Genomic DNA, 140,873 nt, shown 5'->3' with positions numbered 1-140,873 from the left:
ATGGCTGAAAGTATTCCATTGTATATATGTACCACATCTTCTTTATCCATTCGTCTGTCGATGGGCATTTAGACTGCTTCCATGACCTGGCTATTGTAAATAGTGTTGCAATGAACATTGGGGTACATGTGTCTTTTTGAATTATGGTTTTCTCTGAGTATACGCCCAGTAGTGGGATTGCTGGGTCTTACGGTAATTCTACTTTTAGTTTTTTAAGGAACCTCCATACTGTTCTCCATAGTGGCTGTATCAATTTACATTCCCACCAACAGTGCAAGAAGGTTCCCTTTTCTCCACACCCTCTCCAGCATTTATTATTTGTAGATTTTTTGATGATGGCCATTCTGACTGGTGTGAAGTGATACCTCATTGTGGTTTTGATTTGCATTTCTCTAATGATTAATGATGTTGAGCATCCTTGCATGGGTGGGAGGGAGACGCAAGAGGGAGGAGTTATGGGGATATATGTATATGTATAGCTGATTCATTTTGCTATAAAGCAGAAACTAACACACCATTGTAAAGCAATTATACTCCAATAAAGATGTTAAACATTTTTTTTAAAATTTAAACTTAAAAATTTAAACTTTCAATTGAATAGTCAAACCATATTTTAGGAGGCAATATTCACAAAATATATATTTGGCAACGAATTTATATTTAGAATATATAAAGAATGAACTTCTTCTACAACATAATAATATAAACAAAGACCACAATAAAAATAGGTAAACGGTTGTACATATATTTCACTGAAGAATATATGAAAGGATAACAAGCACATGAAATAATTCTCAACATCATTACTCATCAAGAATATGCAAATTCAAACCATAGCCAGTCACCCTTCAGAATGGCTGAAACTAAAATGACTGGCAATAATATCAAGTGTTCAAAGGAAACTGGCAGGAATGTAAAATGATACAACCATTTTGGAAAGATCAGACCATAGCTCATAGAAATAACCATACAATGACCCTGTGACCCAGGAGTCCACTCCTTTTTCACCAAAGAATAGTGACAGCACGTATTCACAAAAAGATGTGTTCAAGAATGTTCATAGTAGCTTCATTCATAATAGAAAGACATTGGAAACAGATTTGGTGTCCATCAACAGGAGAATGGGTAAACAAATTAATATATTCCACCAAGGAATACAACTCAGCAACAAATAAGAATTAATCACTAATAAACACAACTACAGGAATAAATCTCAAAAACATTATCTCAAATGAAAGCAGCCAAACACAAAGAGTACATGCTATATGATGCTACTTAAGTAAAGTCTTAAAACAATCTAAACTATTCTGTGGAGAAAATATATCTGAACATTGTTACCGGAGGAAGGTGGTGGGAAGGGGTGGATATTGACTGAATGGAAGGGTGAGAGAGTTTTCTGTGCTGGTGACAGTATTCTGTCTCTTGATAGAGGTTTGCATTACACAGGTACACACATTTGTCAAAACTTATCAAGTGTACACTCAAAATTTGTGCATTTAATACAAAATAAAACTAGATGTACATAAATATTCAGCTCTACTTAGTGATATACACGCTGAGATGTTTAAGAATCAAGTATACTGATGTCAACTTACTTTGAAATACATAAAAATTTACAATAAATAGGCTAGAGAGATGGATATACATGTGATAAACCAAATTTAGAAAAATAATCTAGTTCACTGCATAATTCTCTCCATTTTTTTAAGTTTGAAAATTTTATAATAAAACATTAGGAATATAAGCAAAAATTACATTAACAAAATTAAGGAAAAAATCATGTAATCATGTCAATAGGTGCATAAAGATAAAACTGAATACTAGTTCATGTTTCATACCCTTAGCACACTAGGAATAGAAGGCACTTTATTAATTAAAGAGTACCTTACACACACACACACACACACACACACACACACACACCACAGCAGCTAACATCAAACTTAATGGTGAAATATTGAACACTTTCTCCCTGAGGTCAGGAACAGACAAGAATGTCTGCTCTTACCACTTCCATTAAAAATTGTTCTATGAGTCCTCTCCAGAACAATAAGACCAAGTTCAAATTTAAATAAAGAAATACATACGTAAATGGAAAGTTGGAAAGTAGCAAAATTGTCATTGTTCACATATATGTTTATGTACATAAAAATCTAAAATAGTCTACAAAATATTAGGAGTAAATAAATTTGCAAAGCCACTTGATACAAGGCTAATATATAAAATCAATTAATAATATTTCTATATGCTACCAACAAAGCATTGATAATTGGAAAATAGAGTTTTTAAAATACCAATAAAATCAAAATATATGGTGTATATGCAAAACCTATACACTTAAAATAACAAAAAATGCTGAGACACATTAAAAAAGACCAAAATAAGTGGAACAATATAACAAGTTCAAGGATTGAAAAACTAAAAAAAAAAAAAAGTTAAGATGCTAATTTTCCCTAAGTTTCTCTGTAGACTTAATGGGATTTCAATCAAAATAACCCAACAAGTTTTTGTAGAAATTGACAAACTGATTTATTAATTTATGTGGAAATGCAAAGTGCCTAGAAAACCAAGACCATCTTAAAGCAGTGAACAGAGTTGGAGGTCTTAAACTACTTGATTTGGAGACTCACCATAAATCTACAATAGTTAACCGTGTCGTGTTGGCATAAAGATTGGAAAACAGTCCAACGGAACATTGGAGAGAGTGTAGAAACAGAGCTGTTCATGATATTCCCTTATTATCCCGTTAATCGTGTAGGCTCTGCAGTGATGTCACCCGTCTCCTCCCTGATCTTGGTAATCTGTGTCTGCTCCCTTTTTCTTCCAATCAGTCTTGGCCCTTGCTCTTTCCACCAGTGATTCCCATGGGCTGATGGTCAATGGACCTAGATATTGAACACTGAATTGATAAAAGTTAGCCGTCTCTTTTCTGGGCACCCAAAGATTCCAGAGAGAAACTGAGGGTCTGTCTCAACTGGTAAGCGCTTCTCAGTGGGCTAGGATGTGCTCATTTTCAGGTGTCTTTGAGGAGTTAAATAATCAGTTAGATACATGTCCAAGGACTCATTATAAAGATATGAGCTAGAGGTAGACACTTATGAGTTATCCATGAGGCTGGGGGCCAGGGGAGCGTAAAGGACAGAGGAGAAGACTGGGGCCACAGTGTACACCTACATCTTGTGGCCGAGCAGGCTGCCCAGCCCCACAGCAGGCAGGGGGAGCCGCGGTCTCCGGGGCAGTGGGAGGACCTGGTGAGCACCGCCTGCGCCTGTGAGGCACAGCTCTGAAAGCTGCAACAGGCCGCGGCTCACGGCGGCATGCCAGGACCAATGCCCACTTGCCAGTAGGAACTCTTGGCTTGGACCCAGGGAGGGCCCAATTTCCCCACGGCCTGGAGCTTATACATTTTGGGGCCCTTTTAAGAAAAAGCACTGGAAATTATGAATAGAATGTTAGGGACTGGCCTCAGCAGGGGCCGTGAAGGGGCCTGAGCAGGGGTCCTGGGCAGGGGTCCCAGAGCCTGCACCTGATGAGCTTCATGGTAGACCCACCTGCGGCCAGAGCAGGCGGCTCCCTGCCCCCTCGCACAGACACACCCATGCTCACAAACGCACTCAGGAACAGGAAGTCACACCCAGTCCCCGTCGGGGTCAGAGTGAGGGAGGGCTGAGAAGGGGGCTCTGCACCAGGATGAGAAGCGAAGTCACTCTCCAGCATTTGGGGCTGTTGGCGCCCTTTGTGGAGCCCTGAGGAAAACACAGGGGAGGCTCTAGCATCTTCAGGGGAATCTGACCCATTGAGACCAACATGTCCACTCGCCTTTGTTCTCCTGTCGGGGTCCAATGCACGTTGTGTAACTGCCCCTCTGTTTTGGTAAAACTCCAATAGGAAGAGGGAAACGTGACAGAAAGAAAGACACCCCCCTGGAGCTGTGGGAAGGGCCGACTTGTGCTCCTGAAGTTGGCAGCACTTCACCTGGGGAGGAAGGGAGGCCCCTGCAGTGCCCGGCTGGGCCCTAGTGGGTGTGCCTGAGGGCAGATGGGGAAGGGGCTTCAGCGGGCAGGAGGACGGGGGAGCAGATCCACACCCCAGTCTGGATGGGTCTCCAGGCTAGGATGCAGGTTTATCCCACAGAGCAAAACCGCCTGTCAGCTCTGTTCTGAGAGAAGCTTCCAGGGAGTCGAGGAGGGCAAGGACCCTGAGCCCACAGAAAAGCAGCCGAGGCGGTTCAGGACCCAGAGCCTCCTTCCAGAGCCAGGACGTGGTTCAGTCACAGCGGCTGCAAGGGCCGCGTGGACCCGGGTTCGCTGCCGCGGCCCCTGAGCAGTTACAGCAAGTGAGCGGCTGAGTTTCCAGCCAACGTTGCGGTTAAGACCCCAACCTTCCAGAGCCAGGCTTTGCTCCCTCTGGCTAGTGAATCTTCACGAAGTTCCAGACTTTCTAAGAGACAATCTCAAAGCAGTGGGCCTGTGACAATGGGGGCGAGGGGACACTGGGGATTTCAACCGCGTTTGAGGGCTGCCCTCGCCGCCCCAGGCCCCGAGTGTGACGACGAAGGTGCCACGAACCACACTGCAGGCCTGGGGCAGAAAACTCGCTACAACTCAACAAGGTGTTGTGATGGAGGGCCCGCGAACCACAGGCCCATGACCACCATCTGGAGAGCCCTGAAGCGATGCGGCCCCCGGGCGCCTCCAGCCCCAGAATCTGGACCGCTGAAAGCTTCCCGGGCGGGGCGCCTCGGGTTGTTTGCGTCTGATTAAACCCTGCTCCTACTGGACACTTCACCTCTCAGAGTGTGGCTGGAGGGATGGCGCAGCAGAGACGGCTGGTGGATTATTGATAAGACGCCGCTTCACCTCCAGACGGGGGAGGAGAACGTCATTGCCGCCGGCCCGGGAGAGCGGCTGCGAGCACATAGGCCTTACAGCAGGCGCTGCCCCCGCCCAGGGCGCCCGCCCACCGGGACGCACATACTGACTGACGGGTTAGAGTGCTTCGGGTCCAAGGGGGAAAGGAGGGCCAGCAGGGGATGCTTTCCACCCTGAATGCGGAGCGTGGGGTCAGGCAGAGACCTGGAAGTCAGGCCAGGGTGGGCCCGCCTGCCCGCCCCGGCGAGGGCAGCATGACCAGCAGGACCGCCGCCTGAGGACCCCCGTGGGGGCCCACACCCCGCCCAGCCCTCTGGGGTCCCCAAGACCCGCTCCCCGCAGACGCTCTCCAGGCAGAGCAGCTCCGAGCCCGCCGCCGGCAGCTTCACCTCCGACCTGGGGTCTCAGAGGCAGCGCCACCGTCCCGGGCAGCGCCTCCCCACCACGCTGAGTGCAGTGAAGGCGGCTCCCACGACCTCAGTGGTCTGCTTCCCGGGGGACACAGCCCACGGCCCTGCCGCAGCCTGGGGACGCCACACCGCTCTCTTCGTCCAGACCCCGCTCCCTCAAGGAGGCCAGGCCCCCTGTCCTCACCCCACACATCTCGCCGGCCCCTGGAGAGTAAGGAGCGGCTGCCCAAGGCCAGCCCATGCCCACCCCAGCCCCTGCTCAGGGGCCACTCCAGGCCTGACCGCTCGCCCCCTCCCGTGCCGCCCCAGCAAGCTTTCCTGGTCAGCGGGTGCCCCCGGCCCTCCGGTCCCTGCCCCCCCCTGCTCCTGCCTCAACTCGGAGACTCTGGACGTCAGGTGCGCTCAGGGGTGCACTGCAGGGGCACCACGGAGACTAAGTGTGCCTCCTCATCTGCAGCACGTGGGCAGCACGAACACGGGGTGACACGGCACGGGGCCACTTGTGTCTCAACAGCCACGACTTCTTCTGATACGGAAAACAATCTACCTAACTGAATGCTCACTCTAGTTATGCACTGGGACGTGCACATAACGTACACCACACGCACACACACACACGTGCACACGCACAGGCACGCAGAGGCTGGAAAGTCTGCCTATTTGCTACAGCTCCCTGTTTACTGCAGTTCACATCTCTTCCTATTTGACGTTTTCTTAGCCTCATTCATTTGTATGCAGTGCTTGAGGAAAACAGAACACTCAGGATGTGAAGTGTCATGGCCAAGAGCCTGCTTTGACAAAGCCTGTCATAGAGGCCCCGGAAGCATCCAGAGTTCAGAGGAGCCATTGCTAATTAAGTCTGACAGTTTCCCCTTCCTGGGGAACGCCCAGCGTGTCCCCGCAGAAACGCCGTGTGCAAAATCTCCATCCTCAGGGAGCTGCAGCGTACGGTTTCCTTCCGCTCTTCAGAGATTCATAAAATCAACTGAGAACACCTTTGCAAATGGTAAAGAAAAAAAGCAAACAGTGAAGCAAAACATCAGACAGAGTGGTTATGTCCCAAGGCACTTCCTTACAATTTTATGAGGCTCAGTGTGAAAGGAGTGTTGCCCAGTGCCCCGGGAAGCTTGCTCATTGCACTCACACCTGGATTTCAGCAGACCTGGTGGATTACCTGCAGAGGTGAGCTCTGACCTTTTACCTGCAGTTGTCAACAGGAGGATGTTCCTCTGATGTGTCCTGCTTTGCCCCTCAGTCTTTGTCAGATTTTAAGGGATTATGGTAAATAGATTAGAGGAGTCTTGGGTGCTACTGTGATTTTCCCCGGCTGTTCACACAGACCACGATGCCCTCAGGGCAAAAGTCAGACTGTTAGAGATGCCCAGTGGTTTTGTTTCGTTTTCCTGGACACCAGTGAAAGTTAATTTTTAATATCTCTGACATCTGATACCAGGAAGAGAGAACAACATTTTTGTTTAATCTGATACTGTGAGAAAGAGTAAATTTTCACAGGATATCACTAGAGACCTAATACACTGGGGCATAAGTATAAGTCAAGACTCAGACAAGTGCAAAAATCTGAAACAAATCTTAAAATCACATGCAGGAAAATCATGGCCAAGATTATTATTTTTACAGTAAGAAAGAGGAGAGGGCTAAAAATTATAGATAATAATAAAAACTCCTAGAAAATACATACATACCCATTTCTTTTCTTCTACATAGCTTCATGAGTATTTAGATTTTCTATTTCTCCTTGAGTCAGTTTTGGTAATTTGTGCCTTGCAATAAATTTGTCCATTTCATCTAAGTTGTTGAATTTATTGTCATAATTTTTCATAATGTTTCCTTATTATCAATTTAATCTATGTAAGATCTGTAGTGATGGCCCCTCTTTTGTTTCTGAAACTGGTAAATGTGTTTCCCATATTTTTTTTTCTTGATCAATTTATCTAGCGCTTTATCATTTTATTGACCTTTTCAAGGAACCAATTTTTATTTCCATCGACTTTCTCTGTTTTCTATATTATTATTTCCTCCCTTCTATGTAACGTATATTATTTTCCTCCCTCCTATGTAATGTATATTATTTCCTCCCTTCTATTTAATGTATTTAAGTACATACAAAGTATGTACTTTGAAGTATTTAATGTTAAAATTTCCCTCTAAGCACTGCTTTGCTGCAACCCATGAATTTTGATGTGTTGCCTTCTCATTATCACTCAATTCAAAATATTTTCTAATTTTCCTTGTGATTTTTTTCATTGAAACTATGGTTTAAAATATGTCATTTAACTTTTAAGCATTTGAGGATTTCCCAGTGTCTACTTGTTGATTTCTAATTTATTTTGTGGTCAGAGGATATATATTGTATAATTTCAATCCATTTAAATGTACCCAAACCTGTTTCATAGCCCAGGATATAATCTACTTTGGTGAATGTTCATGTGGATGTGGAAAGAATGGATTTTACTGTTACAAGGTGTCATGCTCTAAAGAGGTCAGTTAGACCTACTTCGTTGCTAATTTGTTCCAGTCTTCTATATGTTTACTGATTCTCAGCTTACTTGATCCGTCAGTTACTGAGAGAATAGTGCTGAATCTTCAACTAATTGTATATTTGTCTATTCTCCTCTTGTTTCTGTAAGTTCATGTTTTATGTATTTTGAGACTCACATGTTAGGTATATACATATTTATGATTGTCATGTCTTTTTACTGAAATGTCCCTTATTGTCCCAATATGGCTACTCCAGCTTGCTTATAAATGTATTTAAATAATATAATATTTTCTATCCTTTTAATTTTATGTTCAAAAATTGTTTCTTAAAGGCAGCATTATTTTATCCAGTCTGACAATACCTGCATTTTGTTTAGTTTGGTTAATTTATTAATTTAATTAGTTACTCATATAATTGGATGTAAGTCCAACTTCTTGATATGAGTTTTATATTTTTCCCATCTGTTGTTTGTTCTTTTTTCTGTGATCTTATGGATTTGGGATTTTTTAATGTTCCATTTCATGTCTTCTGTTGACTTAGTGGTTACTCTTTATTTTATTTGTATAGTGTTTGCTCTATAGTCCCAATATGCTTTTATCATGGTTTACCTTTATAAAACATTGTATCACTGTACATATAAAAGATTATAACAATATACTTTCATCTCTCCCTTTCTGCCTTTTATTTTAATATTGGTATACAGATTATTTCCACATATGCTACATATTACATGATGTATTTTTATTATTTTTGCTTTAAAGGGTCAATAATTGTTTTAATAAATTGAAAAATGAAAAAAAAATCATTACCCATATATTTACTATCCCTCAGTGGTCTTAATTCCTTCGGATGTGGGTTTCAATGTGTTATCATTTTTCTCTACCTTGAGGAAATAATATAATGATTTTTTTATTATCAATTCTGCTAGTAATAAAAGCTGGTCTCAGCTGTAATTGGCTTTATTTTGCCTCATTTCTATAAGGAGATTTTAACTAGATATAGAATTCTACAATGATTTTTTTTTTAATCAGCACTTCATAGTTGGTGTTCCATTGTCTCCTGTCCTGCAGTGTTTCCAATGAGAAGTTGGCCATCATTTCTGTCTTTGTCACTTTGCGTGTAATATGTCCCCCTCTCTTGGGCTACTTTTAAGAAGTTTTTCTTTTTATAATTCATTGTCAGTAATTTGATTAAAATGTGCCTTGGTATGATTTTCTTTTTTTCTCTGAGTTTCTTTGAGTGCTGTAGGTTTATATTTTCCACCAAGTTTGGAGAAGTTTCAATCATTTATTCAAATACTTTTCTGCCATTCCTCTTTTTCTTGTATTTCCATTACACTTATGTTAGGCCTCTTGATATTAAGCCAAAAGTCAATGAAGAGCTCCTCTTTTTTCCAGCCTTTTTTTTTTTCTTTTATTGATTCAGTTTGGACAATTTTTATAGGCCAGTCTTCAAGTTCACTTTTCATTTGAGTTTCTAGTCTACTAGAAATCACTACCATCCAGTGATTTTTTTCATTTAAGATATTGTGTTTTTCAGCTCCAGAATATTAATGTGGATCTTTTCTTATGGTTTCTATTTCCTTATTCATTATGTGCAGTTTTCTTTAACTATTTGGAAATGTTTTAAAGAGCTGTTTTAAAATTCCTTTTTGCTATTTTCATCTTCTCTGTCATTTCTGGGTTTTTTTTCTCCTAGGAATGAGTCAAATTACCCTGATTCTTTGCATGTCTAATCATTTTTATTGCATGCTGGGCATTATGATTACTATGTCTTTGAGTGGCTGGACCTGTTGTCTTCCTTTAGTGAGTGTTGAGGATTTTCCTCCCAAAAGGAAGTAAATTTTCCATGGATCAAGTTGGTCCTCTGAAGGCTGATTTCAGGCTAAGTTGGATACAGGTTAGCCTGTACCCTGAATCTAGTTTAGCCCTACTACTCAGGTGTGCCTTTTCTGGGATCTTTATGGAAAGTCCCAAGCATTCAACCAGGTCTTTCTACTCTGCCTGGTCAGACCTTGAATTTGTGCCAGCCCTGTGTTACCACTGACAGTTCTCAAAGTTGTCCATTGCCCAGAAAAATGCAAGAATGATGGAATTAGCAGACAAGCACTTTTAAAAAGTTCTTATGAATATGTCCAAGCACTCAAAGAAAATTGAACATAATGAGTCTGTTTCTTTTTGCTGTCTCTTTTTAAGATTTTCTCAGTCTTTGTTGTTTTGCAGTTTTATTAAGATGTATCTGAAAATGAATTCCCTCATGCTTGAATGTTGCTTGAGATTAACTGAGATTCTGAAATTTCTAGATCAGTGTTTCGAATCAATCCTGGGAAATCCCCACCCATTATCTCTCCACATGCTTTCTCTTAGCCCTTCTCGAGAAACTTTGATTAAACAAATCTGTTATTTCCTAAATCATCCTGTTAAACTAATCTATTCTTCTATAGTTTCCTTTTTTAATCTTTCTGGTTAGGGACTATTTTGGGCCTATTTTACAATTCACTAGTTCTCTTTTCAGCTTTATTAACTTTCTATTAAACTCATCTGTTGAGGTTTTTTCAGTTTCTTAACGTTTTGTTTCTGGAAGTTCTATTTAATTCTTTTACAAATTAGCTGTGTCATTTTTTTTAAATTTCCTGATCCCTGCAAATATTTCCAAGCTTGTTTTTAATTTGTTATTTTATAATCCATGTTCAATGTTTCCAATTTCTGAATTCTTTATGGGCATTTTCTATAAAGCTTTGCTGTACAGAGATGCGTGTTTCCAGATTAGTCAGAGTATAATGAGCGTGGGCTTGAGAAAGGACTTTTTTCTCTAGTTAGTTTGGAAGAATTTCAGGAAAAAGGGGAGATTCATGCCTCTATTTTTATGGTCTAAAATGACAGCATCAATAGTAATTAACATTTATACTGCACTTTTAAATGTATACTTTTATTTTAATTTCCGCAAAATCTTCCTGTTATTTACTTCACTGTCTCTTTCCTGGATAAAGAAACTGAGATTTGAATAAAATAACCTCTTGCTAGATTTCTACAATGGAAAGTGACCAAGCCAGAACTCATCCTGGCTATTCTGACCACAAGCACCATGTTGGATGCTGTTTAGAAGACTGGAATAAGAGATATGGGACAACTGTCTTACAGAAATAGAGGCAATGAGCAAGCCTGGGGAGGAGAAATGAAAATGAATTTGTGGGAAAACCTGAGCCTGAGAACAGTAACCTCAGACGTGAGTCCCGACAGCCAGAAGGGACACGGAAGAGCCAGGTGTCAGCAAAGGCAGAGAGAGAGTCAGTGGTGTCCCTGAGGACTGGTGTGACCAAATCTGGAACACAATGGGCTTCTGTTTCTTTACCTGCTTTGAGAGGTGGGCCTGAGATGCCACATACCCTTGACCTCACATTACAGTACGTTGCAGGGTCTGAAGCGATAATCTTAGAAAAGGGAAATACCATTTTCTTATCTCAGTATTTTTGAATGTTTGGAATTTGAGGCATTCCTATCTAAATGTTTTAGTGCCTACTTAAATGTTAAAGAAATGGAAACAGATTTTTTGGTGTGGTCATTTATAAGCTATATCCATTTGTAAGTTATATATACATATATACACATTTCTCTGAAAAACAACCCTCAAACTCTTTATCAAGACATGGTCCCCCCACCGCATGACAAATGTCACCCACTCTTCACGGTTCGTTGTACACATCACCTTCTCAGCGGATGTGACTCCTACTGCCCTGGATAGAGCAGAAGAGGGGGGCAGAGGGCAGGAGGGAGGGCTGCCCCCTCTAGCCCGCCTGATTGAGCCAACCCACCTGTCACCCAGTGGAGCTCTCTCTGGACACCCCAATGACCATCACTTCCCTGCTAGACTATTAGCAACTGGAGAGTGAGTTCACACTCCTTTGTAGATTCTCTGAGTGATTTCTACAGCCAGTTACCCAAATTCCTTGTGGAAAAGCAGACTATAGATGCAAACTAGCTCTTCCTGAGCGTGGAGTGTGCATCAGGCCCTGGGTTAGGAGCTATGCCTGTATTTCCTGTTTAATCTTCACGCCATCAGAGGAAAGCATTTTTAGGCTGGAAATTTCTTGTAATGTTCTCAAGGTCAAGGAGAGTTAGGATTTTAGTCCTGGGGAGCATGGCTCCTAACACCAGACTCCTTACAGTCTATCATGTTGTTTTTTAAAAAATGTGCTTCAGTGATGGTGGATGAGCCAAGAAAATGTATGCTATTTCATAGCACACGATAGTAATGATTCCTCGCGCCAACCCCAGGATGACGTTGACCTGTGCCGATCCAGCCACACCTTCTAGATCAGCCCTCTCTTGGGAGACAAAGCTGTATATGTAACCATAAAAAAGAGAAGGCAGTTTGCCCCTCAGGGGCGGCGCGTCCACCTGTCTCACAGCCCAAGCAGCTCCGGCGGCTTGTCCAGCTCCCGGGGGCGGGGGCGTTGTGTACATCTCTTCCCGGCTTCTCAGTGGCATCGTGTGGGCAGCTTGAAATCTGCTGGGTGGGAGTATTTACACCACAGCAATCAGCAAACCTTGCAAATCAGGGTTGTTCTCCCCAGAAACCCAGTCGCTGAATATTTATAAGCACACCATTGGAATAAACTAAGAAAAATGTGGTGGGCATTCAGGTGACCTTCTTCATGCATTGGACATCATAAAATAAAATAACCAGAGAGAAAATATTTAGCAACAGTTGATAAAGGAAAAAGGAAAATAATATAACCACTCGAAAGTAAAATTTAGCTCTAACTTTTTTAGCGGCCATAATATGCCCACTTTCCTAAAGCACTTTTGAATGCTTTAACGTGGGGGTTGATACTCCTGTCACAGGGCACCCAAACCACCAAGCTTGAACCCTTGGAACAGGGAGCACTGGGGCGCCCAACGTCAGCAAAACACCATGAGTGTTTCGAGCTACCACTTTAAGAGAAACTCAGTAAATGAAATTGCTTGGCCCCCTAAATTTCTCTGGCTTCCTGTTGGCCCCTGAAAGCAGAAGCATCCTCTAGGTTCAACCTCCGAGGCCCTGGAGACTACTTGGCAGGGGCTGGTGCTCTGGGGCTGGTGCCGAATGCTGTGCCTGGCACCTCAAGCATGAAATCAAGGAAATCTTTCAGCGCAGGTCCAGGACATTATTGGTCAACACTACAGAAGAATTCAAACCTTCTCCGTCTTTTCTGAGCATGCAGTCCATGCTTGGACGACCCACTGAATAACGCGGACGGGATGCTTCTGCCCCTATCTCTCCACGCCACACACAAGTCTCTTGGCCCCATTACAAGGCCGGTGTGGAGCCTAATCTTGCCCAAGGGGGAGCCCCAAATGTTGCAAGAGAGCTGATTACTCACGCCACGTGTGGCCACACGCTGGCCCCTTATTCCCAACTACTCACCTCCTCTCGGGACTCGGAGGTCTATTTGCCCCGAAGCCCGTTTTTTTTTTTTTACTGCCTGGGTCCCTGCACTAGTCCAGGGAGGGAGAACACATCCGGGTAGGATTAAGTCCTATTCTGTTTCCAAACTGGGAAAGAATGTGATTTGTCCTCCAATGTTTGGGAAACAGAGCACCTCAGCAGAGCACATCAGGGCTCTCCAAACAGAAGCCTTTTTTTTCCTCATAAACAAATTATGCAAACTCTCTCTTCTTCCAGAGTTAGCAATGTCACCATTAATCATGCAACTGACAACAATGGATTTGGAAATACGGGAAAGCATGTCATGAATGTTTCAACCACTGTGTCCTCAAGACTCCATCATCTCTAAGTACGTCAGCCGTCATCGCCAGGACCTCTTCCCCTCATGAAGAGGCCTCGGAGGTGGACTCAACCCACAGGACATCAGCTGGGGGTAGAGGGGTGACCGCCCGGGAGTGGGAGTCACACGCTTACGTGCCTGGCTGCATTTGGCATTATTTATTGTCTGCATTTCTTTTCTTTTAGTAAAGGGATTAAAAGTTGCTGGCAACGTGTCATCATTCCAACTCCTACTTTCTTTCACAAGCTTCACTTTCCTTTCTTGCTCTGACCTGCTCTCAGCATTCCTTCCTGCTGTTAGATATTCCTTGAGATAACAAGATGTCAGGGTAACATTCTTACCTTGTGAATTTCCCATGAGATCCTGTGTCCTGAGTCAAAGGCCATCTTTGCCTTGTGATCAGTAGAAACTGGCTGAAGACTTCTTCCCCGTTTCTACTCAGTGAGCCCAACGTGCCCTCCGCCCTCCGCCCTCCGCTCTGGTCACTCAGGTTGGAGGTGGACGCTTGGGGCCTGGGGCGCAGGGAGGGTGAGACCTGGCTCACCGCCCTTCTCAGATGAGAGTGGCTGACGCGCAAAGGACTCAGAGCTTAACAAAGGGGCCAGGCTTCCCCCGCATGGATTGCGGGGAGGCACACGTATACCTGTGAAGCACTGAGGTTACCGCAGACACCTCACAGGTGTGATGACCCACGGGATTCATGTGCCTCAGTGCAAACCTGGAAACAGCTTGGAAGAGGAGACATTCCCTCTGGCACGTCTGGTTTAGGATTAGTGTTTATGGGATGACTATCCACTCTCCTCCTAAGAAGGACAATCACAGTGATGCACCAGGAGCTCCAGGCCTCCAAAGGGGACCAGCAGGGTTGCCAATGTTCTCAACGAGTCACATCACAGGTGTGCAGCAAGCATCCCAGACAGGCTGGTTTCTCCTACAAAACCTTTCCTGACTGGTCGCCACTGCTTTCACAGAATACCATGAAAAATAACTAAAGTTCTAAACACAATATGGTATTCTGGATTAGATCTTGGAACCAAAGAAAAAGGACATTGTGGAAAAACTGGTGAAGCCAGAAGGAACTCTGGAGTTTTGCTAACAGTAATGTGCCGAGGTCGACCTCTTGTTGTGACGACGTGAAACAGTTGTGTGTACACTTGGGGAGGGGAACACGAGAATGCTGTGTACTCTCTTTGAAACTTCTCTGTACATCTAAAATTATTCCAAAACAAAAAGGTTACTTAAAAAAAAAAAAAAAAAAAAAACAAAAGGCAACCTGAAAAGCAAGTGAATGAGTTCATGGTTTATTTCAGTAAGTGATCACCAAGTCAAGTGGCATTTTCCCTAAAGATATGGCTGTATGACAGCTACCGGCTTTGCTAAGCTTTGTATGAATTTCCTTAATACTATTAATTATAATATAGAGCATCTTTCAAATGAATGAATACATAAAACCAACTACTTGGATAATTGCCTACTTGAACATAGGAACATAATCACCACCATATACTAATTGGAAAATGCAATATTAAAATGCACACACAAACAAGGGAAAATCCAACAAGTAAAATAACCAGGAAATGGTGCCCGGGAATTTGCTTAGTGTCTTGATCCAGATTCAAGGAAGTTACAGTGTCGAGGACATGTTCTTGTGAATTGTCGAGGACAATCCTTCTTAAAAACCCATTTGTAAGAATGACCCAAGGACAGGCAAGGGGTCTCAACGCTCCAGGTCAGCAGGTGGGAAGCAGCTGACCAGAGAGGGCCAGGTGTAAACAGGACGTAGCAGGCAAGAGGGGTCCTGATGCAGTGGGGGAGGGCAGCTCCAGAAAGGAAGCTGGAAACAGGTCCATTGCTCTCTCGAGCCAGCCAAAGAGAGCTGGCCTCTGCACGACGCAGAAGAGGACCCGGGGAGTTGGGGCTCACCTGCTGAGCCCCTGCCGACTCTCCCTGACCTGCTGGATGTACACAGACAACTGTGAGTGAAGATCCCCCAGCCTGAGTTCAGGTGGCAAAGGAGACTTCTGACCGTCCTTCTCAAGAGGGAAGGCATGGAAAGACACGCCGCCAGTACCGTCTCCCAAAGGCAGAGATGAGGAAATCAGTGAGTGTGCTGGGGGTTGGCTGGAGCCCCAACAGGGACAAAGTGCTGCAAGCCTAACACAGTGCTCAGGATGGAGAATCAAAACACGTTTCTGGAAAAGAACACTATAGGAATAAGAAGTAAATTTTAGACAGCATCTACTCTTGCTTACAAATTTTAAGAAAACAAAGTGGGAACCAGCCCCTCCAGAGCTCCCTTTCAGAGCAGGGCCACACTGAGGCCCCATGTTCAGGACAATAGAGACAGAGGAAGAATAAGGTCAGAGGAAAAGTTAAAGGGCCGGGGAACAGTCAGAAAATCTTAGGCCACCATGTGTTTGTTTGTTTGTTTGTTTGTTTTATCTATAAGAAAACAAGAGAAGGATCCCTGTGAAGCGAGAAACACTGTACTGAACAGGCCTCCTTCTAAAAGTTTACAAAAATCAGTTTTACGTAAGAAACGAGCAACAGAAGAGGATCAAAATCTAACCCTACGCCAAGTCATTAAATGAAGAAAAAAGAAAAAAGAGCAGAATAGTATCCCTGCAGGTAACGAAAGCACGCAGAAAGATGTGCACAGAAACAGGTCAAAATCATAGCCTGCTGACTTCAAAACAAGCTGATTGCAACAGGTAAACAATATAAAATTTGAGGGGGCTTCCCTGGTGGTGCAGTGGTTAAGAATCCGCCTGCCAATGCAGGAGATACGGGTTCAAGCCCTGGTCCAGGAAGATCCCACATGCCGCAGAGCTACTGAGCCCATGCACCACAACTACTGAGCCCGCGTTCCACAACTACTGAAGCCCGTGAGCCTAGAGCCCGTGCTCCGCAACAAGAGAAGCCACCACAATAAGCAAGCGCACCGCAACGAAGAGTAGCCCACATTCTCCACAACTAGATAAGGCCCACGCACACCAACAAAGACCCAATGCAGCCAAAAATAAATAAAGTAAATAAATTATTATTTTTTTAAATTAAAATTTGAGGACAAGATCATTCAAAATTAGAAAAACTCAGAAATGAGTACATAGTACCTAAGATATAATCAGAAATAAGAGGAAAACATCACTTCAGAAATGAGGAATAGGGTAGAACAAAATAATAAAGAAGAAACACAGGAATGAATAAGCAAAATAGTTAACAACTTAAGCAAATTAGAACATCTTAATAATAAAAATACATGAAGAAAGAGATCTAAAGAATTCACAAGAACATGACAAATATTGAAGATAGGCAAGCAAAACCCAACATGTGGATGGCAGGGGTGGAAAACCATGGGGGGCGGGGGGGGGGGTGTGGTCCAGTTATCAGATGAATGGGTCCAGGGAGAAAACTACAGCACAGTGGCCATAGTAACAACACCCTACCCTGCATTTGACAGTTACTAAGAGGGTAGATTTTAAAAGCTCTCCCCTCCACACAAACTGTGTGAGGTGGTGGGTGTGTTAGCTAACCTTACTGTGGTAATCATTACACAATACACACAAGCATCAAAGCATCACACTGTACACCTTAAACTTGCTTAATGTTGTATGTGACTTATATTTCAGTAAAGCTGGGGAGGGGGAACCAAATGGAAAGAGCAGAATAAATACTAACAGCTAACAAGAGCAGAAGAAAGACTTCCTAGGGAATTCCCTGGCCGTCTCGTCCAGTGGTTAAGACTGGCGCTTCCACTGCAGCGGACGCCGAGTTCCATCCCTACTCGGGGAACTAAGATCCCACGTGCTGGTGGAGCAGCCAAAAAAAAAAAACATTTCCTGAAATTACTTTTTAAAAGACTGGAGATATCACATCGAAAGCAGCCCGCTTTGCTGTTGGCTTCCGCAGACCCGGTGCTGAGGGCCGTGTGCTGCCCGGGGCTCCCCGCTCGTCCCCTTCCTTCCGGCTGGACCAGGACCGGTCCACCTGCCGTCCCTCCCTCCGCTACTGCGACCTCGCACGTGTCCGGCAGCGGGACAGTCCCCACGCCGCCCGCCGGGTCCACGAGGACAGCCTGCAGGGCCCCAGTTCAGGAGCGGGTCATAGACGCGGCCGTCACCCGAGGTCTGAGCGTCCTGAGGGGACAGAGCTGGGAAGGCCCTGCCAGCCTGCAAGCGCCGGGACCGAGGGACCGGGACCCGGAGCTGCCCCGATGGACCATCGGGACCACCGCACAGCGGAGGAGGGGAGGGGAGAGGAGGGGGAGGGAGCGAAAGGGAAGAGGGGGAGAGGAGGGCCCGGGGTGCCCCACCTTGCCCGCCCCCCGCCGCCCCCCCCCCCCTGAGGAGGGCCAGGACGCCTCTGCTCTGGGCGGCGGGCGGTGGGGAGGGGTCCGCAGGTCCGCGGGTCCCGCTCCTGCTCGGGCTGCACCGGCCCCCAAAGGCCCCTCCCCCTGCGAGGCCACCGTCGCCGGTCCCCACCCTCCCGTGCGCCCCGGGCTCCCGTCCCTGCTGGAACGGGACCCCCGAAGTCGGGAGGCAGGGGGTCCCCGGTTCCAAGGGCAACAGCGCCACCGCTGGGCGGGCGCAGAGAACGCACTGGGCGGGCTGGGGGGTGGGGTAGTCAGCCGAGGGGGAAGGGACGGGGCGGCCCGCTGAGCTGGGGCACATGGTCGCCTAACCCTAACATCTTAAAGGAAGTCACAGATGCGCGGAGAAGGGAAGGGTCCACAGCAGGCCTGGCTTTGGGCAGGGGGGGTCAGCCCGGCTGGGTGCAGCCCCTCTGCTCCCCGCCTCTTATAAACAGTTCCCTTAGAAGGAGACCTCAGGCTCTGGGCACAGCATGCTGGTCAGCCCCTGGCCCTGGGCACACCTCCCCGGGGGGCTTTCCCTCCTCAGCGGGGCTGAGAGGCGCCAATGCTGACGCCACACACGCTGCGCTCCGGGGCTGCCAGATCAAGAGCAGCCGGTGCCCCCTCCTTGGGGCATCCAAGGAGCCTGAGTCTCCCAGTCACCATGGCCCGTGGTGCTGATGAGATACCTCTCCCTCCACCTGAGCCCTGTCTGCCCAGGACTTTCCGAGTTTTAGGACTGAAGTCCCAGAATGCCCCTCACACAGGGACCACTGGGCACCCCTCCACGACCCTCCCTACACCCCGCACCACCAGCACGGTGTTTGGCAAGAACAGAGACCTCTTCTACCCAGAGAGGCTGTCCGCCTAAGGAGTGAGGACACGTGTGCGTCATGCCCCAGCAGGCCTGAAGCAGACACTCCAGTCCAGGGACCTCAGGACATGGCTGGGGCATCTTTCCTGGAAGAGGCCAGGGCGAGCGTCTCTTGCCAGTGCCCTGTCCTGGCATCCAGTACCCAAGTGCGCGGGCTGGACGGCTGGGCCTCATCCCTGGGGCCCTGGGTAAAGACAGAGGGGGCCCGTGGGACAGAGAGAGCGGACACGCAGGAAGGAGGGTTCTGTGGGAGTGCCGGTGCCGAGGGCTCCCCACGGGTCCTGCAACAGGGGGCTTCCCAAGTCTCCGTAGGTCTAGCTCCCCGTGCTTTCTGTTTTTCAAAGACTTTATCGTTCTTCCCTGATTCACGCAGCCCAGGTCTGCAGACCCTCACCTCCAAGGCCACCTGCACCCCGTGCGCAGCTCTCCGCTCCTGTCACACACACCCCACCCGCCCGGCAAGGTCATCTGTACCTCCGCCGCAGGTTCTAGAGGGCCCTCCCCTCCCGCTCTCCAGCTCCCCTGGACTCTGACATCACCCCTTCGCGTGCTGCTTCTCCCTCCGGGCCGCAGGTGAGGTGTCTCCCGTGGCCCCACCCCTGCAGCCCACCTGTCAATCTCCTTTCTGGACAAGGTCCGCTTTGCACTGAGCAGACTTGGCTCTGCCGTCTCCTCTGTCTTCCAGGATCTTGCTTATCCTGCCTCTCGCAATCCCTTCTCTCTGCTTCCTTCCCTCCCTCCCTCCCTCCCTTCCAAGCTGACACCTCCCTGGCCCCAGCCTCCCAGGCTCTGCTCTGGGGTGGGGGGGGGGGGTCCTTGGCCATCCAGCCCTTGGTCGGAGCTGGGGCTCCCTCCCTGAACACATCAGCCCGATCCCCTGGGGGCACTGCTCACCGGCGCTGTGTGGGTCGTGGACACGTCTTACCTTCTCCATCCGGCCAGCAGGACCCCCATCCTCACCCACTCGCTGGCTCCAGCACAGTGACCGACCACTGAGTGAATGAAGGGGTCTCTCCTCCCGGCTCTGGCCTTGAGCTCTCCGTCAGTCCTGGGAAGAAAGGGGGGGGCAGCCCCTGAACTCAGAGGCAGGACTGTATGTCCACCCTGGGCTTGGCCACAGCTGTCCCCTGAGACCCAGGTGACAGGAAGAAGCAGTCTGTGGCCTTGAGGCCCTTGTACTCCAGAAGGGGACATTTGGGGTAATCACCGCCGTGGAGTCATGGCAAGGCGGCAACAGGGAGAGATTTTAGGGCCACAGTCTGCAGTCACGTGGCCAAACTCAGGAATCCCTCTCTGCCACCACCCACGGCCGACTAGGCACCTTCTCAGCCTCTCCCCGCATGACTGGGACAACTGCTCCATCTGATTTGTGAGGCTGGGAGTAAACAAGCTGACACAGGAAGGGCTCAGTGAATATCCACCTTACTGTGGATTGAGAAAGTGTTAAAAATAACACCACAGCATAACATGACAATATTTTAGGGAATACGTATTATAACCTTCTAGGCTGGAGTCCTTCCCTCTGCTCTGTGATCAAGCAGCCGTGCAGAGGGAGGGTCACGAGCACCTTGATAACAATCGTGTCTGGTGCAGGTAGCGCCAGGGGAGCTCAGTGGCGACACGGCCATACTGCGTGTAGACAGATGTCTCCGCAGTGAGTACTTGTACATCTACTTTCCTCAGAGAAATAAAACACAGGTCCTGCAGTTCAGAATGAAGTGGAATTTCAAGATCTCAGTCATGAAAGCAGGAAACCCGTCAAACCTTGGGATCTTACTTTGAAGGGATTTTAGCCCTCATCTCAGTCTAATCCTGGATTCAATCCTATCAATAGAGCAAGATAGTGTAACACACGCAATAGAAATGTAACCATGTGGCACAACACGATGCAATGTGATACAATGTAATTATCTCAGCTCAAGGGCCACATTGTAACAAGATGCAGGGCTGTAACACAATGTACTAGATGAGAAGGTGGCTTTCCAAAGCCCCAGCCCAGGGTCCCCCTGCAGCCCCTCTGCTGACACCTGCTGCCCAGGATGCTGGCATCCCAAGTCTTCAATCTGGGAGCAGCCCCGGCCATCCACCTCTGTGCCCTTGGACATGGAGGACACCTGAGCCCCCACCGGCACCCTGGCCTCTGTAAAAACTGCTGTCTCATGGCCTTTGTTTGGCCTGGAAACCTGAGCGTTTCTACCTGCCAAGGTATGAGTCCAGGGACCTGGAGCAGTGTTCAGACGGCTGTTCCCGGTCACTGAAAGTGCGAGTCTTGGAGCAAAGCCGACCCACATCCACTCACCGGAGCCCTCCCAAAGGCCGTGAGTTCTTTGGAGAGGACTGGGGGGAATCAGCCGAAATTTCAGCACCAGCTGAACTGGGAAAGGCTGGCAAGTCTGAACTGGGGTGGGGGTCCCTCTCTCCCCCACCCGCCTCTTTTAGTCTCTCCACTTCCATTTACTCCCCGTGGCCCATCGGGCTCCTGGTCAGAGTTCTGGACCTGCTGGCACCTCGGGGCTGGAGCCCCCACTGTCTCCCCTGCTGTGGATGCCACTTCCCAGCAGGGGCCTGGGGCGTGCTCTGTACAACATCAGCATGGGGCAGCTAAAACTTGGGGTGTGCCGAGGGGAGACCCAAGACAACCTCAGAGAAGACACCCCTCCTGGGATAGCCCCACAATGGCAGAACGGGAAGGGGCAGGTTCTGGGGACCAGTGAGAAGCATGAATTCTCAGAGCCCCAGGGATGCAGTCACAGGGCGGCACAGGCAGGGGACCTGTCCCCTGGGCTTAGGGCAGGCCCTGCCCCTTACGGTGCCATGTTCTCATCCCTCAAAGTCTTGTGACAACAAAAGAGTTGCCCCCCTGCTGTCTGGGTTGTACTGCCAGACACACGGCAGAGCTAGAAAGCCAGATTCAGGAGATACACATGCCAAGGAGGGAGGGTAAAAACATCGCAGGGAGGATGGAAACAGCAGGCTGGAAGAGTTTGGCCCTCCTGCTCCCCAGGGTCCAGGAGCAAACAGAGCAGGACAGCCCCAAAGCCAGGTGTGGTGATCGTGTACCCCCAAGCCCCAGACACAGGTGAGAGCACGGAGGCCTCAGCAGCCCTGATCTGCCCTGTGTCTCCTCTCTGAGTTCTCTTCCCTGCCTTGTCTATGTACCTACCTTCCCAAAAACTTTTGAAAAAGTGCCTGTAAAAAGTGTAATGAGGGAAACTATTTTTCTTGAATATTACCAGCATCACAACTTCGGGGCACAGGGTAAGGAAGGCCCTAAGTTTTGAACATAAGCTGTGTTGGTTTTGTGTGTGTCAATCATATCTCACAGTGGTTCCATCAGTGTAGGTGTTTTTGTGAAAGTATTTTGTGGATGTGGTTATAGCTACAGTCGGTCATCTCTAAGTAAAGGAGATCGTCCACAGTGATGTGTCGAGTCCTCACAAGACACAGAGAAAACTCTGATCTCCTCCTCCTCTTAGAAGGGCACCAATCCCATCACAAGGCCCCACCCTCATGACCTCACTTCACCCTAATCACCTCCCAAAGACCCCACCCCCAGCACCATCCCATCAGGAGTTAGGGCTTCAACATGTGAATTGGGGAGGGACACACATTCAGTCCATACCAAGCACCTTGAAGGGATCCTCCTGGATTGTCTGGACGGGGCCTAAATGCCATCACAGGGGTCCTTAGAAGAGGGAGGCAGACACACAGAGAAGGTGACATGAACACAGGATGGATTGGGATTTGGAGGTGCTGGCCCTGAAGACTACAGTGGTGTGGCCATAAACCAAGGAGTGCCAGCCACTGCCGGAAGCTGGAAGAGGCAAGGAACAGGCTCTCTGTTAGAGACTCCAAAAGGGACATAGCCCAGCTGACACCTCTACAGGAGGCCTCTGCCCCCACCAGGGAAGAAGCTGAGACGGGGTGTGGAGGGGAGAAGCACCAGGACAGGGAAGGAGAAGAGAGTCCCCTGGAAACCAGAGCTCTCCACACCTCCACCGTGCAGTCCAGAAAAGTCCCCCGCAAGGCAAGGGAAACCACAACAGCTGGAGTGAGAGAGTGACCACAAGTGATGGGACTTCCTCAGCACCTGAGAGACACCTGCCAGGATCTCAGCAAATGCCAGGGTCCAGGGACTACCCCTTGGTGTGGACACGCTTTAGAAGCCCTGGCGACCACCGGTGCCTGGAGAGAGCTGTGGCTGGGCGGGAGGAGAGGGAGTCACCCGGGACAGCACCAGCTTCCAGTCTGGGAGCGAAGAGAGGTGGGGTGGCGTGGAGGAGGGGTCAGAAGGGAGAGGAGAGGACACAGGACAGACGGGGGAGGTCTGAGCTCTGTTCAGCACCTCTCAGGGGCCTGCCGAATGCCCAGGGGAAGAAATTGCATTCATGGGGTTTTCAGCGCAGAGATAAAATGAAGAGTTACGGGTGGGGGGTCAGCAAGGGTCTTAGTGAAACCTTGTGGCCCTGAGCCCGGTGGTCAGTCACCTTGAAGGGGAGCAGAAGACCAGCAACGTAAAGAAAGAGAGCTGGCAGGAGGGGAGGACTGCCAGCAGGGCGTGTGCGCCATCCCGAGGGCCAGGCACAGAAGCACCAGGGGGAGAACCCCGCCTAGCGAGGTCCCCATGCGCACCAGCTGCTACTCAATCCTCATCCTTTGACCCCGAGGGCAAACCCGCAGGCAGACGTCCCTGCCTTCATCCTGCCCCAGAGGAAGGAAGTTAGGCCATGAGAGCAGACTGGCCTCCTGGCCTTTCTGAGCCTGACCCTGTGCACGGATCCTTGGGCCCCGCTCTCCTCCCACCAACACAGCGTACAGGAGCCCTCGACCACAGCCCAGTAAGAAAATCAGGTCTCTGTACCCTCTGAGCTCACCCGCGACACTCACAGCTTATGGACACGTCCCTTCCCACGGGGCGTCCAGACCGCTCTGCTTCCCACACCGAGACCCCGCCGCTCAGTACAAGGTGCCCGTGGATGTGGCCCCCACGTTCTGCTGGGCCCAGTGCTTCCCTGTAAGAGTGACCCCACCCCCTCTTCTCTGGGAGAGGAGACAGGCGGCGTATTGAGTGACTGGAGCCATTCACACGGAGGTCAACGCCAGCGGGATCTCTACGCCTGCAGAGGAGGGCCCGGGAGGACCCCACTGGGGGGCCCCGCCTCTGCATTAGCCTCCCCCTCTTTGCTGGCTCCACTCACCCCTCCTCGGTGAGGCCCTCCCCAAGCTTCATGAGGAAGCCCCCGGATCAGAAGTGACCCCCTCCTCCCGCACCCTCACTACCCTCCCCCTGCTGAGCCCCCTCCCCTAATCCCGCTGCTTGAGCTAAGCTGCTAAGTACAGGATGATGGAGAGCTGGAGGGTGAGGGGTCGAGGGCTGCCCTCGGGCCCCAAGCATCCACGTCCTGCGTGTTCTTTAACCACCTTCCTGAGAGTGGAGAGCCTTCCTGACCACAGGCCACAGGAGGACCCACGTGCCGGGGTCCTACTTGCAACAAGATTTGTTTGGTTTAATTTCTGACTGCTTTTCACTATTCAATCTACATGAAGTTGGCTTTGTATGTCGACCTTGCATCCCATGGACTTGTTATGCTGACTGGTTAGTTCCGGCCCCTCTTTTTGTAGCTCCTCTGGGGTTTTCTGCGTAGACAATGATGTCATCTGGGAAGACAGACAGTTTCATTTCTTACTTTCTCATCCGCCTGCTGTTTTTCTCTCTCCCTATTGTTTGGGCTAGAGCCTTCAGTACAATGTTGAATAGCGGGGTGGAGGGGGCCGTTCATTCCTGCCTTCTTCCTGATCCTGTGGGACGCATTCAGTCTTTCACCGTTAAGTGTGATGTTACTTGTAGGCTTGTCACTGATGCTGTTTATAAGGCTGAAGACGATCCCTTCCTTTCCTAGTTCGCTGAAACCATTTACCAGGACCGTATACTGGACTTTTTTCAAGTGTTTTTAAAATTTTGCTTATTGTGATGTACTGTTCTTTTAAAATATTATTGGACTCAGATTTCTTAAATTTGTAAACAATTTTTTCACCTATGTTCGTGAGGAATATTGCAGTTGGTTTTTTACATATAATGTCTTTGGTTTGGGTATCAAGGTAATGCTGGCTTCATACACTGAGTTGGGAAGCATTCTTTCCTGTTCCATTTGTGAAAGAGTTTGTGTAGAAAGAATTGGTACTGATTCCTCCTTAAATGTTTGGCTGAATTCAGCAAGGAAGCCATCTGGGCCTGTGTGGAATTTTAATTTTGGGAAGATGTTTAATGGCAGATGCAATTATTTTTTATATGTAAGACTACCTGGGTTCTCTGTTTTCTTCCGAGTAAGCTTTAGTGGTTTGTGTCTTTCAGGGAATTTGTCTGTTTCGTCTCAGCTGTTGAACTTATTGTCATAAAGTTCAAATAGGCACGATCTGTTTTCAGTGTCTGCAGGGTCTGTAGTTCTGTGTGCATTTCTGCCCACTGGACATAGGCAACAAGGAACACCCCCATCAGCACCAGCCCCCCCCCCCCCCGCCCCAGAGCCAGCTCTTCCTTTAACAGAAGGAATAAAGCAGCAAGGTCTTCAGAGGACACAGGAGGTGCTGCCTTCTCCCGGCCAGCACCCCGCCGTCCCACCAGGGCCCATCCTAGCACACGTCCGGTCACCCTGGCCACATCACTGGGCTGCAGCGGGCAGCAGCCACCTCCATTCTCCTGTGTCCTTCTAACTTGTGTAGCAGGCCCTCCCTGAGGTGAGGAATGACTTTCCGTGCCGGGAGCCACAGCCCAGGACCAGGAAGGGTTGGCAGGACCCTCCCCAGCAGGAGGAAGATGTGCCCTTTAGAGAAGCACCCCCACCGCAAAAGTCCGGCCCCTCCGCCCCCGCCTCTCTGGCGCTGGGGATCAAGGGCACCGAAGACACCCTTGAGGCCACCCCTCAGAGGTGTGCCCTCGTTCTCCATCTCCCTGTTTATGGCTGCATCCCCCACTTCCCATCTTCCATAACCAAAGGCCCCTCAGTCTGCTTTCCAAACAGAAGCAGCACCGCCCGGGCCTCTCCCGCAGAAAGGCTGCCATGTCCACAGGCAGGCCTCCTGGACAGTTCCTAAAGTTCCAGACACTTCCTGCAGCAGTAACTGCCCTTGCCTTCCCTTCCAGAGCAACTGCCAGGATTGGAGATGAGTGGCTTGATTTACTGAATAATTCATGTGATGGGATCCCAACCTCCGAGGTTTTTACAACTATATTTAGTAAATGTTTAGAAGTTCCACATACCCTCCCAATAACCACTGCCGCTCTTTAACTTAGACACAGCTGTGTGCAGATATTTTACGTCTACCATTCCCAATCCTCACGGCAATCCTAAAAGCTATGTTCCTACTATTACAAGTGTGGAAACAGAATCTCATAGAAACTGTGGTCTCCTCAAAGGCATGCAATGGGTAAATCGAGGAATCAAGATTTGAGAACCCAGGCCTGTTGTGTTCAAAAGTTTGCTTTCAATACACTATACCCATCTGCCCATCTCCATACATCCTGAAGAATTCTAGAAATTCAAAGACAGACTTGCTGTCTCTGCAGTGTGAAATGTTGAAGATAACTCAAGCACTTAATCAGAGCAAAACTGATGCGGTGTGAGCAGGGCTTGGGTGTCAGCTGTCTCCCTGCGCTGAGAGTTGAAGGATCTACTTCAACTCTACTAAGCGTCTACTAAGTTGAAGGATCCTACTATGGGGAAAACACTGTCTTCGGCTGAGACGCCTAATTTCAAGTTTGCCATAGAAAACTCAATGGTGGGTGCCCAGGAAACCAAGAGAAATTCCAGCCGCTTGTGAAGTGGGGTAACCATGCTGAAATAAATCGCTGGCATCTTTAGGGTAGATTCCCAAGAACCCAGGACTGGAGATATATCTATTCAACCTCAATTTTTCTTTCTTACACATAAATAAATAAAATCAGACTTAACAATGAAAATAAAATCGCCAATAGAGAGGAGAGTCGAATGATCTATAAATTAGACTGTGATTTATGTTTCACCGACACAAACTCTCAATCAGCCGAATGGCTTTTAAATCAATGCTCTGACATCACAGTGGTCCGGCCTCGACGGCGATCTCTAACTTCATAAATCAAAGGAGTGAGAGAGGAATCAGATTGCGGCCACACCCGTCAACCGTTCAAGTCATGAATCACACACAGCTCCTGCTGCCAGATGGGTGCATCTTCCCAGCAGGGGGCCGCCACGGCCGCCATGCTCCTCCCAGGGCAGCGAGCGCCACTCACGTCCCTCGAGGGTCCCAACGCGCCCTCTGCCTGGCCCTGGCGTCACTGAGAGGATGCAGCAGGCGGTGGATGTCAGCTATTACATTAAAAAGGCAGAGGGGAAATGGGTTCCCTGTGTACGTGACCCTGAGTGGCAGATGCTGTCCAAGGCCCCCGCGTGTTTCGCCCAGTGAGACTGACAGGACCAACCCCGAAGGTGGTCGCTCCTCACTCAGCCCGTCAGCTGCGCTGAGCACAGGGTCTGCCCCAGCCCAGGAAGGGCTGAGCACCCAGAAGTGCCCGCCCTTCTCCTCCTTCAAAGGCATCCTGCTGGGGCAGAGGACGGGCAGCACAGGGCCGGGCACTGTGAACGCGTGGTAGACACGAGCTGTCACTGTCACGGCCAAGGAGAGGACACGGGCCCCGCTGGGGACGGTCAGCCACAGGTGAGCATGCAGCCAGGAAAGGGGCGGGGGCTGCTGAGGGCACGACAAGGCCTCCAAGCTCACCAGGGAGGGGCCAGCGGGGGATCCGTGGCAGCCAGTCGTGGCAGTCTTCGTGGCTGCAGTATCGCCACTGACCTCTGTGCTGTGGCGGCCGGTCGCTCAGATCAAAGGGGCACCAGGAGGGAGGCCAGGCCTGGGGTGCAGGTGGGGCAGCTCCATTCAGCAGAAGCAGCTTTGCTGGCCGGGACCCTCCCCTCAGGGAGGAGATGCAAGACCTGCTCCCCAGTTCAGCATTCGAGCCTCTGTTACTTACGTGGTGTTTCCACTTCTGTTGCTGATTAAAGAAACAGCATTAGGAGATCGGGATTAACATATACACAGTACTATATATACAACAGATAACCAACAAGGACCTACTCTGTAGCACAGGGAGCTCTACTCAGTATTTTGTAATAACCTATAAGGGAAAAGAATCTGAAAAAGAACAGATATACATGTATGGATAACTGAATCACTTTGCTGTACACCTGAAACATTGCAAATCAACTACACTTCAATAAAAAAGGAAAAAAAGCCAGTAGACATCAACATGAAATGGAGCCTGTAGTCGCAGAAAATAATGATAATACTAATAGCAGTGTTTCCACCCTATTCCGTGATACGTGTGATGGCACACATGAGCACACGCACACACATGTACACACACATGCATGCACACACACGCACAGGCATGCAGTCAACCAGGTCTCGACGCTGGTGCAGGAAGTAGCTCCGCATCTCCACCCCCCGAGTCCGAGGACAGTGTGGCCAAGACCCCAGGTGGGCACCTGCCCAACCCAGGCGTCCCAGGTAGGCTCCTCGGCTGCTGCTTCCCCAGCTGCGGAAGCGTCCACCCCTGTTCTGCTCGCATCCCCGCCACCAACGACCCTCAGATGTGGAGAGTCCGTGTGAGTGGGCGAGGGACGTGGTTGGCAGAGTGTCCCGAAAGCAGGACCAGCCTTGCTCATGATCTGCTAATTACCTTCCCTCACTGGAGGTGCTGGTCCAACATGGCCTTTCCCAGTGGCCTGGACGCGTGTTCTCATGGTGTCCGTGGGGTAGATGGCAGGACCCGTCTCCACGGGACACGTCGCCCTGTATTGCTGGGGCAAAAGCAGCCCGATAGCCCCTCTGGGACCCGCTTGCCAGGGGGAAGAAGGGAGCTCGACGGGGAAAACCCACCAGCCCCGGTGGGCGTGCGGACAACCAGGCACAATACTGAGGCCTCCCCGGCAGTAGGTGCTCCCGCTACATGCACATAGTTGTGCTAACTGGTTGCTATGAACTGAATTGCATGCCCCCAAATTCATGGCACAGCCCTAACCCCCAACGGGACTGTACTGGAGACAGGAGGCAGTTAAGGTTAAATGAGGACATAAGGGTGGACTCCGATCTGCTGGGATCGGTGCCCTTATAAGAAAAGACACCAGAACTCACTCTGCTGGGCACAGGTACGGCGAGATGGCAGCGGCTGAAGAGGCCTCACCAGGAACCAAGCACACCAGCACCCTGACCTCAGACGTCCAGCCTCCAGACTGTGGGACATAAACGTCTGTTGTTTCGGCCACCTCGCGTCCATGGTGTTTGCTCTGAGCTAAGACAGAGTGCAGCCCAAAGCCCTCCAAACCCTGTCCCACCCTCTGCCACCTTTGTCTAAACTGGAGGATTTCTTTAACGCTGGCCTTTTACTGGCCAAAAAGAGGCCAGCCAGAAAACCAAGACTGGGAGAGGCAGGGGGCAGGCTCAGCTCTGAGCCGTCCATGCGGGAGGGAGCCTGGATGGCGGGGTTCCCCTCTGCCCGAAGGCGGAAGGCACATCCAGAGCCCATGGGATGTAAGGGTGGCCACACCGGCCCTGCGCCTCCTCACCGTGGTGTCACCAAGTCTGCCACGGTGACAGCGGCGCCTTCGCTACGAATCCCTTGCAGAGAGAGTTTCTTGCTGGACTTTCCCTTGGATGACACACCAGCCTCTCCTGCTTGGAAGCCACAAGCCCTTCAGTAAAAAGACTTCAAAGGCACCAATCACTCAGGTGCCGGGAAAAACAAGAAAGCTGGGATTCCTGGAGGGGGAAAATGAGAGAGAGAAGTGGCCACTCCTCTGGCTTTGGGGAGCATTTTAAAAGTTAAAAACAGGATTCTGTTTTGTTGCTGAGATGCAAGTATGTCAAAATTTCTCATTTTCCTGCGTCCTGAGGATCAACAGTATCTGCTGTTGAAATTCACTGCCCCGGAGCAGGAAGAAAATGAGACGGGCTCCTTCACGCGCGGCATCGCGAGAGCAGGTGGCTGCTTGGCGCTGGTAAATTGCATTTCTCCTTTTCAGAAATTCCGCTGTTGCGACGTGGCCTGATGAGACCCCGGCACCATCCGTCACCCCGTCGCCCGGGGCCTTTGCCCCCTCGGCGGCCGCCCTGCTCCCCGCACCGCCCCAAGCCCAGGCAGCTATCTCTCTCTGAATTAAAATTGTAACGTGTTCGTCCCATTTACACAAAGCCTCAGCTTTGACACATGCAATTACTATGAACATAGAGGCAACATGATTGCTAAGGGCTCCAGAAAGAGAGTTTAATCAGAAGACGTGGGGTTCTCCCGGCTGATTTATAATTTCACTCCTTGCTATTCCTTTATGTTCTTATGTGTTCAGATAATTAGATACACTAGTTCTTGCTTCCCGAGAGGCCAGAAAGGGCAAAATTCCTATTCTTTTTACATTAAAAAGATTAAATTATAATATAGAAAATCTGTAACTTTGGGTAGAAATGACAAATTCACACTACATTAATATCAGTGCTTACAAAATGTTACAAATAATTTGTGCATTCTCCCCTCTCTTGTAGGTGCATGTGAATTAATTACCTATCCAATTTCAATGCCTTTCAAGTCAGCTTTCCACAGACAACTCTGAAATTAAAAGAAAATAAGGTTTGATTTCCATTTGCCAAGTATATTTGTTTGAGATGTTTAACCATTTAAGCCCATGTACACGTCCCTGAGAACATGGACGTGAACAGATGTGATGTGCCACTTACGCAGACACCGGGGGAAGCGGGAGTCCTTGGAACCGGCAATTAGTAAATGGAAGAACAAGCCTCCATCCCATACTTTGCAAACAGCAGCGGAAACACCACAGGAGAGGCAGTGAGCACCCCAGTCAGAGGCTCTGCAGGGAGGCATCTTCCCAGGGCTCAAGCCACGCATGGGGGGGTTGCCTGGGGGACAGTTTCCAGGTTCACTCATTTGTCCACACAAGACAGACTGAGGCCCAGCTGTGCCGGGCTCCAAGCTGAACGCAGGCAGGCAGCTCTCTCGGCACGCAGACGCGGTGGCGCCCAGTTCCCACGGGGCCCGAGGCCACTTAGGCACGTGACGCCCACCCCCAGCCCGCTAGAGCCCCCAGCTGCGCAGGTGCCGCGCAAAGAAGCACAGGCGGCCATGGCAGAGGGTGCAGGAAGCTGGACGGGGCTAGGAAGGGCCCCCGGGAACCTGAGCGTGAAACCGGCCGAGAGGAGGCCACAGCGGAGCGGGGTGGGCCCTCACCCACCAGGACTGGCCCCTTACGAGAAGGCCACGTGAAGACACCACGTGACGATGGAGGGCAGACGGATGGCGGCGGCTGCCGCCGCACAGCAGGACCGCCGGCCACCCCCGCAGGCGGAAGAGGCAGGACGACCCTCCCCTGGCGCCCGAGGATGCGCGGCCCCCGACACCTCCGCGCGGGACTTCTGGCGCCGGAGCCGCGGAGCACCAGCTCCTGGTTGTGGCCCCGGCCCACGGTCCCCCCGGGCCGCCCCAGCGAGGTGCAAAAAGGGTGTTTATTTGTAAAACAAGCCCCCAGTTGTCATCCTGTCCCATCGTGCTGAGGATGGTCCTGGCCCCCAGCTGTTGGTGCCAGGCTCGCCTCCTCCATCCCAGGGACCGCAGGGCTCCAGGCTGCCCTCACCTGGGTTTGTCTGGTCCAGAGTGGGAGCCATGGCCACATTATGCCCCTTTGGGTAGAGAGGGCCTTTCCCTGGTTCTGTATGTGGGGAGCACTGATGCTGCCAGCCACAGCCCCTGAACCCGCAGAATGTCATCTCCCGGGGCCACATGTCAAGAAAGTCACCCAGTACAGTGCTAGGGCAGCAGCCTGGGGCAGGGACCCCAGAGAGCGTGTGGGCAGTCTGGGGAGGGGGGCTGCGAGGCCCCGGGGGCAGGTGGGCGTGGGTGGTGGAGACGGACAGGCGGGTGGCCGGGGTGGGGCTGGAAGCCAGAGCACATGCCGGGCGGGCGCTGTCTGAGGCTGGGATAAAGGACGTGGTGGGCGCTGAGTCCTCTGCACCCCACCCTGACTCTCCCTCTCCGCCTTCCTCTCATCTCTCTGTCTCTCTGTCTCTCTGTCTGCCTCCTTGCATCCTTGTCTCTAACCCCATGTTTCTCTTTCTCTGTCCACCCCCTCCTCCTCCGACAGCTATGGGACCCTGGGTAAGGTACTCATACATGAGGTGGGCAGAGGGTCCAGCCCCGCCCAGGAAGAGTGTCCTGTGATCCCGGTGCTGTTCCTGGCGGGAAAGCCGCACCTCCACCCGCTCCCACCGAGCCAGAAGGGAAGTGGGCAGGGCGGCCAGGGGCTGCAGCAGGTGGAGTGGCCCTGAAGGGAGTGAGGGTGGCAGTGCCGCTGCGGGGGACACAAGCCCTTTCTGCAAGCCAGGCAGGGGCAGACAGGGACAGTGCCTGGCCAACCCAGGCGTCAGCCTTTCTCCGGTCGGTTTGGGAGGCGAGAGGGGACTCGAGTGACAGTGCGTGCGGCCCTTTGACATCCTGGCCCACACAGCAGGTCCCAGGCAGCCTCTGGCCAGTCCTCCCGGGTGGGCACTTGGCTGTCTCCAGGCCCTGGTGTCAGGGAGGCGAGAAAAACCCAGCAGAATTCTCTTAGGCCACAAAGGAACTCATTTGCTAAAAGATTCAGCTGCTGACTTGCCTATCGCTGTACCAGTGGGTCAATGTGTCCCTGTCTTCCTATGGACCTGTCTGGGCACCTGTGTGGGTCCAGCAGCACGACCCCCTCCCTGACCTCGGAGACACAAAGCAGCCGCTTTACCAGCTCCAGCTGCCCGCAGCCTCCGTGCACGGAGGTGGTAGGGCACCAGGGGGCACTGTGGGCTCGGTCACAGCCAGGCCTGCGGGAGCCTGGAGCCAGGGTCAGATTCCAGGACAGGCGCTGGTTCCGGGCTTAGGAGGCAGGCTGGGGAGAGCAGGGGGATGGCCGGCACCGATACTGCCCGCCCTCTCGAGGGACACCCCCGGGGGTTCGGCAAGAGCCTCAGAGGAACACAGAGCCCGCTCCCATCCCCTGCCCCACCCCTCCCCACCCCTCCCAGCTCAGAACCGGCCTCCCCGAGTCCAGTCCACGGAAGGGGGCACAGGAAAATCTCCTCACCCTCCTCTGTGCTCCTCCCCCCAAGAGAGATGCACACACCTGAACACGTGCACACAGACAGGCTGCCCAGGACTGAGATCACGCACGTGCTTGCACACGCGCACGCCAGGCTCGTGCACACTCCCCCACACCCTCGCCCACTCTCTCACACACACTCCAGGAGCAGACACCTCTGTCCTGGGGGACAGGACTCTAGCGGGGAACTCGGAGGCTGTCAGGCAAGCCCGTGTCCTGTCCCTGGTCCCCTTGGTGCTGGCACCGGGTTTGGGGCCGCCTTTCCCTGGAGCCAGAGGGAGGAGGACGGAAGTGACCTTTCCTCCCTCTGCAAGGACCAGTGCTTCACGGTGAGGCAGGCGGCAGCCTCGGTCCAGCCTCTGGGGATTCCGTGCTTGGGACTGGGGCGCCCCCATGCTCCCCGCCAAGGCAGAGACTGGATTCGGGCGCTGTCTCTAGATGGGCTGTGGGTGACACCTGCTCTGGGCAGGCACAGGGTCACATGCCAGCTCCGCCACTGTCCCAGCTGTGGAACTAGAACCTGCCTTTGCAGCAGGACGGCCACCACCGTGCTTGGAAGGTCTGGAAGCCCAGGCCATGCTTACCCTCCCGATGAACCGTATCCTGACTCCACAATCTTCCAACCACACGCATGGGAGCGTGGTCCCCGCACGCCTGGACACTCAGCTCCCCGGGGCCCTGCCCACTGGTGGGACTTTTAGGGATGCGCCTGGGAACCTGTGCTGACCATGGGCACTTGGGTGGGGGTCAGAGACTGGCCTAGTACAGGGACCCCCTCCCCCATTCTGGTGCCCACTCTCCTCTACATCCCACCAGCTGGGCTCCTCGTCCGGAGGATGGGGTCTGGCCTCTGACCCACGGTCCCCAGTTGTGGGGAGAGGCCCCAGGTCGGTGCCCCAGGCATGCCGTCCCCCTACTCCCGCCCTGGTCCGTTCTGGGCCTGCATCTGTCCTGGCCAGACCGCAGACTGGGGGGGGCTCTGGGGGGCTTCCCTCTCCCCTCGCGAAAAGCTGGGGCCTTGGCGTCCTCCCTCAAGGGTCTTACGAGCCTGTGTGAATGACAGGTGAAGCTGACCAGGCAGCAGCCGGCCTGCCCACAGGGTACAGACAGCGGCTCCCGCCAGCCACGGCCACCTCAGGGATGGGCTTAACGGGAGACCAGTGAGCCACCCAAACGTGCCACCCGGTGTAGGCATCATTCTGAGCTGAAGGCAATCGGGCAAAAGCAGACACGTGATCTCCCCGCCTGGAAGCGGCCCAGCTCCCTGCGAAGGGCCCCCGCTTCCGAAGCTTGCAAGGAGGCCTCCTCCCGAACGGAGGCGGACAGCTCGGAGACAGGCCGGCCCTTCCACAGCCTGCCCCCTTTCCTCGGTCTTGTCAGTGCTTGAAATTTATCTTCCTTTGTCAAATGGCATAAAATCCTCCAAGCCTAGCCATGACTTAGGGGTTTTATCTTCTTTCTACGAAGCCCCGCCCCCAGGCTCGAAAAACCAACATCAAATACGTGTGTATTCTCTCCTCCTAAGAAGCTGTCTGTGGTCAGATTATTCCACAGACCCGGCAGAGGCCCCAAGACTGCAGAGGAAAACCTCGCCCACCTACAGCTTCGAGAAGGGGTCTCCCAGCAGGACCTTGAGCAGAAGACCACGGGTGAAGGGCCGGGCCATCCCCTGTGGCACTGGAGGCCACCGGTGACAAGCAGACCCCGGGACAGAGAACAGGGGCATCCTGGAGCGGGCTGACCCCAAGGGCACAGCCCACAGGACACCAGGGCAGCCAAGACAGACACCCCCCCCACACCCTCCCCCCAGTCCCAGGACCCATCTGTCCCAGCCCATGCACACCCCACTATTCGGCTTGGCCTGGGTCTGAGGCTTAAGTCCTTGCAATCCATCTGTGGGGGAAAAGCATTAATATCGGGTACAGGCGGGTCACCAGGAGGGAGGAGGGAGAAGGAAAACTCCCTGAAATTAATGCCTATTAGAAGAAAATTATCGTATCTTTTAAAAGTTAAACAAGCACTGTAGACATACTGAAAGCAAGGGAATCGTTCAGAGCAGCGTTAAAGGGCGGTGCCAGGCTCAGGCTTCCATGTGAACGGATGCATCTGCCTCATCTTTCTCTGGATTTGTGCAGACATGCCTAACACGCGTCCGCACGGCCCCTCACACCCCAGTGCCACGCCTGCCCGCTCGCCCCAGCTCGTTCGCGCACAGATGTTGACGGGGTGTCACAGGGCATGTTCGGGGCGCCTGTTACGCGGGGGCATGAACCTGGTCCATCTGCAATGCAGTTAAATCATGACTAAGGACACTGGGAAATGAAGCAGAGGTCTTTCAAGGCGATGCCTGGTCTGATCTGCATAATTTTCTTCAGAGTCATTGCGGAGACATTCACACAAGAATTAGTTACAATGTCTGCATCTGTGTGTGGTCTCATCCCCGGGTTTTATTAAACGGCTTGGGTGTCTTCTGGGAACGGGGTCTCTGTGGGGAGTGGCTTCTCCTGGGACAAGGAAGGGGAGTGGGGACATGTGAATTTCAGTGTCAATTTAGGGGAAAAGTAGAAAGTTTTGAACACAGTTCCAAAAATCTGGTTGACATTATTATAAAAGGATCACTGTTGGTAATGGGGGTGACCCGGGGTAGTGTTAAATACATATTTCTCATTTGACTCCAGGCTTGATTTGCAAAATTACACCTGAACTTGAAGGAGAACAGGCAAAGAGAAATTGGGCCCATAGTGGATCCTCTTAAAAGATATCATGAAGCCCAAAAATGCTTGTTGTGTCAGGAGACTTTATAGAAGCAGGGCATCACCCTCGAAATCTGACCCTACCCCTGATTTCTGGGTGACAGCCTTGCTGGTCATTTTTATTTTTCTGTCCACTTTAAATATAGTCTAAATTCCCAAAGAGTGCATTTATTAATTTTATGATTAGGACAAGAGAAAAATGCAGCAGGACTCCCTTTTAAGGTCCTGGAAGAGAATCATTCCATTCCCAAGAAGCAGCCCTGGGCAGGGGAGGGTCTGGAGCACTGCGGGTGAGGAAGGGCCCCCAGGGCCACCAGGAGACCAGAGACCCTGAGCAGGACCGCAGCCCCAAGCCCTCCCTCTCCCCCATTCCTGTGTCTAAAGAACCCCACCACCTACGGGTTTCAAATCCTGGGTCTCCGGCAGCCCCTCCTCCCTGCTCCCCACTAAGGGGTCAGCTGCCCTCCCCCACCTGGCCAGGACCACGGGGTCCTCAGGCCTCGGTGAATCCCCCCAACCATCACCCACTGTCTGCCCAGGGCCCAGCTCCCCTCCTTTTGCGGCGGCCACCAGCCCCTCAGCCCACAGGGCTGGAGCCCCCTGCAGACACCGGCTCCCTCACCCAACGGGGCCTTCCCCGACTCTCCGCCCTCACCTCGATGGGCAGGGCACAGGTGTGGGAGCAGGTGATGGCACCTAGGCCCCTCCCTTGCCGGCTGAGCACCATTTCAGGATGCGTTCATCTCCTAATCTACACGCGCTCTGGCCCTCCCGGGAGCTCAAACTTTGAGGGTGTCTGCCACCTTTAGGTCATGCTTCCTCGTGCAGGAGGCTCGGCCAGGAGGGTCCGGGCACCCGGGATCCACCCAGAGGATCAGGCTTCGTGCAACCAGGATGTTGAAGGCCCAGCCCCCAGAGTACAGACGCGCTGGGACCCAGGGCGGGAGCAGCGACAGTTCTGGGTAAAGGCGGCCACCTCCCCCAACCCCTCCCCGCTTGCTCGCCAAGAACCCGGCGCGCCTCTCGTGCTGGGCTCCGCTCGCCACACGGTGGCGCAATGGGCTGGGTTTCCCGAGGTTTCAGGAAGAATGGGGGGTGGGTTTCTTCTTCAGAGATGATTTCAAGTTGAAGTCAGTTAGCAACCTTAAGCCCCGCAACAGAGGTAAAATTCAGTCGGAGAGTGAGAGCCAGTAATAACGGCTGAAGCTCTGCTTTAAACCTTACCCTTCACTTCCAGCACCTCACTGTAAAACTACCCATAATATCACGTGTGAGACATGCATCTAAGGGCCAAAAAGATGCTTTCACGCATCTTTCAGAGACAACTGCAAGTTACTATATAGAATGGATAGCATTATCCCTCGTAAAGATTTTATTTTAAAACATGTTTTTTAAATAATGAAATTGGTACCTGGTAGTGTTCTCTGGGTGAGGGAATGTGGAAGAGTTTATGTTCTTATTTTAGCATCTCTATGCCCCCCAGGGCTTTGTACAGGGAGTTGTTTTAACAAACCAGTATCCTCTGAGTCACGGGCTCCTGTGGGCCAGGCGGCATCCTCAGAGAAATATCCTGTCCTACCCTTGCCTGAGATGTCTCCCAAAGTGGGCCCCTTGGGAGACTGGGAGCCCCAGGGCTTCGTCCGGGGCTCTTACTGGAGACAATGTGTCTCTCTTCTGCTCTCGGATGCTTTGCCTGGGCTGCCCCAGGCCCCTGCAACCCCCGTGCCGCGTTCGGAGATTGACAAACCCCAGTTCCTGAACTAAGAGCAAGTCCGCTGTGCCCCCAGGAGCCAGGCCCACCCACAGGTGCTGAGTCCAAGCCCAGATTCCACCATGCCCCCCGCTGACTCCAGGCTCTGTGGGGCCTGGGAGGAGCCCAGGCTGGAGCGCTGGACGCAGGCCCATGCACACGTCCCCTCCCTGGGAGCTGGGAGCGGTGCCGTCTTGACGAGGGCATCCCGTGGACAGGGACCCGGGCCCACCTGGCCACCTGCTCCCCTGCAACATCTGAAAGAGGTTTGAGTTCATGGCTGTCACAGAGCAGAAAGTCTGGCACCCCCTTTCTTTTTTTTAAAATAAATTTATTTAGTTAGTTAGTTTTGGCTGTGTTGGGTCTTCGTTGCTACGTGCGGGCTTTCTCTAGTTGCGGCGAGCGGGGCTGCTCTTCTCTGTGGTGCACGGGACTTCTCATTGCGGTGGCTTCTCCTGTTGTGGAGCACGGGCTCTAGGCACACGGGCTTCAGTAGTTGTGGCACGTGGGCTTCAGTAGTTGTAGCTCGCGAGCTCTAGAGCGCAGGCTCAGTAGTTGTGGCGCACGGGCTTAGTTGCTCCGCGGCGTGTGGGATCTTCCCGGACCAGGGCTCAAACTTGTGTCCCCTGCATTGGCAGGCGGATTCTTAACCGCTGTGCCACCAGGGAAGCCCGTGACACCCCTTTTCTTGACCTTTCTACCTCGGGGGGCCTGCCCACATCCTCGGAGGGTCAGGTTCCGGGACTCAGGGGCTGTTGGCAGCTGTGCAGGGGCTTGGGGAACCCGTCCTATCTGGTCCTATTCTCTGGGGGCCGTTCATGCGTCCTGGGAGGGAACGACCCAGGCCTGCGGGAGGGGCTGGCGAGGAGTGCTGCCGGTGGGGCTTATGGAAAGTTACTACAGTGGGGGTGCTGGGGCGGAGGAGGGGAAGGGAGCAGCTGTCCTCGGCCACCAGCGCAGGGGCCTCAGTGCTGAGAACCAGTGCCAAGCTCAGTAACTCCCCTGCAGGGCACTGAGGCCATCTGGAAGCTTCCCCAAAGTCTGCAGCCACTGACCCTCCCCTCCACATACCTGCTCCCGTGGGCTCACCTGAAAGCCTCCTTCTCAGTTTTCCCATGGCCTGTGCTACAGGTTGAACTGTGTCGCCTCCAAATTCGGAGCCGCAGTTGTCAGTACCTATGAACACGACCGCTTTAGGGGGTGGGGTCTTCACAGAGGTAAGCAAGTTAAGATGGGTTGTTGGAGTGGACACTGGTGCAGCAGGACCTGTGTCCTTATAGGAAGAGTGACACGTGAACAGAAAGAGGCACATAAGTCACAGACGCTGTGAAGACGCAGGGAGAAGACGGCGTCTACACGCCAAGGAGAGAGGCCTGGAGCAGAGCCTCCCGCTGTCCTCAGAGGGGACCAACCCTCTGACCTTGACCTTGGACTTCCAGCCCCGAGAACTGGGAGTCAACGGTCTTCTGGGGTTTCAGGTGCCCGTGTGAGGCGCTTGGTTAGGGCCACACCGATAACCTCGGACAGGCACCCCCAGGCGAGAGGCTTGGGCAGAGCACGTTAGCACGGTGCTTCCGCTTCCGCTGCCCCGCTGGGCCCGACTCCCCAAGGCGGGGCCAGGCCTGCCCGTCCAAGGGCTTGTCCAGGTCTGTGTCTCGGGACTGAAGTTGCAGGCGGGGCTCAGATGCTGCCACTGGCCGCCTTGACCAGCCACCGATGTCACGTACCTGTGGCTGCAGCCCGACACCCCAAGCCTCGACCTCCCGGGTCTAACCACTGGCGAAACAGGGGGGCCGGGCAGACAGGGGAGCCCAGAGGAGGGGCAGCCCCCTAGTCACTGCTGGCCTGAGGCAGGCGCTCGCCCAGGCAGAACAGCTGGGCAGCCTGGAGGTGGCTCCGAGCAGCCGCCCCCCCACAGGCCTGGGGCCGGTCCCCAGCAGCCTGGCTCACCCAGGCCCGCTCTCATCAGCAGCTCAGAGCGGCTCTGGCCTCGACGCAAACTTCCTGGCTGGTGCCTTGTCGCTTCCTATCTGGTTTCAACAGATGGTTTCTCTAAGGTCAGGAATCTCCCCAAACAGAAAGCAGAACTGTTTTCTAACAGATTTAAGAACTATGAAAACATCCATAAAAGATGACTAAATTTAACTACATCTGAGTAATCAAAAACTTTTGGCAGGAAGAAAGGAATGCAAATCAAAATTAAAGGCCAGCAAGAGTAGGAACAACATTAGGAGCACATCGGGACGACTGATGTCAGTAGTGTCTATTTCTAAAACTCCTGCAAATCAATAGGAAAAAGGCAACAACTCAAGAGATGTGAATTCAAAGACAGGACGTGCAGGTGGCCAGAAGCGTGTGAAACACTCAGCGGCAACGAGGCTCATCGCAGTCGGTGGGCGCGCACGCGGGGCACCTCCAGGGACGGCGGGTCCCCGAGAGCCTGCGCGGCCGCTTGCCCGCGAAGCGAGGGGGGCGCCTCTGTCTTTGGGGCCCCGCCGCTCCGCGGAGAGCACTCCCACCCTGCGGCCAGCTCATCGCCTCTCGCAGCCTCTCCGAAACCCCCCGAAGCCCCGTGAGGCCCCCGAGGCTCCGGCAACCGTGGAGGAAACACACACCCCAGGGAGTGTACCTGAGGCGGGAAAGGCCCGGACCTTTCTCTAAAGAGGGAGCTGGGGGCGCCCTCGTCTGGGAGGGCATTGCTTGTATTCATGCATCTTGGGGAGTGCGGGAGGGACACACAAGGACAACCAGAAGCTGTCCAGGTACGAACACCTACCTACACGGGGGCAGGTTATTCTGCCTCCAAGAAGGTTCCGGCTGGCAGGGGGAGGTTTCACCTCGAGGGCAGCAGCCCAAGGTGGTGACGCCACCACCCCGGGCTCATGGGCTGCTGACAACACCCCGAGCCTGGGGCACAGGGTGTCCTTCCTCGGGGACCCCCTTACCCTTCCTCCTGCACAGCCTCCAGCTGCAATGATGGGCAGGTCACTGCTCTGGGGTGATGGGCCCACCTGCTGGCCACAAGGCAAAGGGAAAGGGGCCCCCAAAGGGCCACTGTCGGGCTCCAGAGAGAGAGCAAGACCCCCCATCCTCTTCACCCCAAGAGTCGGGGGGACCCCACCAGCCCTCAGGGCAGCACGGCCTGCACCCCGTATTCACTTACTGCCCCAGCAGCATCAGGTCCGGTGCCGGGCGGGGCACCAGGAGCTGGGGAACAGCCCCAGGGGCCAGGCGAGGAGGCAGGGGTTCTGTAGGAGGGGCGTGCACCGGGCCTCACCAGGACAGGCTGACCTGCTGCCCTGACAAGCAGCCAGGTCCGTGTGTCACCACGTCACTGCTGGACACGGGCCAGAGGCCTCCCCGCCTCCCCCAGAGCCCGTGGTCGCCAGGTCACCAGGGCAGCAGCGGGGGATGGAGGTGGCACTCCAGGGGCCACTTGGCCCATGTGTCACAGCTCACGCAGAGTGTCCCGATCCACAAAGTGTTTCCAGCTAGTTCGCCCCACCAGGTGGAGGGGGGCTGCCACCAGCTTCCAGCGTCTAGGGTTTGCCTGAGGAAAAGGGGGGGCTCATCTGCAAGGCTCCCTGGATTACGGGAGACAGCGGTCAGCCCAAGCCGCCCCTGACTCACACCCTGGGCCTCGTGCACTCTGCTCTGTCTGGACGGAGGAAAGGTGGGAACCCGAGAGCACAGCCGGTCGACGTGATCACAGCAGCAGCCAACGTGAAGGAGAAAAAGGCCAAAAGGAGAAAGTGAAAAGCAAAAGGAGAGAAAAGAGGATGATGGAGGCTTTGCCGGCCCCGGAACACGGCCTCGATAGCAAAGAACCCTAGTTACCCAGTAACTCTGGGAAACTGCTAACATGGGCCTCGCTCGCCGAAAAATTTGAACTGAAAATCAGTCCACGCGGGAGTGAGCAGAGGCTGGGTCGGGCCTCAGCCTCCCGGGGGCAGCACTGACCATTAACAGTCGAGCTTCCACAGCTTTCTCTCTGATTCCGTCAGCTCTCAGATGGTCACCGGCATGTCCGCCACGTCTGGAACACCACCTTTGGGGGTCCGCCTCCCACGCTAACTGTGGACCCGGGATGCAGGTGGTCCAGCTGCCGGGCTGAGACCCACATCCAGCAGAGACTCTGTCAAGACTGAGGATTGGCATCTTTTCATAAATTTCTATCACAGCCTCGGGGAGATTTGCATATTGAGGTTTGTCTAAAATGCTTGGAACCCTGTAAGGGATTCTCATGAAGTGAGAGATTCTGCTTCAACGCACACAGGGACCACCTCGGGTGAAGGTCTTGCGAGGAAGGTCTATCGAGGAAGCTGAAAGAGCAGGACGAAGAGCCCGGTGACCATCCGTCCAGGAGCGGAGGGCAAACGGCCCCTTAGGGTGGTGGGGGCTTTCGTAACTGTCGAACCGAGATTGGGGAGGCGCTGGTGTTTAGCAGGGGGGGCCGGACTCTGCTAGACGCACCCGAGATGTAGACTCGGTCCCTTGAAAATGGCTATGAGATGATCACACCCAGGGAGGCCCAGGCCTGAGTCTTCCCCCGTCGAATCCCCGTTGAACCCTCTCGCCCTGGGGCTGCCCGCTCGGGGAGGACGAGACTTAGACAGAAGACAGAAGGACAGTGGAATTCACGTGGATTTGGCTTCAGGAGACCTAAGTGTGTGCCTTGGACCCACCACCTACTGCAGGGCCGCTGCTCAGGTGACGGTGGGGACAGCACCCGACGTGGAGGACTCCCCACTACACGCACTTCACAAACAGATGCCATGCGGATGTGACTGCCGGTCTGTGTTACTGATTGAAGCATAAACCTGGACTTCCCTGGCGGTCCAGTGGTTAAGACTCCGTGCTTCCAATGCAGGGGGCGTGGGTTCAATCCCTGGTCGGGGAGCTAAGATCCTACATGCCACACAGCACAGCCAAAAAAAAAAAAAAAAAGCATAAATCTGCTTCCCTGACCACCAGAGGTGGTCCTGCTGAGCTGATTCCTCTTATCAGTTGTGCCTGAGGAGCCCCAGTTAGCCATTTATCACCAAGGAAAAATAACCTCTCTGGGCCGGCCTTTGACTCCCTGGACCCCTGCCAGATGGAAAGGACGTGGCCATGCTCCCCGGCCCCCTTAGCGCCTGGGAGAGGATGGTGCCCGCGCGAGGTGTGTGAGCCCACCCAGTACCCACCTCACGTTCTATCCCCCCTTCGCCAGGAGTCCCTTGAAACCTCCCGTCACGTGCAAGGGACCAGCTCCCTCTTGGAGGCAAACGTGGGCACCGTCCATCACCATAGTTACTCAGACACAACCTTGAGCAGCCCACCTGACACAGCGCAAACCCTGCAGGACTCAGGGCTCCAGGCTGGTTCCGTTAGCAGGAAAACCGCCCCAATCACATGTGCAGCTGACTATCCACGTGGGATGGGGCAGGATGCCGGCCGGCGCTCAGGCCCTGCAGTTTCTTGCTCGCAAAGAACTCGCAGTCCTCAGATTGGTGCCTTAGTGTGTTGGGGCTGCTACAGCAAAACACCACAGACGTTTATTTCTCACCATTCTGGGGGCGGGAAGTCCAAGGTCGGGGTGCAGCCTGTTGGCGTGAGGGCCCCCTTCAGGGTCGAGGACTTCTCTCTGTGTCCTCACAGGGCAGAAGGGTCATGGGAGCTCTGTGGTGCCTCTTTCATAAGGACACTAATGACTGATCCCATCATGAGGGCCCCACCCTCGTGACCTGGTCACCTCCCAAAGGCCCTGCCATCCCCATCACCCTGGGGGTCAGGTTTCAATCAAAATATGAGCTTTGAGGGGGACACATTCAGTCCATAGCAATTATTAGCCGTGACAATAAGGACAGATCCATGGAGGACCCAGGGCATCCCTGACCCTTCACTCTCCTACTGGAGAGCTGCGACTCTTGACCAGAGTGAGGACCACGACCTCGCAGAGGGTGGAGGGTGCGGGGGAAACAAGGAACCCTTCACTGACCGCATGAGGATCCAGGGTGTCTTTCATCAGGTCCAGAAATGTCCCGCCCTTCTCTCCTCACATACTGAGTTGACTGACCTCTCTCCCCATCTTTCCAGAACCCCAGTGGCTTCCCACACCCTCTGTGTCTCTTTTCCTCCTTATGTTTCTGTGGTTCACTTTGCATTTCTCCTTCTGGCCTGTTTTCCAGTTCACCCACTTTTTTTTTAGCTATGTCTAAACTATTGTTAAACCATTTGCTTAGTTTTCAAGTCTTGCTTATTGTAATCTTTTTATTTAGTTTTGAAATTTCCTTTTCTTATAATTTTTAATTCTCCACTGAAATTCTTAATCTAGTCTTTTGGACATTTTTATCCTTGAATGATGTCAACAACGCTGTTTTGAGATGTATTTCTGAGCAGCCCTGCATCTGCAACTCTGGTGTTGATGTTTTTATTACCTGTTGTTTCCCCCATTTACACCCTTGTTTGCCTGGTTACTTCTTTACTTTTCACCTGGCATTCTATTTGCAGTATTTTGGAAGGAAATCTTGAGGCCAGAATGATGTCATGCTCCTCCAGAGAAAATACAAACATGAGTGTCTGGCAGCCTTAAAAGACAGGGCAGCCAGCTAAGAATCAGATGTGATTTTTATTGACATTCTCCCCACTCATTATTGTCACCAAGAGACAGCATCGCAAGTATGAGTTCTCAGGGTCTTCATGTTTCTCCTTCGACAGTTTAATATAGCACTCTGTTTGCTCCGAGTCTGCAGACATCAAATCTTGAGCAATGTGTCCAGGATATAAGGTGCCCCTCACCCATGGAACGTTTAGACACATCTGATGTCTGATGTGCTGGGGTCACATGTCATTAGGTCACTTTCCATGGGTGGAGTAACTGGGAAAAGTGGGCGTCCACACACCAGTGCCCGGGGCAAAAACAAGGACAGCTCTGTTTCTCTTCTTCACGGCATCCTGGGGGAGAGCGGCTGCGGGGGTGAGGGGGTCCTCCCTTAAGAAGGGACTCACCTATGAGCCAACCTGCCCCTTCAGGACAGGAGAGAAATCTTCCCTGGAGGGAAGGGGGCCTCTCAGTTCTGGAGGGTTTGACGCAGCGCAGGATCCCCACATGCTTTCAGCCTAATTAAAGGCCGCTCAGCCCTCGCCTGGACGTTCTTCTCCCCGGGCTTCTTGGAGACTCTGAGAAGCCACATCTCACCCTCACCATCCTCGAGGCTGGTGAGCGTTAGGCGGAGGACCCACCAACAGAGGAAGCAAAGCTTTTCTCACCCCTGAAACCAGGGGCTGGCTCTGATCTAGTGGGACCCACCATCAGGGTACCAGGATGGGTCAGTGTCCCAGGATGCCAGACTTCCGTGCTGGACCCAAGACAGCCCTGGGCAGGAGGGGCCACCCCGTATCTCTGAGAACATCTGGGGCTCTGCGGGGTCATCATCTGGCTCCTGGCTGGGTTCTCGCCTTCCAGGGCTCCCGCATCCCTTCCAGTCTGCTCTTTTTCGTCATGACCACTGCGCTGTTGGCCCCAAGGATCCTCAGAATAGAATTCTCTCTGTGCCTCTCTCCTTCAGATAGTAATCTGTTCTGCAGGAAAACATCACACCACACTGGGTTAGGTCTGCTGACTAAATTCTCAAAAAGCCACTATGTGGCTCCAAATTTCTCTAAACACTTAAGTTACTTAGAAAAAATCAGAAATACATGAAGAGTGAGCTGGTGGCCGGGTTGGAGCACCAGGGGACAGAGGGCATCCCTTGTCTTGCACAGAGAATGCTCGCAATTTTTAGAGTAACATGAAAAACCTTATACTTTTCTGATGACCTAAATAATTCTAGCCAAAAATGCATGCTTGGTCTCAGACGAGCCACTTGGTACCGTTGTATCTCTGTATTAAGTTGACCGTTCTCGGCGCTTTGGGTGGGAGTGGGAGGAAAGGTCAGGATTCCAAGGGGCGGAGGCCCACGCCCTCCTGCCACAGACACATCTGTCTTCTGGACGCTCCTGAAGGCACCCCGGGCCGAATCCACATGGCACACCCGGCAAAGATGAGGCTTCAGAACCGTCCAGCCTCCGTCCACTCATGCTGTTAAATTGTCCGTGAGTCAGGACCTCTGGGACCCCACCCAGGGCTCGGCTGAGGGCCACTGACGTGCTCTCAGCTGGGACGTCCCTGTAAAGATCTTCTGAGACACAATAATCTCCCTTTATTAAAAATAGGCGGTCCAGTGGTTAAGACTCACACTTCCATCGCAGGAGGCGCGGGTTCAATCCCTGGTCGGGGAATTAAGATCCCAAATGCCGCGTGGTGCAGAAAAAAAAAAAAATACAGACTGTAATTTATTTTAAAACTTCCTCTGTTTCAAAGGCCCCAGATGTTTATACACTCTAATTCATTATTCTTTCTTCTGATTTATTTTAGAGATAATCAGAAGTGCCCACTAGGTTTATATAGAAAGGTGTTCAATGCAGAATTCATTCTAATAAGAAAACTTGTCAATACTCTCCCTACCCAGCTGCAACATTGTAATACAACACATACACTGAAGTATCACGCAACTGTATTTAGCACTTGCTAAACTTCATAGACCTCTTAAAAGCTTCATAAACAATTTATGTAGACCTTTTCTGTTGGTTTTGTATATATGGTAATGATTAATGAGTGCAAGAAAATGGCCAGATGATTTAGAAAAGGATTTCTTTGCTATTATATCAATTCTCACTAAAAGGCAATGTTTCTCCGGCTCCCTTCTTTTGAGACAGTTCTGTCTTCAGGTGACCCATCAGGGGCATTGTCACGTTACACAGAGCTCTCAGCTGCCCTGGGAATTAGGGGTGCCCCGACGCAGGGTGCTCTGTTCTGTTCCCCACCCGCCCCGTCGCCTCTGCCACACCCCTCAGACAGCTCACAAAGCAGAAGCGATTTCTCACTGTCCCTGAGAGGCCTGAGGCCCGAGTCCCCCCCGGGCCCCCCACCCACTCTGCTCAGCACCAGAGGAGGTCGGGGCCTTGGGCACCCGCCCCCTACGCCCTGCAGCTCCCTGAGCCCCCGTGCAGGGGTCCCCGGACCTCAGACCCTGCCTCGCTGCTGCTTTCCCAGCTCTTTCTCCCAGGGTCCCCCCAACCCGGTGATGCTTCAGCCCCATCGCAACCCCGATCCACTGACCCTACAACTGCTTTACTGTCCAGCCTCCTCCTGGCACCGGCCTGGAAGGCCCAGCGGCGTACTGTAGGTTCCAGGGCAGCGGGGCCAGAGGACCCACTGTAGGACCCACATGGCCGGGGGCAGGGCCGGGGCTGCCCTGCCTGTGTGGGAGGGACTTCAAGGCCTGAATATGAGGGGTGGGGACCACTGGCGCCCACCGTGGAGGCTGCAGGTCATCCCGCGTGGTTCCACTTTATGGAGCTCGAGATCAGGCAAAACGAACCTCTGGTGCCAGTGACGGCATTTACAGAAGCTCTGCTCCTGTGGGTGAGGCTTCACTGGCTGGGTTGGGGGGAATCTCTATCCTGAACTGGGTGACCGTGCAGGTCCACAGACACGTGTGAAAGCCCAGCTGAACTCTTTACTGGCTGTGAGTGAGTTACCCTTCCATACAACATAAAAATTAGAACCTGTGGCCTGGTAAACACCCCAGGACCAGGGGTGCTGAGGACGGCAGGCTCGCGAGGACACCTGGGCTTGTGTGGGCCTCTGGGGAGAGAGAGGAGGGTCCGGACTCGTCTGCGGAGAGGCTGGACACCAGGCCGTGAGCCCAGCAACCCTCCTGGCAGGTGGCACTGGGAAGGGGGGGCACGTCGGGAGGCCCTGAGGCCACCTAAAGAGAGAGAGATGCCACCAGCCCTCCACCGCTCCACGTCCCAACACCCGGCCTTCCACCTCAACCAACCCCTGACCCCCACCCCAGACCCCGATCCAGAACCACCAGAACCTTCCAGAATTCCATACCCCAAATCCACGATTGGTTGTTAAAGCCCTGAGTTTGGGAGGCTCCTTCCTCCTCCGACTGAAGCGGTTGGTTGGGACCCAGGTGCGTTCGTGGCACTTTCTGTTGCGAGAACCCAGTATGGACCCGGCAAGCCCGTCCGCAAACGCTCAGACTGGAAGAACGCCTGTGCGCCTGTCAGAGGGTGGCCTGTGAGAAGGGTCTCGTCCTGAGGAATGAGCAGCCTTGCGAGCCACAGACGGTGCCCAGCTGCCACGTGATCGCCCCCGTCACAGGCGGGGCACCGCCGCGAGTCCGCCAACCCCATCACTCCGCCTGCCTCAGCCCCAATCCATGAGCTCGAAAAGCAGCCCCCGGATCCCCGGGCCCCCGGCCTGAGCAAGGACCCCGAGGGGCAGGTGGCAGGCACGGCCCTGAGCTCAAGCCGAGGACGCCGAGGAGGGGTGCAGGGTGCGGGTGGGAAAGTACCACTCGCGGGGGGTGCGGGTGATCTCCCAGGCCCAGAGCAGAGGAGGCTGGGGGTGGCGTGGCCGGGGTGAGGGCGGGGCAGGGCTGCGGCTTCCTGCAGTAGCTCTGTGGTCCGAGGGTCTCAGCGGGTGGGCCCACACGTCCACGTGTAGCTGCAGTTGAAGGTCCCGAGCCGACGGAGGGCAGGACCGCGGGGCTCACTCTGCCTGGAGGAGGCGGCCAGATGTCCTGAGTGGTCACCTTCCCAGTGCCGGACAGGCTGCCCAGAGAGTGAGGGTCTGCACATCCTGGGGCTGCACCACAGATCACCACACGCTGGTGGCTTGGGGCAGCAGAAACATATCCTCCCCCTGCTCTGGAGGCCAGAGTCCGACGCGCAGGCCCCGCTCGCTCTGGAGGCTCCCGCCTAGCCCAGCTGCGGGGGCCGTCGCTCCAATCCCTGCCTCCGTCTTCACGTGCCCCCCCGCCACGTGTCTCGAATCCCCTCTTCCCCCCTCCTCAGGACACCTGCAATGCATTTAGGGCCAACCGGTTAATCCGGGATAATCTCCTCCTCGCCAGACCTTTAACCTGGTCACAGCTGCTGAATCACATTTCTCCTATTTGAAGAAAGGTCACATTCCCAGATTCTGGGATCAGGATGTGGACGTGATCGGGCTGGCGGTTCCTGGCTGTGAACCGTGAAAGACAGCCCTGCCCAACGTCAGAAGCACCCCAGTCACTGGGAGGACACCAGGTGGCCTCCGATTTTCCAGGGAGGCTGCAGAGCGAGGTGCAGAACATGGGCACCTAGGCAGGAGGCCAGGAGCCCCCAGTGACCTGACCACCCTCCCTGGAGTGGATCCTGCTCTCACCTGACTCGCACCCGTGCGTGCTGGGCTGAGGGGCCTGATTCCCAGGAAACCCTGGGCCGTGGGGGAGCTGCACGATGGGAGGCCCAGGTTGGGGCTCCCCGACCACGTGCATGTGGAGCCAGTCCGCGGGCGACACGGCAGGGCACAGGTGAGGGCTACGTCGTGGTGACACAGCATCCCTCAAGTGTAAGGGATAAAAGCCCAAGGATATGGAGACTCCGGGGCCCCTCACTGCGGGACCCCAGCCCTGCAGCGGGAAAGTGGCTAGAGAGAGAGAGAGGCCTTGGGGAGCTGACCCACCACCACCAGGCTCTTTCCTGGCTGTCAGGGCTTCATCCTCTACCTGATTCGTGTCTGCCGACCACTGACTGCAGGAATCTGAAGGGTGGGGTCCCGAGGGCTGGGGCCCAGGAGCCTCGGGGCCACCAGGATGTGCCGTCCTAGTTTCTGAGGGGGACGCCGGCACCATGAGTCCCCAGGGCCAGGCTCCCCAAATGCAGGAAGGGAATCAGATGCAAGAAAGCCAACATGACAGCACTGTCCTGCTTCTAGCTCCAGGCTCTCACGGAGATGAGAGGAAATCCACGGGCGAGGAGAGTTAGTCTTTGAAACATGAGTTCTCATCCGTGGTTCCTGTGTCACACATTTCTAACATCACTTTTCTTTTATTATGAGATTCTTAAAACACACTTTCTTTCTCTTCATCTCTGGGCATTGCCACCGAGGCCTTGGAAGTAGAAGGAACCTTGTGACAGGCATGCGTCAGGAACCCGAGACCCGGCCAGCCCCAGGTCATGAAGAACAAGTGACCATAAACAGCGTTGAGGGCACCCATGACATTCTCCTTCTCCAAAGGAAGCAGCTGTTATCTCTCACCTTCTATCAAATTCACTTCCACCCTCCATTTGTAAAATGTGAATCACTCTTTTATTTCAGTTCATGTATTTTTTTTTCTTGTATATTAGTGAAACAGGACAGAATGATTAAGTTCCATAGCATGGAAATACTTAACTAACTGGAGAGCTATACCATGTACATAAATGGAAAAAAGCAGTTTTGTAACGTGTCAATTCTGTCAATTCATTGTAATTCTAATCAAACTTTCAACAGAATCAGGTCTTTAAAATTCACATAGAAGAATAACCCTACAAAAGTGATCAAGAAATACTTGATAAAAGCAAAAAAAATGGGAGGGATGGGGAATGTCCCCCATGGAGAAAGAAGGAACATTATGAAACTGCAGTGTAAGCCCAGGCCTAGTCAAATAAATCCAGGAAGCAGATCTGTGTACGTATAAGAATGTAGTATGTGGTTTACGTGGCTTCCAAATCCATGGAGAAAAGATAAAGTGTTCAATAAACCCTATCTGGACAAACAACTGTTCATTTGGAAAAAAAAAAAAATTATATCCCAAAGACAAATGCCAAATACTTTAAGACCTAAACATGGGAAAACTACAAATGTATCAGAAGCAAATGTAAAACAGTGGGTATATAACCTTTGAGAATTAGGACCTTCTTATGCCAGATACTAAAATCAAATCAAAATGCATAACAAGTAAAATGACTGATAAAGTTGACCACCTCAAAACTGAAACTTCTAAGTTAAAAGACAGTAAGTACACAGAGCAGGACAGCTGCGGACATAAACAACAGAGTCATGACCCAGCATCTGGAAAGAACTCGGAAAATCCAAACAGAACAGACACTCAACCGGAAGACAAGTCAGAAGCAGACAATCTCACAGGAGGAAATCCCGATGGCCAGTGAGAACTGAGAAAATAAACTCTCTAGTAAACAACACAATGCAAATTGAAGCAATTTCTACGGCTCAGGCTGCAATCATTTACGGTTGGGTCTTTTCTTGGGGGGAGGAGGGGATGGGTCTGTGGCAGACCCCAGACGTCCAACAACATGCATCCCTCCTTGTCCCCTGCAAAAGAGTCCCCGACACTGAGCTGCGACACAGCTTCCAGGAAAAGTTCATCTCCCAGCTTCCCTGCCCCTGCGCAGCCACGTGGCCAGCCGTGGCTCGTGAGCGGAGGGGACGCTGTGCATCCCCAGGCTAGTGGGGGCGTGGGGTACATACGCACATCTTCCTTTTTATCGGCTGGTTTCCAGGAGGACATGAGGGCTGGAGCTTGAACTCAAAGTAGACCCGCTGGTTGAGGATGACAGAGCCACAAAGCGAAGGGAGCAGGTCCCGCCTGACCACGGGCCAGCATGCAGTCACACCAGGACCGTCCACCCGAATTTTGCCTGTAAGTCCCTGCTCTTTTCGATTTTCTGTCCGCAGCCGCTGAGGCAAATCCTCACCGCTGCAGGCTCTCCCCTCACTGCTGGTGGGAGTGTGGGTTTGTTAGCACTTTGAATTACATTTTTAACGTAGACACCGCCCCCCTGTCCTCAGGTGGCCCCCACCACCACTTTCCTCTGTTATCCTCGAAATGTCCCACGTTGAACCACCCCTGAAAATAGCCCCTCTAGGAGACAGCCAGGCTGACCGTGGTCCAAACGGCCGAGGTCAATTAGGTGACGGCATTGGCTGGACGGGAGCTGAGGACCCGGCCGCACGTCCGTCAAGCTCAGGCCTGTGTGTGGCCACATGGTCAGTGGAGTGACGGGCATTGGGGGGGGTTTCATTTTAAAGGGTCACGGGGGTGTTTAAAGGGCCACAGGGCCCCACGTGGGATCAGCGGATGGACAAGGTCGTGTCAACCCAGGTGGGAAGGAACCAAGACGAGGGGCTGCTCCCACCCACGTGGCTCTGCGGAGATCGCACACAGGGTCGTGCCCCTCCCGGCTCCGGCGGGTGAGCCTCGGATCAGAGCGCCCCAGGGCAGCGCCCCAGTCACCTTGCATGCGGAGGGTGGAAGTGGACGGGTGGGCTTCAGCCTCCTGATCTGGAAGAAAACCTGAAGCCCTAAGAAAGCTTCTTCTGTTTTCATCACTCATTCCCGGGCCAGCACCCAGCATCCGTGCCCAGTATTTATCTCCTCATTGAAGCAGAAAGAAGGCTGGTCCCCTTCCGTGTTCCCATGTGTATTTCAAGGCAGGACAACTTGATAATTTTGTTAAATTGACACGAGAGAGTTCACAAATTCAAACAGGTTCATCTGCTCAACAGAGCAGATCACTGATGGGTTGTTGACTTATAAGGGAGTCCAGGGGCCAGAACGAGCCCTGACGGCGGGACCCGGGCCTGAGGCCTGGCCTGCTGCTGTCCAGGGCTGGACCTGCTTGTTACCACCATCACCAGCAGGGCCCACGACCCCTGGGATTCAGCGGGAGCGGGTCTGACACTGAGTTGGTGGCCGAAGCCGGGACCGTCTGTTCCGTGGACCGAGGACCACGTCTGGTGGGAAATCGGGGCCAGCGCAGAGGCAGGTGTGGGTTTTGATGGTGAAGATTGCTCACAGTGACCGAAGGTGCCCGAGCCCCCAGGGAGCAGCTGAAGCAAGCGCTCAGTGCAGGGCGCCCCGTGGTCTCAGGTGGCTCCCCAGCCAGGCTTCTGAAAGACGCATGTTTGCTCTCACTGGGCAGTGCTCACAAGCGGGCACGCCAGCTGTTTCACTAAACCGTCGCCAAAACAACTGTACTGTGAGTTTACGGCTCGACTCCTCCTTTCTCTCCAGCCAAGATGTCAGCAGGACGTTCTCCCCGCTCCCGAGGGATGGCAGCTGGACGTGGGTCTGTATCACCTGGGCAGGACCACGTGCATGCCGGTTTGTCCTGCGAACCCGCCCCGAGTGTCTAGTTATAACCGAAAGCTGAAAACCAGGGAAGACGTTCTCCCTGCATATTTTGCCCGCCTGGCCTGGAGTCCTGCCCCAGGGCCATGCGACCTGGGGACACTATTCAATGTCCCCAATGAGCAAGAGGCCCAGAGAAGGAGAGGAGTGTTTAAAAATAAGTTTTTTTTAAAAATTAAGCATCAGATTTTAAAAAAAGAAAATAAGAGGAAGGTTTTTAGGAACTCTGGGTGATTTGCGCTCTGAAGAAAATGCTGGTGAAGCTACCAAAATTCCCAGAGGCTGCCCTGGGCCAGGCACTGCAGGCCGGCCTCACGCCCTCGCCCGCTCCCCGTGGGGGCAAACCCTGTCCCGGGTGTCGCGTGGGAGAAGGTGTCTGCCAGCCGCAACCTCTTCAACCCGCCTGCCCTTGGCACGTGGGGAGCCGGTCCGAGCCAAGAGAAAATATTGATTCAGTGCTTAGCAAACAAGGCAATCAATTGAAACAGCTTTGCTTTCACCGAGAGCCCTTTGAAAGCACGGTGGTTTAAAGTAATGGCTGGTTTTGAAATGCTTGTTTAGGTGGTATGAGTGCATTTACGTGCAACTGTTTATATAGCATTACTATCTTTTCTAGAAAACTTTTATGACATGTGACCATCAAGTAGACTACTGTATAATGCACACATCATGTGGCCATAGCAGCACACCCAGAACGCGACACCAGCACACTCACATTCCCCTCCGTCCAGCCACCGCCCGGCCCTTCAGGGACCCCGTCCCCACCCCGACGCCACCGGGTAGCGTTGCCCAGTTTTGAAATCTGCCCTCTCAGCAGAAGCCGGACGCAGGCTCTCGCCTGGCTTCCAACAACCGTGCTGAGATCCGTCCCAGTGTGGAGTGTGTTTGCAGTTCATTTATCATCCTGGCTTGCTGGACTCTGCTGTGCTCACCCCACCCCCCATTTATTCGTCCACTGTGTTGTTAACGGGCACTGGAGTTGTGCCCAGTTTGGGGCCGTGAACGTTCACACTCGTGTGTTTTGGTGAACGTAGTGTACACGTTTTTGTTGGGTACCTGCTGGGCGTGGCATCGCGTGTTCCCACGTGCAACTTCAGTGACGTCCCACGTGCCTCCAGCTCCAGCGGCTCCACCCTGATGCCATCACTTACGTTTCTGTCTTCTGCATTTTAGCCGTCCTGGTGTGGGGCAGAAATTCTGAATTTTGGCGTAAGTGAAATGTCCCCATGTGTGTTTGTTTCTGGAGGTCCTACTTGTCCTGTTGGTCTATTTTTCTTTCTAGAGTCCCACACTGTGTTACTGACTGTAACTTTATTTAGTTTTATTTATTTGTTTATTTATTTATTTATTTTTGGCTGCGTTGGGTGTTCGTTGTTGCACATAGGCTTTCTCTAGTTGTGGCGAGCGGGGGCTACGCTTTGTTGCAGTGACAAGGCTTCTCTTGTTGTGGAGCACAGGCTCTAGGCACGCAGGCTTCAGTAGTTGTGGTGCGTGGGCTCAGTAGTTGTGGCTCTCAGGCTTAGTTGCTCCGTGGGATGTGGGATCTTCCTGGACCAGGGATTGAACCCATGTCCCCTGCACTGGCAGGTGGATTCTTAACCACTGCACCACCAGGGATGTCCATGTAACTTTAAAATAAGTCCCCCATCCAAGAGCGGTAGTTCTGCAACTTTGTTCTTCCTCAAGATTATGTCTATTACGGACTCTTAGTATTTCAATATATTTTTCAGAAATGTGTTTTCAATGTCCACACACACATACACAATCTGCTGAGATCTTGATCAGATTATGGTGAATCTATAAGTCACCTTGGAGGGAATTAACATCTTCAAATATGAGGCATCCAATTCATGAACATGGTACATCGCTCTATTCTTTAGGATTCAACACTTTTTTTCTGAATAATATTGTGTAGATATTTTGTAAAAGGTTTTGAGCATATTTGATTAGAGTTTTTCTTGATTTTTTAGTGCAGTTCTAAATATTTAAAAACTTTTTTTAATTGTTTTTGCTAATATATAAAAAGACAACAGATTTTTAAATAATTCATAGACTTTATTTTTTAGAACACTTTTAAGTTTGCAGAAAAATTGAACAGCGAGTGCAGAGAGTTCTCATGCACCTCCTCTCCCCTGACCTGCAGTTTTCCTTATTTCTAATATCTTGCATTGATGTGGTACATTTGTTACACTTGATGAGCCAACACTAATACATTATGATTAACTGAAGTCCATAGTTCACATTGTGGTTCAGTCTTGGTGCTGTACATTCTATGGGTTTAGACGAATGTATAATGACATGTATCCAGAATTATAAAATCATACAGAGTAGTTTCCCTGCCCTGAAAATCCCCTGTGCTCCACCTGTTTATCCCTCCCACCAAACCCTGGCAACCACTGATCTTTTTACTGTCTGCATATATTGTCTTTTCCAGAATGTCATAGAGTTGGAATCATACAATCTGTAGCGTTCTCCGATTGGCTTTTCTCACTTAATAACATGCATTTAAGGTTTGTCCATGTCTTTTCATGGATCGATAGCTCATTTCTTTTAAGCACTGAATAGTACTCCATTGTCTGGATGGACCATAGTTTATTTATCCATCACCCACTGGCAGGAATTCTTCTTGGAAACACTTAGTTACTGATTTGTTTGCCAGCTGTTCTTTAATGTGATGAAATTCGCCTGTGTTTCTTTAGAGAGAACCTCTAATTCAGACTCTTCAGTCGTTAAAACCAGGTCCCCAGTCACCCCCCCAAGAGTGAAGTTTTAGTGTCACTCACAATGGTCATCAGTCATACACAGCTGGCCTGTCTGAACCATTCTTTATCTTCAATAAAACTATTCTACAGGTGTGGCTTTCCTTACTCTGAGCCGGGCACTATTCTAGGTACACACCATGTCCCTGCCATCCTGGAATGAACATCTTGGTCGGCAAGAAAAACAGGGAAAAAGTAAGTACGAGCCAGGTGGGTAGGCCAGGTACAGCCCTTGGCTGAGTGGAAGAGGCCCACCCTGGGGAGAGCCATCTGCTTTACTGAGTACATGGACTCAAAGGCTGTTCTCATCCAGAAGCACCCAGAATAAAGTTTGACCAAATATCTAGACACTCAGTGATGCAGTTAAGTTGACCCATAAACTCAGCTGTCACACAGAGTGACATTTCACAGGTAGTTCTGGCTTCTGTCTGGACAACATGCTGGTGGCGGCAGGAGCAGGAGCTGGAGATGCCTCCAGGGACCACTGTGATGACCCAGTGGGATGGAGCCGCCCTGCGTCTCTGAGGCTCTAGCTGGCACCCTCTGGTTCTTCCCCTCCGGGTACCTACTTGCACCGATCTGATGCGGGCTTTCTGGGGAGTGATTTGAGGGACTCTAATGCTGGTCTCCTGATGGCTCCTCCCCGCCCAGGCTTCTCCAGTGTGGACCACCATCCACCATCTCACCGTCTGCCCCTCCCTGGTTTGGCAACACACTGGTGTGTAATTCAGCATCAGGTGGCTCTGATCCTCAGGGCTGTCAGGAAAAAGGAGCAGCTGCGAATATGTCACGGAAAAGCAGAGTTTTCCGAGTGCCCGTGTGGCCCTGAAGTGCAAGTCGCTGGTGGGGGTGGTCTGCTCGTCACATCAGAGGGGCTCCCGACACCGCGTGGGAGGCCCAGGTCAGAGCCAGGCGCAGCCGGCTAAGGAAGACTCGTGTTTTCTCTTCTTTAGAAACCGATGCTCAACTTAATCATCCCAGCGGGTTTACGGTTGAAGGAAACATTGTTTCTTTTTAAAAAATCATTCTTTCCTTCCAATAGAGTACAGCTGGTTCTCCATACGTGGTAACTGTTCTACAGAGACACCCAAACACTGAGTTGGCGAGTCCTGAGTCTTTGCTCCTGGGGACGCAGGGCTGGGCTCCCGTGGGCCTCAGGTCACATTTCCCTCAATGGGTCAATACCTAACCCTGTCTCGTGTGTGTTTCTGCTGAGGGACACCTTACCGGATATCTACTGTTGCTGCATTGACACGGACCTTCAGCCACGAGCACGTAACTCCGCCCCTGACAGAGCTTCTCTCCCAGGCCCTTTCTCCCGAAGCACAGTCCTTCCGGACTGGGCTTGAGGGCATTTTAAGCAGCAAAATCACCAAAAAAAAAAAAAAAAAGCACAAAAATGCAAAAATGACAACTTTTCATAGACCTCGAGAAAGCCACGTGTCACAGCGGAGCTGACACAGGAAGCAGTGTCGCCTCTCGGGCCGGGGCTGGCACCACGAGGCGGGACCACGCTGGCTCGTCCACGAGCGTGGATCTGGAGCCCCAGACGGACTTCAGTGAGCAAGTGTATCCGAGAGCACAGAACCGGGATGGTGAGGGCCGGTGTGGTTGCCTGGCCTTTATTCCTCTCTCCTCCGGGACCGTCCTGCGCCTGGGGCTCCCCCGATGTCCAGTATACGCCTCTGGGGGTGGGGGGGTAGGTGAGCATCGCTTAGCACAAAGGCAGCCAGGAGGGGGACAAGAGGTCAGCAGCGGGCCCACCAGGCAGGCCCTGGAGCAGACACCCTCTTCCGAGGGCTGCAGTGACACAGCCAGGAGCACACCTATTGGAACCAGCCCAGCGCCTGGTGTCCCGTGGGTATTCCGTAGATAGTTACTACCTGACCGTGAACCCCAAGGGGACTTTTGAGGATGAAATCTCACTCCGGCCTCCATGGCCCTGCCAGCGAGAGACGAGGGGACGTGGGGCTTGGCACACAGTGTGTCACCTTTCGGCCAAAGGGCCACCCAAGAACGGGCAGTGAGACGGCCACGAGTCCACACACTGCCCTGCCTCATCCAAGGGAGCAGCAGAGATGGGTCACAGCAGCCTGTGGGTGCTGGGGAAAGCCATGACTGCAACCCACCTTCAGAATCGCACTGTCACTATAGCGAAAGCCAGAGAGGCCCAAACAGGGCTCTGCTGGGAGCGCCTGAAGCGGCAAGGGAATCCCGCCTGCTGAGGAGACACCCTTTTTCCTTAAGGATGGCGACTAAAAGAAAAATCTTTTGGCAATTCCCTGGCAGTGCGCTGGTTAGGACTCTGCGCTTCCGCTGCAGGGGCCACGGTTCAGTCCCTGGTCGAGGAACTAACATCCCGCTTGCCGTGAGGCCAAAAAAAAAAAAAAAGATGGCAACTGCCAGACCTTGTGAGGTATATTCCAGGCATGATTGTTTCCTGGAGAATCTTTATTCTTTCACAGAACTTTTAACCTTAATTTGCTAGAGATTGTCTTAAAGTCTTATCTCTAACATCTACATGTTTTAGGGGAATTCAGATAAAACTTTCCACTTTCTATCCCCTTTTAGAAATTTCTTCGAAGGCTTAGATATTCCAAGCACTGTTTTGATTCTGTAATTCACCTTATGGGGAAAGTTGGCTTAAGGAATATTTCTGAAACAGACAAAGAGACCAGGAGATGGGCCAGGCCACAGCCACCCCTGAGCACAATGCGATGCCCACTTAAGCCCCAGCTCCAAGCCATTGGGAGGTTTTCTCTCCTGTGAATCAAGCACCCTCACCTGTGAAACAGCTGATAACCCCCCCATCCGCCCCTGCCGGGTCGCCAAGGTAATTTATACAACACTTTGCAAACTCCAACACAGTTTGTTGTTACCATCACTATGGTTGTTATTATTATGTTATAGATGGTGACAAAAAAAATTAATCAGTCGACCTAAGAAAGAAATGAAAAATTTTATTCGAGCCAGACTGAGGCTTATAACCCAAGAACAGCCTCTCAGAAAGCTCCAAAAATTGTTCCACCCGTTAGAAGCCCAGGCACAGTTATTTAAGTTTTTTGAGACAGAGGGCTGTGCGTTAAGTGATGTATTATTGACAGTTTACACAGTCTAGAGCTAAGCGTCACTGTGGCCCCTTATAAGATCAAGAAGGAAGGTTGTCTTTAAGGAGTTGTCTTGTTGCTGCTGGGAGAATGTTGCTCTTCGTGGACGGGCAGGTATGTCTGCCGATGGGGAGGTGTGGTCATCCCTAATGCAGACACACGATGCACCGTTGGGGGACAGGGGAGGTCAAAGGGCAGAGTAAATGTTTTATGTCTGCCGATGGGGAGGTGTGGTCATCCCTAATGCAGACACACGATGCACCGTTGGGGGACAGGGGAGGTCAAAGGGCAGAGTAAATTTTATATGTTTAAATTCTTCCAGTCTTGCCATAAAATACGAATTGTATCTCACATAGAAGAAGCTCCTGGTTAAAATAACCATGAAAGTGGAGCACCAATGGTATTTCACAGGTAGAACAAAACGCTGCAATCTGAAACGGTGAAAACACTAGATGCACCAGAGTTTTCCAAACTATAATCTTTAAAAACTCAATCTTGTCTCAGAAATTACTTCTCCAAGTCTTGACGTACAGTATTTCACATTTGTCTTCTGCTGGGACTGAAGCTGCCGACCTGAGCTTAGGGGATGGTGGGTCACCCCTAGGCCGGTGACTCAGAGACAGCTGGCTCGGATGCAGCCGGAGGGACTGGGTCTGCTCTGGGTGCCCCCCTTCCCTGCTGCACTTGAGTAGAGGTGGCCAGAGGGACGTCCACCCCCAGACAGCACGGGCTTTCTAAAAAGCTCAAAGGAAGAGAACGGTGGGGTCCTCAGACTAGCACCCCAGGTGTTGGGAACAAGAGTGAATCAGCCACCTGTGGACAGCGTGGGTGTGATGACGTTCCTTGTGCCCTTGTGACCTGGCTGTGGCCCTGGACAAGGAACTAAAATGCTTAGACCCACTCCCAGAGGGTCTGCCTCTCCAGGAGGGAGGGCGCTGGGCAGGGAGGGTGGAGAGATGGCAGCTCCCCCCGCCCCAGAGGCTTCCAGGAGTGGGGGAAGTCAGGAAGGGCTCCTGGACGGAGGTGTCCGCCACTTGGCGAGGGTGCTGGTTTCCATGGGGGCAGACCCACCTCAATGCGCTGATGCCGGGGAGGTCGCCAGGCCCTGGGGGGACCGCAGGAGCTGTGCGTGCTCTGGCTGGGGATGCAGGTGGTCCTCGTGGGCCTGTGTGTCCTGGACGCCAAGCCCGGACCTGCAGATCAAGCCCAGCATCTGAAGGAGGAGGGAAAAAGACCAGACAAAGACAGCATCTGGCCAGAGTGCCAGGACTAGGGGCAGAGCTGCCGGTCTGAGCTCCAGGGAAGAAAGCGCTGGACACTGGCTTTTCACGTGCTCAATGGCCAGGAACCGGTGGTCAAGTCGAGGAAGCCTGAAGTCGAAGAGCCAGCAGACGGAAAGATCCGCGGTCCGGTCTATCTTATGCGTTCGAGGGTTGATAATCATGGTTACAGAGAAATGACGGTGCTACTGGAGGGAGGGGCATAAACCTTCAGGAGCTTTCCCGGTGGTGGGCGGTGGGGGGGCAGCGTCCGACACAGACAGGTCTGGGAACAACCTCACGGCCCCCGCCGCCTGCTCAGCGCCCTCGGCAGGGCCCCCAGACTCTGCCGCTCAGGGTCCGCCCAGTTCATCGAAAGCCCTACTCAGTGCAGCCCCAGCGCGAGGCCCCGGGGTCTTACATGTGATTCTCCAACCAGGCAGGACAGCCAGCCTGGGCGGGCTCACCTGGGGCCCTGCCCTCCCAGCAGAACAGGTCCCGCAGCTGAAGGGGCGACGTCCCCGCCCCAAGGGCAGTACTGGAGCTGGGGGGACCGGTGTCTCAAGGCCACGAGGCGGCCTCCGGCCCACGCCCCAGCCGCCCCCGCACACCGGACGCGCCCACATCCTGGCCTCGGTCGGCGCTGCGTGGCCCCGGGCTGCCGTTTCCAGAAGTCAGCTGACCCGAGAAGGCAAAGTTCCTGTTTGCAGCGCAGACATTCCGGCGGGGGAGGGGGAGGGGGAGGGGGAGGGGGGAGGGGAGGGACGGCCCCTCCCCTTCAGCCCCGCAGACCCTCCCGAGCTGAAAGGTCACAGCGACACGTGGCAGGGGCCCGGGCAGCGTCCCCTGAGCGGCTTCGGGTGCCCTGAGGGAGCCTGGGGTGACAATGAGCTCCCTCCAGGAAAGGAGCTGCAAAAGCACCGATTCTGGGGACTTTGTCCAGAAATGACCCCAACCCCCCCCCGGCGGGGAGCGTCGCACTGCCTCTCCACTCCAAGGGGCACAGACGCCTTGCGAGGGTCCCAGGAGACCGAGACCCCTCTGCGGAGGGCCCGGTGCGGACGGCGGGCACAGAAGCCTCGGCTTTGGCGGTCTGGGCGCCGCAAAGCTGCTGCACGTGAGGGCCTTCCCCCGTGCCCCGGTCATGCTGCCCGGCCCCGACCTGCACCTGCCCTCACCTGGACGCCGGGCCTGCTGTTCAAGGTCCCTTCCGTCCGTCTTTGGTGGGGGTCAGCCGCCTGCCGCCAGCCAGGACCCTGCTTGTCCCTAGTGGTCCCCCGGGAGGCCCACCGAGGCCCGTGCAGGGCTGGCCCCAGAGCTGTTGGGCTTTGCGGCATGCTGTCCCTGCCATGACCACTCATCCTGACGTAGGGGGACACGGCCACAGCGAGTGCAAGAAGAGCAGGGCAGGGCCGCGTTCTGGTGACACCTCGCTCACACTCTGCCCCTGGCTGCCTGTCCCTGCGCTGCACCCACACCCCTGTGAGATGTGACCTGTGAGGGTCCTGGCTGTGGACGGGATGACGGGGCCCCGAATCCCTGCCTGCCAGGTGCTGCCCTGAGTCCTGCGGGAGCCTCGACCCCCCCAGCCTCCCGCGGCGGTCTCTTCCTCCGGGCAGCCTTCCCTGAGCAGGTCACACCTGCATGTGACCCCCGCCCCCGGTCAGAGCCTGAGCTTGGCTGCGTTGGGAACATGCTGCCATGTCCCAGGGGGCGGCCCTGAGCTGCGGGGAGGGGGCATGAGGGGGGCAGGTTGACAGCCAGAGCTTCGTCTGTTGAAGACGTCCTGGGCCTGTGAGAAGGGTGCGACGCCACACCTGCGTCAGGGTTTGGAAGTAAAATGACCCCCTTCCCTCAGCTTGGGGTACCCTGCAGCCCAGGCCCCACCCTACACGTGAACTCCTCACGGTCCTCAGTCATCCGGACCTGACCGTGTCCTTGCAGGGACGCGACCCTCGGGTGACTTCATTCCATTGCGAAAAAGGCAGGCAAGGCGGCCAGTTTGCACAGCATCACAAACCACAGGTGGAGTCGCTGCCCCGTCCTCTGTGGCGCTGGCCATCCTGGCACACACAGACCCTCCACGCAGCCTCCCTCCTGACGCCCGAAAAGCCCAGGCCCGCCCTGTGTTCTCCACAAGCAGAGTCACAAAGCGGCATCTTCAAGAAGAGTGACAAGAAGGGCCAGAAATTCACCCTGGGAGCAGGTGAAATTTTGTGGGAACCCAAAGCTGCCACTGTTGGCAGAGGGAGGGCCCATCCTGACACATCCTTATGCAGGGAAACCCCTGAGAGCCGTTTTCCGGAAGGAGCCTAAGATTCCGTGGCTCGGTAAATATTAGCACAGCACGGAACACCCTGAGCGGCTGGATTCAGAGATGGACCTGGTTCTGCCGAAGTCGGGGCAGCGGGGGGAGCCTGCCCGACTGCGGCCCCGCAGTGGCCCTCCCAGCAGCTCTCCCACCGCGTCGGGACACACCCCTGGCCCTCCCGCCCAGCCCAGCTGCAGACGGGCCCGTCCACTCCGGCCGGTTCCCTGGTGAGCTAAGGAGCAATGCTGCTGGGTCCCGAGAGGCCGCCCCTCCTGTCCCTCTGTGTGTAATCAAAGCCGTCACAGACCGTTCAAAAGGCATGCTTCCCACGTGCAGTGCTGAGGGCCTGGCAGTCCAGACGTGGTTAGACACAGAAAAGCAGCACTCAGGTGAAAAAAGGAACTCTAAAACTAAGGAATCGTCACTGCGAGGTTGTATAATCCTTGTTGTGACAGAAAAGACAGCTTCCAGATTACCCTGTTCTATAACTGGAAGCCTCACACACTGGACCGTCCTGCAGAAAACCCACTGTGGGCGCCGTGCAGCATAGTCAGAAAGGAGCAGCCGTCGGGTTAATCGGCGGCCATGGGGGCCTGAGCTCCACGGGGTGTTCTCACCAGGACCCAGGGTGTCGCCTTCAGGGTGAGCCTTGGATGAAGGTGTTTAGCCTTGAAAAACACAGTTAGGATTTGCAAAGACGTCAGGCTTGGGGGACCAATCCCATCACTCTGCAGACAAGGACACCGAGGGCCGAGTCCCCAGCCCTGACCAGGGACCCGCGGTGACCCCACCCGCCCCGCGCCCGCATTCCGGGGCTGGCTCCGCAGAGCCTCTGTTTGGCACGTGGGCCCTGCATCAGCCACCCGCCTCCACAGTCTCCCATTCTCCTCCCAACCCCACCTGGCTAAGTTCAAAACACACCCACCCACCTCCAGGACACACCAGCGGACAGGTGTGCTCAGGTGAAAACACCTGAAAACCACGCAGAGCGGTCCTGTGCCTACCTAGGCCTCAGAGGGGCAGGACAGCGTAAAAGCGACCTCCCTGAAGCTTCGGTTGGAGACAGGGCAGGAAGGGGGTTAGGCGGGTGGGAGGCCCCTTGCGGGGAGCCCGCCTGGTCTGCAGCGGGTCTGCCTGGAGGGCCGAGCCCTCAGCCCCGCCTGCCCCCTGGCGGACCGCCGGCTGCAAGTCCCGCCCCACAGGGCCTGGGCCGGCGTCACTCTGAGGACTGTGCCCAGAGGGGAAGCCGGAAACGTGCCCTCTTCTCTCTCTGCCCCGCTGATGGCTGAAAATGGGGCCCAGCAGGCTCCGGCCCCGAGATGCAGCACTGTCCCCTCCTGGGAACCGTGCTGTGTCGACTGGAGGACAAGACGGCCCAGAAGGATCACAGGGTGGCGGGCACGCCCCCCGCCCCACCACGTTCTAAGTTTCCAAGGCCTGAAAGAGCAAGACCCCCATCCGAGAACCAGCTGCAGCCCACCCAACTCCCAGCCCGATGCGTCCGCCTCAGGTGCCTGCCAGGCTGTGAATTATCCAAACAAGCCCGCCTCGGGCCCTGGGAACTACAAAGCTTCCTCTGCAGCCCCCCAGATGGGCCCCCCCCCCCCCCGGGCCGTCAGTCCTGTGCCTGTGGCTAATCACCTGCTGCCAGTCTCAGCTGTGCAGGGTAGGGTGTGGGCAGGCCCCTCCCGTCTGGGTGGGGCGAGAAGCAGGTGGCCAGAGTGGCCCCTTTGGCTGTGCTGGCTGAGGTCCAGGCATCCCTAGACCTGCTTTCCCCTTGCGGTCAGGGAATCCTCCCCAACTTCCTTCCAGGCAACGTCCAAACAGCTCAGGTTTCAAAGCCAAAAAAAAAAAAAAAAAAGGATTGAGAACTGAATACAACAATTCCACAAAATCTGCAGGAATGGAGGTCTCCCCCAAACCAAGTTCCTGATCCTGAGTTTGTGGGGCTGACGTGAGCCAATGCCCCCTCCCCGAAAACCAAACATGGGACCGAGCGCCTCAGGAAGGAGAGGAAAGGTGGTCGTGAGGGTCCCGTGAACTCGGAGGTGCTGAAGAAATTCACGGGACGGAGTCCCCTTCCTCCGGTTCCCCCACTGAACCAGAATCGGGTACCCTCTGTCCCCCCTCCACGGGCCTTCCCTCCAGGTCCCTCTGCAAGTCCGTCCCCCGTGGCCAAGCCGAGGCCGGGACCCTCTCTGTGCAAAGCCTGTCGCGAGGGAACAGAGGCTTGTTGTCGCCCTGCGGCTTCCAGGGCTGAGCTGGCCTCACGCACCGAGTGGCCCTGCTCCACAGACCTCGGCCGCCTGGCCGCCGTCCAGCGGGGGACAGAGGGATCTGTGTTGGGTCAACAGCACAGCACAGCCGCAGCGGGAAAGTGGGGCGGCCGTTCCCAAAGCCCTGGATTGTGTGAACGAGGTTTCTTTTTCCGAAGTCGCCAAAATGTCGGTCCTCGCTGGACGCTCACCGCCTGCCAGGGTCACTGCAGTTCCATCGAAAACAAAAATACTACAGAACCAGAAGCTGAGTAAATTCTTTTTTCTTACTCTCCTTCAACAAAGCTGAATGGAATAATTGAGATCAAATCCTCCCCTTCAAAATCACATTTGGCTGAGAACCATCTGTGCCAAGTGTCAGCCTGAAATAATCCTTTTGCTGACATTATAAACCCTGTGAAAGAGCGTGGACCACAGAGACGCTGACGCCACCAGAAGCGCGGCAGGACAGATGAGATGTGAGTTCTCTCCAATGTTATTCTTAAAGTGAAAGAGCTTGTGGGCGGAGCTGCATCTAAAACGAGTCATGTAAATGCTGTGAGCCGTCAAACAACCTACCGTCAGGATCTTACCCTCCAACGTAAAATAAAATTCAAGCGTGGAGATTAAAATTAAAAGGATTGAATATAAAAAGCCATAGTCTCATGATCAAAAGAAGAAAGCTCAAGACCTAAAATGTACATTCCTGGTTACACAAACGCCCGTGGGTGTCTCAGTGTCACAGCCCCTCCTGGGTCCAGCCCCGTCTGCCTTCCTGTGCAAGACGGCAGTTGCCACAGTGAGACTCCGACGGACCCCAGCCTCACGCTGCTCCCCTCACCATCTGCCTTTGTCCATTTACTGTTGGGGTCATTTACCGTTGCTTCAACTTTCAGGAGATGTCTCATCACCTTCCGCATCTGCTAGTCAAAATCTGCTCGTGTCTTAGAAGGAGACCGAGTCCCCACCCGAAGTGCTGCCTTAGGACACCCCCTGGAACTCTGTACCTCTCTTCTTTGGTCTTAGGTTGTGATCGTTTCCGTGCTTCTAAAGAGGAAAAACAATCCCCATTCACCGTGGTTCTCCGGCTCTGCCTTGTTACCCACCACCAGCACCCGGGGCTGCATCTCCTTCTCGGTTACTAGCCGACTGCTCAGGGCTCCACACGTGACTCTGCTGACTTCTCTTACCACCTGCCCCCTGGGTGGACACTCCAGTTCTCACAATTCCACAATAAAGAGTCTTCTCAGCTGTGGGGCTTCTCGGGGGTGTATCCCTAGGGCCGTCGTTCCTGGGTCACAGGGCATGTGCATCTTCACTCACTGGGCGTTTGCGCGCTGGTTCCCGGGCGGCCGCACTCGCCTCGCACCCCGGGTCCTGGCCGGTCCCCAGCACCGCCTCGCCAGCCCCTCTCATGCCGCATCTCCTTGGGTGCGTCTCCCCTGTGTCTGCAAGCTCAAGCACCTCCTCATCTCTTCCTGCCCTGCGGGCTTCCTCTCTTGGGCGTTGCCTGTGCGTAAGCTTTCCCCATTTGGGGTCATTTTGCTTTCTTAGAGCCATGTGGAATTTCTTTACATCATCAGACGATGCTGGTCCTTTTCCCATGATGCTCATCGTAACTATTTTTTGGCTGAGTTGTGGCTTTTATTTTCAGCTGGTTTACAGTGAGACTTTCACAATGTTATCGAAACGCGTTGGTGTCTCTCTGGCTTGTGCTTTTTGTGGACTCATTAGGAAATCCTTCCCTATCCAAAAGTCACAAAGATAATCTCCAATTTTTTTAACTTTAAGGTTACACTTTGCACAATTAGCCACTCATTCATTTGTGAGGTTTTTTTTTTTGTTTTTTTTTTTTAATGTGGTAAAATAAACATAAAATAAAATTCACCATTTTAACCATTTTCCAGTGCCTGGTTCAGTGGCATTTAGTGCATTCTCAATGCTATGCTACCATCACAGGCTCTTTCTTCACCCCGGACTCATCTGTCTTCTAAACCATTTATTCAACAGACCTTATCAAGCCTCTCATAAGGGCCGGCAAGACGCTGGAGCAGTCCGTGAAGAAATTAACAAGCCTCCCTGTCCTCGGGGGGCTGACCCTCGGGGACACGCGTCAGTGACAAGGAGCCGGAGCAGGAGGGCCAGGACGGCCCTCCGGCTTTCCCGAGGGCCGAGATTTGTCCCCTCTGACCTGTGAGGTGACGCGTGGGGCCATCACCCCAGCCACGCGGGGCGGCCCGCCTGCGCACCGGACGCGGCCACATCTCAAGGAGCTTCCCCCAAAGAAAAGCTGCTGAGAGCACCTGGTGGCAGAAACCAGCTCCCGGGCGCCATTGACGAGGGTGCCTGTGGGCAGGAGATGGCGCTCCTTCCGTGCAGGTTTCAGATCTTCTGGGGCAGAGATGGAACCAGACGAGCTGGTGAGAGGGGCCCCGGGGAGGGCGGTGACGGCCACCGCCCCAGCTTTAAAGGGCTCATCCTGGAGGGAGGCAGGCAGCTGCTCTGTCCTGTGCGGAGAGCAGCTTTCAGGGAGTGGTCGGCGTCCTGGCCCGGGGTCGGGCGGCAGGAGGGGTGGCTCCGAGAACAGCCCAGCCCTGGGGTCCCAGGGGGTGCGGGCCGCGGGGCGGGGGGGCCCGGGATGCGCCCGGCACCTTCTTCACGTGCAGCCGGCAGGGCCACGGCGCAGCCGCGGCTCCCCCGGGTTTGCCGACGGCACATCTCCTTGGCACAGGCCTCGGCCACGTGTCCGGTGGGTAGCGGGAGGGTCGGCCTGCAGGGAGGCCGCCGGCTCGGGACGCGCCCTGGACAGAGTCACAGGGTCGGGGGATGGCTCAGGACCCGCTCAGGGTGCGGACAGGAGGCCCCGGCCGGGTCAGCCCCCTAGTCCGCAGCCAGGCTGGTCCTGACGGTGTCACTCCAGCCGCCCAAGGCGTCGCCGATCTTAACACGCCTTCTCCTGAGCGGCGAGTTCCATCGGTAACAGAGCCACCGGGGAGCCGTCCCCAGAGCGGTGGCCGAGGCAGGCCACTGGGGGTGCCCTTCACATGACGGCACTCAGGACTGGGGAAGAAAGTGACCTTTCCGTGCCTCACGGGGTGTGGCGCTTACACAACTGCAGGTGCTGTCTTTAAGGAAAAAAGTGTAAAATTACAGTAATAGATTAGGATGACACCGGACACCTGTTTAGAATGAGAACAGAAATGGGCACATATCACAAACATTTTAAAGCTGCAGGACAAGGTCAGATGTGGAGGAGTGCCCACCCTGCGGCCGCACCCTCTCCGCTCCCCAGCTGGTCCACACCTTGGACACAGGGAGTCCAGAGCCCAGCCAGCCAGGCCACACTTACTGACAGTTTAGGGAAGTTTCCTTCCGCTTTGTCCTGCGGAAGGGCTGCCCTTTTGAGGCAGGAAGGGGGCGGGGCACAGCCTTTAAAAGCACGACATAGCCCGAGGACACGACAGAAGCTGGTTGGAACAACTAGGTCCAAGATGGCTGACAAGTAGACCTCCCCCAGACCTTGAGCCTCAGTACACGCTCATTGTAACACATCAGCTACCTGACTCACCCACAGGTGCCAGGAGAGCTCTGAGGGTGAGCATGAAAGGCCAAACGCGGGCGAGGCCCAATTCCCAGAAACCTCCCACCCCTCCAATCCTCCTACCCACGAGCCTATGAAATTACCCGGCCCTATAAAAGCTGACAGCCCCGTACCCTGGCTCTTTTGGTTCCTTGCCTCTCTCACCTTCAGAGTGTGTTTCTCCCTGAATAAACCTTCTTTCTCTTTACTACGGCTCGCTCTTGAATTCCTTCCTGTGCGAAGCCAAGAGTCCACACTCGGCGTCCGTCCCAGGGACTCAGATGTGACCCGGGAGGTGACCATCCTCTCACGCCTCACTCTCTTACCTGCAACACTTGGACCTCAGCTGTGCCAACTTCTTACCCTGCCTCAGCCTCCGGGGCTCGGCCAGGTCCTGGGTGCCCCAGGGGCAGCAGGGGTGCCCTGCTTGGCTCTTTCTCCTTGAGGGTCACAGAGGTCCACGTGGGCCATGGGCCCTTGGGGGGTGGGGAGGTCACGTGGAAGCCAGGACCTCACCCAGGGGAGGGGGCACCCCCTAGGTCATGTGGAAGCCAGGACCTCACCCAGGGGAGGGGGCACATCCCAGAGAACGCTCTGGAAGGGTCAGGAAAGAGGGGCCCTGATGCTTGAGGGTGACTGGGCCAGGGGGTTGTGGGTGAGGACGGACATCACGCTATGGCCAGTGGGTAGAAGCACCTCCCGGGGGTGCTGTGGCAGTGGGGCGGACACCTGGCAGGGGTCAGTCTCCTCGGGCCTGGCCCCGCGGCTTCCTGGCAGAAAGAGGAAGGAAGAGGTTTTGCTTCTCCGACTTTGGCACTTTCTCACTGCGTGGACGGTTAGAGCAGAGGCACCGGGCTCCGGCGCTGCAATTGTCATAGTTGTCACCTGGGCCCCCTTGCTGTCCCCTCACCGTGCTCTGTGGCTCACTCCCCTCTGCTCATGGAGGACCTCGGGGCCCCCACGAGTGCTGTCACTTCCTTCCTCTCACCTCGATCCCCTCCAACCCAGCCCCCAGGGGAGTGCCCTCCTGGTCCAGTGCTGGGGGGTGACCCCGCTGCCCCTCAGCCTCCCCCTCCTTCTTCCCCTCCGGGGCTGCGTCTCCTCCGTGGACACCGCTGTCCACTCTGCCTCGTTCCCTCTGTGTCCTGGAGCCGCGCCAGACATCTGGGCATCCCTTCCACGCTTGGTGGAGAGGAAACAAATTGGCTTTGAGGATCTGAAAGGAACCGCTGCCAAAGTAAACCTTAGTGTCCCCAACAGTGACAAATACCACGGTTGGTTACTCAGACAACTGAGATTCGAACGTAAACGTGTGGGTCCCAAAGACGCCGTGGGGTGGTCCACAGTCAACCAAAGAAGAGCTTGCAACACCAAATGGTAACATGTCCACAGATTTTATTTTCTACTGAATCTCCCTCCTATTACTAGAAACTTTCTTTACTACTGGGCTAAAAAAAAAATTTTTTTTTTAAGGATTAAGATGGAAAGATTTAAGTTGGAGCCTAAGAAACTTGTTACATACAGCTTGAGGGATTGACAGAAAAAGAAGAGGGAAATGGCAAGGATGTTACAAGGGTAAATCTGCAAGTCTGTTCTGCCTGCAGATTCTACTGAGAGCTTTATATCTCAAGGTAGAATACGATTCCAAGGAAAGAAATCATTTCTGGAAGGACCTTTTGAAAAATGTTTGACTAGTTCACATTCTCACAGTGTGTCTTTACATTTGGACTTTGGATAAACTAGAGGAGTGGCTGTGTAACGTACCTGTGTCCCCAAGGATCCCGTCACAGGCGTCACCTGACAAGGGACTCCACCTCCGAAGCCCTCGGGGCGGCTCTGTCCTCTTCTCTCCAAGCCCTAACCCTGAAGACTTAATTGCTTTAGACAGCAGGCCCAGCAAATACCTGCTTCGCATCATTGGAATTCAAATTCACTGGGCCTTCTTTTGGTTTGCTTGTTTTGTTTTGGTTTTTTAAGTTGATATGTTGTATTTTCACTTTTATTCAGTTCAAGGAATTTTTTTTTTTTTTTTTTTTTTTTTGGCCACACGGCATGCGGGATCTAGTTCCCCAACCAGGGATCGAACCCGCTCCCCCTGCAGTGGAAGCCTGGAGTCTTAACCACTGGACCGCCAGGGAAGTCCCTGGGCACCCTTTTTGGGTGTGGGGAGACCCATCCCATTGCCCAGCGTGGGAGCTGCAAGGAACTGCATTTTCACACTTCACGCCTGTGAAGTACGACCGTGGCTGCAGAAATACCTGGGGGAGCAGACACAAGGGCTGCACGGGGTTCCTGTGTTTTTACCCGTGTTCGCTTCATAGAGTGGGTCTTGTCACCATCACACCTGTTGGGATCCTACAGGAATTCTTTGTGGTTGCTTAGCCACATGGGACGTATGTTGTGCTGTGCACCCACGATGCCCTCCCCCACCTCCGAAGAGGCGCTGGATGCCAGGAACGAGGAAGTGGCCCTAAACCATTTGGTTGAAGTCACTTCATGAATCATAATGATGGTTTAGAACAATAAGCCACATTGTGAACACTGCATGAGTTCACCTCAAATATACTGTGCTGCTGTATGCAGCCTTTCCCCAGACTTCTTTTTAGAAAGGGAAGACAGAAGACCTTACTGCCCACCCACGTGTGATTCAATGTCCGTTTGTCTCGGTTGGTTTCATATGCGGGAGGTGGGTCCCTCTGGTCGTATTGGGGGCTCCGGACCCCACCCACTGTCCCCCCCCCCCAGCCCCTCCCCCAGCTCACTCCCCCGGGGACAGGACAGGCACGAGGCTGGACCATTTACTTAGTGATTACCTCCCTAACCCTCCTGACAACCATCAAAGAGGAAACAAGATCTGGACGCAGCCAGTCCCATGGACTCCAGTGAGAAAGGGGTGGAATTAGAATCCAGGCTTAGAAGTGGCCACCTTCAGCCCCTGTCAACTTCAACGTCTCACAAAAGCACAGCATGCCTGTGAGAGTCAAACGTATGAGTTAACAGTTTAAAATAAAAGTCCACGGGGCTTCCCCGATGGCGCAGTGGTTGAGAATCTGCCTGCCAATGCAGGGGACACGGGTTCGAGCCCTGGTCTGGGAGGATCCCACATGCCGCGGAGCAACTGGGCCCGTGAGCCACAACTACTGATCCTGCGCGTCTGGAGCCTGTGCTCCGCAACAAGAGAGGCCGCGATAGTGAGAGGCCCGCGCACCACGATGAAGAGCGGCCCCCACTTGCCGCAACTGGAGAAAGCCCTCGCACAGAAACGAAGACCCAACACAGCCATAAATAAATAAATGAATAAATAAATGAAAATTAAAAAAAAGGACCTTTAAAAAAAATAAATAAAAACAAAAAAATAAAAGTCCACATCACATTTAGAAACAGGAAACAACCTGCAATTTAAAATAATAATAATAATATGAATAATATTATAAGAAGACAACAGAGCATCGGCGCAATTTGTTCCTGAGAGGCTGTGGTGTGGACGCAGACCCACGGTCACGATCACTGAGCAGCACGTGAACCAAACGCAGGCCACGACGTCCCACCTCACGGAAGAAGAAGCAAGTCCACGCGGTTGGCACGGTGAGCGAGGAACAGCAGAACTTCACGTTTAGGGGAGGGAGCGGCTCACGCTTCTCGTGCCGATACTGACAGTGACCATTCATTAAGAACTCCCTGCGAGCCCAGCTTTTGCTAAGGTTGGACATGAAGACGCTGTTTGCAGTGACCCTTGAGACACGCCGTCTCACTGACCCCCTTAACTTGTCCAAGGTTCCCCTCATGGCAAAGGCCACCCCGAACCCCACCTCTCGGGCAGCCCCTGGGGGGCAGCCTCTGTTCCGGTGCCCTTGGTCAGCAAGCATGTTCATATGTCTAAGTCATGTCACTGTGCACACGTGCTGGGGATGTGTGTCCAGAGAGATGCGTGTGTGTTACACAGGAACAAACCCAAACTGTGAAAATGAAGAACACAGGGCACATGGTCAGAGTAGGACCCATGTAGCCGCATGTGAATGTGGAGGAGGTCCTTTGTTCAAAGAGAAGGTGGGGAGATGCCCACGTCGAAACACGCCACCTCTCCTGTAAGAATCGGGACTCTCTACTAAACACACGAAGTTGGCAGTGCTTTCCCCCAGTAATCCAGTCAGTAGCAAAAATCACATCCAACTTTCCACAAAACCCCGTTTGCCGTCCAGGACCCAACTCTCAGAAAACTGGGACTGATTCCCTAACCCTCATGAAGCAGTTGACGCGTCTTGTTTTCCCGGCCAAGTCAAAACAAACTCTACCGAGAACCCAGGGATGTGCTCCTGTCCACCCGAAATTCCCGCCTCTCTGTGCAAAGAGCATGGACTCTGGCGAACGAGCGCTGATGAGCACCATGGGGGCTTCAGAGCACAGGCCATGCCAGGCGCCCTTCCCCGCCCTTCCACGCCCTTCCACGCCCTTCCGCGCCCTTCCACGCCCTTCCAGGCCCCTCCAGCCACCTCACCTGCGCTCACTCGGGGCTTCACAAAAACCCTGCAGACAGGTTCAGCCCCATCCTTATTTTGCAGATGAGGAAGGAAAGTGAGGCAGACAGAGGCGGTCCCTCCCAAGGTCACGGCAGAACCCACGCTCCCGACCCCACTCTGCTGTCTTGCTGTGTCACAGAATGTAACTCCCATGACTAAAAAAGACTCGGGACTTGGGTCAACTTGTCCCAACGGTGAGATCACCATTGGTTACAAGGGGGTTTCCAGGATAACCCTTTAATTCTGAGCCCGGAGGAAAGGAGAATTGCTGAGACCATGGTCAGAAAACAACCCCGCTCATATCAGACAAGTTTGCCCTATCACGGGGATTGGCACAGCTGAACAGTGTGAAAGTATTTCCTTTACAGCTTGAAGAATACAACTGCAGAAGAATTGGGTTCATTTTGGGTTTTCAATGCCTGTTCTAACTGGGGGTCGTTTGGGACTTCCCTGGTGGTCCAGTGGTTAGGACTCTGTGCTTCCACTGCTGGGGGCACAGTTTCCATCCCTGGTCGGGGAACTAAGATCCCACATGCCACGTGGCGAGGCCAGAAAAATGGGGGTCACTCTAAAAACACACGATGAAGTGAAATATATGCTGTTCAACTCAGGCTAAACACGCTTTCCGGGAACCGAGGGCTGCACGCCCAGTTCTGAGCGCAAAGTCCTGACTCAGAAGCCCTTCCTCAAACCCAGGAGCTACTTTCCACCCCTTGTCTTAAGAGATACACCCTCCTTATTGAGTCTCTAAAATCAAGTGGCTTGTAAAAGCCCTATGCTCCAATACAAGTTCCCGGCCTTATCAATTTAAGTGCTGGAAATAGGCACAGGGCTCCTGTCATGACCGACACCGCGAGGTCGAGGAGCCAGATCACGTGATTCTCTGCAGCCTCTGTTCTCGGAAACCAAGTGCCCCTGCTTGGGAGGACGCCCCGTTTGCTGAAGCAAGAACCACTTGTACAAAGTGAGCCCCGGGGCTGCCGCAGCCGGGGTGCCAGTGCACGGGGGGGACAGGAAGAGGACAGGTGTGCAGGCAGGGGTGTGTGCAGGTGTGTGTGAACAGGTGCAGGTGTGCTTGCAGGTACAGGCTGGGAGCAGCACACCCCGGGGTGCCCATGGCTCCACGGCCCAACCCATCCACACCTGCCATGCCTGCTCACTTCAAGGTGTGAGTGAGGGATGGGGCACCACCCGCCTGTGTAAAAGGTCTTGCTGGAGACCCGGTGCCCAGCCCTCGTGTCCCCAAGAGAGGACCTCAGGGAGGGAGGGGGCAAGCCACCACCCCCCCCCCCCCCGCCCACCTGGCACCACATGCTGCAGACACCACGGGGCCCGGAGTGGCTGAGGTTCTCACCTCCTCACTCACTACTTTCCTCCTGGACCTCTTTCCAGACTTTCCCAAATGCCCTCTCCTCCTTGGAGACCTCCATGACCTTCCAGTAGGAGTTACTGCTCCCTTCCTCCAGCTTCTGGGCCTTTCCAGCCCCTCTTTTCCCCCAGGCACCTGCTGGGCCCACCTTTGCAGGTGTTATCCCCCAGCTCGGGGCAAACCCACATCCTTGCCCCAACCTCGCGGCCAGAGCTTAGGATGTACTAAGGGTTAGTCAATCATGAATATGAAGATTTAAGCCACTACACCCATCTAGAAGAAACTTTTTGCTTCTCCAAATGAGTCTATTCTCTCTCTCTCTCTTTTTCAAACAATAATGTTATACAACCAAAATGTCTCAGGAGCTTAGAGCGAAGGTGGCACCATTGAGAAACATCTCCTGAATCCCTACGACGTTCTAGAGCTTTGAGGCGAATAAAAAGGTTCGGGAGATGTCAGACCACCAAGGGCAGGAGGCCCTCCTGACGGGAGAGCAGGGTGGGCTTTGGGGAGTGAAGTGGTGTGGGAACGGGTGGAGGGGGGCCAGGCCACAAGGTCCTGTAGAAATTGGGATGAGAAACAACAAGGGGTTGAAGAGGAAGCGGGAGATAGGCGTATTCAGAGGGGCTTAAAGGGACTTCCTAAATCTATTTCAGTGCACAGAGATCCATACCTAAGTCTATTTTGTCGACACAAAAAGATCAAAAACATATCTCCTAGGGCTTTGCTTAGGTTTTGTGGGGTTTTTTTGTTTCTTGTTTGTTTTGTTTTTGCTTGGGCTTTTTTCAGTCCAAGCATCCCTAGTGGCCTATATATTCATTAGGATTAAGTTTACTTGCAAGTAACAGAAAAATCCAAAACAATAACAACTTAAAGATAGAAGCTTACTTCTCACAACCATGAAGGCCAGCAGTAGCCACCCAGGGCTGGGAGCGTCCTCCACATGGTCTGGGACTTGGGTTCCTTCTCTCCGATTGGTCTGCTAGGATGCCTTCCACTCCCAAAGTTGTTTCATGGCTCAAGATGGATGCTGTAGCTCCAGCCATTACATTCCCCTTCCAGACAGCAGAAAGGCACCCTCTGCTTAAGGGCACTTCCCAGAAGTTCCACAAATCTTGTGCTTTTGTCCCATCTGCTGCTGGAACTTAGTCCTATGACCACAACTAACTGGCAGGTAGGTTAGGAAATGCAGTCTTTATCCTGGGTGGCCGTGCTTCCCTGTGAAACGTGCATATTCCATCACGAAGGAGGTGAGGATGGGGGTGGCCTGGCCTCTACCCCCTCCTCACAGTGAACCTCCTCCTTCAGGAATATGCCCTTCTTCCGAAAAGTGAGGTCGCTGTTTGCAACTTTGTAAAAATAATTCGACACAGTATTTCTCAATGCCAACTGGAAACAATTACTGTAAGCAACTTTTTTCATAAAAGATCACTCCTTTGAGAATATATTTTCATATTTGTGCTTTCTTTTGACATTTTGGGAAGCAGAATTACATGCAAACATTTGTTCTGCAAACCCAACGTGTGAAGAAGCTGTGCCTCTGGGTTCCAAAATCTGTTTAGTTTGCACAGAGGCCCATGGAAGAGCATCATCTCAGCTCATGTTCCACTCCGAGGATCGTTTTCTTAATGCCACAGAAAATGGAACACTGCTAAGGGGACCCTGCTAAGGGAGGGGCCGTGGGATGACGAGACTTTAAACCCCGGGGTCCCCTTCCACCCGCATCTCTGTGTAAGTGGCTTCAGATCACCAGCGTTACCCCACGTGGGTTGTAAGTGCTTACCTGAATATTAAATGACAGTCAAACATTACACATAAAATACAGAAAAATGTCAGGTATCTAGATCCTTACTTGATGTCCAATGTCTGTATCTTTGAGGAAAATGGTTTTGTCTGGAATCCAAGTGTTATAAAAATAGGACCTCTCTCTGGAAGGCCACCTGCAGAGATGGATGACCACAGGGCAAGTCCATCCTGACACGTGAGCTGAAAGAACGACGCCTGGAAACACAGCCGCGGCCTTCGCTGGTCCTGGCTTGGATCTTGACCTCAGTCTCTGCGCCTCCATTTTTCTATCTATAAAATGGCCCTACTTGGCCCAAGTGTGAGGGGAAGGAGGAGGGGAGGGAGGGAAAGAGAGGTCAGGAGAGAAGGGGGAGGCTGGGGAAGGTGCTGACGGGGGCGGATGAGGTCAGGGGAGCCGCCAGCCAAGGGAGAGCGGACAGAGACTCCAGGGGCGTCTGGGGGCCCGAACAGTAAGGTTGAGGAGGGGAGCGGTCAGCGGTGAGGTGCCCTGGAGTGTCCAGATGCCGATGGACCGGGACCCAGCAGCGTGGGCCCCGGGACCGGCCGTGGGAAGGCGAGGAGCCCCGGGTGGCAGCGGGCTCAGGGCGGCCAGGGGTGTGGCCACTCCAGCCCTCGGAGAGGACGGGCACCTGGGGCCCCTCTGCTGTCCTGCCACCTCCAGAGGGTTCTGGGCCCTCTCCGGTGCCGGAGAGCAGCCCGTGCTGAGGGCACCAAACCAACACAGGCGAGACAGCGACACTGCTCAGGCCACCAGCTCCCGGGCAGCCCGGCTCCAGCCACGGCCCTGGGTGGAGCTGGACGCCGGCAACGAGACTTCCGCGGGCGCGTCCTCACCTCTGCCAGGTCTGAGGAGGAGGAAGGGCTCTGAAATCCTCCAACGAGAGGCCAGACCTCACCTGTGTGTGCTGGTGGGTTAGCCCATGCTTGCAGAGACGCGGGAGAGAGCTCCACCCAGAACCTAGGACACACCGACACAGCCTGGTTTTCTTTAAGGGACCACGTAACGTAAATTCCTGAGCATGCAAAAGCAATATTTTCTTTGTGCTTCTGTGCTGGATTGTGCACCTTGAATCTAAATTGAGCACAGAGAAAATGACGCTCTTCACTGTGTACTAGACAAACCCTGCGTGATAATGCTCAACGGGCTGACGTTCATCCACATTATATTTTGAAAGGCTGAAGTCCCCAAATGGGTAATATTTTCTTTCCTTTTTTTCCTCCAAATTGCATCGGTGTTGGGTTGAATAAGAAAGCACGACGGGGGATACTTCACGGCCTTAGAAACGCGTCCACACACACAGTCCCCTTCTGCCCACGTCGACACCTGTCCCCTGCACTGGGGAGGGACCCGGGGGAAGGACACAGGCCCTGCAGCCCCGTCCCCACGGCTCACGGGGGCACTGCAGCCAGGACCCCTCCCGACCCCAAACCCTCCGAGGACTGGACGGGCAGCGGGTGCCCGGAGCAAGAGAATCCTCAGTGAACTGCGTGCTTGGGTATTTTATGGCCAAATGTGTGCGGGAAACTTTCCCAAAGGGATCAGCAAGGAAATGTAACACGGAGAGTGGCGGGCGTGCAGTGAGACGAGGCCCCAGTGCAGGTGGGGCCACCAGGCCCACAGAAGAACTTGCTCCCGGGCCGGTGCAGCTTGTGATTTCCTGAGCCATCCTTTGCAGATGCCGCCACGTTGCTTCTGGACATGGGCGTTTTGGCTGAGCTGCTTCCACCGAGGTGATAACCCCCAGCCCACGGGAAAGGGAGCCCTGAGCCCTGACCTCTATGGGCTGATGGAGGGGACAGAGGCTGTATTTTATCTTTAACATCTATTCACAGATTTTGCCAAGATCAGCTGGCCATAGTGGGCTGCATCATGCTCCCAAAAAAAGATGTGTTTAAGTCCCGACCTCTGGTACCTGTGGAAAGAGCGTGACCTCATTTGGAAACAGTGTCTTTGCCGATGTGATTAAAGTAAGACCTCCAGATGAGACCCTCCTGGATTTAGAGCAGGCCTTCCACCCAATGACCGGTGTCCTCCTAAGAGAAAGAAGAGGGCGATTGGAGACCCACAGACACTGCCCTATAGCTATTAAAGAAACTGAATTTCAGTTAAAAACACGCCCAGAAAGAAAACCGCACACCCAGATGGCTTCATGGGAAATTCTACCAAATATTTAAAGAAGAGATAGTGCCAACTCCACACACACTCCTCCAGAAATTTCAAGAGAACCGAACAACTGCTTCTAAAGGCTAACATCACTCTGATTCCAAATCCAGACACGGATGTTATAGGAAAGGATGCGATATCCTGCATGAATGCAGAGGCAAATTTTCTTTTAAAATGTTTGCAAATGGAACCCAACAACGTAAACGAAGGATAATATATCATGCCTAAGTGGGAAAAGACAGGGCTGTCCACGGTCACCACTTCTATTCAAAAGTATACTCAAGACTCCAATCAGTGAGAAAGAAAGAAAAGACATCCAAATTGGAAAGGGAAGGAGTAAAACTGTCTTTATTTGCAGAGAACGTGACTTTCTATCGAGAAAATACAGATACTAGAACTTGCAAGTGAATCTAGTTCACGACGTGAAATCTGTATTAGAAATAAATTGTATCCCTATATACTAGCAGTGAACAATCAAAAATGGACATTTTTAAACAAGGATTTACTATATAGCACAGGGAACTATATTCAATATCTTGTAACAATCTATTGATATAATGAAAAAGAATCTGAAAATATATATTATATATACACACATAAGTGAATCACTTTGCTGTACACCTGAAACTAACACAATATTGTAACTCAACTATACTTCAATTAAAGAAAAAAATAAAAAGGGGCATCTTTTAAACTATTGTGTACAGTAGCACCAAAAATTTAAATACTTACTGATAAATCTGACAAAAGATGTGCAAGATTATACACTGAAAACTACAAAACGTTGCTGAGAGAAATTAAAGCAAACCTAAATAAATTGAGAGATAAACCATGTTCATGGATCAAAAGACTCAATATTGTTAAGATGCTATTTCTCCCAAAACTGATGTATAAAAGCAACATAAGCCTAACCAAAATGGCAGAAGGAATTTCCTGTGTAAATTCACAAACTGATTCTAAGATTCACATGGAAATGGAAAGGACCTAGAGTAGCTGGAACAACTTGCAAAAAGAAAAACTGTAAGTTTGAGGACCAATGCTGACTGATGTCAAGACACATTATAAGGCTCTAGTAATCAACATGGTGTAGAATTGGCATCAAAATGGATAAATAGATCAATGGGCAGAATAGACAGTCCAGAAATAGAAGCACATATATGTGGTCAGTTAACTCCTGACAAAGGTACAAAGGCAATTCCGTGGTAAAAGGATGGTCTTTACAGTAAATGGTCTGGAACCATGTATGCCATGGGCAAAATATTAAAAAGCCTGATATATATATATTTCACATCAAATAAAAAATCTGTTCACAATGGGTTATATACCTAAATGTAAAATATGAAATTATAAAACTTCTTGAAGAAAACAGGAGAAAGTATTTTTGACCTTGGCTTAAGCAAGAATATTTTTAGATATAACACTAAAAAGCAGGATTCACTTAAAAAATGATAGATTAAAAAACAACCATGGGGCTTCCCTGGTGGTGCAGTGGTTAAGAATCCGCCTGCCAACTCAGGGGACACGGGTTCGAGCCCTGGTCCGGGAAGATCCCACATGCCGCGGAGCAACTAAGCCCGTGTGCCACAACTACTGAGCCTGCACTCTAGAGCTCGCGAGCCACAACTACTGAGTCCATGTGCCACAATTACTGAAGCCCGTGTGCCTAGAGCCCATGCTCCACAACAAGAGAAGTCACCGCAATGAGAAGCCCAACAAAGCAGCAACAAAGACCCAACACAACCATAAATAAATAAATAAATAAATAAATAAATAAATAAATAAATAAATAAATAAATAAAAACAGTCCCATCAGTCCCATTTGGGAATTCCCTGGCTGTCCAGTGGTTGGGACTCTGCGCTTTCACTGCTGGGGCCCAGGTTCAATCCCTGGTCGGGGAACTAAGCTCCCACAAGCTGAGCAGCACAGTCAAGAGAAAAAAAAAACAAAAAACAGTCCCACTTAACAGCATCAAAACACAAAACAGTTAGGGGCAGAATTAGAAAAACATAGGTAAGACCTATAAGTGATAAGCAAAATCATGAAACATTGCTGGGAAAAATTAAAGAAAACCTAAATCAATGAGATATATACCATGCTCGGGGATAGATAACATTACTATGATGTTGATTTTTCCAAATTAATCAGTAGATTCCACACAATCTCATTAAAAATCCCAGCAGATATTTTTGAGATATTAACAAATTGATTCTAAAATTTCTATGGGAAGTGAAAGGATCTGGAAGAGGAACAAAGCTGGAGGACTTACATTATCTAATTTCAAGGTTTAACACAAAGCTTCAGTAATCAAGGCAGTGTGATGTTAGCACAGGGGTCGATGTACAGATAAATAAAACACTACACGGGGTCCAGAAATGGACCCCATACTCATGTCACAAAGTTGCCAAGGTAAGTCAGTGGGGCAAGGATGTTCTCGTCAATGATGGTGCTGGATATCCAGAGAGAAAAAAACATAAGCCTCTGTCTCCACCCTCACCACAGGGCTTCACAAACATTAATTTGCAATGGAATCTAGACCTACAAGGTTAAAGCTAAAACTATAACACTTTTTAAAATTAATTAATTAATTTATTTGGCTGCATTGGGTCTTCGTTGCTGCACGCGGGCTTTCTCTAGTTGTGGTGACCGGGGGCTACTCTTCGTTGTAGTGCGCAGGCTTCTCATTGCGGTGGCTTCTCTTGTTGCGGAGCATGGGCTCTAGGTGCGCGGGCTTCAGTAGTTGTGGCACATAGGCTCAGTAGTTGTGGCGCACGGGCTTAGTTGCTCCATTGCATGTGGGATCTTCCCGGACCAGGGCTCGAACCCGTGTCCCCTGCATTGACAGGCAGATTCTTAACCACTGCTCCACCAGGGAAGTCCCTAAAGCTAAAACTATAACACTTCTGAAATAAGAAAATCTTAATGACCTTGGTGTAGGTAAATACTTCTAAAGCAGGATATCAAAAGCATGATCCATCAAAGAAACATATAAATCGGTCTTCATCAAAATTTGAACCATCCGTTTTGAAAAATGCTGTTGATACTTACAAACCATGCCAACACTCAGGGACCGAAAAGCACATGATTCATTGTTTCTCATGATGCTGTGGTTTTCCTGGGAGGTTTGTTCTTTGCACATGCTGGGGTCCCTCATTCAGCCATGTCCACCTGGGGCTGCGTCCACCCGGGGGCCCATCCGCCTGGGACAGGAACCTCTTACAGGGCCTCTCCTCCCCTGTCTAACTTCACACAGTCTTGAAGAGCAACACGGCCAGTACTGTTCCTCCACGTGAGTCAGGAACAATTAGAAAAAGTAATAAAAAACAGGATTCGTTTATTTTACAACTGTAAAATCACAACTTATCCAGGAATTAATCTAATAAAATGTGGAATCTTTATGTAGAAAAAATTTAAATGCTAGCAAATTAAAAGAAGACCAAAATAAATGGAAAGATAATCATATTGGTGAAAAATGATGCTTAAAATTGCAAAGTATCTGTATCTTCTGTATTCATCGTGTTTTTTATTTTTTATGTTTTCTGATACTTTGACATCTTGGAGTCTTGCTGACTCTGAGGGACCGTCCTTGGGGCTAATTCCCTGGGAGCTCACCCTTCAAATGCAAACCGGCCAATCCAGAGCCCACGTCCAACCCTCTCCCCTATGGGGCTCTCAGACTCACGGCCACTGGCACAATCAGGAACAGTCCTGACACTCTGGAACCCACTGAAGTTATTCACACTAGCCAATTCTAAGCCTGTTTGCTCTGTCCAGCCCATTCCCACCGGTGGAGACCACAGGGAAGGGTCCTGCCCACACTTTGTCCTCGCCCTCTGCCTCCTGACTAACCTGGTGCTTCCCAGGGGCCCCCAGTGGCTTGTCACCACTCCTGTCTCTAGGGTACTGTGAGCAAAACTTCTTCCTCTGTGACTGTCTTTCTGGATCTGTGTGTCTTACCGCAAATTAAAACAAATTCCTCTTACCAAAGTAATCTATACACGTCATGCAATTCAAAACAAAACTGCCAGTGGGAATTTTGAGTAACTGCACAAACTGATTCTATAATTTGGAAGGAAAAATTAAGTTCTATGAATCATTAAGACAATTCTTTTTTTTTAATTTATTTTATTTTTGGCTGCATTGGGTCTTCCTTGTTGCGCGTGGGCTTTCTCTAGTTGTGGAGAGCAGGGGCTACTCTTTGTTGTGGTGCATGGGCTTCTCATTGTGGTGGCTTCTCTTGTTGCAGAGCATGGGCTCTAGGCACGCGGGCTTCAGTAATTATGGCACATGGGCTTCAGTAGTTGTGGTTTGCGGGCTCTAGAGTGCAGGCTCAGTAGTTGTGGCGCACGGGCTTAGTTGCTCCGCGGCATGTGGGATCTTCCCGGAACAGGGCCCAAACCCGTGTCCCCTGCATTGGCAGGTGGATTCTTAACCACTGCACTACCGGGGAAGTCTGATTAAGACAATTCTTGAAGCGCCAACCGGAATTCATCCTACTGGTGACTAAGGCACATTAATCCAAAGGTATAGAGGTTAGAACAGTGTGGTACCAGCACAGGAGCACACAAACCAATGCAATAAAATAGAGCACCCAGAAATAGCTTTATAAACACTTCTCTTCATGCCCAAAGAGAGACCACAAGTGGGAGACACAGATTGATCAACGGTGTTGAAAATATTGGGTCACTGTGTAAGAAGAAAAATCTGTAGATGGGTTAGAAACAACCATGAGAGGCAGAACTAAAAATAAATATTAGAAGAAAATGAAAGAATGTCTCTTCCTCTCCTGTAATTAACTCTAGAATTCAAAAACTAAACAAACCAAAACTACCTCACCACCCAGGAAGAGGCAGGTACCACCTGCGCTCCGTGCATCTGGAGCGCGGGAAGTGGTTCTCGCTACATCCACCTTCTCCAAACCGAGCACAGCAAGAGCGGGGAGCTGCAGGGACACAGCTGTGTCCCCAGAGCACAGCCAGCAGCTCCTGGGTCCCAGTGTCCAGGGTCCGAGGGTTCCTGGAGATTCCAGGCAACGGTCTTTATTGGTTAAAGGACCCACCTGGTGGTTTTTCCAAAACCGAGAAACTAAGGCCCAAAATGATTGAAAGCTTTCTTTCTCCTCTAGCAAAAGGAACTGCTTGCCCAAGACCAGCTTCTCCCAACCAAGCTTTCAGAGCCCTCTGGGACTTCTGGAACATTCCATTACACTATGAAAATTGAAGCCTAGGTGTGAATGACCAGTGCGAGCCAACAAGCTTCCCAGCCCCTCTTCCGAGCCCGCAGCACCCTCCCCCCAGCCCCTACCCGGCGTTCTCAGTCCCCAAAACTGACTTCCCCCCGCACGGAGGTCCCTCATCCCCAGCGGGTAGCTGCCCTCCTTTCCAGCTGTAGCAGAGAGGGCTCCCCAGCCCGTCCCAGCCCGTCCTGTCCCTTCCCCTGATCCGGGATCCTTCAGGACTGAGATGGGGCCACAATGGGGGTTTCAACCTCCCCTGTAGGGCTGGCTTTTTGCCTCCTGCCCCCAGCCCTTCCCCAAAGAGACAGTCCTGGATCCGAACCCCTCCCCTCCCCATGCCTCCGCTTCCCTCCTGCTCCTCCATCACCCAGCTTTCCCCACGGCCCACTGCAGGCTGGTCTCCACCGCTGGCTACTGCTACTGAGTGGCCACTATCCCAGTTCTATCCTGGTCGGTCCTCCTGGGGGGGCGACTCCAGAGAATCACCCCTCTCTCCCCGGCCCCGCTCTCCTGGCTGCCTTCCGCCCTCCTCGGCCACTCGGGGCCCAGCAGGCTTCTGCTTGTTGTCAATGAGTGGAACATCCTTCCCTCACCCGCTTCCCCTCACACTGCCCAGCCCCCCGCACCATCTCACCAGCTCTCCCAGCCGTCAGAGCAACTGCCCACCGAATGTCCAGGAGGTCAGCAGAGGGCCAATGGCCTCAGAGGCAAAGGAAATGGAGCCCACCGGTGTCCACCAGCAAACAAGGTCCATCATGACCCCCGGGGCTTTCGTGTGGTCACAGCATGGTGGACAAGGCAGGCACTGCTCGAGTTGCCTTTTACAGATGTGACAACAGAGGTTCTGAGGAGTGGTCACTTGCCCAGGTCGAGCCTGAGGCTTTGAAGAAGTTTGGACCCAGCCCTGCACTTTCCCTTCTGTATTCACAATGCATGCAGGATGCCGGAGACTTCAGGGGGGACCACCGGCCTCCCTTTTGGCCCTCCTTCCCCCAACGTCTCTCTCTCTCCATCTAAACACAGAAGGGCCCTCAGCATGGCAAGGCTTCACCACGTGATCCGTGAGGGTATTGGCTGGGTTATCAGAGGGCAGATCACTACCTGACGTGCTGCCCAGGAGAACACAGATGCCCCAGGAGCCCAGGGCTTTGGAGAAGGTCAGCCGGGCAGCCGCAGAGCAATGCGGGAAGAGCTGGGGCTCCTTCCCAAGGTTTCGGGCGTCCTTCCTCACCCACCACCACTGCCTGGTCCTGCTCTTCTTCACCTGCCTGTCGGGGCCACAAGGAGAGACGTGCGGAAATGTAGCTGTTCTTGACACGAAAGGTTTGCGGTGACTTTTTGAAATTTATAGACTTGGAACAGGGAGTTATTTTGCATTTGCCCTAGTTAGTACTGTGCCACAAATTAGGGATCCCCCGTGTACCCCCTTCACCCAAAAGAGTAATTCCAAGAACTAGAGTCCTTAGGGAATGAGAAAGATTCATCACCCCCTTCTCAAACCACTGGGTCCCTGGACCCTGTGGTCTGAGTGGACCCCGTGCGTCTGGGATGAGGCCTGCCCTCAGGGGCTCCTGGTGCAGCCCACAGCCAGGGCTGGCAGGACCAAGGAGCAGCGCAGCGTAGCCCATCTGAGGAGGACAGGCGAGGAGGAAGAAAAGCCAAGGGAGCTGGGTCTGGGACGGGGACCCAGTGGAACCTCTCACACGTGCTCCTGGCCAGGCGCTGCTCAATAGCGTCCCTCGGGATTTGGGCAGCTGGGGCTGCCTCCCGCGGGGACTGCTCTGGGGCTCTGCACCCACAGCCCGGGGTAGCGCGTGCCCGCCCCATCTCCACGTCGCTGCACTCCTTCCGCTCCACAGGCCGCGCCCCGGGTCGGCGCCCTGAGCGGCGTAAGGGGGGAACGTGGCGGGCCGCGCCGCGCTGGGGACTCGATCGCCCCTTCTCCGGGACCAGGCCCGGCTCGTGAGTCTCCGTGGTCAGGCCACCGCGAGAGGCTCTCCGCCAGGGCCTCGGCGCCCCTCGGGACCCGCGCCCAACGGCTCCGGCCGGCACACCCGGCAGCAGCGCGCGGAGCCCTGGGCTGCCTGCGCGCGTTGGGGCGGTCTCTCCGGACCCGCGGGGGGCGGGGCGAACAAGCACGCCCCTCCCCGCCCCGCCCCGCCCACCCCGCCGGCGCCCCCCGCCCGCCCCGCCCCGCCCCGCCCCGCCCCGCCCCGCCCACGTCATGCAGCCTCCCCTCCCGCGCCTGCGCGGCCGCGCGCCTGGCCCGCTCCAGACGCCGCGCATCCTCTGCCCGCGCCCGGCGCCCCGCGCCCAGCTCTGCGTCCAGCTCCGCGACCCGCTCCTCGCCCGGCCCGGCGCCCCGCTCCCCTCGCCGCGGGCGGCGCGGCCATGAGGCTGCGGGGACGCGATCCCCGAGCCGCCCCCGCCTCCAGCGCGGGGGCCGGCGACGCGCGGCGGCTGGCGCCCCCGGGGCGGAACCCTTTCGTGCACGAGCTGCGTCTCAGCGCCCTGCAGAAGGCCCAGGTGGGTGTCCGTCGTGTGCCCAGCCCGCCTCGGGCCCGGGGCCGCGCCGAGGGTCGGGGATGCGCGGCCGGAGGGGGCCGGGAAGGGGACCTTGGGCGCGGCCCAGCCCCGCGGCGCCCCGGGGCCCGCGATCGCCACACTTCCCTGCGACCCGCAGCCTGCATCCCCCGCCGTCCTCACCCCATCCCCGGTTCCCGTCACCCTGGTTCCCACCGCCAGTGCCCTGAACCTGGCTCCGCATCCTCTTTCCCCAGGTCCCCGCTCCCGGGTCCATCCCCCTTTCCCTGATCCCTGGACCCCGCAGCCCTTTGCTCTGGCCCCTGCACCCCGATCTCGTACCCGCACCCCGGTCGGTCGGCGCCGCGCTCTCTCCTGGTCCTGGCGTCCACTGCCGCCGCGTGCAGGCCCCGCGCGGTACCGGAGCGGCTCCCCCTGGATGTGACTTCGTCACTTGATGCGCTTCGTGTGTGGGGACCTCTTTGGTCACTTGAGTCAGTGCCGGCGTCAGTGGGGTGCGGACTGTGGGCTCCCCTGGAGCTGCCGGCAGGAGGGTTCTGTGTCTGCGGGTTTCCACGTTGTTTCTGGGGGACTCCCTTGGCGGTTAGTCTGCGGCCAGAATCGGTCGCGTCCAGCCTGGTCCAGCCTGGGGTACAGCGCGCAGGCGGCCTGCTTCTGGCACGTTTTATCTGTGGGGTGGTCTGGTCCTGGCTGAGGGACGGCGGCTGCAGGAAGCAAGGAAGCAGGGCGGCCCCTACACTTGTCCCCTGCCTTCACGTGGCTCCCGACCTGGAGGGCTACTTCTCTGACCTGGTGGGATCTCTGAGCCGACCGTGAGCTGTGTCCGCATTGCTGTAGGATTGCTCACAGGAGGGCCTTTCTTTGACTCCAAAACTATGCATAGAAGCAGGGAAGTTTCGGGTCTCCAGGGGTTGTCTAGCCGGTGGGGAGTACACCTCGAACGGGGACAACACTTTTTGTGGGAAGATCGGAGTTTTTTAAATGTGTAAAGTAACTCATCTGAAATAATATTAAAGTGAAAAGTTCTTGAAGTCAGTCTAAAACTGTCATTTCCCCAGACGCCTGCCTTTTCTCTAACCGCCCCCTTGGTGGATCCAGAGATTGTCAGTGGGAGCAGAAACGGGCAGAAGACTGAGGGTGGTGGGGGGAACGGAGAGCGGCAGCCCCCCTGGCGACACGGAGGGACAGGGCTGTCCCACCCCGCCCGCCTGGTGGTCCCCTGGTGCCTCCCTCCTCGTCCTCACTGGCTCACACGCCCCCTTGTCTCCTCCAGGTGGGGCTCAGGTGGCTTCCTCTGAGCTCCTGAGTGAGCCCCCAGTCGCTACCACACCCCCGCCCCCTGCTTCCAGGGTCTCCCTCCCGCTGCTTAGAACTCTCGGGAGGGGGCTCCCTGGGATGGAGCCCGGAGTCCTTCGGGGGGTTTCCAGTGCCCCCCAGGCCTGTCACCCTTGGCTCCCGCTGCTGCAGAGCTGTCACTGTCTCCCGGCCCCTCTGCTCCTCCCTCAGGTCTGGGGTGAAATACCTCCTCCAGCAGGAAGCCCCCTGCGCCCTGGAGGGCCTCCTCTGTGTCCCTGTCACACTGGCAGCCCCCGTTACTGCGGGCGCACGGGGCGGGGGGGTCAGGTCTGTCCTGCCCGGGACTGTGCTCACTGGCCCAGGGGATGGAGGGGCCACACGGAGAGCCAGCTGGCTGTTGAGGGAATGAACAAGCGAAGGGACAGATGTCAGAGCAGAGCCTGAAACCCTGGCCCCCCTCAGGTGGTCACAGGGTCACAGGGTTGGGAATTGGAGGGTCCCAGCTGTGGGCTGTTGTCGCCTCAGCATCTGGATGAGTTCAGAAAAAGAATAGGTGTGTGAGGAAAAAAAAAAAAGAACAGGTGGGTGGCATGTTTTCACCTGCCTCCAAGGGAGGGATACTTTGTTTGTACCTTGTTGCAGTGTTTCAGAGGCCGGGTCAGAATAATGTTGGGGTATTTGTAACAAAGTCCTGTTTCTGCCCAGGGGTCTGAGGCCCCAGGTGTAGTCTGTACTCTCCAATTTCCAAGTCCCGGTCTGCAGAAGCATTTTGCTTTTTACCAACAATGTTCTGCAAAGCTTTCCCCCTTTACCATACTTTGTTATGGTAAAGTTTGAGCAGAGCGGACTGGCCTATCCAAGCAAAGAAAGCCCGCCTCCCGAAATCAATACATAAATGGATCCTGCAATGTCCGAGACACCCGGGGGCCGCTCAGAAGCTCACCTAAATTCTGAGTTGAGATAGAACAGTAAGTGTGCCTATATTTACCTGCTGGCATTTGCTGTAGGGGAGGGGCTGCCGCGTGTCTGGGGATTAATGACCAGTTGGCCCATCTGTCATTTAACTGCAGCTTTAGTGAGGAGCTTAAGCATCTCTTTGGACAGAAAACAACATGTTAAGATCTGAAAAACTATGAATAGTGGAATATCATATCATCACCCTGTGATTTGGAGTCAGGCGGTGGTTCGATGTCACCGGGTGTTTGGGTACTTCCCGCTGGAAGCCGCGGGTGTGAGCACATCCCCTCCAGCTCTGGTGCTTCCCCATTTCTGAACCCCCTGAACCCGTGTCACCGAGAGTGTACTTCCTGGAGAGCAGCCTGGTTTCCCAAACACCTTGGAACTGAGCCCTCGGAGGGAGAGACCCTGCGTGCACCCCTCGCCCCGGTCCAGTCCTCGGAGAGGATCACAGGAGGGGTGACTCCAGGCACAGACCTGTTCGGCAGCCTGCGTGGAGTCTAATTACCCAGAAGTGGGCGATCTTTTTCTCCCAGTTCTGACCCAAATGCCCGCGTCTGGGGCTCTGTCTGGATGCCGAGTTGGGGCAGCCGCTCCGGGGCAGGAAGCCCGCGCCCTGCTCGCTCCCCGGCCACTCAAGGGAAGGCTGCTGTTCACAGCCATCGTGGCCCCAGTGCCCCGCCCCCACGTGTGCACACACCAGGCCCACCTGCACGCCCTCACCACCCTCACGTCTGGGTGCTCCACGTGGGAGACTCCACAGGGAGCAACTCTTCATCCGACCCCTGCCACGGCCCCAGCGCTGTGCCTGGTGGCGGGGGGTCGCGGGGGGACGGGTGAATGGGGAGGTGGCCCGGCCTGACGCCCATGTTCTTGAGGGGCTGGCGATTATAGAAACTGGGAACGGGAGATGGAGGCCTTCCGGGAGAGCGCGTGTCCTGTGGCAGCAGCGGCAGGCTGTGTCCCTGGGCACCTGGGAGGCCACGGCCCCACAGTCCCCTTCTGAGGGCTGCTGAGGACCCGGGAGCGCAGCCCCGGAAGGCAGGCGGGTGGAGGGTGGGGGGCCGCGTCCTCATGTCCAGCTGAGGAGGCCGAGGCCCTGGTCCTGTGCTGTCCCCGGACTCCGGGCAGCATGGGCTGGCCCAGAGCAGATGTCTGAGCCGCCGCTTTCTCTTCCAGCTCACCGGGAGCCTCCTGTAATCTGATTCTAATTTTCTGGAAGGATACGCGTGTGAAACTTAGTTGTGGTTAACGTTGAGGCCTGAGACGGGGGATCCAAGGGTGCAGGATTCCACTTTTCATTTCTTGCGCTCTTCTCTCCTGAAGTGAGACACACACACACACACACGCACATACACACAGTTTTCTCTTACACTCGCTTTAATTTCTTAGTGCTGATCAAAGCACAGTCTTATTTCTCATTTTTAAAAAGCAGGCTTTTTTCCCTGAGAGTGGGCCCGGCCCGCCCCGTGCCCGCAGGCCCGGGGACCGTCTGAGGAGGTGCCCTGTGGGCTCCTGTACCCAGCGAGTCTCAGCACGGCCTCCAGGAGCCCCTGTCACGAAGCCGGGCCCTGCCCACCTGCCCCTGGGCTGTCACCCACACAGCCAGGACAAGGGCCACCAGGACAAGGGCCACCAGCCCCAGCGGGCGGGGCCCGAGCCCCGTTCTCGCGGGTTCGCTGCAAGTTAGGGTTGGTGTTTCCGTGTCCCGTAAACCTTTAGTCTTGCTGTGAGTTATTCTGAAATGAGTCCAGAGGAAAGCATGTGTTTGGAAATACCCTGTGGAAATGCGGTAGCGGGTTTGTCCTAAAGCCCAAGTCACCGCTCGGCCGTCAGTGCAAGGTTTGCAGTAATTTGCTCATTCGCACGTTCCTTGGTGTTTTGACCACGTTCCAGCCTTGTGGGCCGGGGTGTAACCGTGGCTGAATGCCCTTCGTCACCGCGCACACGGCTGCCAGCCTCCGGGCCCCCCTTGGGCACAGCGTCCTCGGTGGCGCTCCGCGGGGGTCCTGGATGGGGGCCGAGCCAAGGCGCCTGGGACTGCGGCCTGTGTACCCCTGACTCGTGTTTCCATGTTAGACCCAGAGGAGTGAGTTATTTTCCCTAAAAAGTTAGTTGCCGCTTAAGAGCTTTTTAAACTACATCTTTCACGCTTTTAACCTTTCAGTCCCCTAGGATGGGAACACGGAGCTGGACCTCACCTTGCGGGGTCGTGCTCGGGGTCCTGAGGTCCGGCGGGGGAGGACGGGCCACCCGGCGGGCCCTGCTGCTCCTTGCCACCCGAGGAGCCCAGGAGCACAGAGCGACCTCAGTGCCCGAGGCAGCGGGGATGCCGATGGGCTGGACCCGGCACTGAACGCCCGCCCCAAGGCGGGGGTCTTTTCTACCGGGTCTGTTCGCTAGCCCTGGAGGGGTAACAGCTGTCCCACGTACAGAGCGAGCGACAGAACCTCCCTTCGGTAGCAGCAGATCTCTCTCACCAGGAGGCAGGAGCCAGTGGTCGCTTTTGTGCGTGTGACTCACGATCTGCACGCTCTCACTGGGTCTCTCCAGCTGGACCCCCGTCCCCCGCCCTGGCTCCCTTCCTTCTGCTGGTTGCTGGCCTGCGACCACCCGGCATGGAGGGGTTGATGTGGGATGCGGAGCCCCTCCTCCACCCCCTAGAGTAGCCGGGGCCACTTCTGCTTCCAGTCTCCCCCCCAGTGCAGTGGTCTCCCGGCTGCCTGCCCTGGCCCCGCCCTCTCCTTCCATCACTGCCTCACCTGTACCTGGTCCTCAGGAACCTCAGACTGGTCACCTCCCCGCTTCCCCAGGGTGCTCAGGAGTGACTTCCTGGCTGGGGGACGGGCTGCCCAGGCTCCTCTCCACTCCTGCTCCCCTGAGCAGCCCCAGGGCCCAGTGCCGGGCCCAGCCCAGCCCACGACGTAACTGGCGGGCCAGGGGCTACCTGCAACCGGCGGGGGGCGGGCAGAGCTGGGGTGTTCTGGGGGGCTGCCTGCTGCTGGGGGAGGTACAGAATGTCACCTTGCAGCTAGAGGGGACGTCCCAAAGCTGGGATTAGAGGCAGGATGTGGTTGGGGGGAACCCCTTGCAGTTGGGGGTGGCACCAGGGTGTTCCCTGGGGCTCCCCACAGCCGCGGGCCTGGAGGCAGAATGTTGGTGAGGGGCCTCCAGCCGTTGCGCTGGGGTTGAGCCGGGATGTCCTGGGGGTGCTCTCGGTACCTGAGGGGGGGGTGAGTAGGAGGTGCCCAGCTTGGGGGCTGCCTGCAGCTGGGAGCCCCAGAGAGCCCGAGGCTGCCCGGGGGGCTCCCACAGCAGAGGGACGAGGGCGCTCTGGCCAGGGCCCTGCCGCTTCCTGCAGGTATTTGCTGAACAGGTGGAAGCAGCGGGGAAATGCTGCAGGTCTGGAATTTCGAGATTCTCTTCTTCAAACCCTGCAGTAAGGGCCCTGGAGATAAGGGATCTCCTTGAGCCACAAGCCAGGGTGGGTCTGACGTCTGGGTGGCTCTGAGCTGAGTGGGCAGGGGGCAGCGAGGGGCTGGGTCTGAGCCTCTCAGGCCCGTTCTGTGCCGGGGGTGGGGGGGGTCCTTTGTCATCGGGGTTCTCCAGCATCCTCCATCCCTGCCTTGGGGACCGCCCCAGGCCCCCCTGCCCGTGTGTCCTGCCCCTGTTGGCCACCCGCCAGGCGTGGTAGGATGTTCCCGGCTTCAGACAGTGAAAACAGGAGAAGGGGTGCAGTCAGGAGCCGGCGCGAGAGCCCCGAGGGCAGGGACCGCCGTGTCCTGCGACACAGCCAGGGCTTCATAGCCACCTGTGGTGAGCCAGCCAGTCGGCAGACGTTACCTCTGGGCCCTGGCACTCACTCGGGTGGCACCCTCCGGCCCAGTGTGTTGTTGTCTGTGGACACAGAGATGCCCCGCCTCAGCTGCCGCCCGGCTCCCCCCTCCCGTGTTTCTCAGCCCCTCGGGGAGACATTCTCGAGGACCAGGCTGCTGGTAGCGCTGGTGGGGTGGGCCCTGCACCCCGGTGCCTGAGCCTCGGCACCTTTGTGTGGGACTTGCAGCCTCCTGGGTCCGCTTCTGCAAGTGGGGAGCCCGGTGCCTTGGAAGCTCCCTTTCTGCAGACACAGAATTACCGGGTGTCCTAGCCCCACGGGGGAGATGCCTGGGGAAGGAGGTCTGGTGGCGCTGAGTTCCTGAACCAGCACCTGCTTTGCGATCTGAGCCTCGTGCTGGTGGAATGTCCAGCCCAGAAGGCTTACACCTTCCAGCCTTTCTGCCTCTGCCCATCCGTCCTTCCCACAGAAGGGCTCCAGCCTGTGAATTTCACAGCCCGAGGCTGCAGGTCACAATCTCAGGGACCCCGGGACAGAGCTCTGGTCTCCAGCAGAGGGGTCCTGAAAACCCGGAGGAGATGAGATTTCGTACAAGACTTGAGTGAGTCGGAGGAGGAATGCGGAGGGCCAGGGAGGGTGCAGGCAAGACCCAGAGGCCAGCCCGGCGGGCGCCGGCAGCCAGGAGCAGGGGCGGGGCACCGGCTGTGGGCGCCCCCCACGTGTCCGCCCTGCCCGCGCACTGGCCCGCCCACTCCTCCAGGCCCAGCCTCCCCTCGCACCCGCGGGAAGCTCCCCCCCTGCTCCCCCTGCACTTCCCTCCGTCTGTGCTCAAATCCCACCAGTTATCATTCTAGGGGCCTTTCCCAACTGCCCTGGAGACCCGGAGTCCACGGGGCAGGCGGCTCCCGGTGTCCCAAGCGTCCACTCCCCTGGCCTCCCGGGCGGGCTCCTCTGCCGTCTGCTGGAATGTACCGAGGCCTCCAGCCGGGCCTGAGTGCCCTGCCCGGCCTCCTTCAGGCCCCCAGTGCTGCGATCTCTGCTGCACTGCCCCCGAGGCCCCCGAACTGCCCCTCCGTGCTGACCACTGACCCTGGGGCTGCCTTCCCACCTCCTTTGCCTGCGGACCATGGGCCCCACCACCCCCGGCTGCCCGCGGTGTCTGGGCACCAGGGACCGGCATGCCCCGGCCCCGTGAAAGGCCAGTGTGAGTGCCACGGCCAGACGCGGGCCGAGCCGGGCAGGATCAGCTGATGTGAAGGCTTCGACCTGCCCCCCTGGAGCCCTCGGACCCTGGCTGGGAGGAGGAAGGGCCAGTGTGTGGTTCTCCTTGCCGCCTGGGCTGCAGGGCGTCACGCTTAGGGTTCCCTCCGACCAAGTGGCTCTGATCTCTCAAAGAGCTGCACAGGTGTTCACTGCGGCCTCACAAGATCACCCTGTCAGCTGTGGTTGAAAATGGTGAATATGGTCATCTAGGAAAATTGCTCTGCGTTGGACTGTGGGACAGATTTGTAAACTCGGTGAATTACCGAAAGACACTCATTTTGCAGAAGGCTCCAGATGAGGCAACACGCGCTAAAATTTGAGTTGAAAGCTCTTGAATAGAGATCACCGGGATGGTGGGGAAGTTGGGCCTGCTTGAGAGTTTGAAAGAAAAAAATAGCTCTTTAGAAAAGCTATATTTAATTTTAGATTTGAGTGGGAGAGCTAAGAAGAAATAGCTTCTATACACAGTAAGCATGGGCTCTGGAAGGAGAGATTTCCCAAGTGGAGGCACAGATTATCCTAAGAGACACACAGGTAGATGGAGAGCCTCAGAGGTGAGGCAGTGGAGGCCTGAGGTCAAGAAGACAGTCACCTTAGCAAGAAAAAGACAAATGAGTCCAGTGTGAATCTGGGCACGGGTTTTATGTAGATGGACAAATCCCCAAAAGAAGCCCAGGTACCCAGTAAATATAAAGTGCTCAATAAGCACAGGACAGGACCTGTGCCCCCACTAGCCATCCCCCCTCGCTGTTGACCCCTCGGATCTCTGGCCACACTTCGTGTTCTGTCTGAGGGTAAAGAGAAGCCTTTTCTGGAGAGCAGCTGTGGGTGTGACAAGGTCCAGTGAACAGCCACGGCACAGAATGCCAGCTTTTTCTGTTTCGCTTTTGCTTTCAAGTATTTTAACTATTCGAATTAGTTGTGAAAAGGACTGTTTATTTCCTATGTGAAGGCAGCCTATGATTTGGACCGGAAGGCATTTTATATTTAATAAAGGTGTTTTGCTGATGGGGGCAAGCAGAGGGGATGCGTTTCCAGGTTGATTTGCTGGCTTTGCATCTCAAGCATCAGGTCCAGAGCTGGTCCTGGACCAGCTGTGACCTCCAAGGGCCTGTGGCTTCACTGTGCCAGCTTGTAGGACTCTGTGGCAATAACTGTGCTTTTTCTAAGAAAAATAAAGTTAGATGTGTCTTTTTCTCTCTCGCCGCTGCGTCCAGCACGTGGAGTGTTCCCTCGAGGCTCTGCCTGCTTCCTGCCCGAGCGAGGCTTGCCCAGGGCATCAGGTGTCACCTTGGCAGTTTTAGCATCTTCTGTCTACTCGAAAGCGGGATTCTCAAGAACACCTGGCTTTATAGTTTGTTTGTTTGTTTTAATACATGTAAGTAACAGCAAAAACAAGATTGATTTCCTGGGTGAGGCTTTCCTGTGTTTCTCCCACGTGCCTTGGAGATCTTTCTGCAGAATTTGCGAGTCTCGTCTCTTAACTTGCTCCACGTGGAGCAGCTTGGAGGTGACCAGGACCAGGCTCCCAGGAGAGCACAAGACCAGCCCCAGAACGCACCGCTCCCTCCCCTTCTGCCCCAGCTGTGCTTGTCTCCAGAGGTGGGCTCTGTGCCCCATCGGGACTGCAGCTGGCCTGTCTCGGGAGGCTCCTCCGGGTCAGGGCCGGGGCGCCTGTCTGACTCCCTCACTCCTCGCCCTCTGGGCCTCGTCTGTGGCCGAGGGGTGAGAGGGTTCTGGAGCCGGCCCTGCAGCTTGGGGAGGGACCCCCGGGGAGGGAGGTACAGGTGAGGTGGAAGAAGGAGGCCAGTGTGTCCAGCAGCGCCCGTGGGGGAACCTGGGGTCGAAGGGTGACTCTGCAGCCATGCAGAACTCTGAGCCCCAATCTGTTTTGGAGGCGGAGCCAATAGGAGTGGGTAAGAAAGAGAGGTGGCGAGTGTGACTCCCAGGTGTGTGTCCGGGAGCAGCTTGGGTGTCGGTTTGGGGGCTGTTGCCAGTTTTCCCGTTGATGCCTCTGGAGCCCTGGGCAGCTGGGACGTCAGTGTAGGGGCCTCGTCCCCATCAGGCCAGGGTCCGAGAACGTGAGGGTACTCACGGGAGCGAGGGGGTCCCAGGCCTGGGCTCCCCCCGCCCCCTCCGCCGCCAGGGCCGCCCCTTCTCGTCCAGGCTGCTCCTCGAAACCTGGCTTTGCTCCCACGGGCGGCTGACCTTGGGAAGCCGCCCCGCCTCCTGGCCGGGCCTCAGTGTCCCCGCCCGTCTGAGCCCATGCACTGTGGGTGCGTTCTCTCTCTGGGGGGTGGCCCGCACCCTGCCTTCCCTGGAAAGATCATCGCTGACGCCCCCTCTGGCGGCCTGTGTGCTGGGCGGGTGGCCAGGCCCTGCCTGCCTGAATCCTGCACGGGGTGCCCACGCTGTTTGGGAGGGTGAACTGATCTGGGGGGAGTTGACGGTCGTGTTCCTGGAGCTGCTCCCTTGTATCCTGTGAGCTGGTGAGCCGTCCCCGTGGCTCCCTGCACCCGTGCCGGGTTTCCTGGCTGGGAGCCGTGTGGGGTCTCCTGGCCTCTGGCACTTCCTGCGGCCACCAGTCAGCCCCGTGCCTGTGTCCTGGGGTCCCATCCTCGTGGGTTTGGGGAGACCCACAGGGCAGGACGCCTTTTGTCCTTCACACCTTGGATCTGGGCACCCTGGACGCTGGCTCCATGCGCCCCCGGCCCCTGTGCTGGCAGTGCGTGTAGCACCCCCGTTAAGCCAGGCTTCACCTGCCCCTCAACCCCACCACCGTGAGTGATTGGCCTACTTTCTGTGTGCTCACCGAGGTCCGCCATCCTTGAAAACACTTCATTCCAGGTTGTGAAGTCATCTAATTGGCTTGCACAGGTCGGTCCCGTCTTGTTTCTTATTTTTCTTACCGACTGTTGCCCTGGGATGTGTCCTCTGTGTCCCGTGTAATTCATTGCTCCTCCCCTGGCTGGCCCCTGGCGTCTGTCACACAGGTGACCTTCAGCGCACCTGTCCCCCGGTGGCGCCCTGGGTGGCATCCCACTCCGCTGCTACCAGCAGCGCGCCCACGTGAGCAGCCCCCGGGGAGCTGGGCCTGGGCCTGCCAGCTGGCCAGGTGCCCACGCACAGCTCCCCACCCCTGACCCCGCGTTCCACCTGCAGCACAGAGGCTCCAGCACCGTCCTCACGGCCTGGGGACCAGCTCTGAGCTGTGGTTATTCCCAGAACCTCAGGAGCACGTGGACCCCGGCAGAACCAGCGGACCCTGGGCTCTGCACTCAGTGTCCTTGTGGGCAGTGGTGCAGAGCTCTTGGCCGCGTGACGTCAGGGGCCAACGCGTCTGGTGGTCCACACCTGTTCTATCAGTTCACGGATCTTACCCACTGCCCGAGGATGGTTTGTGGTGACTGCGGTAGATCGAGCAGCCAGCACGCGAGAGCAAAGTCTATTCCTTTTTTTTTTTTTTTTAAGTCCTGCTAAGGTTTTTTTTTTTTTTAATTTATTTTTATTTATATATTTTTGGCTGTGTTGGGTCTTCGTTGCTGCGTGCAGGCTTTCTCTAGTTGCGGCGAGCGGGGGGTACTCTTCGTTGTGGTGCGTGGGCTTCTCATTGCGGTGGCTTCTCTTGTTGCAGAGCGTGGGCTCTAGGCGCGCGGGCTTCAGTAGTTGTGGCACATGGGCTCAGTAGTTGTGGTGCACGGGCTTAGTTGCTCCGCAGCATGTGGGATCTTCCCGGACCAGGGCTCAAACCCGTGTCCACTGCATTGGCAGGCGGATTCTTAACCACTGCGCCACCAGGGAAATCCCTCCTTCTATTTCTATCAGCATGATTTTCAGGAACTTTCTAAGAAAAGGGGTAATGGCCGAGGATGTGGGCTCAGCGCTGGGCTTGTGTGGCCAGCTGGCCCTGTGTGTGCTTGCTTATTACATTTTCTTTCATCATAGGAGGGAGTGAATTTCCCTCCAGCCTCCTGGTGAATGCGGTTCCTTTGGAATGGTGGGACTTCTTCCCGTGATGAAAGCACTGGCATTGGAAGGCGCCGTCGGGAGAGTCTTCCTGTGCCTGCCGGTCAACGTGCTGACGGTCCTGATGTGCTGGCACCCAGCATCTGGAACGTCTGCTCTGCCTGTAACGCGGTCGCTGTGTTCTCCAAGCTGCTGGCACCGATTCCCTAGTGCCGTCCTGGCCGCATGTGTCACGTCAGGGTCTCGCACGGCTGACTGGGGTCCCTCAGCAGGCGTGTGCTCGAGGGCACAGGCATTGCAGCGCCCTGGGGCCTGTCCTCCCTGGGCGAGGGCCTGTGTCTCTCTAGAGATCTTGTCTCTTAAGTAACGCATTGTGTTTCCTCGTTGGTTGTGAAACATAAGGCACTTGGACCAACTTGCACGTGGGTGATGCCAACGGCCTGGGTGGCCTTGGCAGGGAGGAGGAGTGATTGCCGGGCTGGTCTGAGCCGGGCATTGGAACCTCGGGTGCTGCACCTGGAGAGTTCTGGACCCGTGGATCCGATGCAAAACGAGAATTGTCACTTTCACAGTTCTTATCACAGGAAGTGTCAAAAATACAGCAAATGTTTTTGCTTAGGGGGCCGTAACAAAGCGCCACAGAAGGGCCGGCTTAAACAAGAGGAATTTATTCCTCCCAGTTCTCAAGGCTGGAAGCTGAGATCCGGTGTCACAGGGCTGGTTCCTCCTGAGGCCTCTCTCCCTGACGTGTAGACGGCCGTCTTCTCCGTGTCCTCATGTGGTCCTCCCTCTATGCATGTCTGTGTCCTGATCTCCTCTTCTTATGAGGACCCCGGTCACATGGGATTAGGGCCCACCTTAGTGACCTCATGTACCTTAATCACTTCTTTAAAGACCGGACCTCCAAAGACAGTCACATTTTGAGGTGCTGGGGGTTAGGACTCCAACACATGAATTTGGGGGACACAGTTCAGCCCCTAACACCAAAGCAGAGAAAACGTAACGAGCTGCCCCCTCTCCCCACCTCAGCAATCCCCCCCTTACAGCCCCTCTGGGCCCACTGACACCCCCTCTTCTCCCACCAGTGATTTGGAAGCAGAGCCCAGACTTCATCATTTCACCAGTAACAATCCCATGGGTATCTGCATCTCAGGGACAAAGACGGCTGGCAGCCGCTGTGCAGGCCATTGTCACCCCGAAGGCACCGGTGGCTCCGGGGCGGGGGTGGCTTCTTGGCTACAACTGCGCCAGCCCACACCCCCCCCGCCCCCCACCCCCGGGCACACACTCTGATCAGAGGGTCCCCTTCCAGCTTGTCGTCTTGATTTTTTTCCTACGGTATATTTGGTGCGTCTGTGTCTCCTGGTCTTCCTTTTGCCGACTGTGTGCTGGTCGTCCGTGTCTTCTGGAAGCTGGTGGCTTGATCCAGAACTAGAGAGATCCCATTCCTGTCGGGCTGTTGTGTGGCCCCCCCACGCCCAGCCCGGCACACCTGCTGGTCTGCGTCCGGGCAGGACCCTCTGTCACGCACACGTGCCTGGATGGTGGGTTCTGGACGCCTGTGCGAGCCCTTCGTGGACGCCTCCATGGACACGCCCCCTCCACCCCTTGGCTGTCCCGAGGGACAGTCTCACGGGACAGGCAGCACGAAGCTTGACGTTGCCCCTAGGCCAGTGTCACGATCGGGAGATGGTTTCATAGGGTCGTCCAAAGGCAACCAGAGAGGCTGGGGCGCGTATGTGGCATGTATAAATAGATGTGTGAGGGTGAGGGTGTGCGTGTGCGTGGACGTGAGCGTGTGCCCGTGAGGCGTGCGGTGTGAGGTTCCCATCACGCCTGGACTCTTTCTGTCTGTGTTCCAGTCCTCCATCTGCTTGGGGCCCTGGGTCCTTCGGGCGGGAAACGGTGCCCTGGGCCTGGATGGATCACCGCCTGGACCCACTCTGCTAGGGGCTCGTGGTGAAGTGTGCGGGGCGAGAGTGGGCAGCACACCTTCAGATCCGGGTTAAGCTGGCTGCCCGGCGACACGGATGTGCAGAGGACACGCATGTCTGCGTCTGTGCCTGTTAAACCCCTTTTTCATGGGACAGTTTCTCATAGACAACTTCTAACGGCTTAATCGAAGTAGCTCAGCTGGGCACTCGCTGCATGTCACCCTCAAGGGTTGTGTTACAGGCCCTCGTGTGGCCCTCGAGAAGGGTGACCATACAGTTGACCTGGCACTTTTGAGGGTGACGGGCCCCTGATGATGGCCCAGGGCCGAAGCTGGGGACAGCATCTCAGGAAACCGGTCCCCCCTGCCCACCGTGGCCTCCCGAAGGGACCTGCCTCCTCCAAGCAATTTTCATGGCCCCCGTGTGCTTCCTGCCCGCCCCACCCCCCGACCCCGGCCCCGGCAGAGCCTGGGCGGGTCCATGGCTCAGGCCATGTTCTGTCGGCACCTGCCCATCTCGTCTGTGGGAGGCCTGCCTGTTTGCCGAGGGTCGTGGCTGTGTGGTCACTCCCACGTCCTTTCCCCGCTGGCTGCAAAACTCAGACACCAGGGCCGTCTCCCCGCCGCACACAGAGCGGGCACAGAGATGCGTCCTCCGAGAGGCAAATGTGGTCACGTGTCCTGTCCACGGGGAGTGGCCGGTGAGCTGGCTTGCGGGCGCCGTCCGCTCATCAGCCAGCAGTTGGAACGGTGGCACTTGCCGCAACTCCAGGGTCACCCCTTCAGGCCTCGTCATCACCCCAGTTGGTCCGGACAGGCTGGGGTGCTGCCTCCCCGGGGCCTCAGAAGCCCTGGGGAAAGCGGGAGCTCTTTCTGGAACCCTGAGGTCTGCTGTTCTCTTCCGTTACGTGCAGTAGCAGCCGCGCTGGCCGTGGCGTGTGGCTGCACAGTCGGGGTGTGTCCGCGACCCGTGCGCGCTCTGAGCGTGCCGGCCCCGGAGCTCCTATCCGGCGCTCTGCCGCCCGTCCATGCTGTCTATGGCACAGGCACCGGCTTTAGGGTCCATTTATGGGGACACAACGCAAACTCTCCAGTGACTCAGCTGCCCTGCCACCTGGAGGGGCAGCGGCCACGGGTCATAGGATGAATGGGTACGCGGGGCTCCCAGCACAGCCCCCGGAGCCGGAGCCCTGGGCCGTCAAGGTGACAGGCAGCCCGAGAGGCAGGGCCCGCCAGCGAGGAGGCGGGGCGTCTCCGCCCTCCCTCTGCAGCAAAGTTACAACAGCAAGGATGGAAAAGGATACGTTTTGAAGTGAAGGAAAGGCTACATCTTAAAACTTGTGGAATTGAATTAAAGTACTTAGAGAAAGCTGCGTTCTCCATGTGAGTTTGGGGGAAATAAGGTATTCCTGAAAATATGCTCCAGGCTGTTCCCTCAAGAAGTTAGGAAGAACGTTAGCGTACACTCAGAGTAGAAGAGAGAGGCCCCTGTAAGATACAAAATTAATGTGACCGAATAGGTCACAGCAGGGATAAGGAACAAATGCACAAGTGGTTCTGTAAAAAGATTAGTGAAGGGGAGGACTGTCTATCGGCACAGGCTGATGAGTCTCAGAAGCACAAACGATATGAACAACGACGCCGTAGATCAGGGCAGGGTTGATGTAACTTCAGGGCAGCGGCTTCGCACGATTATCCTGAAAATGCGCGATGGGGAATTGGGTGGGAGGAGAAGCCTGCTGAGGACGCCCAGAGATTTCCTCCCTGACAGAAACACTGAAATAACTCCAGAAAATAGGAAATCTAGATAAACAATGAAAAGCATTGGAACAGCCATCGGAAAGCTCCGTAGGAACTCCTCCAACGAGGTGGGCTGGTGTCTGGCGTGGTGACCGCAGGACCCGAGGACAGCGGTGCCCGAGGACGGCGGTGCGGGGGACGTGACCAGGCTCGCCTTCCAGACGCGTGTTGGCAAACAAACCTGGCGAGGCCTTAAGAGAGGTGGCTTCCCAGCTCTGGAACCGAGGTTGCGACACCGGAGAAGCTGTGGCCGCCGTGGGTCACGTGGATAGGGTGACAGATGAGCACGTAATCATCCCGCAGGGAAGATGTGTGGTGACATTCACCCCGTTCACGCTGACCCCAAAACGAGACGCTTAGGAAAGCCGGTGCAGGAGGCACGTTCCCACCAGCACGTTCCTGCGCCGTCTGACCCCCTGGAGCAGACCCCCCCCCCCCACCGTTTAACAGGAAGCATTGTCACCAGCGACGGCCACAACAGATCCGGGGTCACCGGCCCTGTCCCACCTTGTGCTGAAGCCAGAGGTTCAGCCTGGGGACCCCAGCCCTGAAGGCGGGGGGGAGAGGCCGCTCAAAGTCACCATCGTCAGAGCACACGGAGATCTGGACCCACACTGGCCGCAGGCGGCACAGGCCACACGTGGCTGTGGGGCACCTAGAGTGTGGCACGCGTGAATGAGCTGTGCTGTGAGCACAGAACACACTGGATTCCCTGGGCGTGACGAGGACAGTGTGAACTGCCTTGTGTGACGTACGTGCGGAAATGATGGTGTTTTAGGCGTGTTGGGTTAGATAAGCTGCATGTTGAATTGATTTCATCACCTTTGTGTTTTTAAACACGGCTGCTAGAAAACATAAAATGGCACACGTGACCTGTGTCGTATTCCTGTCGGGCAGCGCTGGCCCTGATGGAGACCCCAGAGAATCAGGGAGTGGCTGGCATGCAGGCCTGCAGGTGGCAGAGGCGGGGGCGGCGGGTGGTGGTGGTGAGCAGCTTGGACACGGTACCACAGACCTGGGTCTCGTCCCATCTTTTCTGTCTCCTGTGCACCCAACCTACGTATTTCAAGTATATTTTCTTGCAAATAATCAAAAACTGCATCTGTTGGTCGTAAGGCTCCGTGAGTTTTGTCTTGTCATCCCTCCGCTCCCCTATTTTCTAATCGACCGCCTGAGATCAGGTTCATCACAAAACACGCTGTTCCTGAACGTCCCCCACCCGCAGTGTGGAACCAGACCATCACTTTGTATGTAGAAGTGCTGGTACCTCAGTCACAGCTGCCCGGCCACCGGGGCCCCTCCCTGACTCGGCCACTACTGAACCCGTGTGTCCCCCTCGCCTGCAGGGCCTCCCCTCCCCATGGGGCCCTAGCCTGCCTTCCCCATGTCCACCGGAGCAGAGCCGTGACTTTGGATGCCCCCTCCCTCCCTGCTGGGCCCGCATCCCGTCTGGGACTTCCTGGGGGTGGAGAGTCCCCGAGTCCCCAGCTTCCTTGTGGTCTGAGCCCAGCCCTGCCAGCTCTGTGCCCGTGGCCCCGTGAAAGCATCCTTGTGTGCAGGGGCTGCTGGGGGCGCTGAGGAGGGGGGCTCGGGGGCGGGGCTGCCTGCTGGGGGTGCCAGGAGTGGGCGGAGCGCCGGCGGCCAGGAGAGCACCCCGACCCCCAGGCGTCCCCCCGGTGGCTGTGGGAGGGACTGGGGAGGGACAGGGCCGCAGCGTCCGCGGGAGGCTGGTGCCTGGGGCAGGGCGGGCCTGGCGCGAGGAGCCCAGAGGACAGTCCCCCGAGTGACCGTGCCCTGTCCCCCCCAGGTCGCCGTCATGACGCTGACGCTCTTCCCCATCCGGCTGCTGGTTGCCGCCGTCATGATGCTGCTCGCCTGGCCCCTGGCACTTGTGGCCTCGCTGGGATCCGCTGAGCAGGAACCAGAGCAACCCCTGGCCTTGTGGCGGAGGTGAGTGCATGTCTGTGGGGGCCCCGGGGGGTGTCGCAGGGCCCGCTCCCCCTGCCAGCATCCTGCCCTGAGGCCCCTTCCGGGGCTCCGCGAGCCGCGTGGCCGCTGTGTTGTGTCCTGAGCACCGGGGTCCCGTGCTTCCCCGTCCCCGCCCCCGAGGCCGCGTCAGCCTGCTGCCGCGGGTGTGGTCTCTGCCTCATGTCGGTGGACGTGTGAATCCGTCTTAAGTGAAGATCCAACAGGGGCCTCACAAAAGGACGTGAAATCACAGCATTGTCTTGTGTATTTAAACACCTAAAGCTGTTCCTCAGCTCACACTATATGCCGTTTCTAGTGAAGGGAAACGTTGAGCTATCGGGAGGGTTTTGGTGAGTATTTTCGGTGCGTTAGAAGATACCGTTCCTGTCGTAAAGCCAAGCTGCTGACCACCTGTGTCTGCATCTCCAATCAATCCTAAGGGTGCTTGGACGGTTTATTCACAACCGAAGTGTTCTTATTTTCGCGCAGGGGCGGTGGTCGGCAAAAGGGCCCACAGGCCAAACCCGGCTGCAGCCCGTTTTTGTGAATGAGGTTTTACTGGGACGCAGCCCTGCCCATTCATTTGTACACCGGTCAGGGCTGCTGTCCTGGAGGGCAAGTGTCGTTGTGGCCAAGGCCACAGGCCCACAAAGCTTAAACTACCTGCTGCCCGGCCCACAAGGTTTATGGACCAGCTCAGGCCCCTCGTTTCTCTCCCAGTGTCTGAGCTGCTGGAATGTTGATGCCCTGAGAGGCTGTGGAAACTGGCACCCATCCTGGACCTTGGTTCCCCGCTGCCCACGTGCCGTGGTCAGAACAGCCGTTACACGCAGGGCAGAGACGGCCAGTTAAGGTTCAAGGGTTTTCTGAGCCGTTCATGAGCATGGTGCCCGGGGACCCCTCGCCCTCCTCGTGGTAATATTTCACATCCTCAGACCATCCCCAGTTTCAAGTGAACCATAGTCTCTCCCCCTCGCTAGAAGCCAGAAGGTAGACGTGGCTGTCTCCGTGGGTGTGTCCCCAGCCCGGAGCCTGGCCTGAGGGACAGGAAAGTCTCTCCCAAATGAATGAATGAATGGGTCAGTGAATGACTGAATGAAAGAGTGAATGAGTGAATAGAGAGCTGGGTTTTCTAATCTCTTTGGAAATCATGCTTCACCTTGAGGTTTTTGGGGGTTTTTTTAATGTCTTAATTGTAAAATATGAATTTGGTATCAAATATATAATCAAGCAAAATAAATCCAGACCAAACAGGAATCAGAATTTCAGTTTTCACTAGGTTGAGAACCCATAGCTAGAAAGCAGAGATTTTGTAGTTTTTTACAAATTACAAATGATTTGATCAAAAGTGTCTTAATTCCCTGTTCCCCCTGCTCTGTTCTGGGCTCCCCTCCCTCCCCGCTGTCCTCTCCCACGAAGGAGGAAACCTCGCACAACCTCGGCGTCTGTCTTTTCAAAACAGGTGACTCTGGGCTGTTTCCATTTCCCTGTTTTGACTCCCTGTAGCTTTTCTTGTCTGCAGCAATGTACTTGGTCTCATCGGGTGATAAATGGGCCACAGCAAACTTTAGTTCCAACAGCCCGCTCGCTTCACAGACGCACCGTGTGCGTGTGCGTGTGTGTGTGTGCATGTGTGCATAAGTGTGTGTGCTCATACGTGTGTGTTTATATGTGTACTGGCATGTACCCCAGCTGCACACGCCGCCCACATTGAATTCCCACCCCCTGCAGCCCTCGGGGTCTCCACACAGCAGTGTTTCTCGGGAACCCGGTGCACAGCCCTGGGCTCCATGGAAACAAGAACAAACACCCGGCCCCGAGCTCCTCAAAGGAAACAGTGGCAGGAGATCCTGAGTTTGGGACGCGGGGAGTTAGGAGGAAACAAGTTTGAGATAACAGGACTCGGAATAGAGGACATCACGTCATCAGCCGGGGCGGTGGGTTGGTTCACGCCAGGCACAGCTGTGTGGTTTTGAGCAGATTTTTGTTTGATCAGGGAGGATTTTTGCTGAATGTAAGTTAGTGTCAGTCAGACCTTCCTAAAATAAAATCTTGGGTTTTCAATGAAGGGAGGAACGACACAATTTTGCATAAGACTCTGTGTTTCGAAACACAGAGTGTTGTAAAAACTATAGTATTTATCTTCTTACAGGACCCAACCAGGCAGGGCAGGAGACACTGCTGGCCAGTCCTGCAGGCGCTGGCCCTTGGCCGACTCAGGGTTCAGGAGGGTCAGCTCAGCCGTCACAACCGGGTACCACGGCGGGGCTCAGACAGCAGGATTCGTTTCTCACGGTTTTAGAGGCTGAAGTGGGAGGTCAGGGTCGGCAGCCGTGGCTCTTGGCGGGACCTCCGTCCACCTGCAGATGCCGCGTCCTCGCAGGCGAGACCTCTTCCTCTCCTGTAAGGACACCGGTCCCCTGGGTCAGAGTCCCACCCCAGGACCTCACTGGACCTTAGCTCCAGATACAGTCATGTTGGGGGTCAGGGCTTCAGCATAGGAATGTGGGGGGACATGAGTCGGTCCATCGCAGAGGATGCCCTTTCCTGAGTGCCCCGTGTGGGGATCTCCATCCTTGGGTCATCTCCATGACGACTCTGAGTCGCCACGTGTATGCTGGTGGCATTTCTCACTTTTGTTGGAGTAACGCGAGTTGGCGGTTACAACAAAGTGGTGGGGAAGAGTGGGTGGCCGAGGGCAGGCCTGCAGTCCCTCCTCCCAGCCCCATGCAGACGCCCTCCGCACGTGTGTGTGGCTTTTCTGACGTTGCCTCTGTCACCCTGGGGACGGAGCCATGAGCTCTGGGCCTGTCGGGGCCGGACCCCAACCCCGAGGGGCACCGGGCAGCCCGCGCATCTGCACACGCGGGGCCCCAGGGTGGGTGAAGGGGTGGTCCCCAGCGTGGTCAACATCACCATGTGCTTCTCTCTCACTCAGTTTCTCAAAGTCACCTGCACACCTGCCTGCTTTGTGAAGTAAAGTCTGAACTTTACTTCTTGTATTGTTTTTTCCATTTTACAGAATTTCCGATTTTATTTTGCCTGTTAACCAAGAGAATAATGAGCCCTGAGTGTAGCCTCAAAATTCTCCACCCCCAAAGTCCTGCGGCCGCTGCCTGAGATTCATTCTCCTCCCAGAGGGCCCGGGGCCCTGACCCCTGCGTGGCACGTGTTTCTCTTCTGCTGTACTCTCAGGCATGATCTGCATTTCCTGGGCCTGTTTTGTCTTTGTTTTTTGTTCCAAGATTTTCTGGAGTATTGGGTTCTCAGAAGGAAGATGTGCAGGAGGAACTCATTCACATCTTGTGTCTGGAAATGTCTTTATTCTCTCCTCTGTGTTGGTGGGTAGTTTGACTGGGTATAGAATTGCAGGTTTCACGTCATGTGTCCCCAGAGCTTTGGAGATGCGCAGCTGACACCTGCAGCTTTGATGCTAGACACCCGTTTGTTCCTCTCTGGGAGGTTTTACAGTCTTCTCTTTGTCGTTGGAAATTTGAAAAATTCTCAAAGGAAATAATATGAGTTTTCCTCATAAAATCCATTCTGCTCAGCACCTTGAGATGGTGCTGAAGATCTGGGTCTTTCTTCAACTCTGAGAAACTGTTTTCTTTATATCTTATAGTTCCGTCCTTTTCTTTTTCCTGCATGTTCTGGGAGGTCCCCTTCTCCACGTTTTTGAGCCTTTTTAGGGAACTGATATTTCTGCATGAGACTTTTGATTTCCAAGAATATTTTCTTTTTCTTGTCCTCTGGACCTTTTCAGAGCACCCTGCTCTTCTGGCACTGTAATGTCCTGACGCGTGTGGGTTTTTACACGTCTCTTCTGATGCCTGCCCTGCGGGTCTCCTCAGGGTCATACTCTTATCCATCATGTAGCTGGTTCTGCCCACACGTCCAAGTCTGAGGTGTCCACCTGTGTGATGAACGACAGATGGAGTCGGGGTGCAGGTCCCTGCCCTTGAGCATGTAGATCTGTCTCCCGATTCCCTTCCCCTGGAGAAGCTCTGGCATCTCCGGTGTCACTGGTGCCCTTGCCTTGGGGACTGCGGTGCTGGCCCTGCACTGGGCAGTGGCCGGGGCTCTTCTCTGAGGCCGGTACCCACACCCATAGGCATCTTTTCCCCACAGGCAGCTTGGGGACAGAATTCCTCCAAGACCTTAGAGAATTATCAGATTTGGTTTTTCCTGTCAGAGTACCTCGCTGTCACTGTTTGACCTTTGGACCTGAGAGGTGGTGGGTGTGTCTCCGATGGAGGGGCTGAGATTTGACCCCCCTTTTCACCAGCTCTCCTCCTGGACCTGCCTTCCTGGGACTGGCTGCGCTCCCACTGCAGCCTCCCCCGCAGTCTTGTTTCTTTATCTTTGTGCATCAATCGACATCCATGGGCTTTTATTTTTGTAAATGACTTTATCGTGAAAAATAACATGCATGCAGAGAAGTGCGTTTAAAAATGTGCAGTAGAACAAGCGACTGGAAGTGCGTGCTTTGTAGTCACCTAGCTCTAGACGCAGCGCCCAGCGTGGCCCCCGCGTCGCGTGGGTGACTGTGCAGGACCTGCCCGTGGTCAGAGGAGGTCGTTTCCAGGCGGCTCCTTGCAGGCGCGGTGCAGCTTCAGGGACCTGCTCAGATCTGTCGGGGCTCATCTTGGGAATTCTCTTGAGAGGGTTGTTAAGCCCCTTGGGAAATCAATCCAATAAGGATTTAGGCTCTTGTGCTTCTGTGCAGTGATTTTTACCCAATTTGATCGCCCACGTAGCACAGCAGCACAGCAAGACACGGGTCCTTCTGAAGATGGCCCTTCGCCCAGGGGCTCAGGTGCGTGGTCTGTAGTCACTTGCCCGCCGGGCCATCGCTCACCGTGGTTTCGGTGACACGAACAGTGATCTGGTTTGTCGTATCAGAGCTTCCTATGGAAGGGAATGTGCAGAGTTAGATGCTTACGTTCTCATATGTTTAAAAAAGAATAAATATGAAGCAAATTCAGTTCTTCTAGCCTGATTTTTACATTCTTTTCCAAATTTATTGTCCATCTAATTTCATCCAGAAAAGGCTGGTTTCCGGAAGGTAACAGCTGCGTCCCGGAGCCTGAGGCCACCTGTGGGAGGCGAGGGAGAGGTTTACCCGGCACGTCTCTGCTCCCGACCTCAGCTCTGCTGCCTCTCCACCTTTCAGTGTGCGTTTTAGGTGCCGATGATTTCTTTTCATTGAAAACTTATATCCTTAGAATGCTGACAGATCACCCGACGTGTCTGTGTCTCTAGTTTTGTCCTGTGGGCCTCGCTCCTCACATTCTGCTGTCCTTGTGATGTGGCTGAGGCGGCTTCCGTTTTCTTGAGTGAATGGACGAGAGAGACGTTCTGCTGCTCACGTACACAGTCGCAGGGAAGAAAGCACAGCCTCTTTCCCTTCCCTCCTCGGATGTTTCAGTGACAGTGGCGGCAGGTCTCCCGGGATCGGCATAGCCCCTGATGGGGTGCGGGCAGTGGGGCTGCGTCCCCCGCCGGGCCTGGGTCTGACGGCTGCGCTTCTGTTGCAGGGTCGTGGACGTCCTGCTCAAGGCCATCATGCGCACCATGTGGTTTGCCGGCGGCTTCCACCGCGTGGCCGTGAAGGGGCGGCAGGCGCTGCCCACCGAGGCCGCCATCCTCACCCTGGCACCACACTCCTCCTACTTCGATGCCATCCCTGTCACCATGACGATGTCCTCCATCGTGATGAAGGCGGAGAGCAGAGACATCCCGATATGGGGAAGTGAGTGAGCCCCCCCATCCTGCTGGGAGTGAAACCCCCAGTGCTGGCCAGTCCAGGTCACGGTGACAGCACAGCCACGTCCACACAGCTCATACCACAGGAAATAGGCGCCGGGCCTTGCATCCCTGTTTTCTTTGTTGTGATTTCTTCTGTGATATTGTTGTGATTTTCATTTTTGATTAACACGCAAGTGCCCTTAGCTATAAGGTGTTGAAGTGCTCCTGGAAGTTCTGACAAGAACGTGTTACCCTCGTCACACAGAAGCTCTAGAAGTTGGGGACAACTCAGTAACTGTCCCATTGGGTTAGTTTCTGTACCATAAACCCAGGTGTATGAGCGTCCTGAGACCTCGTAACCTGTCACCAAAGCTGAGGGCTTAAAATCACCGGAATTCATCCTCTCCGAGCTCTGGGGCCAGAAGCCTGCCATCAAGGTGCCCCAGGGCCCCGCTCCCTCCGGAGGCTCCAGGGGAGGGTCCTTCCTGCCTCTCCCATGCATTTACTGACCGCTTCAAATGTCTCGACCACAGAGCCGCCCGTGGCCTTTCAGCGAAGCAGGCATCGGGCCCTTGTTGTCCGGGCTCGGGGCTCGCGGGACACAGACTGCATTCCCCTTCTTTCCTCAGAAGCATGCAGTTCTCAGGTGGGACTCAGGTGGCGTCCCCACAGACACGCCGTCCTGAGTCCTGCCGTCCTGAGTCCAGAGAGCCCTCCGGGTTCCCCGCCTTGGGCCTCGGGTCCGTCCAGGAATTGGGAAAAGCCTCCTCATCCACTTTCTTCTCTTTGCCGTGTAGACAGAGTAGCTCTGACCGGTAAAACCCACCCCCCTGCCAGGTGAGCAGGCCTCCTTCCCCCTCGCCCTCTGGGAAGCGGCGCCGTGCTCGGGCAAGACGCTTGCTGGGCTCACCTGTGTCTCTGCGCACCGTCCTTCTGGGTGATTCCACCAAACCTCCCTTTCCTTCTCATGGTCATTTTTTAGCAGCATCAGGAGTAATCGGTGAGGAAGGATAAAATAGTTCCAATTTGGTGAAGCAGCAAAATGTTTCAAGACACGGGAAAAACTATCACTGAGATCCACTTAGATTTTATGCGTGCCATGGACCCAGCTAGATAGAATTTTATTCTTTTTTAAAATGCTTTTTCTTTGCTTTTTGGAAGACCTCCAAGAAATAAAAGTCATGAAACATTACTCTTTACAAGTAACAGAAATGCTCAGAACAGAAGCTCAGAGCTCATCTTGGGCCCAGTGAGGTGTGGCCCTGGGGCAGAGCAGGTGGGGACGTGGCCTCACCGACCCAGGAGGGTGACCGACTGCCATGGCCTCTGCCTGCCATCAGTTCAAAGTTTTCTAAGAAGTATCTTCCTACCTTTACATCCTCGTTCGAGAGGACCAGTGTGCTGGGTGTCGCCATCAGCCTCGGTCATGGAGCCCTGACCTCACACACTTGCTGGGGGGCCGTGTGTGTGGTGCTGGAATGGGGTCTGTGTGAGTGTCCTGGGGCAGCCGTGACAAAGCACCACAGACCACACAGCTTAAAACTACAGAAATGTATATTCTCTCACTGTTCCAGGGGCCAGAAGTCCAAAATCAAGGTGTCGGCAGGTTGGTCCCAAGGGAGAGTCCATCCCAGGCCGCCCTCCAGTGTCCAGTGGTCCCGGCTCTCCTGGGCCTCCCCCGGCCATGGCCACGTCACCCCGTCCTTGCCTCTGTCATCACGTGGCGATCTCTCCCTCTCTCCTCCTTACGGGGACACTAGTCACTGATCAGGGCCCACCCGGCGAAGTGTGACCTCCTCTGAACTTGACTGCATCTGCAGAGACCCTGTTTCCAAACGAAGTCAGTCACAGGCACCTGGGCTAGGACATCAGCCTGTCTCTCTGAGGGACACAGTTCAGCCCGCAGCGAGGCTGGTGGGGTCCGAGCCACGTGCCCCAGGCACTTCTGGCTCTGGGGCCTCCCCACTTCCCCCCCCAGCCGCTCACCGGTGACACGGGTGACCAAAGGCTCTCCACTCCGCATGGGGTCAGCCCCATCTGTCTCTTTCTCCTGATTTGTCATCTGTGGACGCTTGGAGCTGTTACTGATGGCCCCGCAGGCTGCAGGGCTTCTGGCCATCCTCTAAGTCCACTGAGGCTTCAGTGCCCCCCCCATCCCTCGTGGTCCGCGCTGCCTGCCCCGCGGCTCAGCCCTCGGGGCACCTCTGGGGGGCTCACCTCTCACCGGGCGCTCTGGGCAGCCACCCCAACACGAGCACCGCCCCCCTCTCTTTCAGCTCTGATAAAGTACATCCGGCCGGTGTTCGTGTCGCGGATGGACCAGGATTCCCGCAGGAAGACGGTGGAAGTGATCAGGAGGCGGGCGCAGTCCAGCGGGAAGTGGCCGCAGGTGCGCAGTGCTGCTTGCGCTCTCAGCAGCTATTCCAAAAGAGGCGGCCTTAGGGATTGGAGGGGAAAGAGAAACACGAGGGCCAGAGCTTGCTTTCCCTGGAGGCTGGGTTCCTTGTGTTTCGTTTTATTTTCGATGAGTGCAAATCCAAGAATGTGCCGAATATCAGGTATTTTGGGTTCTGGCGTTTTAAAAATAAAAGAAATAGGGGAAAACAATTCTCACTTGCATCTCAAGTTCCCGAATCATCTTTTAAGTTCTGTGTCGGAAAGAGCCGGCTGCCCTGGCCCTGGGGTCAGCGTGGTCTCATGTCTGAATACTGCGTTAGGCTGCAAGGTGTACCCCATTGCTTCTAAAAGTTCCGAGCTTGTCTGGCGTGTGTCTGGCTCCCTCGGGGCATCGGGAAGGCTGCCCCGGGCCGGGGGGCAGGGGCCTCGGCCAGTGTTATCTGTGGGTGCGTTTGACCTATGCTGTATACGTATAGTTTTTCTTTTCACTTGAGCCGACCTTGAGAAACTAGAAATCCCACAGGACTCTCTGGGTTCTGGCTGCTCAGAAGACATTGAAGACCTTGCTTGTGGCACCCATGCCCGAGGACAGGCAGCCCTCTGGGGGCTGTGCTTCCAGGGTCTCCAGCTGCCGCCCGCACAAGAATAGGTTGACCCCCTCCGCCATTCAGCTCACCTGCCTGACCCTCAGGCGTGCTGGGCTCGGTCCCGTGCTGACTCAGTGCCCCTTGGACATGCTCTTTCTCCAGGGCCCAGGATTGAAGGCAACCTCACGGGCTGTATTTTCCACCACTCAGGGGAAAGTTAGCTTACGTTATGTTGCTGGAAGTCAGTAGGAATTGGAGTGATTGGAGGTCCTGGTGAGGCGGCTGATGCTGTGGGTGTTTGCGTCGCTGGCCCAGCCCCAGCCTCTCCCCTACCTGCTCCCCCCCCCGCACCCCGCCGAGGCCCCGTACTCAGCCATGGGCTCTCCATCCCAGCGCCTCTGTCCTGCTTTGTGGTCGTGGCTGCCTCTCCAGGCAGTGGGGTCTCGTCTGCAAAGCAGCTGCAGGTGGGCACTACGGCCACCTGTTCACATATCCCGCCGCCCAAGAAGGCACATGCTGTTTGTGTACCTGCGTTGCTTCCAGGTTTTAGTCAAACCAGCAGTTAGAAGGGAAATTAATGGAGGCTTCCATATGCATCTTAACTCTTTCAACTGAATATAATTAAAGTACCTAAATCACATCAGGACTAGAGGAAATAGGTTGTGAAATTGGCCCCTGTGAACTCTGAACTGTCCCTTTGATGCTGATTTTTTTTTTCCACTTCAAGATAATGATTTTCCCAGAAGGCACTTGTACCAACAGGACCTGCCTAATTACCTTCAAGCCTGGTAAGTAGTTTTCTTAATTATTTCTTTTTCACCTTGAGAAGGCGAGGGAGACCCTCACTCCCCCCAAAGTGCCTCAGCCCGGAGATGCTCTTGTGCCCGTTTCCTGTGACTCTGGGGTTTTCTCTGAGTGTCCACGGCTGGCACAGATGTTGAGGAAAGCTGCCCAGCACTGAATGACTGCTGACCGGGAAGGCCTGGCAGAGAAGCCCACTTTGTTCTGAGCCCCACACGGGAAGTGTGGGCGGGGGACTTGCTGCCACGGAGATAAGAGGCGTCCCTTTCTCCCTCTGCAGGTGCGTTCATCCCAGGCGTCCCTGTCCAGCCGGTGGTTCTGCGCTACCCAAATAAACTGGTGAGTGTCTTTTCCTGGCACGAATGTCCAGTGAATTTCCTGGGCCTGGGAATCGCCCGGTATCTCAGGACGTTGTCTCCATCTACCCTGGCATTCTGGAACATTCCCCAGCACTAGCTCACGAAGCCCTGCTTTCGTGGATAACAAAGCCCTGGCCCTTCCTCGAGCCTGCCGTGTAGTTGTGAGACCCCCGTGTCCTCAGTGGCTCTTGCCTCCCAGTTCGCACTCTGGGACATTTTAAAACTGAGGATATTTAAGTCCCAAAGGCTAACGAGCAGGAGGGAAAGGGATTAAGTGCCTCCATGGTCCCTCTGCCAGGTGCAGAAGGGTGGTCTTGATGGACCCCAGCTCAGCCCGCAGGGTGGGGGGCCTGGGCGAGGTTCTGGTGCCTGTGGGCACTCCTCCGGGGCCGCCCCGTCTGTAACCCTCATGTGACACCTGTGGGCCCCAGGGGCTTTCCGCCCGCCCTCTTCCGGGCCAGCGCCCTGGGGTCCAAGGTCAGGGCACTGACCCTGTGCCCGTGGGTGTGGACGGGCCCAGTGTGAGAGTGCCAGTCAGAAGTGGCAGCCACACGGGCCGGCAGACACAGCCGGTTCTTACAGCTCTGAAGAGGTGCGTTCGCTAGCCAGTTTCTGAGAATGAGAACTCTAGATTTTCCCCTTTTAAGTTTGCTCCATCGGCTTATTTGAAGCACGGCACTGGGTTCTTCTGGGCGCGTTCAGCTCGGTTGCCGGGGAGCTGTGACCTCTGCCCTGCGCTCATGGTCTATGCCACGTGCTCTTTGGCTGCCTAAGGTTTGAGCACAGACCCGCATGGAGGGGGCTGGGCTGGGGACTGCGTGTGGGACGCCCCGTGGCAGGTGGGTTTCCAGGAGCCATGAGGGTGCGGGTGGGTGTCAGGCCTGCGAGAGAAGGAAGCCGTGGTGGGTGACCGGTGTCAGGGTAGAAGCAGGACGTGTGTCACCCACGGTCCTCACCTAGGCGGCTGAGGATGGAGAGCGTCTGAAATGTCCCCGTGGGACCCCGGGCAGGCACGGGGTGGGGGAGATGTGGCACTGTGGCTTTGTTCCACGCTCCCTGCCCCCGCCTGGGGCTGACCGTCGGGGGCGCGTCTCTGACCGAGAGTCCAGGCGAGGACCCTGGGGGCTCAGGTGGGTGTGGAGCTGGAACGAGGCTGCCAACAGCATCACCTGGCTAGGTGGTGGTGATGGGCAGGGCAGGGCCTGCAGAGCACAGAGCAGGTCCGGGCGTGGACTGAAGTTGCCCTGGGCGCCCGGAGAAGGAGGAGGCAGAAGGGGGGCAGGATGGGGTCTTGGGCGGACGCTGGGATGGGTGACCCCGGGGCCGTGGGAGGAGAGGTGAGCGAGTCTGGGGGGACCTGCGGTGGTGGGCTCCCCCTTCTCCCCTGCCCCAGAGGGGACGTGGGTGGTAGGGAAGACAGCGCCTCTGGGGTCCCAGGTGGCCAGGGCGAGGGCCGGGGCGAGGCCGGCATGCCCGTGGGCGGGGAGGAGGGGCGCGGCACACACGGGGCTTCCTTCCTGACTCATCGCTCCTTTCCTGCCTCCAGGACACCATCACCTGGACGTGGCAAGGCCCCGGAGCGTAAGTCAGACCCCGCCCTGTCTTGTTTGTCCTGTCCTCCCGGGAAAGCAGGCCCGCTCCAGTGCCCGCCGTGCTGCTGACTTTAGCAAAGGCAGAAACGGAGCGCAGGGCCACTGCTGCTGGACAGCAGTTCGGTTCGGCCCAGGGAGGCTAGCTGCACGAGGCTGGCCTTCTTCACGCTCCTGGATTCCAGGACCTGAAGTTAAGTGTCCTAGGCCCTGGCGGGAAGGTAACCGAGAACCTCTCTTCCCGCCTGTGTCTGTCAGCTCGGCGATCAGCTGCACATGGTCGGCCCCGGACAGGAGAGGGGAGCATGCGGCCTCCTCCCGCGCGGCTGCTGGGGGCGTACGGGGGTCCAGGCGCCGGCGCGTGGGCTGGCGTTCGGAGGCGGAGGGCTGGGTGGTGAGGCCACGCAGAGCCCTCCGAGGGCCCTGGCGCGTCCGAGTGGCGGGGGTGGCATTGCTGAGGCTGGAGGGCGGAGTGGGCGGAAGCCGGGCAATGTCTGGGAAGGGGATCCTTCGGGGTCCCGGTGGCCTGGGCTTGGGGCTGGCAGGACGGAGAGCTGAGGCCGGGCATGGGGATGGCATGATGTAGGGCCTGGGACAGCCAGGAGGGGACGGGGTCAGGTAGACGAGACTTCCTGAGCGGGAGGACAGACAGGGCACAGCGGCTTCCAGGGCACAGCCAGGCGGGTGTGCGTGTGTGTGTTTAATAAACTCAGTGGAGACTTCTGTTAATCAAAGTAGCCTTGTCACTGGGTGGTGTGTTTAAGGTTCAGATTTAGGCTGAGGAAGGCTCAGCATCCCCTCCTGAAGGAGAATTGCCTGCTCGGTGGTGCCCTCTGCAGGGGAGCGGGGTCTGGAGACTTTGCTCCAGAACCAGAAGTAGTTTAACTAAAAGGAATTGAGAATCTTTTAACCAGTGCTGTAAATCCGTTCATTTTTAAGGTTGAAAATCCTGTGGCTCACGTTGTGTCAGTTTCACAATCAAGTGGAGATTGAGGTTTGTATAGATACAGTGTTACACAATGTTGTATGGGAGTTTATACAGATGCGATGTTATACAATGTTATATTGTCTGTATTGTTATAATGTTATATTGTGGTCTCTATAGATACAGTGTTACACAATGTTATTTTGATGTCTCTATACATATAATGTTATATGGATACAATGATACATAGGGGTCTCTGTAGATATATTATACAATGTCATGTTGGTATCTGTACAGATACAAAGTTATATGTCATCTGTCTTGCTTTGAACTTTTTCCATTTCTCATGGCTCCTTAAAGGTGCTTCCCAGGGGTTTTGCATCAACTTTGTGTCTCTTGCATGACTTTTTATCCATTCAGATAGGATTTTAAAAATCAACAGGAAGCTAAGCCCATCGTTCTTTTATTATGGTTAGCATAGCTTAAGGGCATATACAATTGGCATACCTGCAATTAATGATTCTTTTGGCTTATATTTTTACCCAGTACTAACACTGCTGATATCCTACTGCTGAACTTATCATACTGTTATCCTGTGTAATACTTGGTCAGACCAGGTAGACTGCCTCCCAGTATTCAGCCCATTTCCAAAGTCACAATACCTGTCCTCTCTACTCAAATAAATATGGTCACATTCATGCAGCCTGTAAATTTAATTGAGTGGATGAGGAATAGAGTTTATTTTCTTAAAAGGGGAATTAACTTGCTACTCCTACACCTGAAAATGAGAGCTGAGTCTTACACAGCTTAAAGCATTTCATTTGCTACCTTCTGATAAATACTGCAGAGTAATAACTGAATTTACAAATGAGCCCGGCTTTCAGCCAGGTTTTTCACTTCAGTAGAACATAAGCCACTTAATTATAAAGGACTGGGCTGAAAGGGCCATGGCCCGAGTCCAAGGGTGGCTGGCCTGCAACCCAGGATATTTTATGTGGCTCGTTTGCTGGTGGCCGGGAGGCAGCAGCGGGGTGAGACTCCAAGGAAGGTGCTCTATTTCAGACTGGTTTCTAATTTTTTAAGAGTCGGAAAGAAACTGTGTGGCTTTGTGAAATCACTCTAAACTCTTTCTTTGCGTCACTCCTACAAGATGTCAGTGCTAATATGAGGAACTGTTGCAACTTACAAAGGTTTTAAAAAGGTAGCAGTAAGTGAAAGACTAGAATTATATGATGAGAATTGATAGGATTTGGGGCTGTTCCTGTACTCTTGAATATCCATACTGAAGAAAAGGGCTCAGTGATGGTCTTTTTCCTTTTCTACAGTGGGGGGTTGGCACAGGGGGGTGTGAGACGTACTTATTTAAAACACGCAGAGACACACGTTCCTGGCACAGTTTATTCTCCAAATGCAGTAGTTGTCAAAAAGCTAATAATAGTCTTTCACGTGGAAATAATTTGTCGTGTTACCCACAACACAAAACTGAGACTTTAGAAGTGGAAGCACACGTGCGATTCTTTTGGTTCTAAAGACTAAGCCCCTGTGTGAAGTCATAAGCGCGACTCGCTGGCTTCCGTGGCGGAGGAGTGGTGCTCCCGGTGAGGAGAGGTGGGTTGTGAGTTGACACACGTGTGTGTCTGTGCACGCGCGTGCGTGCATGGGCAGCAGTGACGACTCCAAAGACGATCCCAGTGGAGGGACAGGTCTTGATTTGCCCGGGAGGAGGTCATCATCGTGGTGGTGGTGGGGCGAGGGCAGTGTCCTGTGCTCACGCAGGTAACCGGCGTCTCTGTGTGCGCAGTTCCTTCCCGTGTACACCCCCTCAGAGGAGGAGAAGAAGGACCCCACTCTGTACGCCAGCAACGTGCGGCACGTGATGGCAGAGTGAGTGAGCGCCCCTCCCGCGGCGGGGTGGCGGGGTCTGCGGGAAGCCCCGGTGCCCTTGGCCTCCCTGAGCGTTCGTTACTCAGTGTCCCCGTCTGCCAGTGTCGTGGCCTTGCTGTAAAACCAGTCAGCGGCACCGGGGCGACGGCTGGAACCAGCCTAGGCTGAGCATCGGCCAGACTGTGCTTGGCTGCGTGCTTTGTCTCCTGATTCTGTTGGAGGACATTTCTGCTTGTGCAACACTTGGAAGGCGGTTCATTGCCACTTAATTCTGCGCATTGCAAACGTCCCCATTAGCCAGCCGTCCCCAGGGGGGCTGCGTCCGTGCGCGTCCCTCGGAGACAGGCAGCGGGGCCGCGGGCGAGAGCACTGGCCTGGGTCGGCGCGTCCTCGACACTCGCCATCTACCCAGACAGCGTTACTAAGGTTCTTACTCCGTCCCGCCGAGCTAAGCGTGGTATTTCTGCGCTTGATCTTGCGCTGCTCGTACAACAGTGTGTGTGTAGCTAGGAATATTCTCACCTCCTGTTTCCCTGCAGTCCCCGCTTGTTTCAGGCCCTGGCAGCCTCAGCCCAGGCCCCAGGTGCCTTCACCCCTCCTCTCGGTCCCAGCCTCTCCCGGGCAGGGGCTGCCTCTGAGTCCGGCCACGGCAGTGCCTGGAGGGGTGCTCGGACGGTGCCACCTGTGGGGAGGTGCAAACAGCTGCCCTGGTGCGACCTCGGCGCTAAGGGAAAGTCCATCTCCTCACTGCGGATGCGTCGTCCCCGCTTTAGTGCATACCGTGAGACACACTGAGCAAGATCACGCGTTTGACCTCAGCCAGGCGTTCAGTCTGCCCAGGCGCCCTCAGAGTGTTAGGCGCTGGGAGCGGAGTCCAGCAAAACGCACCCGCTCCCCTCAGGCCCCCCTTCTCCGGACCCCACATGCGGACACAGAGCTGCCGGGATGCGGGAGATGCTCAACTCCCAACTTTTGGGAAGTCAGGGCAGTGAGTGACACCCCTGATCAACCTCTAGATAAGAGAATAATATCCACAGAGTCGCAGGCCTGACAGGTTAGGTGTAATTTTCTTTTTTTTTTAGTTCATGTTCAGACAAATTAACTATTAAATATTTTAAATATGTATCCTAAAGAAACTTGTATGGCGTCGTATGATCTGTGTTAACAGAGACGCGTCACGTTCAGTGGAAAAGGGCAGAAACCCATCGGGTCTCCCCTTGCCTCACAGCCAGAACCACGGGGGTGGGCCATCAGTCACCTCCCTGGTCTTTAGGGAGCTGCACCTGGGAAGGGCCGGGGTCCCGACAAGCTTTGCAGGCGGCCCCTGGGCCAGCCTCGTCCCCCTTCCTGTGGATAGCCCGGGAGCTCCTGGGGCAGTTCTGGCGTCTGTCCCCACGCAACCGGGCCTAAGTGCTCTGAAGGGGAATTTAACAGTCTCGGAAAGAAGCCTTCGAAGTCACTGTTTCCTTATTACCTGACTGCACACAGCATTGCCATGGCAACCAGGAACTATAGCTGTGCCCCAGTACCCGCCAGGGACTGGTTCCAGGACCCTCGGAGACCAAAATCCAAGGATGCTCGAGTCCCTTATGTGAGACAGTCTAGTGCAGCTGCCCTCTGTGTCCTTGGATGTGGAACCGCGGATCTGGAGGGCCGACTGCCCCATCGAAATGAGTAAACGCCCTTTCAGTTACGGAGGCGGGGTTGGGGGGGCAGTTTTCTATATGTGGTAGATTTCCTACCGTGAATGTGCTTTCCGTAATAGTCAGGAGAAGGCTGTTTTTCTTGAAATCTGACGCCGCTCTGTGGAATGACTGGGTTCTGACTCTGCATGACTTCAGGGCGGTGCCAGCACAGAGAGCAGCGGCCCCTGCTGCCCGCAAAGATGACTTGAGCTGAACTGACCACCGCTGCGGGCAGCGTCATCCTCTTGAAGGCGCTAGATGCGCGCTAGTTCCCTAGTGGGCGGAAACCACGGTGATGCCAGGCTAACCCCGAAGCTGGGGCAGCCCCGGGTTCCAAGTAATTGAGGTGTTTGGGGTCAGCTATTTGGCCTTTATGTTTAGTGCTGAATATGGTCTTTATTTTGTTTATTTATTTGTTTGTTTGTTTCTATTTTGGCCACACCTCGAGGCACGTAGGGTTGTTCCCCGACCAGGGATGGAACCCGGGCCGCTGCAGTGAAAGCGCCAAATCCTAACCACGAGGCCACCAGGGGACTCCCTGAACGTGGCCTTTAAGCATCACCCTTCCGCCCACCTCAGCGTCCAGAGCACTGGCTCTGCTGCCCCGAGGGGCCGGAGGGGGCGGCTGATGGCGGTGCCCTCCTCTCTCGCAGGGCCCTGGGCGTCTCCGTAACTGACTACACGTTTGAGGACTGCCAGCTGGCCCTGGCGGAAGGCCAGCTTCGTCTCCCCGCGGACACCTGCCTTCTAGAGTTTGCCAGGCTGGTGAGGGGCCTGGGGTGAGTTCCCTGGTCCTTTCTCTTGAGCGCCTAGTTGGAGGCAGTGCTCCTGTGGGTGCCTGTGACACTGCAGTGAGATGGTTCACAGAGGGGAGAGGCTCTGTGCCAGCCCGGACACCCACCAGGACGCCGCAGGGTCTCCGCCTGGGCACTTGGTGACCGAGCTGGAGGTCACGGGTGGCGGGCAATCGAGTTAATTAATGGTGCTTTTCCTGAGGTTTGGGTTTGTTTTTTTTTTTTCTCTTTTTTTCAAATACCAGCTTCATTCCACACAGAAGTAAGTGTCTTAAACCCTGAATGGTCGGCCCTGGCTGTCTGTTTATGGACGCCCCCCTGCCCGCCGTCCGCCATCCCCTGAGGACCTGCCCAAGGGGGGGCCCCTACACCCACAGGGGTGTCAGTGCTTGTGCGGACGCTCACACAGGGCACACTCGTGCCTTCAAGCTCCTGGAAGAGCCTCTTTTCTCGAGGACTGACTGCTGCCTGGTCTATGAATCGCTTTAATGTTTTGTTGGGTCTTAATACATAACAGTAAATCTGCCATTTTCAGCATTTTGTAATTTTATTGAAAAAAAATGTTCCCCTCATTTTTTGTTTAGGCTAAAACCAGAAAAACTCGAACGCGATCTGGACAGACATGCAGAAAGCGCCAGGATGAAGCGGGGCGGGAGCTTGACTCTGCCCAAGTTCGCGGCGCAGCTGGAGGTCCCTGAGTCCGAGGCGCTGGAGGACCTGTTTGCCCTGTTTGATGAGGTAAGGCCTTGGGGGGGGTGGGGTTGGGGGCAGCTGTTTCCCTTGTGATAGAAATGTTCTTCAGACAATTTTGGAAGCAGAGAAGGGGAGACCAGCCCTTGTTGCCCATCCTCCCAGCCACCCACTCTTTTGGGGTATTTTCTCCCCCAAAAGATGCTGTCAAATGCACATAGAAATTTGGCTTTAAATCAACGTTTGCTGATAAACACGCCTGTAGTTTGGGGTTTTTTTAAGCGGGTTGCCAAAAGGCCTGTGACGTCACACCCATGCTCGGGAGGGGGCAGGGCTGTCTCCTGAAAGCGTCTCTTCCCAGAGAGGCGGCGGGGAGATGGACATGCGGGAGTACGTGGTCGCCTTGTCCGTCGTCTGCCGGCCGTCCCAGACCCTGGACACCATCCAGCTGGCGTTCAAGGTAAGCGTGGCATTTATGTGACTTTTAAGCTGCGGGGTCAGTGAGACCTGGGTCACGTGAGACCTGTGATACTTTTTATAGTCCCTTCTGACTTTGGTAAACTTACTGTTTGCCTGCTCTACTCACATAAGCCTGTACTAGCCATCGTTTGTAAAAAGGCCCGCAAACCTCCTCTACTTGATTTCTCCCTGGAATCAGAGTCCTCACTCATAAGAAGAGTGTGGAGAAGGGTCTTCCTGAGTCCTGGATGCCTGAGCAGGACCAATGGGTCCTATCTCCCAACACGGCCTCCCCATCAGCCTGTTGACCAGAGGAAAGCAGGGCTTCGGGACTAAGGAGCCGCCTGCCCCGGCGTAGCCCAGAGCCAGGCCGTTCACCATGGGTGCAGTGAGTCTGGGAGACTGGGGAAGGCCCATGATGGGGTCCCGGCCCGCCCGCAGATCCACCTGTCTGTCCTCAAGCATGGCCTCACCTGGTCAGTCCCCTAGGATGGAGCTGGGCACGCCTTGCCACCTAGAGACATTCTGTCTGTGTCTCACAGGTGCAACTCACATTAGCCAGACTCACGAAAACATGACGTATAGGTCAGGAAGCCGCTGTCACTCACTGCCGGGAGAACCCCTTCTCTCCCTTCTGACCCCAGCAGACCCTCTCCATGGCACACTGGGAGAGTCCCCCACGGTGCAGGGCGGCTTCTGCGGGTCAGGCCAAGGGGGTTAATCAGGTGGCGGCAGTGGTCCTTGGTAGCGCCCTGTCTCAGAAAGCCTGTCCCCTCCTCCGGCCTTGGCGGGCACCTCCCAGGGTTGCCCTTGGGCTCATCGCCCCTGTGCCGGTGCTGCCTTGGCCACGCCCCATCTGGTGGCCCTGCAGCAGCTTCTCTGACGTCTCCCGTGGACTCTGCTGCCACGACAGTGGCTGGCAGGGAGGTGACCAGCTTGTTTCTCAGTGAAACAGCTGAGCATGAGCATGACCACCTTCTAGCAGCACTCACAAGGCCCCCACCTGAGGGCAGGTGCAAGGGCTGCGGGGAGGATGGCACCGCTTGTGCCGCCTTGTGGGTCCCGGCACTTCTCCACGACGACCTCCCCTGCAGTGCCCACCCCTCACGGGCCCCCTGGGAAGGCAGACAGCCCCGTGCCCGGGCATCCCCATGGTGGTGCTGGTGTGTCCTGCTCATGTGGACATCCCGCCGCGGGAAGCCCACCTCTAGGCAGGAGGGCAGAGCGAACGCTCCAAAAAGTCTGGGGGGTTGGGGAGCAGGTTGGTCAGGGGGCCCCCAGCGTGGGGAGGAGAGCCCGCAGACAGCGCGGGGGTGACGGCCCCCAGCTCTCCTGCAGCCCCTGGTCAGGCTGGGGGGAGGCAGGGGCCACTCCTCCAAAACTGGGGCAGGAGGAGGAGGACGTCAGGAGCTTACGGCGCAGGATGGAATGCGGTCGTGTGCTGGTCTCAGCCCGTCGGTAGCCAGGGTTGTGGCTGGACCGGCCCCTGGGGTTCTCAGTGTGACTGCAGTACGCCCTCGGCGACAACCGTCAGGGAACTTTGAAAAGACAGGCCTATTACTCACAGGTCCTGGAGGGCACACGGCGCGCCCTGGGTGCAGCGAGGTCACAGGTCACGGGGAGAGAGTGTGGATCTGCGGCTCTGCCTTTGTCGGGGTTGAGGGTAGGGGCCTAGGGTTTTGGGGGTTCACTCTTTCTTGGCGAATTTAAAGTGTAAGAGTGGGAATTAGGGCACGGGAAAGGAGAAGCAGGGTCACTGAGGTGGTCAGTTACGTGGGTCACCCAGGCCCTTCTGGAAGGGGGACCTCACGGGCGGCGGGGCGGCCTGGCTCCTTTCCTGGCGGTTTCACCGGTCACCGCGACTCACAGCCACAGTGTGTCCATTCAGGTGGGCGTCCGTGAAGTGGGCACCTCGCAGCCAAAGGCTGAACGCCAGGTCCTCACGTTGCAGTGTATATACCACCCTTTCCTGGTGGATTTAAAACACAAGAGCAGGGAACTGAAGGCTCCCGGCTGCCACGCTGCCCGAGGTGCTCATTGCTCCCGAGGGCTCGGTCGTGCAGCTGAGTTCCGGCCATTCTGACCCTGTGGTATCTGGGCCGGCCGGAGAGCTGGGAACGCCAAGGAGGAGAAGCAGCTGCCCTGGACAGTCGGGGCTGGCGGCGCCACGGGGTGACGCCTGCCCCTGCCTTGCAGATGTACGGGTCGCAGGAGGATGGCAGCATAGACGAGCATGCCCTGTCCAGCATCCTCAAGACCGCCGTGGGAGTGGCTGAGCTGACCGTGACCGACCTCTTCCGGGCGATCGACCAAGAGGAGAAGGGCAGGATCACGTTCGGTGGGTGGCTGGGAGCTGGGGAGGACGCCCCTAGTGCGAGGTGGGGGAGGCGCTGCCCCCTGCACTCTCGCCAGGCTCTCCTGAAACCTGGCAGGGCTGCGGTGGGAGCTTCCAGTCTCGCTTCTGCAGGCCATTAACAGAAGCACGTTCCCAGCCCAGCTGTAAAGTAGGCGCCATCCCCAGGGCTGCGGCCGGGCTGAGATCAGGGTCCCCGGTGCGGGGAGGGACTCTGTGCCCGGCCCGTCAGGACCGACTCCTGGGGCATCTCCTCTCCCGGGGTTTTGGCTGCGTCACCTGTCGCCACACAAAGCGGGACAGCCGAGCTCCTCAGGAGCTGGGACCGGAACCTGCCTGGGGACCGAGGCCGGGGCGGTGGGAGCAGCAGGGGCCCCAGAAGGCGGCCGCACAGCGCGCCGGCCCGCGTGCGCATCTGAGGCTGGGCCTGTAATCTCCCTAAAGGAAGAGGAGACGTTTGCTCAGGAAAGGTCATTGTGCGCGTTGTGTTTGGATGGGTTTTTAAATCGCATCCAAATGTCAGGCAGGAGCCGCGGCGCGCTGGTCTGGGTGTGCGCGTGTGTCTGCGCGAAAGGGGGCCGTGCCTCCCGGTGAGCGGGTGCTACTACTGAGCCCTGACCGACCACGGACTCCCGTGGAGGCGGCTCCGCTCCCAGCGGGAGCACGGCGCCTCCCTGCAGCCGCTGGGGCTTGCGGTGCCTTGGGCCCGGGCCTCTCAGCATCGCCGAGCCCCCAGGGTGCCCCAGCGCCGGCCCGAGGGCGCTCCCCACCCCGGCGCCGGGACCCGGGGCCACCGGGAGACACACAGCCGCGCAGGCCCCACGATGGCTTGGGGTGGCTCTCTGCGCACCTGGTGTCCCCAGGGCCTAGCTGTGTCCGTCGAGGCTGCTGCCTCGGGGGCACCAGGCCGCTGCCGGATGCTGAGCACCGAAAGCAGGAGCCGCCGAGAGGACGTGAGAGCCGCCCTGGTCTTCACGGGGACTGGGGCGCAGAGAAAACGGAGGTGCGGTGCCGCGCGGCCTCCCGGGGGTCCACGCAGATGCCGCGACGCCCCAGGGTGTGAGTGGGGCGCCAGGGAGAGACCCCGGACTCTAGACCTGTGCCCCCGCAGGCCGGTAACCGAGGTGCCTTTGTCTTTCCAGCCGACTTCGAGAGGTTTGCCGAAGCGTACCCCGACTTCGCGGAGGAGTACCTGTACCCCAAGCAGACGCGCTCCCAGAGCTGCGCACAGACGCCCCCGGCTCCCACCCCCAACGGCTTCTGCGCCGACTTCAGCCCCGAAGACTCGGCCGCTGGGACGGAGGCTTTTCGTAAGAAGCTGGACTAGGACGTAAGGTTCTGGAGAGACGAGGCCGCTCCCCAGCCGCCGCCCCGTTCGCCGTGACAGCGTGCGGGCTCCACGCTCCCACACGTGCTGTCCCTTTCCCGCCCTCCGGCCCGAGTCCTAGAGCAGCGCGGGCCCAAGGCCGTGGCCGCGCGCGCCCTGACCAGCGTGGTGGGCTTGTGGGGGCGGCTCCCGGGGCTCCCTTCCAGGCGGCACTCGGGGGCCGGCCCGGGCATTGCTCTCTTTTCACCTCGAGCCTCCCGTTTTGTTTCCATCCTCTCCCACCGTCCCTGCTGGTCCGTTCCAGGCCGCGCAGGCCGGCGGCTGCCACACGCACCTGAAAGCGGGACGTGTCACCCGCGTTTCGATTCCGGCACAAAGTCTCTGCCGACCTCGGTGGAATCGGTGGGCAGAACCGCCATCTGATTTTTCAACATTTCTATATTTGCAGGAGCTCATGAGTATTTTATAAACTTCATTTAGATACTTCGGGAAACACTCAGCATTTTTTTTACGAAAAGAGAATTGCTTTTCTACTTCATCTTCCTTTGAGGGTCAGGGGATGTTTATTTATAGGCCCTTTTCCTGACAGACCCCGAGGCTGTCTGGGGCTTTGAGCTAACTCTCCCTCCGGCCTCTCTCGACCAGGGAGCTCCTCTCCATTGGGGCACCCGGCCCGGAACCACTTTTTTGCCTCCTCGGTCCTTTACAAACCCCCTCTTTTTATACCAGCTTGGGGTTTGTGTTTCCATGTGACGTGATCTACTTCACCAAAGTGTCAGCTCCGATCAGAGCATTGAATGTTGGGGAGATGAGGTGGGCCGAGTGGAAATAGGGGGGGAGTTCCTGTCTCCCGGGCCGGGGGCCCCAGGGGACGGTGACACTCTGGAAGGCCCCGCCTGCACTGACTGTCCCCCCCTTCGCACCAGGGTTCTCCGGGCATCTGGAGCCGGATGAGCCTCGGGGAAGGAGGGGGTGGGGAAAAGCGGCGACAGGCAGTTGGGGCGCCCGGGAGGCCTGGGGGGCTCCAGTGCCTCTCTGTGTCCGGGGGCGTCGGCGGGGGGCAGCGCCACCGGGCTCGGGGAGGGGTTCCAGGTGCTGCCTTCACTCTCATGAAACCACCTTGATCCATCTCCTTGTGACATGACTAGAAACCTGTCCTCAAAGCACAATGACAACCACACACTGAGTTTGTTCCCTGAAGCAAAGCCTCTGGGTCTGTTTGGGAAATTGTTTTTGAGTTTCTAAGATGATTGGATTTTCTCTTGGGGGCATCTCCATAGGAAGTGACCGCCAGAGCCAGAAGTACAGGGTAAATGTTTACTAACTTCCTGAGGCTTGGAGATGCGCGTGTCTACAGTTAGACGTCAGAAAAGGAAACACCCTTAACTTCCGTTCATTCTGAAGCCCCTCCTGCCCCGCGCAGGGTGCGGGGTGACTGACATCATTCCAGGGCGCTCGCCCATCAGGCACAGAGCTTCCCGCACGGCCTTGGTAGCAAACAGGACTGATTTCATGATCGTGGGATGCGTGGAGTTTCATTTTTAAAAGAGAAAAACCCACACCTGGCAATGAAGGAGGTGAACAAGCTGAGATGTTCTGAGGAAGGGCCTGGGCCCCGCGTCTGTGGATGAAGGGTTTTTGAATGAAATGCCACTGTGCGTTTTCAGGAAAAAGTCTCTGATAAACAGACACTGAATGGATGTTTGTTCCTCCTGATCTTGTTTTCTCTTTCGCAGCGACTTAGGGTCACGGGCATCCAGAACTGTGAATGTACAGAGCTCGGGACTGAGTCCCCTTGTGTGGGCCCAGGAGCCACAGAGGCGCCCGCCGCCTGCACAGGCCCTGCCCGGCGCGAGGGGGGTGGGACGGGTGCCTCCAAACGAACTCGGGGTTTTCAATGGAACGAATAAAACGCAAAGTCTTACGTACTTGAGGACGTATTTGTTATGTGCGGTTTTTTTCATCAGAAAGACAACAGCAGACGTGACGCAGGGTGTGACAGGAGAACCAGTCCCGCTGGGATTTCTTAGTGCTTTTCTAGGACGTTGGGGAAGCATCATAATTGAACTTCTGTAGAAAAAGCTTTCTGGATGGCAAAGGAAGGGTCGGAGGTTTCTCTGGCACGCAGACAGCGGCTGACGTCTCACAGAGCTCAGCCTCGTAGGCTGTTTGCCGACCTGCTGAGTTGGTTTCTATAATTTCTCTGTGAAACACGCACCTTCTACGTACACTTTGTCGAACAGAGAGAGACAGGAATCTTGAATTCGTCCTATTAAATCAGTGAAGGATTTAGAAATAGAAGTGAGAGAAAGAGCTGATGTACTGCAGTCCCAAAAACTATATAGGAGAAAATTGAGGTTGTGTAGCCAGCGGCTTCCGGATGGAGTGACACAGCATCGTGTTCGTGTCGTAAGTCAGGGAAGCCGGAGAGGGAGCCCGTGGTCTGACCCCATCGGGGCGGCGGCGGAGGAAATGCACCAGAATGACATTCATGCACCAACAGGGGTAGGCATTGGCCCTTCCTAACATAACAAATGGGTGTTGCCTTTGAAATTGGTTAAAATTTGCTCAAGTCTTTAAGTAAAAAAAAGGGCCAAAGCAAGCCAGGGTCTGGACATTTCACATTCAAAGCTGGACGCAGCTTCCCAGTCGAAGGAAGGGGACAAGCAGCCTCTGGGAGCTGGGGGTGGGGGGCGGGAGGGGAGGGCACACTGCCCTGGGACCTGCCGCGGCTTCTGGGGGTTCCCAGCGCCCCAGAGGGGACGGGTGTTAAGGAGCGGTGGGCGCTCAAGGTGTTCCTGGTGGCGATTGCTACAGAAGCAGAAGGTTCACCTCTGCCCAGCCCCCTGCCCCCATTTGCTGATCCAACCGGAAGCCTTCCAGCCAGTGGGACAGTGGCAGCCCCCGGCCCCCTCCTGGGGCAGAGCTCCGCACGCGGGGGTGCCGCCGAGAGCAGCAGGTGGCCAGTGGCCCGACAGCCCATCCCTCCAGCCACGCAGCGCCCAGCCTCACTCCTTCCCGCGAGGGAGTGACGCACGGGATGTCATGGTCACTTCTGCAAACACAGAGGCTCCACGTCCTCCCAGAAAGTAAGATCCCGGGAACCCTCGCGTCCACCCTGGTGACGTTCATTCTTCTGGTGCTGGCAGACACCCCTCGATGCTCTGCCACACAGAAAACTAGGTCTTCCCTAGATCCCAAAGTGCCCACTCCTCACCACTGCTGTTCCCTGTGTAAAAGGGCACACACACACACGCACACACACACGCACACACACACCAGGCAGGAAGGCGGCTGCAAGGGCGCTGCTGTCCTCACTTCCGGGGCCGGTTGTGTGGCTGAGGCCAATATTTACGACTTCCTTCCTCCCTCCGCCATCCCCCCTCCCCCGTCCCCTGTCCCCTGTCCTCCCTCCTCCCTCCCCCATCCCCCGTCCTCCTCCCTCCCTCCCCCTCCCCCCTCCGCCGTCCTCCCTCCCCCATCCCCCGTCCCTCATCCCCCATCCCGTCCCCCGTCCTCCCCCCCGTCCCCCCTCCCCCCTCCCCCATCCCCCGTCCTCCCATCCCCCATCCCCCATCCTGTGGCCCCCACCGCACCTTGGACAGTTGGGTCTTTGCCCAGTGAGACGACTCACATTTTCACTCCAAAGTATCCGGAGCCTGTGGTCCTGCCTCTGCTACTCACAGGATTTGTCCTGAAAGTGCCGAGAAGCAGCCAGAGGAGCCCCGGGCCCCTTCCCCTGCCGGCGTTAGCACCCGTGACACCCCCGGTCCTGTCTCGTCGCTGGCAGGAGGAGCCCCACAGCTGGTGACCATCCGAACTTTCACGCGGAGGCTCCACGGTGCCCCGAGTAGGGGTGTCTCATCCAGCGGAACGGAGAAGCGGGCAAGCCCAGAGCTGCGGAGAAGAGAACAGAAGCATGTGGCTGGCTCTCGGGCCAAGATTCAGGGCGGCGACAGGTTACCCCTCGCTCACCCGTCCCGGGGCGGCGCCGCCCGCCTGTCCCCACGCATCCCGTCTGCCAGCGCAGCCTCTCTCCCGGCTCCCGCCAGGCGGACGCACAGGGAAGGGAAGAGCCCGAGGCTTCTGCGCGGAGATAAATCCCGAGCCCTGCTCACGCCTCCCCGGCCCGGCCGGAGCGCAGCACGTGGCGCCCGAGTGCCACAGGCTAGGGCATCCCGCAGGCGCAGAATCACGCAGGCCACACCCCGCGGTCACCGGGCGCGAGGGTGAGTAGAGCATTCCCACGGCCCCCGGTGTCGCGGACGTGCACACCCTGCGTGCCCGGGGGCACCCCATCAGGACGGACCCCGGTCACTGAAGCGTCAGGAGTCGTTTCTCCCCCCGTCGGGCCGGCGGCTTCTGGTGGGGGCTTGCTCAGAGCCGCCAGGCTTCCCTTGCGGTAAGATAAACCCCTTCCTGACGTAACACGAGGTGGGCGGCGGGGAGTCGGCCGCCAGTGAAGGCCGCAGACCTGCTGCCAGAGCCGCAGGGGCGGGAAGGAAGTCCACCCCCGGCACAAGTGTGTCAGGATGAGGGCGAGCACTTCCCCTCGAGGAAGGGGCTCCGGTGCAAGCAAGCTGACGCCCAGAGAAGGGGCCGCGCTGGGAGCTAAGTCCTGGGCCCGTGTCTGACGAGGCGGGGTCCGGCCCGGCCACACCAGCCGGGGCTGCTCCTGGTCGCTCAGCTCCGCGTGGGGATCCGCGCTTCGCCCAGCCCCTCCGTCCCCTGCCGTGCTGTACTCACTGGGTCGGCTGGGAAGAGAGGCCCGTAGCCACCACCCGCATCCCCCCTGGGCAGGGGCACCCGAGATACACACTGCAGAGAAAACACCATGAGCCCGTCGTGTAGCAACGTGTGGGCCCAATGGAGCACAGACTGGGAAGAAAGCCGACCGAAAGCAACACCAAGGGTCCTATCACAGGTGACGGGAGGCCCAGGAAAGGGGAGGTTAGGACAGAAGAAACTATTGGACAGAGTAACGGCCAGAGTTTTCCCAAATCTAACAGCTCAGATATCCAAGAAGCTCAACTCGCCACAAGCAGAAGAAATATAACAAAAATACAGCACGGCACTTTACAAAAAATTCTGGAAGCCACTGGTAAAGAGGTAATCTTAAAAAGCAGCCAGAGAAAAAGAAAATATTCTCATGGAACAAAGGGAAGAGTGAATGCATGTGGAAACCTGGCTCTGCAGAAAGAATTAGTGTTATTTAAAGAGAGACCATGAAAACTTAAAAACGTATTGCAAGCCTTCAGAGAAAACAAAAGCACAGAGGTATTATTAGTTAATAAGCCTATAGTAGAAATAAAATGGGATAGTTTAAAATAATAATTTCACCCAAACTAAGCAGGGAAGTAAGAAGAAAAAAATAAAGAACAAAGGGCAGATAATACAAATAGAAAACAAACAGCAAGTGGTAAACTTAAATCCAACCGTACTAGTAATTACATTAAATATAGACTAAAAACTCCTAAATGAGAGTTGCTAGACCAAATTAAAAATCAAACAAAAAACCCTAACTATATGCTGTTTAAACACATATTGAAAGTTTTAAAAAAACAAAAAATGGAAATATATGTAACGTGCAAACATAACCACAAGACGGCTGATGTAGCAGGATTAATAATATCACACTAAGTGACCTTTAAGACGAGGAGGATTACGGTGCCAAAGACAAACATTGCAGAGCCATACAGGGTTCAGTTCACCCGAGGACACAGTCATCCTAAAGGTGTACATCCCCAGTGACATACCTTGAAATATACTAAGCAAACATAGACAGAATGAAAAGAGGAAATAAATAAATCAGCAAACATAGTTGGAGATTTTCACACAATTCTCTCAGTAGTCTCTAGAACCACCAGGGAAAGAAACACAATTTTGTAGAAAATTTGAAAAACCCCGTTTACCAAATTGACTTAGTTGCCATTAAAAATGCACATGAAGCAGTTGACAAAATAGACTCTATGCTTGGCTCGAGAGTAAATCTCAAAATATTTAAATCGTACAGTGTATGTTCTCTCATCCAAAGGAAGCCGCCCATACTCCAAGGGCAGAACCGACCTCCACGGCCCCCCAACCACACGAGAGTCTGGCAGGGGTCTACCACAGGATTGTCAAGAGCTGCTCGGGCTCTGATTAGTTCTTTTAAACTTAATAAACGTTAATGAGTCCACAATTTTGCTTCTAGTCAAGATGGAGGGGCAGAGGCTGCCATCCTGGAAGGGGTGCTCAGCTGGAAAGTCAGATGGGTTTTGCCTGAGTCGTGAAGAAATCGTAACCCCCTCGGCAAAACTCGACTCTGGTCTTGCCACACAAAGCTTAAAAGCAAGACCTGAAAGAATGACCAAACTCTTTGTAAGTAGCTTACCTGCAGCCCAAAGTTTGAGAATATTCAGAGGAATATACAACTACCCAGCATCCAAAGGGTCAAACTCACAATGACTTGCATCCCATCAGAGGTCACCTAGATGCAAAAAGGCAGGAAAGATGATCTATAATCAACGAAAACAGACCCAGAAGTGACTCAGGTGACGGAATTAGAAGATGAAGGCATTGACAATCATCATGCAAAATCACTGGATTCTGTGTTCGAAAGCTAGCTGGAAGCAAGACTAACCATGTGTAGTTAAGACATGACAGGTGTCTTTTAAAAGACACAAATCTAAATTCTACAGATAAGAACTACGATGTTTGTGACGCAAGATACCCTGGTTGGGATTAAGGGTGGCTTTGACATCACAGAGGAGACGGCAAGTGAACTTGAAGAGTAGCAGTACGAACTATTCAAAACAAAATAGAGAAAAAAGACAAAAATTGAACCGAGCACCAGTGAGTGTGAGACTTCAAGTCGCCTGATATAGATACCACTGGAGTCCCAAGGGCAAACAAAAATATTTGAAGAAATACTTTCCCAAATTCAGTACAGACTATAAACCCCTGGGTCCAAGGAGCTCAATGAATTCCAAGCACAAGCGCCATGGAGGAAACACACCAGGAGCATCATAATCGAATGCTTAAAATAGATGATAAAGAGAAGGTCAGCCACCAGAGGAAAAGGACACAGAGCAACAACCATGTGCACAGAGCACATTCCTCATCAGAACAACAGAAGCCAGGGAAGCAACGTCCATAAAATACGCAAAGAAAAAGAACACAGTCAACCCAGAATTCTTCACTTGGCAAAAATGTCTTTCACAACAGAGAAATAAAAATGTTTTTAGACACAAAAGCTAAAAAAATTTGTCACTGGCTGGCAGACCTCACTACACAGTGTGTGAAAGTGAGTCCTTACAGCAGAAGGAAAGTGATTTCATTCTGAAATCTGGATCCACACAGAGGCCTGAGGAGGCTCAGAAGCTGTAATCATGTGGGTAAATAGAAACACTTGTTTCTCGTCATTTAAATCTCTGTAAAGGATGATTGTCTAGAGTAAAACTGATGATGCATTCTGGGGTTCATAACACATAGGTGACAATGGCACAGAGGCCGGGAGGGGTGACTAGAAGTGGCCCCAGGTCCGTCCTAATGACATGTGCAGCAGTGTGATGCCACTTGAAGGTGACACCAAAATGACACAGCAAAGAGATACGGCTAAGAGTCCAACAGGGGAAGCAGAACATGGGACTTGAAAACTCCTCAGTCTGAAGGAGAGCAGGAGCGGTGGTAAAGGGGGACAGAGGGCACAGTGTAGCAGATGGTAGATTTAACCCAACTGTATCAGCACTACATTAAATGTAAATGGTCAAACACCCCCATCAATCAGCAGAAATCGTCAGATTGGATGTAAAAGCAAGAACCAACCACAAGATGCCTGCAAGAAGCACACTTTACCCAGGCACCAATGGGCCAAAAGGAAAAGGACAGTGCCAACTCCATCAAAAGAAGGTAAGGTGAACGTTGATCTCAGAGCCCAAGTGGTCAGCGGGTTTAAGAAAAGTCATTTCACAGTAAGGATTCAGCTCCCAGGGGGACACGGCAACCCTAAGATGTGCACCTGACAAGAGAGCTTCCACGTGAACCATGCAAAGACGGCAGAACCACAAGGACTATAAAACCAGTCCACATGGCTGTGCCTCAAGGTTTCAACACTTCTCTCCCAATGACCCATAGGACAAGGGTACGAAACTGATCTATACCTTACACCATGGTAATTTAAAATGGATCTTATACATAAGGGTAGAACCTAAAATTTTAAAACTCTTAGAGGAAAACTTAGGAGAAAATTTTTGTGACCTTGGGTTAAGTAAAAATTCCTCAGATATGGCACTAAAAGCAGGATTCATTTAAAAATTTGATAAGTTGGGCTTCATCAAAATTAATAACTTCTGTTCTTCAAAAGATTCTATTAAGAGAATGAAAAAGCAATCCAAGATTGGGAAAGATATTGACAAAGCACCTGATAAAGGACTTGTATCCAGAATATGTAAAGAACTCTCAAAACTCAATATAACAATATAATATAACAAACAAACAACCCAAATGTGCAGAAGATTTGAACATCCACTTGACAAGAAGTGATACTGATGGCAACCACACACATGAAGGACTGCTAAAACACTTCAGTCATTAGAGAAATGCCAATTTAAACGGTAATGAGATACTACTGCGCACTTATTAGGATGGCTAAAATTTAAAAGACCGGCCATTCTAAGTGTTGACAAGGACGTGGAGCAACGGAAACTCTTGCACTGTTCATGGAAATGTCAAACAGTATCACCACTTTGCAAAACAACTTGACAGTTTTTAAAAACAGTTAAACACACATCAACCAAATGACCCAGCCATTCCACAACTAAGCACTTAACTCAAGAGAGATGAAAGCACATGTCCACACAGAGACTTGTGCACAAGTGTTCACAGCGGTTTTATTTGTAAGAGTCAAACGTCCATCAATAGGTGAATGGATGAATAGATTACGCTCTATCTATACGATGGAATACTACTCAGCAATGAAAAGGAATTCACTGATTCGTGTAACACCACAGATTCAGCTCAAATACGCTGACTGGGAGGAAGAGACCAAAAAACAGTCCTTACTGTAGGTTCCATTTATATAAAATCCTAGGAAGAAAAAAGGAATCTATAGCTGTCGGACGAGCGGTTGCCTGGGTGGGGTGGATAAAGATGGATACACAGGAGCGTGAGGATTGTCTGTGATGAACATTATCCTCATGGTGCTCGTGTCCCGTGGCCACATAAATGGCCTCCCAAATTGTGCACTTGAGACCTGCGCAGTTTATGGTATGTCGATTAAACCCCAATAAAGCTGTCTGTAGAGCGAGGACACAAATGGCAAAATAATGACAGAAAATACAGTTAAGATTTGCGCAGATGATGGGATTACAAAGTTTCCTTTGTCCTCCAATCTCGTTCTTTTTTGGCATTGTTTTGGCTACTCTGGGTCCATGTGCATTTTAGAACCAACTGGTTGAGCTGTTCAGAAGAGCCAGTTAGAATTTTGGTTGGAACTGGGTCGAATCTATAGTCAGTTTGGGAAGAAATTAACACCTTAATGATACTGAGCCTTTAGATCATGGACATGGTCTTACCACTCCACTTCCTTCAGCCCTTTTAGTTCTTCAGCAGTGTAGTCTAGATTTCAACATTCATGTCTTGCACGCACACATTTTATGCCTAAGCATTTTGTTTTGGATACTATTGTAAATGAAATTATTTTAAATTTTATTTTATAGCTGTTTCCTGCTGGTATATAGAAATACAATTGATTTTTGTGCATCCTATGACCTTCTAAATTCACTTGTTAATTCTAGCTTTTGTTTTGTAGATTCATTAAGATTGTCTCCATAGGTGATTATGTCATCTGCAGATAAAGGTCTTGTCATCAATTTCCCAATTTTCTTTGAACTCTCTTATCACACAACCAAACACTAGCCAATGTGTAAGAATCACTGAGACCCATATCTCTGACTGTCCTCTTCTTGGCTAGGAACAGCCCTGTGCACTGCTCAGGTATCTGCCCACCAGGAAGATTTCCCTGTGTCTTCCGAGCGTGGCTGCAATGCTGCAGCCTTCCACTCCCCGGTGGGATCGGTACACTGTGGGACCCATGTTTCCACAGTCAGATGGTCATAAGAAACGCCCGTGAAGCCCAGGTACGGGTTAAGGGGGTGACAGCGATGCCACAAGGGGGGCACCTGTTCCTGCAGCTTAGTTGTGTCTGCAGCACCCGCCCGAGCCTGAAGGCGTGTATATTGCCTCCACTTGATGATAGCAAATTGCTGTCTGTACCAAACTTTACGGGTTGGCTGGTTAGTTTATGACGGGCAGCTCAGCTTATATGCTAACTGAATTTCCATGAGTTTCTGCTACGGCTCAGCAGTATTCTAAGTCAAACGGAGCATAATGATTTTCAGAAGACTGTTTGGTTATTCTCCAAAACTCCAAGTGTTTGCACTGAGTCCCTGCAGGGGCTGCCAGGGGCTCCATGCTGCATCTCTATCTTCCAGAATCCTCCACGCCCCGTGGGTCTGGCCAGGTCAGTGTTTCTCAGAGTGTGGCCCCAGAACCAGCAGCAGTGGCATCCCCCGAGAAGTTGTTAGGAATGCAGCTCCCCAGGTCCCACCTCAGACCTGCTGACTCAGAGTCTCTGAGGGTGAGACCCAGAATCCTTGCTCTGGGTGCGGGCCAGGTTTACGCGGGTGACCTGGGAACTGCACTAGGCCACAGCCCCCTCTCGCCAGTGCCACTCGCTCTGGGCTCCCCTCGAAATGAACCCTATGAATAACTTGGGAAGCGGGCCAGCCCACTGGCCTCCTGCTGGGTCTCTGCAGCTGCCCCTGCGGCCTTGGCCGGGCTTCCCACCGCAGACCCTGAGCCGGCCTGACGGAAGCCCTTTGGGAAGCGCAGTCCTGGGCTCCAGCCTCGGCACGCGGGGAGCTTGGGGTGCAGGGTCCAAGCATCTATCCGGACAGATGGCCACAGCAGCATGGCGTGCCCGGGGGCGCTCCCAGGCTGCTGGCGGCTTTTCTTTCCGTCTGCTCGCCGCCCTTTGTCCCTCGGTGAGGAGCAGCCGGGCCAGGGTGGCCAGGACCCTCTGAGGGCAGGAGGCTGCTGAGCACAGAGCCCGGCGCTGCCCTGAGGGTCACCGCCGGAAGCGATGGTTATTTCGGTCCTTCTCACACTGTGTGAGGGTGGTCAGCAAGCAGAGGGGAGAACGGAGGCTGGGACACCGCATGAACGTCGTGTGACCCGTGAACTTGGGGTGAGGCCTTGTGCGGCCACCTGGAGCCCTGGCATCCTGGTCGGGTGTCGACGCCTGCAGCATAGGGTCAGAAAGGGCGAGGGAGCTGTAGCAGAGGTGCTCCCATGGGCTCCGAGCCCAGCGCCCAGTGAGGGTCCAAGCACCATGGTTCTGCTCGTCCCCTTACGTCTAAAGCAAAGCCAGAGGGAGCGAGGCCGGAACTGGGCCCCACGTGCCCTGCCAGTGCCCTGGGCAGGGCATCCTTTCCCACCCTCTGTTGGCACCGCCCCCCAGAGTCCCTTCTTCCCTGAAAGCAGCAGGACGCCTGAAGCCAGCTCTCCTGCACCCCACTCTTCCCCCTCCAAGACTTTGCATGTCCAGGTTAAACTAGGCTGAGCTGCTGGGACCACGTGTCGGGAGGCTCTGACATGTGGTAAGCTGCTCCCCTCGAGAACGGGCCTGTTAAGGTTCTTCTTCGTTGTGGGTTGAACTGTGCCCCCAAATTCAGATGTTGAAATTCTAAGCCCCAGGACCTCAGAATGTGGCCTTAATTGGAGCTGAGGTCTTTGTGGAGGTAATCAAGCTAAAATGGAGCATTAGGGCCGGCCCTGATCCAACATGACACAGACACACACACACACAGAGAACGCCACGTGAGCGTGAAAGCAGAGATGGGGTGATGCTTCTACAAGCCAACGACGCCAAGGATGCCAGCAAACACCCAGAAGCTGGAGGGGGGCCTCGAACAGGGTCCCCCTCAGTCCTCGAAAGGAGGCGGCCCCGCCGACGCCTTGATCTCAGACTTCTGGCTCCAGAACAGAGGGAGGACGCTATTCTGTTGTTTAAGCCACCCCATCAGTTATGGCAATCATCACTCTTAAAAATCTAGCCGGGGACCGAGCCCATCGCCAGTGTGGTGACACCCGAGCTCTCCAGCTCTTCCGAACAGAGCTTTGGGGTGGCGTCCCTCCAGCCAGGCACCTCCTGGCAGACGTGGATCTGGGGATGCAAAAGCACCTCCCCCGCTGTTGAACTGCTGTGCTCACCGGGCTCCACTACCCCGCCCTCACCTGCAGGCGGCTTTCAGAAGCTCGGATAGAATTCTGCGTTTATCCACCAGGGCTCCAGCCTCTCGGGAATCTCGAAGGCCTTGACATCAGCGCATGGCCTTTGCCCTCCCGTGGATGGGGCACCTGGCGGGGGAGCACCCACGCTGCCTCCCAAGTCAGGGTGAAGCAGGCTGCTCGAGACAGGACACAGGGCGACGTCCAGCATCGACTTCCTCGGTTGGCGGGTGTCAACCAGTGGGGCAGAGCCGCTCTGGGGGCAGCAGCTGGCAGCCAGAGCCGCAGGCTCTCCCCTGGGCCCCCCCCCCCAAAACGGGCTCTGCGGCTGCAACTGGTCCACAGCAGACAGTGAGCGACTGCCCTGCGGGTCGGCAGGACGATACTCTGAGATGCTTCGTCCATCCAGGGCTCTGAGCCAACCGCAGCCACGCCAGTAATAAACTCTGGGCAAAGTTCCAAGCATGTGAAGGCCGGCCGTTTAGTCAGCTCTAACCACACAGGTTCCACCCGCACAGGTGCCGACAGGGAGGACCCTGCCGGGGACGATGGAGGTGCGCAGGAGATGGGCAGCTGCCTGCTGTGTCTTCTGCGGCCAGGCTGCGGGCCCAGCTCCCACGTCATCCTGCTCCCAAGCGCCCGGGGTCTTCATCCTGAGTCACTGTTGGAAGAGAGGGTCGGGTGGGGCGGGGAGGGGAGAGCGCTCCCGGACGCACGCAGGACTCTTCTCCTCGGTGCAGGTTCGCCGACACCGTGACAGGCCACTCCTGTCCGTGTCTGTCGTGCACGGAGGCGGCTGCCCCGTGCTGCTGGGCTTGAGCCACAGCTGCTCCCACCTCCCCGGCCCCGGCAGGGTTTGCTCTGCTTCCGGGGTGTTTCCATCTAGTATGTGTGCTTTTAACATACACATCTGAGCTCACTGGCTCTGCTCTGTGTTCCTGTGACCCTCTCCATTAGGCCCAAACCCAGGACCACTCCTCTTTCTTGAAACTCACATTGTGGAGCAGCTGTGGGGAGAGCCCGCTTGCTGTGACAGCCACTGGTCACAGATTCCAGGTGGCACATCACCATCTTCAGAGATCCCTGTCCCCTCCCCAGGTGTACGGAACGAATTGCGTCCCCAAAATTCATGTTGAAACCCTAACCCCCGTGCGATGGTCCTAGGAGTTGGGCCTCTGGGAGGTGGTCAGGTCACAGGGGCTGAGCCCTCATGAGTGGCACCAGTGCTCTTATAAAGGTGGCTCCAGAGCACTTCTGGGTGCTTCTGCCGTGCAAGGACTTGACTTCCAGCCAATCCTTCCACATTCGTAAGCTGCCCCGCCTGTGGCGTTTTTGTTAGCATAGCCAGCGGAAGCCGGGACCCTGAGTCGTGGGTTCTGCCATGGACCCCAGTCCTGCCTGGAAGAGCAGCTCCTGCCGGTTCCTTCCCCGGTACCAGGTGCCAGCCCTGTCCCGGGCACCAGCCCCTGGTGGGGAGGCTGCCGGAGGGGCAGTGAGGCGTGGTCCCCGGGATGAGCCATGGGGGCAGCGGCACTGAGCAGCCAGGGTGCTCTGCGGGCCCCTGGTAGAGGGGCACTGCTTCTGTGGCACCGCCAAGGAGGGACATACGGCCCAGACGGAGTGGAGAGCAGCTGGTGTGGGCGCCCCTCTGCAGCGACCGCAGGGCAGGAAAGTCAAGGCTTACACGGAGCGGGGAGGGGAAGGTTACGGCCCAGGCTTGGGTCACCAGGGCCTCCGCCACGTGCAGAGCCAGGGTGCCACCTACCTTGATGCTGTCCTGCACCTGTGCGTCCTGGGCCTGCTTGGTGGCCTGGGGACTCCATTCCTCCGCATCATGAATGTGCAGTCTTGCGGGGGGGGGGGCCATCTCAACAATGATTCCGAATCAGTCCGTTCTGAGCCAGTATCGACAGCTGTGGCTTTCCGGGCTGTCCCTGGAAATCGTGTTCCGATGCGAGTGTGATTCGAGCCCCTTGGTTCCAGTCGATTCGCGCTCCATGTGGGCAAAGCGCGGCGACGCTTAGCTCCCTGCCTGACGCGCGCGGACACTGGGTCCTGCGAGGGGCCGGCTCTCGGGCCACAGAAGGACCCGCGTCTCCGCAGCCCGGATCCGGGCGAGGATCGGGTACCTCGCGGCCGGGGCGCAAGGCCGGAGGAGAGAAGGCAGAGACCCGGGCGGGGTCTGAGCCTGCCCGTCAGGGCAGGGGCAAGGGTCTCCGCGGCCCGCCTAGGGACGCCCACAGGACCCCAAACGCCAGACGCAGGATCCCTGCCCCCAGGCCGGCCCAACTCGAGCGGGACCGGCCGGTGGAGGAGATGCCCCAGGGCGCCAGACCTCGGGAGGGGCGGCCGCGGCGGGAGGAGCGGATGGAACCGACGTCTGGGGAAAGGGGTCGGTGCAGCATCAGGAAGGCGGCCCCTACGGCAGCGGCGGGAAGAGGGAGAGTGGGCAGGAGAGGGGGAGGGAGGCGAGACCCGGCTCGGCCCCGCGGGATCCCGCGCTGTGCCCCGCGCGCCCGCCGCCCAACTCCCTCCCCGCAGCGACTGCTCCTCCCGGGCGCAGTGGCGGGTGGGCCCGGGGAGTCCCCGCCCCAGGCAGATGCGCGGGCAGCCCCGGGGGGCGCAAGCTAGAGTGGGAGGGAGACGGAAAACCGCCCGTCTCGGTCCTGCGAGGCCTGGGACCCAGAGGTGACCCTGCTCTCACTCGCCCCAGGTTCCGGGGCGCGCGAGGCCTCGGGCAGAGCGCGCTGCTGGCAGCTGACTGGCGCCGGCGGTCGGGTCCCGCGGGGCGGGGCTCGGGGGCGCGTCCGGGCTCGTCCTCCGCCCACCCGGGGCGGCACGGAGGCGGAGCCAGGGCGGGTGAGCGCCCCCGGTGGCCGGCGGGGCGGGTCCCGGCGACAAGATAAGAGCCCGGAGCGCAGCGGGACCGGAGCGGCGTCTTCCGCGGACACTCGGTGTCAGGACCCCAGCAGAGCCGAGGCTGGGGCGCGCAGGTGAGGCCGGGCCACCCCGTGGCCCGCTCCCCGCACAGGTGCCCCTGCGCATCCTCCGGGCGCTCCGCTCCCGCCTCTGACCCCGACGGCTGCGGCCGAGGGGCACCCGGCCGGGGCGAGCACCGTCGGGGGGCGCCGTGTCCCGCAGGCTGCGGCGTCTCCAAAAGTCGACAACAGTTGGGGTGCACAGCGCCGCGACAGTGCCATTGGCGATCTTAAGGTGAGGTGGCCGAGAGGTGCGAGCCCCGGAGCGGGCACGGGGCTGATGCGCGCCCCCGTGGCCCCTGGCCCCATCCTGCCCCAGGCTCGGAGAGACGGGGCAGGGGCCGGCTGTCCCGGCCTCCCTGAGGCGCTGACCCCTGGGCCCCGCGGCTGTTTGTGGCAGACCCCTCCCTGCTGAACCAGACCTGCCCGGGGTTGGGGGCACCTGGGCAAGCGGCCCCCAGAGCCAGTAGGGGTGATTTTCTCGGCCATCGCTTCTTCTCACAGGGCTTAGTCTTTGACCTTTAAGATGGGGCAGGGGTGCAGGGTTGTGGGGTGCTGAGCGTCCAGGCTGTAGGGTCGGACTGCAGCTCTGTTTCTGTCCTGGGTGCAGAATCACACTTTCTAAGCACCACATTCGCTTTCTGTACCCAGACCTGGCCTCTGAGGCCGGGGCTTCAGGGGTGGGGTGAGCTCACCCCAAGTGCAGAGCCGGGGGTCTCGCTGGCAGGTGGTCCCCGATGCGCCTGCGAGGGCCGCTGTCAGAGCAAACTGGCTGGGATCTGGCGCCTGCGCAAGCCCAGCCCTCTCCGCTGGACCCCACTGCAGGCCGGTCCCTCCTGCTCCTCCCCACCCCCAAGTCCCTTCTGTCCCTTTTCATTCATCTCAGGAATGTGCTGTTGTGTTTGTCACAGAGAGGTGGTGCATACAATGACATGTTGTGGGTTTCTGTTCAAACTTGGTTGCAGAGGAAAATAACCCCTTTACCGCTGCCATCCTGCTACCTTCTGCTTCAGAGTATGTGTGTGTGTGTGTGTGTGTGTGTGTGTGTGTGTGTGTGTGTGTACGTGTACACATGCAAGCGTCTGCAGTTGAAATATCCAAATGCCAGAAGAAGTCATATTTGAAGCTGCCCTGGGCCTCGAGGGCCCACCTTGCTCTCAGCCGTGTAATTTCTGTGTTACACACTGCGTGTAATTTCTCCTGTTCTCCTTGATTATATTACCCAGAGTTTCATGAAGGTAACCTGGAGATGATTTCCCTGGTAAAGCTGCTACGTGCAGGAGCTAGTCCTGTAAACCCCCAGGTAAATCCTGACTGGAAGGGTTTACCTGACGGGAAGCTCTTGTCCCTGCCCAGCCCTTCCAGGTGTGGCCACAGGTGGTTGTGGAACGTGCAGCCATTCCTTGAAGGAAACTCTTGTAATCGTTACTTTGAAGCTTTGAATTCCCATGGCTGACTCTGGTTTTAGAATTTTGCTTTTGACTTTGGTCTCTGAGTATAAAGAATGTACGTGCACTGTTGTGAAGACTTACTATTGAAAACGATTTGAAGATTGTCAAATTACTCCCTGGCGATGTGGAGAGTGCGGAGGTAGCATCTTGCATTATTACTAAATTCGAGAGGACACAGCGTTGCACTTTGACGGGAATGGAGAGGGGTGCGGGGGAAGG

At 54.8% G+C, this 140,873-nt stretch overlaps 2 protein-coding genes across 3 annotated transcripts; one reads left to right on the top strand and one right to left on the bottom strand.

The window, feature by feature from the left end:
* Positions 1–60,120: 60,120 nt before the first annotated feature.
* On the bottom strand, positions 60,121–85,021 carry LOC137755498 (collagen alpha-1(I) chain-like). The gene is made up of 12 exons (XM_068531701.1): positions 84,501–85,021; positions 83,897–84,063; positions 83,389–83,453; positions 75,769–76,098; positions 68,069–68,181; positions 66,786–66,926; positions 66,429–66,632; positions 66,224–66,316; positions 64,146–64,207; positions 62,985–63,228; positions 60,927–61,199; positions 60,121–60,259 (listed from the first exon to the last, which is right to left on the bottom strand). The coding sequence occupies exons 1-12, from the start codon at positions 85,019–85,021 to the stop codon at positions 60,121–60,123; spliced, it is 2,352 nt and encodes a 783-aa protein (XP_068387802.1).
* Positions 85,022–85,046: 25 nt separating this feature from the next.
* LPCAT1 (lysophosphatidylcholine acyltransferase 1) lies at positions 85,047–125,888 on the top strand. Of its 2 annotated transcripts, XM_068535117.1 has the most exons (15): positions 85,047–85,321; positions 102,197–102,339; positions 107,895–108,109; positions 110,382–110,494; positions 111,817–111,877; positions 112,171–112,229; positions 113,796–113,830; positions 114,778–114,832; positions 116,565–116,647; positions 118,136–118,321; positions 118,986–119,111; positions 119,711–119,864; positions 120,178–120,276; positions 122,472–122,613; positions 123,771–125,888. In XM_068535117.1, the coding sequence occupies exons 1-15, from the start codon at positions 85,187–85,189 to the stop codon at positions 123,953–123,955; spliced, it is 1,791 nt and encodes a 596-aa protein (XP_068391218.1). In that variant the 5' UTR covers positions 85,047–85,186; the 3' UTR covers positions 123,956–125,888. The 2 variants fall into 2 exon arrangements, with proteins under 2 accessions (XP_068391218.1, XP_068391219.1); XM_068535118.1 differs by lacking the exon at positions 118,136–118,321 and having other exon boundaries at positions 85,049–85,321.
* The last annotated feature ends 14,985 nt before the right edge of the window (positions 125,889–140,873 follow it).

Source organism: Eschrichtius robustus, chromosome 2 (genome assembly GCF_028021215.1).
Source record: "Eschrichtius robustus isolate mEscRob2 chromosome 2, mEscRob2.pri, whole genome shotgun sequence".
Lineage (NCBI taxonomy): Eukaryota > Metazoa > Chordata > Mammalia > Artiodactyla > Eschrichtiidae > Eschrichtius > Eschrichtius robustus.
The sequence above is the reverse complement of the archived record's forward strand: the minus strand, read 5'-3'. Positions and strand labels throughout refer to the sequence as shown.

Coding starts and splice junctions, on each gene's coding strand:
- LOC137755498 (XM_068531701.1), bottom strand. CDS start 85,021: ATGACGTGGGCGGGGCGGGGCGGGGCGGGGCGGGGCGGGGCGGGCGGG. Junction 66,317..66,428: donor GAGCTGGTTTCTGCCACCAG/GTGCTCTCAGCA, acceptor GTCACCTCACAG/GTCAGAGGGGACAAATCTCG. Junction 60,260..60,926: donor CTGTGGCCGTGTCCCCCTAC/GTCAGGATGAGT, acceptor CGCTGCAAACAG/GAACTTTGCCTTCTCGGGTC.
- LPCAT1 (XM_068535117.1), top strand. CDS start 85,187: ATGAGGCTGCGGGGACGCGATCCCCGAGCCGCCCCCGCCTCCAGCGCG. Junction 85,322..102,196: donor GCGCCCTGCAGAAGGCCCAG/GTGGGTGTCCGT, acceptor TGTCCCCCCCAG/GTCGCCGTCATGACGCTGAC. Junction 111,878..112,170: donor CCTAATTACCTTCAAGCCTG/GTAAGTAGTTTT, acceptor CTCCCTCTGCAG/GTGCGTTCATCCCAGGCGTC.